The 132,359-nt window shown below is 50.5% G+C and overlaps 4 protein-coding genes and 1 non-coding gene across 6 annotated transcripts in view; 2 read left to right on the top strand and 3 right to left on the bottom strand.

The window, feature by feature from the left end:
- Positions 1-6,304, top strand: part of LOC126515810 (apolipoprotein L3-like) — a 16,055-nt gene extending 9,751 nt beyond the window's left edge. For both annotated transcript variants that reach the window (XM_050165741.1, XM_050165740.1), the window contains 3 exons: positions 1,787-1,867; positions 2,616-2,742; positions 4,625-6,304. In XM_050165741.1, coding sequence (XP_050021698.1) covers positions 1,855-1,867; positions 2,616-2,742; positions 4,625-5,447 — 963 coding nt within the window. In that variant the 5' untranslated portion in view covers positions 1,787-1,854 and the 3' untranslated portion in view covers positions 5,448-6,304. The remainder of the gene's footprint in view (positions 1-1,786; positions 1,868-2,615; positions 2,743-4,624) is intronic.
- A 16,574-nt stretch (positions 6,305-22,878) lies between these two features.
- Positions 22,879-28,889, top strand: LOC126515754 (apolipoprotein L3-like). The gene is made up of 3 exons (XM_050165645.1): positions 22,879-22,945; positions 24,637-24,763; positions 28,046-28,889. Exons 1-3 carry the CDS (start codon positions 22,879-22,881, stop codon positions 28,887-28,889), a joined length of 1,038 nt encoding a protein of 345 aa, XP_050021602.1.
- A 5,190-nt stretch (positions 28,890-34,079) lies between these two features.
- On the bottom strand, positions 34,080-40,423 carry LOC126515753 (apolipoprotein L2-like). Its single transcript, XM_050165644.1, has 6 exons — positions 40,330-40,423; positions 39,466-39,680; positions 38,132-38,182; positions 37,553-37,612; positions 37,172-37,392; positions 34,080-34,967 (listed from the first exon to the last, which is right to left on the bottom strand). The coding sequence occupies exons 1-6, from the start codon at positions 40,421-40,423 to the stop codon at positions 34,091-34,093; spliced, it is 1,518 nt and encodes a 505-aa protein (XP_050021601.1). The 3' UTR covers positions 34,080-34,090.
- A 4,391-nt stretch (positions 40,424-44,814) lies between these two features.
- Positions 44,815-127,151, bottom strand: Myh9 (myosin heavy chain 9). The gene is made up of 41 exons (XM_050165536.1): positions 126,963-127,151; positions 98,612-98,963; positions 93,387-93,543; positions 81,364-81,391; positions 80,471-80,564; positions 76,609-76,701; positions 76,017-76,080; positions 75,417-75,515; positions 75,005-75,148; positions 74,305-74,400; positions 73,471-73,589; positions 72,103-72,255; positions 71,098-71,271; positions 69,771-69,944; positions 67,926-68,040; positions 65,501-65,694; positions 65,255-65,376; positions 64,408-64,477; positions 62,263-62,423; positions 61,402-61,510; positions 60,291-60,422; positions 59,410-59,616; positions 58,887-59,024; positions 58,187-58,310; positions 57,508-57,679; positions 56,116-56,328; positions 55,403-55,547; positions 53,854-54,060; positions 53,579-53,683; positions 53,264-53,416; positions 52,841-53,089; positions 51,257-51,469; positions 50,943-51,155; positions 50,518-50,679; positions 49,469-49,597; positions 48,545-48,633; positions 48,343-48,466; positions 47,868-48,076; positions 47,288-47,396; positions 47,039-47,211; positions 44,815-46,023 (listed from the first exon to the last, which is right to left on the bottom strand). Exons 2-41 carry the CDS (start codon positions 98,942-98,944, stop codon positions 45,906-45,908), a joined length of 5,883 nt encoding a protein of 1,960 aa, XP_050021493.1. The 5' UTR covers positions 98,945-98,963; positions 126,963-127,151; the 3' UTR covers positions 44,815-45,905.
- On the bottom strand, positions 125,674-125,775 carry LOC126515850 (U6 spliceosomal RNA). Its single transcript, XR_007595937.1, has one exon. It is a non-coding gene; the product is annotated as a U6 spliceosomal RNA (small nuclear RNA).
- Positions 127,152-132,359: the final 5,208 nt, after the last annotated feature.

Below are 132,359 nucleotides of genomic sequence, written 5' to 3'. Positions count from 1 at the left end.
AAGAGACAGAAATCTTTAATAAATTAATTAAATAAAAAATAAAAGGGTCCTGCCCAACTCCCATCTCTCTCTCTCTCTCTCTCTCTCTCTCTCTCTCTCTCTCTCCTTCTGTCTTCATTTCCATCTCTTTCTTTCTCTCTTCTCTTTTCTTCTGCTCCTCCTGTCCCCTGAGACCAGTCTCCCCATCCCCTTCCCTCCTTTTAAGTCCCCTTTCCCCTAATAAATTACCCTCCCCATGAACTCTGTTGCATGGCATCTTTCTCTTGCACACTGCTTTTTTTCTAAATTACAACAATCACATTCCCACTGGCTGAAGGTTCCTCTGGACAGTTAGTTGGTCCTGGTTACCAGCACGGGGCTGCTGCCAGCATCATGCCAAACCCACTGGTCCTGGAGGTGGAATGGGGTCAGGGTAGGTGGCAAGTGTAATGCTGAGAAGTGCCCTAAGTCATAGTCCATCCAGGGCTTGGAGTGACTGGGAAAGCCTACAGGGAGGATTTGATTATCCTGCCCCTTGTGGCACTGGGGATTGTTCCCGGGGCCTCATACACACTGAGGGGCTTTTCACCAACAAAATGTAGCCTTAGACACAGACACCAGTGGTGTCTGTACTGGGTTAAAAGTAGGATCTCGGTGTGATGCCTCAGCTGTACTCGAACTGCCAGCAGCCACCCTGCCTCAGCCTCTCCAGTGCTGAGGTTACCCCACGTGCAATCAGATCTCCTGTTTACTTAAGGCTACTGTACCCTAGTAGCCTAGGGCGAAGGCCCACCCTTGTGCATTGCCCATGGGGATGCCGCTTCTCACACATTACTGAGGCAACATTGAGCCCCAGGCTATGAAAAAGTTAAATTTTGAAGCTCTGTGATCTACTCATGTTTCTTCTAGAAATATCTTAAAGAATGTAATCCACATTGTATTCAAGAGGGTGTTCATTTCACTTGGTGATTAGAAGTTACCTAAGGCTGAACATTTGGGGGGAGGGGGCAAAGCACTGGATGGGCTGGAGCAGGGACAGGGACGGGGACTAACAGGAACTCCAGCCCTGGTGGGATGCAGGATCCTGCAGAACAAAGAGGATGTGAACTTTGGCAGAACAGGGCAGCATCTGTGAATTTAACCATTCAAGGGCACAGGCCCTGATGTAGGTGAGAAGCCATTCATAGTCACATGGGGAGGGGATGAAATGCTGATGGGTGCCTTAGAGAGTGGAGAGTCATACCTAAAAGATGGGGTACCAATAAGAACAACCTGGGGTCAAACCCTGTTCCGGCATTACTATGAAATCTTGTGGGTGTCAGCAAATCCTTTTGTTTTTCCCTCCACTTTAAAATGGGGCTCACAGGAGTCCCCATCTCACGGAAGATGGTGGTCCTCTAATGAGGTGTGTATGAGGAGCCTTGTGTATCACAAACATACAGTAAATTTTTTCTATTAACATTAATTCACATGAGTTCACACCAAATAGTTGGCAGACCATCCCTTCCCATGTATAGACTGTATATTGCTTCTCTTCATAGCTATATCTCTAGCTGGTGTCTTCTCCTTGGACTCTGCCAGGGCCAGAAGGCTGTCTTGGCCAGGTTGAGGGGAGAAGGTAGACCAGATGACTGGCATCTGTAAGTAGCAGTGCAGGACGCACTAGAGGAGAAGCATTATAGCCGTCAGTCCTTTGGTCCTTTACTGCCACTCCAGTGGAACCATTGGGTCTCTGGCCCCTCCAACCTTCCCTTCCCTGCAGCTGTCCCCATTACATCTTACAGTTCCTTCTTTCCTCTCCTTCCAGCCTAGCCACCTGAAGAGCCTTAAGGAAAACCTGTCAGAAAGCCTTGTGCACAGACCCAGAACATCCTCATGGCGTTACCAGGTAGTCTGTTCCTTCCTTTCCGGCTGCATCCAGATCGCAAGTGTTCCAATGGAAAAGGAATTGAAGCATATAAGTGTGTGCATAAGTGTGCTGTCTTGATTCTATAATATCTCAGAGGCTCATGCATTTAACACTTGGTCCCCAGTTGGTGTTGTGATTTTGGGAGGTTATGGAAGTCTTAGGATATAGAGGCGTACTGGAGGAAGTCGATCCCTGTGTGTAGGCTTTTAGAGATTATTGCCCTGCCTTACTCCTAGAACTTGACAGGATGAAGTAGGTGGACCTCTGTGAATTTGGGGTCAGACTGGTCCACACAGTGAATTCTAGGTCAGCCAGGATTTTTTTTGGTGGGGAAAAGGTCAATAGAGCATAATTTTGAGTCTGTGGATGGTTGTTAATGGTGACTCTTTATGTAGGTCTACAATGAAAAGAGCAATTGGGACAATAAGAAATGACAAGCATTCGGCGTTTTTCATTTGCAGAGAAAAAAGCACTAGAAAGCTCAATGTCACAGGATGACTGTGACTCTCAAGGATATAAGGGCACTGAGGTTCTGTACCCAAGCACAGTTGCTGAGCCTAACAGCTTTTACATATGAATTTAGGCGATGTAATTGAACCTACAACCCTGGAGACCCCATTAGGACCCAAAGACAAATGCTCAGGAACATGACATCTCACCCTTCCTGGCACTTGCCCTTTAACCTCTTCCATATTGTCCTCTAAACTCTCTCTTTTTTTGTATATAGTGTTGTTAAGCATCGCGGACAACATAACTACCATCATCACTGACGAAGTGGGCAGAGATGATCTGAAGCTCTTGATAACTGATGATGGAGTCTGGAAGGCGTTTGTGGCAAAAGCAGCGTTGTCAAGGTTACCTGCATGGTGCACCCAGCACTGCCCACCAGACCATGAGGATGAGGGTTTTCCTGGGCAGGCACACACACCCTAGACAGTCCCGGGGGCAGGGTTGTGGACATCCCTTCTCAACAATCCAGGAGGGGTGTTTCCACTATTTCATTCCTGGTGGACATCTCCTCAGGTTGACTGAAGATGTTGCTGTCTCAGTCACCTCAGGCAGCCACTCACCTTGTGAGATCCAGTCAGGGAGGGAAAGGAATTTGGCAATCTGCAGAGAGCAGACAGCAGACAAAAGGATCGGGAAGGTCTCTTGTGGCTCTGAACATTTGTTTTGGGTTTAATTTTAAATTCTCAGAAATAGCTAAATGACAAAGTCTGAGGAAAGAGTCCCAGTGAGCCTTCTTTTTATATTTGACACTAGCCTTTAATGAAGGACAACTCTAATCCAAACAGGACTGAGAATTTGCAAAAACCACACAAAGAACGCACATATAAGACAGTTGCCACATAGTAACAGTTGACCACGGAGCACAGAGGGTTAAAATGAGCTAATGGAAACATCCACCAGATGGAAATGAGAGAGCTTCAAGCTTCAAGTTTCTTCTCCTTAGGACATATTGTTGTCCTGCATTGAGTGTGTGACAGATCACACAACTACTGCACACAAGAAAATCACATGACCCCTGCACACCAGGAAATCACATGACCACTGCACTCCAGGAAGTCACATGACTACTGTACACCAGGAAATCACATGACCACTGTACACCAGGAAATCACATGACCACTGCACACCAGGAAATCACATGACCACTGCATACCAGGAAATCACATGACTACTACACACCAGGAAGCCCACCCTAGGAAAGAACCTTCATCCTGAAGCAGGTCCAAGAAGTCAGGAGAACACTGCTCAGGACTGTTGCCCTCAGGGACAAACATGGAGCCATACTGTACACACAGAGAGTTGGGGACTTAGAGACACCTGTCAGGAGGGCAGGACCACAGATCCTTTCCATGGACATCAATAAGAAATCAATTCCGGTGACACAGGCCTCAGGGGGATCTTCCTAAGGTCAGTGTTTTGGCTTCCAGTTCCTTTGCAGGTCAGAAATGGCACTAAAGTTCCCATATCTTTCAGGTTGAGCATGTTCATAGGAAATTCTTGGGAACAGATGCATCTCCGATCCTGCATTTTCCAAACTTTGAAACACCTGCAGATATTAGTGAAGTATATTGCAGATGGAACCCGAATCTGCCTGAATGGTGACAGTGTACAGGAAATGGAGGAGTTTTTGTGTAATTCTTATAAATCAGTTGTTCTGTCGCTGTGTATTGTCCCATGAGGACAAATGTGAAATTTTGTAATGCTAGGTTTGGAATTCATTCAGATTGAGGAATCCACACTTGGCTTGACCTGTGAATGGTCCATTGCAGACCTCCCAGGCAAGCACAGGCATTCCTGCAAGCTCAATACTGCATAGGGTACAGATGACTTCAGGGCAACCAGGGACAGAGAGGAGACTCTTGGGAAAGGGGAATTCCATACAACATGCACAGTTCTCTGACTAAAAGAGTAATTGCTCTAAGCCCATGTGCCGCGCTCATCAACATGGCTACCACAGATAGTGATGGCATTGACTTGACCTTGAGAGAAATAATTTTATCAGTGCCTCTAATTTTGTAAAGTGTCCTGGACTTCACACACTAACCCCTATGGACTAAGGCCCTGGACATCTATGCTGTACCAGATGATCCGGGTAGAAGAAGGCAGATTACAGATCTCTGCTGCGTTACTCCTGCTGGGTCTGTGGTATGAAAGTGAGGTTTGAACAAGACTTTAACATTCAAAAAGTAACTGTTTTATTCATGAACTTGATCTCTTCTGTCACAGCACAGAGGAAGCTGCCCTGCGTGATGCACTGAAGAAGCATTTAGCCCAGGAGCCCGCAGATAAAAATGATGAAACAGAAAAGAGGCAGCGGAAAAAAATTTTTCTGAAAGAATTTCCTGAGTTGAAAAGGAAACTCGAAGAACACATCAGGAAGCTCCGAGCTCTGGCTGACCATCTTGACCAGGTGCACAAGGGCTGCACCATCTCCAATGTGGTGTCTGGGTCCACCGGGATCGCCGCCACAATCACTGGATTACTTCTGGCACCGTTCACAGGAGGGGCCTCTCTGATTATTGCAGCAGCAGGTCTAGGAGCAGCATCAGCGGCAACTGGTGTCACCACTACCATTGTGGAAGAATCCATCAGAGGGGCAGATGAAAGTGAAGCCAGGCGCCTGATTGGAGCCAGCATGGACATAATGGAAAGAATTGGGAAGATCACGCCTTTGATCATATTCAATGTTAGTAGTTCAGGTGTGGAGTTATTCGGTGCCTGGAAAACCCTCAGGGATCATATTCAAGCCATCAGGACAGGCAGAATCAGGAACGTCACAACGTTTAGAGAAGGTATTAGGCAGTTGAGGAATCTCATCTCACACGATATTCCCCTAGGAACCAGACTAGCCAGGATTGGAAAAGGAGTCGGTAATGTTTCGCTGTTTGGATTTGATGTGTATAACCTTGTGACTGACTCCATAGATTTACACAATGGGGCAAAGACAGAGTCGGCAGGAGCGCTACGGGAGCTGGCTAACAATCTAGAAGAGAAGTTGTGTGAATTTGAGCAGCACCACAAGGATCTACAGTCAGTCCAGCCTCAGTGACCCCTCCACCAAGCAGTTAAGAGTTCAGGGGAAATGACATGTACAGGGGTGGGGACAAGGGGGGGGGGAACATATCGTTACAAGGGAAATAACACATGATCAAGTCTATGGAACTGAGGGTTGAGTGGTTTCTATTTCTTGCTGAGCAGAGCAAAGTCAACATAGATAGCCAGTGCTTTAAGAAGGCGGGAACTGGAGACTAAAATAAGGGGCCAGGATGCCTAGAGAATGGGACTAGGACTGCAATACGGAGGGTCTGATATGGAGAGCAGAACAGGAACAAGCCATGAGAACCTAGGAAACCTGGATGGCTGAAGATGGGAGAAAGCCAGAGTGGGCGCTGAAGCCAGAGCAGGGGACCACATCCCGTTCCCTGAGGGCAAGGTCCCTATGACCGCTAGGTGATTCTTCCCAGCATCAGCAGGATCAACTCACCCTTGTGTCTTCTAGGAAGTAATGTCTGGATAGTGATAGTTATGGTGATGATGATGGGGATGAAGATGATGTTGAGGATGGTGGCGGTGACAACAGAAAAGATGGGGTTCTTGAGAAGTAGTCAACCCTCCAAGGGGGACAGGGTCACCAGAGAGACCAATGACATCAAAGTGAATGTCTATGCTGTGATGTGTCATTATTGGGTCTTTGGAGATAGAGAGTCAAGGCAGATGTACATCAGATGTCAAAGTATTGTTTGGGGTCAACATGTTTGTGACAAGAGACTCAGTCTGTGACCCTCAGCTCTCTCTGATACTGTGGGGAGGGTGATGACCAAGATAGTGTCTAGATAACCTGGATTTTGTCCTCTTGTCTTCTATAATTTGTGTTCAATAAATATTAACTGTGGTCTAGAAAATGGAGTATATGGCAGTCAATGACAGCAGAAGAAGGTGGCATGGGACCAAAAACATTGCGGTCAGGATAAATCGGACTGATCTGAGGTAGGAAGATATGGGCAGACACCAGGCTGAGGAAGGTAGGAAGGCTGGTGGGCTGCCACAGCTCTCAGGGGGAGGAGTGGTGAGCAGGATAATCCTGGCATTAATCAGAGTCAAAAAGTGTCTGCTCTAGTCTCAGCTAATGCCACCAATGTCAGGCTTGGTTCCTGCACTGGCAGCACTTGGGACCCCTCACAAACACCCACAGTCCACTGCAATGGCAGGGGCCAATGCAGGGAGAGCAGGTTGAGATTTCTCATGGCTGCTCTTGATGACAGGACTCAAAACAGCTGAAGTCAGGCCAAGCTGGACCCCTGCTCTGACACATTGAGCCTGTGTAATGTTGGCTCACTGGCCTCTCTAGACACGGGTCTCCTCACTTCCCTTCACCACAGGACAACAATGTCGTGGTGTTTGAAGTGTCTTGACTCATTTCAGGGTCTCAAGGATGAGAATCACATTTCCAAACCACTTGAGAGCTCAAGGACCTCACTTCTTCTGGGAAACAGACTGGTTCAGAATGGGCTGTCGGTATGGCATGAAGCTGCCTTCTCTGTGTTTGTGGTCCCGGGAAGTTTGTGCGTTTTAGTTCCTCAGATGGTCACACCAGTCATGATGTCACTGTTCAAATGGAAGATTCCAGTCTCCTTGGAGGTCTCTACACAAAGGGAGGCCACTTGAAAGGTAGATGATCGGGCTGGAGAGATGGCTCAGTGGTTAAGAGCATTGCCTACTCTTCCAAAGGTCCTGAGTTCAATTCCCAGCAACCACATGGTGGCTCACAGCCATCTGTAATGAGGTCTGGCGCCCTCTTCTGGCCTGCAGGCATAATAAATAAATATTAAAAAAAAACCAGAAAGGTAGATGATCTCTGATACAGGTAACCACATGCCTGGTCCAGTTGGTCAGAGCCAACCCCCTTCTGTAGGGTGCTGGTTAGGATAGGGTTACCTTGGTGACCTGGCTCCTTTGTGCTGGCCCCACCCCTCTCCACAAGGTAAGGCTAATATTTACACAGTGTAGATTTAGGTTACCTACAATTGGATTGAGGTCACATTTCCATTGTCTAAAGTTTCCTTTAGACAATTCTGAGCTGGCAAATATTTGCAAGACTGTCTTGTGCTGTCACTGTTCATGGTGAAAAGTACCCTGGAAGATCTTCAGGATCTCCAGGTGGGATGAGATCTGCTCGTGTTGTTGGAGTTAGAGATGGCAGGATGGGGTTGTCTTGACAGTTGTCTTGTCAGTAGCCCCATCCTGCCTGTTAAAAGTCTATGAATGTTCCAACCCATTCCCCACCACGTTTGGCCTGTAGCTCAGGGGACATTTACATGGTCCTACTCTCACTGTGGTTTCCTCTACTAAGTTAAAGTCATGCTGATGAAAAAGGCAGAATCAAGAGTAAGAAGAACCTTATCTGGAGAACTCAGCACAGATGAGGAAAGAGGTTCCCGGCCTCAACTTCCAGGAGCAGGACAGGGCAGACATCATCAGAGATCCCTGAAAGCATCTATCCAGGGCACAGTCATCCAAGAAGGCAAAAGGACTAGGTCCAAGGCAGGTTCAGAGCTGACCAAGAGAGCCTTCCTCCATCTCAGCGCTGAGGATATAGGGTGTTGCATGCTTGGGAAGTATTGCAGCACTGGGGCATGTCCACAGCCCTATAGGATCCGGGAAGACCGAGATCCACAGTGCAGATGCTGTTAGGCAAGTGTGGAGTCACCCAAGACTCCATTTCATTATCCCATCTGCCCGTTCACCCAGCTCTGTTTGGCACATGGTCCTCATGTTTAAGGTCTGAAGGGGGCAATGGGAGCATACAGCAGGTGACAATTAGTGTTCAGTAGGTCAACTCACCAGATGAATGACTCTGATGGGCTGTCCCACCTGGGAAGGCCACAGAGTCACTGAATGTAAGTGGCCGGTTGCTTCTGTCTGTGATTTCTCTCTTGTACCACTTTGTTTCTTCCCTAAGAACTGCATTCCTTCCCTGAGAGCTGGATGGGTGTTTTCCCACTGCTTGTGTGTTTCTCTCACGTGTATATTCCATATACTGAGCACATGTACGGCTGTGGATAGTCAGGATGATGCTTTCTGCTTAACCTGAGATGATTTTGATAAATAGAAATAATGCTACGAGCTGGGCGGTGGTGGGCGCACGCCTTTAATCCCAGCACTCGGGAGGCAGAGGCAGGCGGATCTCTGGGAGTTCGAGGCCAGCCTGGTCTACAAGAGCTAGTTCCAGGACNCATTTTTCTAAAGATAGCCATGAGTAGAAGAAAATTATATCACTAGGAATGTTCATGAGTAGAAGTCCTGATGATGCAAAAACTGTATAGATAATCTATTTGGCATCTGTTAGGCATTGGCAGATTGTTTCAACCATGTAGTTATCATAAAGCCAAGCAAATAGAACCAGGAAATGATGCTGTGGCAAGGTATTCCATAAAATTTTAAATATTTTAATATGATATTTAAAGTGACAGATTTATAGGAGATGCACTCAGCATAACATTTTGTTTTCATACATGCATCATTGCAAATAAGAAAGGGAAAATTAATTACCTGTTACTCTTTTTCTTTAAGAATTGAACTTAAGCCGGGCGGTGGTGGCACACGCCTTTAATCCCAGCACTTGGGAGGCAGAGGCAGGCGGATCTCTGGGAGTTCGAGGCCAGCCTGGTCTACAAGAGCTAGTTCCAGGACAGGCACCAAAGCTACAGAGAAACCCTTTCTCGAAAAAACAAAATAATAATAATAATGCTAAGATATTTTAGATCGTTCAGACTGACATAGGAAAGTAACTGTATTTTCAATCACAAGAACAGCTAATTTTAGACTTCAGAACAAATTCAAAGCAACTGGTTGCCCCTGGAGATGAATACACAAGGAGGAATTCCCTGGTGTTTATTACTGATTCAAGGTCAGACTTGAAGCAACTTTGGTAGCCAATAGTAATGGACCTCAGGACATACTCCCTACCACTCAAGGTTCAGCTTTTTATAGTTTAAGTCCTGAATTTCAATGACACTTTCTGTCTGGAACCCTCACCAACGTAGAGCCATGTGCATAGCCATGTGTTCCACACTGGACAGTTAATGTGACCTCCCTAGCCTAAGAGAAACTCTGACTTATCTTGTGTTCTGAGAATGAGTCCGGTCCTGAAAGGTAACATATAATTTTCCAGAGTTTGGATTGAGGAGAGGCTGTGTAGAGCTCCATAGAGAGCTGTGGAAAACTATGTAGAAGAGCAAGAGAGATTTTCAGAGAGGATTTTTTTTCAAGATCTTTCTGCCTCTGCCTCCCGAGTGCTAGGATTAAAGCACCGCCCAGGCAGTTATGAAGTTTACTGTAAATATCTGATACATCCAAGTGTTCTTAGGAGACCCCTATGAAAGGGTTGCTTAACTGCCAAAAATCTATCTACAATGTCTGCTTCAGAAAGTGAGAGATGGATCCACATACACGTGTCTCCATAAATCCTATCTCTACAGAGAGGCAGCGGAGAGGGGACATCTTCAAAACGTCACTCTGTCTTGAAGGTCAAAACAAATCTCTTCATCTGTTCTGAGACATCGACAGGATGAAACCTGTTTCTAGGTAAATAGGAAGAATAAAGTTCTGTGTAGCTCATGGACCAGAGACTGAAGTTCAGGAATATGGACCAGCTCCGCCTGGGATTCTGCATCACACACAGGATAGAGCAAGCATGAAGGCTCAGGGCTTTTGTCCTTTTCTTCATTCTTTATTTTATTCTTTAAGCATTTTATTAACATATATAAATTACATATAATAGTGGATTTTATTATTACATTTTTATCCATGTATTTATACATTTTATCAAATTGAACACAATTACCCACTTAGGCCCTTCTTACACCCACTGACCCCTCCGTCTTACCAACTAGCCACACTTCAACTTTCCTGTGTTGGTTTTGAGACAGGGCTTCTCTGTGTAACAGCCCTGGCTGCCCTAGAACTGACATTGCAGACCAGGCTGGCCTTGAACTCAAGAAGATCCACCTGCCTCTGCCTCTCAAATGCTGGGATTAAAAAGGATGTCTCACCACCACCCAGCCCCTGATTAGTTTGTGAGTGTGGTACTATTATATCACTAGGGTTCACCTGTGACTTTATTCCTAGCAGCTCTGTTTTCGGGACTTGTTCCGCCTGCTTTGGTGTTCACACATCTAGAATTGTGATCCCTTCTTGACCGATTTCTCCGATAATCAGAGGCCATCTCTCTCCTTTCACAGTTGTTTCTGTTTGAAGTTTATTCGGAGAGACACTAGAACAGGTGCTAGCTAGTTCCATTTGCCTGGATGGCTGTCTTCCCTCTTTTGACTCTCACGGGGCTTTTGGCTTTGATCACCATCACCCGTGTGTTCTCCAAGGCAACAAGCAGAGTTCTGTGTAGCTCTGTTTTCAATCCAACCTGCTTGTCTGTCTTTTGATTGGGAAATTGAAACTTTATATTCAGGGATAGCAATTACTGAAAGTATGAATTCCTATCATTTTGCTGAGTTAGGAATGTTTGATATTTTCCTAGTCCTCATCTACGTAACCAGGGTTCTAGTGTGATTTATTCTCTCCTGCAGACTCTTGAAGATATTGACCTTCCTCCTCACTCTGAAAGAGTCCTTCCAAGATCCACTACAAACCTGGCTGTAATCATGAATTCTCTTAGCCTGTCTTGATCATCATATGTTTCCCTTTTTCTTTGCATGGCGGCAGTAATTTGTCTGGGTATAGTGGAGTGGGTGAACAGCAATGGTCTCTCAGCGCTTGAAATCCATTGTTCCAAGTCCTTCTGGTTTTTCAAGTTTTTCTGTTAAGAAATCATTGCCAGTCTGATGGGCCTATCTTTATACATGACTCGCTGTTTCTCTCTTGCAGCATCTCATATACTCTGTCTTATATATCGAGTGTTTTAACTCTTTGGATGTGGGGAGTTGCTATTCTAGCCCTGTTGGATGGTCTACATGTCTCTAGTACCCATCCAGATTGGCACCTCTCTCCTCAGAGAGAGGGCAGAGCACTCACGTTGTGAACACGCATCAGCATCCAGATTTGAACTCATTCCGTCTTGCAGTGACACCTACTCCTGGAAACCCTAAGTCCTCCCCACAGTGCTCACAGCACACAGATCCTCTGCAGGGTGAGTGTCATGAGTTTTCATAGGAGATTCAGGACTCATTCTCACGAGCTGACAAACGTGTGAAGCCTTCTGTGCACAAGATCACACACGAGTGTTTTCCCATGTGGTGGGGAGTTTGGAGTGTCCTCAGACACTAGGAGTTGTCACTAAGTCACATGCCCTGGTGTCCCTCACTTCTCCAGGCTGTCCTGGCAATATGGAGAGGCAATGGAGGGGGAAGATATCCCTGAGCACGTCCCCCAAGACAGAACCAAGAAGAACACCCTTTAGCCAGTTTCAGGAGACCCCCCCCTTGGTCCATTTTGGGGACTCCTTTTCTATCCTCAACTTAACAGGCTCTCATGTGGAGGCCCTAGGTTCTAGACCACACTCAGGAAACAGCCAGAGAAGAGAAGTCGGTAACCTCTGGGGTCCATGAGGGCTGCAGTGTTCCTGAGACCAGGTATGGGGTCGCTCACTGGTCTTCCTCACAGCTATCTATGAGTCTAGGCTGGAAGGAAGAGAAAAGCAAACTGTTGGGATGGACTGGGGACAACTGTAATGGAGGCTGGGGTCTCACGACTCTGTCTGAGAGAGCAGAGCAACTAAGGTCAAAGAGGGACTGGACGTTGTCCCTGCCCTGCTGCTAAGGACCCAGTCCTGGGCCTCCCTCACTCTTCCATCATTCTAGCCAGAGCACAGGCCCCCGTCCTGCTAGGTCCAGGGAAAAACGGACATCTGGGAACTGTCCGTGTAAAGGGATTAAATCTGCTCGGGAGAAATGTGTTGGAATCTGGGTCGGGAGCTGTGCATAGCAAGGACGGCAGATAACATCAGCTGAAGAAATATTGTCTGTGGATCTGGGCTACTGTGCTAGAGCTCATGACACTGAGACAGGAGAATGAAGCCCCGAGTCTGCACACTAGCTCTGTCCTGCTGTGTAAGGACAACTTCTTCTGGGGCATCATGAAGGTCCTGCCAGAAACAAGAGCTGTGCCCGGTGGACCAAGTTTTTCAGATTCACCAACCCATGACATGGAGTTAGTACTAGCTATAAATGTCAGCTCTTCATTTGTTTCTACCCAGCTTTTTTATTTAACCCAATTTATCCTATTTCTGTTTAGCTGCCTTTTTGCTCAGGCCTTTTACCTTTCTTTCATTCTGTATGTCTTACTTTCTTGCTTCCTCCACGTCTAGCTGGTTGGTCCCTCCCTGGCTGGCTGGAGCCAGGTGTCTCCCTCACTTCCTCCTTCTTTTTTTCTGCCTCAAGCCGAGATTTCTCCTTCCTCTTATTCCCTCTGCCTGCCAGCCCCACCTATTCCTTCTTTTCCTAGCTATTGGATGTTCAGCTTTTTATTGGACCAATAGGCACCTTAGGCAGGCAACGTAGAAGAGAAACACATCTTTACATAATTGAACAAATTCCATCCTCTGAACCTCCCCAACCTCCTAAGTAGGTTATGCATTACATAAGCATTTATCTCGGTAAGTCATGTCGGCACGGTTAGCTTATTATAATCTCAAACGTTCCAAGGCCCCTCTTGATGGTGAAAAAGAATGAGTATTACTTTTTGCCAAGTATGGCTTTACCTCTTTCTCTTTGTCCACAGACAGGGTTTCCACGGATACTCTGGACACAACTAACCCTCACTTCCTGCAGCACACATCTAGACTCTCCTTCAAGCTTCCCCTGCCAAGGCCTGGTCCTGACAGGTTCTCTCTGCCAGGTGGTGCAGCCACAGATCTCACATGAGTCTTCACTTTCACCGAGAATAACCACCACAGGCTGACTGGACGACAGGAGCGTCCTTAGCCTCTGGACATGAGACATTGACTCCACAGACACCTGCTGCTTCTGTCATGTGGGGAGGGAGGAGGGAGGCCAGGCTGTGACAAGAACTTGCTGCCAGGACACCCACAGCTTCCTTTTTTCCCTTACCCACAGCTGCCCTGGCCATTCCCAGGATAATCCATGTGCAGCTGGTCTTGATGTACCTCAGTAGTAGAGTGGCGGTGAGAACCACAGATGCCTGGCCACCCTGTGTGGAAGCCATACTCCTCCAGGCTGCCCTTCCTTCTGGACTTCGTGTTTTCCCGACATTAGTTTCCAGACTTGGGAACAATAACACAGTGACCAAGTGACCCAGTTGTGACTAGCCAGACATAAGGAAGGCTGATAGTACAGGCTCTTGCTACAGACACTAATGTGACAAGATGGCTGCTGTCCCTACCTCGTGTGCCCTGTTTTATAGACTACAGGACTCCAGAGGCTGTCGGGAAGAAAGACTGGCATTTGGGGTGATCTTATACTTGGGTGAAATGTCTACACTCTGAGTTTCCTGTGTCACTCTGTACTGGTGGCCAAGCCCAGTGGTAAAGCCCTTGTCCAGTGCATAGGTCCAGGGCTGACACCTAGTACCACAAAAGAAACAAAAGGAAAAGAGAAAGGAAAGGTCAGCTGTCCTTCATGCTTCCCTTGAGCCCTCCCACACACTTAACCAGCTACACAGAGAACCCCTTAGCATTGGCATTCTATGGATGTGAGCCAAGAGGAAGTGTGGGTGGCTCCAGCCCTTCCCTCTTCATAGCCAGCTGAAGCCCAGGCTGGGAGCCTCCCTTCCCTAGCTGTGCACAAGCTCTTCAGAGGAACAAATAGAGGCTCTCAGCAAGTCTTGATTCCCAGTGTCTTTGGGAAATCTTCCTAGGGAAAGGAGACAGAGGCTCAGGACAGCATAAACCTAAGAATTTTTGTCAGCTGTCAGGGTAACATTCAAGCCGATGTACACTGGACAGAGGGTCTCCTGCTACCTCAGCCCTTCCCTTCACTCCATTCCCTCTGTCAGGCACCCCAACCCCCAAGCAGCCTCCAGAACTCCAGGCCTGTGCTGAGTCTTCTTCACAGCAAATGTCACCCAGCAAACGTGGTGCCAGGACCAACCAGGACCGCCTCATTCCATGTGCCCAGACTGCTGTTCTCTGGACTCTGGAGACATTCATTGGACATTGAGTCACCAGCTGCTGAGGAATCAGCCCCATTCCAGGAAACAGTGCCGATTAAAAAAACAAGAATCTTAAAAAGAAAATAAGAATCTTCAAGCTTCCAGGACTTTATTCTGTTACAGACACATAGGTAATCAATCTCCTCTCCCCCGACCTGTGGTCTGGCCTTTGACCTTGGGATGCCAAGGCTCATAGTTCTAAATATGTGTTTGTGCAGCTTCTCCCTCCATGCCCCACACTGTGCCCTGTCCACCCAAACATAGGACAGCCTGTCTTCCTTCTCCACCCCTCACAGGCTGTGCAGAGGCTGGGGAGGCCCAGAGGGAGGCAGGCCTGTCTCCCACCTGCTCAGCCTGCTTCACTGAATCCTCAACAAGACTCAGATTCCCACAGAGCCTCGCACAGATGCATGCTCAGAGATACAGTGAGAGGCACAGCTCCTGGGCGCCTTGAATATTGGTGAATCAATATTGGTCCCATTTGGTCTTGGCAGCAATAACCACTCTGGGCAAATCTCAGGGTACCAAGGACTCAAGAACTGCAGTCTGTACAGTGGGGACCCTCAAGAGCCACCTTCTCCTGGGAGACTGCTCGCCAGGTCTTAGGCAGACTTCAGCAGAGCCCTGGGGCCTTGGTAATCTCATCTGAGGGTTTCCACATTTTGTTATGCTTATGACGGAGGGAGAGAGGAACAACCAGAGCCCAGCACGGCTGCATGTCTACTTGGTGTCCTGGACTGATGTCTGATTTGATCATCTTTCTCTTCAAGAGCTGCTGCAAGGATGATCAGGTAGGGGAGCTTAAGAGATCCCCAACTTGCTGGAAAATCTTCCCATGGTTGAGCAGGAAGGGAACACAGCTGTCCTTCCCATGTGCATATCAGGACCTCAATAAGCAGCTGCCTGCTGGTCCAACCCAGCCACCGAAAGTGAAAGTCCCACCTTCCCCAGCAAGGTCAGACCCACACAACAGAATGGCCGCTTGTGGGGAAGCACCCACAATCCCAACATCCTTGTTTACCCAGGGAAAGGAAAAAACTAGCTGCACATCCCAAGTCCCTCTCAGTCCATGACACTTTGCTTGGGAGTTCTCTGTGGACTTCAGGAAGACCTGTCACCAGAGACCTTAATGCAATGGGAAGCAGCCCCGCTATGGCTTTGGTAGGCAGAGAGTGAACACCAGCACCACCTAGTGGAGCTCAAAGGGGTCAGCAGTCAAGGCACAGGGCACAGCCTGGAAAGGATAGAGCTCAGACAAGGTGGATACTGCACTGGCTGCCTCAGAACCTCCCTGCTGACCTCCCTTTCTCCAGGTTCCATGCAGGGAGCAGGTATTGTCCAACAGAGCATATGGCATGGAACATCTGGAGTCACACAGGCATCAACACAGACAAACCTGCCAGGGCTGCAAAGCACAGGGAAGGAAACTGGATCCCATGCTGACGTCCCTGGGTGACTGTGTGGGACTGGAAGGGTCCCGACACTCAGCCTGGCTTCCACACTCATCCTCCGGACAACACTATTGTCTTTGCTCACATAGAGCATCTGGCTTGAATAATATTGAACTTAATGACAAATTAGAGCTAAGTGTAAGACGATAGAATTGAACCCATGAACAGAGGGAGGTGACCCCACATGCTGCCTCTTTGAATTGCTCTGCTCTGGGCATTGACAGTGTAGATCCTTAAGAGGTATCCTGCACCTGAGTGTGTGACTAGGCAGGGAGTCTCCCCGTGGTTATGACGATCCTGGCATCTGCTCTCAAGTGAGGGTTGCCTCTGGCCATCAGAAGGCATACACATTCCAAAGCCCTTCAGATTTATGATGATAGTTTTGGTTGCTTTAAGAACATTAAGGGTAAGGTCTAAGGTCCCTGAAGCCTCATATGTTGTATCTATGCCGACTCCAACTAGGTGTCTGGCTTCAGCGTCAACAGACTATCTGCTGTTTCTTCCACAGTCCCAGGGATAGCACAAATACAGTAGCAGCTGCTTCCAGCCCAACCTAGTTGCAGAGAGCAGCAGACTGCCCCTGCTGTGAAGGGCATCAGAGCTAGACCCAGGATGCCAGGACTCCTGAGGCAGTGCTGGGGGAGTCGGCCACCACATTGGAGAGGGCACCGCCCCTGTGACCTGGTCAAGATGGTCAGCCAGGGCTGGGAACTTGTGGATATGCACTTAGGAAAAGTTTCCCAAGTCCTCTTCCTGTCCTGCCATTCTTTCTGAATGCTGTCACTGTCACCCACAGCCGCTTGTGCTGTGTGCTCCTTCAGAGCATCACCTAGGGCAACTCCTTCCTCCTCAGACAACAGAGGTTAAGTTCATGAGAAAGAGGAAGACAGTGTGTTTAGCTCTAACATGGGCCCTTTTAAATCACACTAAATATTGTTGAAAAGAACTTGCCTAGGTCCATAATTTTCCATGAGTATCGGTACAACAGAGATGCCCATGGTCCTTAGTCCACAGGGAACAATGTGTTGAGCCAAGAATCCTTGGTGACTGGCACTTGATAAGATGCCTTCATTCAGTGTCATCACTGTAAGTCATGGGCTCTGGCCTCCATCTTTGGAGGCCAGTCCCTGTGCCCGCCAGAACCTTGACCCCTCCCCTGGAGGAGGGGCAAGGCAGCCCACCAAAACCTTGACTCCTCCCCCAGTCTATTTAAACTGCTCCCCGGAAAGTCCCTTGGTGGCCTTTTCTCCCCACTCCCCATGGTCGCATTTGTGGCTTCCAGGTTCCCCTCGGGTCCACCCAAGAGAACAGGAATCCCATTAAGTGTGGGAATACTTTTTAATTCGGCTCGTTGTCATTTGGCTCGATTGGGACTTTTGCGTCAGCAGAGAGCTCATGTTAGAAAAATTCCTAACAATCACTACCAAAATATTTGTCCACTGGTGACTCTGAGGGTGAGCACAGGGGTGTGGGATCAGAGTAAATACTCCACGCTCAGAGTGATAGTGAGTTTATCACTCACTATCACTAGTGTGGAATATTAGTTTAAGATGTGTTACATTTGTTTATGCTGTGGAACACTTGTTTAATGGTGCACAGATGTGTTGCATTCTTTTATGCTGCACTTGTTTAACTCTGTGAAGCTGTGTTACTTTGCCTGTCTAAAACACCTGATTGGTTTAATAAAGATTCAAACAGCCAATAGCAAGGCAGGAGAAAGGATAGGCGGAGCTGGCAGGCAGAGAGAATAAATAGGAGGAGAAAGATATGCAGAAATAGAGAAAGGTAAAGCCCAAAGGCAAAAGGTAGGTAGGATAATTTAGGTTAAGAAAAGCTGGCAAGAAACAAGGAAAGCTAAGGACAGACATTCATAAGAAAGGATAAACCTCCTTGTGATTTATTTGGGAACTGGTGGCAGGTCCCCCAAAAGAGTAAAGAGAAAAAAAACTACATTAGTGGGTTGTGAGGGATTCACCTTTGCCGAGAACCTCCCTCTCCCTCGTCTACTGGGAAGTCATCTGCAGCCCATGAAGTATCCACTCTGCCTGCAGGAATGCCTGTGCTTGCCTGGGGTGCTTAGCCATGAGACCACACAGGTTGAGCATCCAGCATTTGAAAACCCTAAATCTGGAAGACTATCAAATGTGAAGGTATCTCAGCATTGATACTGCAGAGGTTAAGTTTCAAGCTGCCCTCACAGCAGGGGTTATAGGCCATGTACCATCTAAACCAGTTGTGTACAACGGTGCCATCTGCCTGTATAAGGTCTCAATACACCTTAGTGAGTTCCTAGGCTACACTTTGATCTCATTTGAAATTGTCATTATATGTCTGCAAAGAAGAGGTGTGGTAGAAACTTGGGTCATTTTTGACCCCCAGAGGCCCTGGAGAGGAAAGACATTGACCTTCCGGAGGGAAGAAGACCACAAGGTCTCCTTGTAAAGATGCCTGTGAGGACATGTACCCATGACTGGGAAGAACACCCAGTTTATCCCTTCTCCACAATTCAATGAAAAGCAATATTCCTCCTTTTGAGAGCAAGCATTCTGATACCACAACAGTCAGAGCTGTGTCCCCTTTACTTGTGATTTCAAGCCCGACTGAAGCCTCATCTCTATGGTGTTCTTTCTAGGCTCTATTTCTATCTCACCCAGACCAGCATTACTGCTGGCACTATCAGCTCCTGCCCAGGAGTCATCAGCAGGGTGGTGCCTGGAAGGCATCGTGCCTGGTGGGTAGTTTTATCATGAGGGGCCACAATCCAGAAAATGCTCTTGCAATTTCAGGCACTGGGTCTCTGAGGCCCAGACCTTGTGTCTGTCTGTGTCTCGGCTGTGCAGCTGGTGACTGAATGCACACAGCTAAGGACAGCTGGGACCCATCCAAACTTGGCTACAGGAAGATCCCTAGGTGAGTTGGGGATCATCTCTTCCACATGTTTGTCCTCTCAAGGGCTCTGGAGGAGGAGGGTTATGGCCCCATTTTATGGAAGAGCTCAGCAAGGCTAGACACAGACAATGGTGCAGGTCACAGACTCAGTAGCATGCATGACTGGACTTGCAGTCAGAATGGGGTCTGTCTGTTTCTCCCTCCTCCACCACCCTCAGCCCAGGATAGGGTGTGGGATCCCTCAGATGGGATCACCACACTGCCTTGACCCTGACCCTGCTTGCAGGTCTGCCTGAGACATGATCAGGGGCCCTAGAAAGAAGGCAGCTATTGTCTGTGCTCAGTCATTTTTGAAGAGCTACAAAACAGAAAACAAATGGAAGTTGGGATTGGGCCCAACCTAATGTGTGGCATGGACACCCAAAGCTGGTCTTGGGGTACTGCTTCTGCACCAATGGGAATAAGGATTTATTAAGGGATAGAGGATGACTAAGGGGTGCTGGCTCATGTGGTCTTTGTTGGCTATGCTATGTCAGGCCCTGTGGAGAAACTGAGGCATAGCAAAGAGTGACCTGTCTAGGGTACATTAATGGAGGCTGAACAGGTAGGTGAGAGGCTACACTCCTTGTTGTCAGCTGCCCTCTGCTAGCCTGTGGGGACAGAGGAGGAAGCCAAGGCTGTCCTGAGTGTGCAGGTGTGGAAGAGATCCAGGAAAGGGACTGAGAGTGGGCTCAGTGCAGAATCCCCAGGACCATCCCACCCTGGTAGACGGAGCTAGGATTGGCTGCCCCGCTGAGCCCCATCAGGCTGCTCTCCACCTGTGGGTGCTGGGAGGCTGTGCAGCGGCACAGGAGACACTGGTCCCTCAGATGACAAAAGTGTGGAGAGAAGGTGGAGGACCAGTGTGGACATGCCACAGGTGAGAAGGCAGGGAAGGTTCTCCAGAGGGAGGTGCAGACTGGCCCTGCCATGTAGGTGAAGTGAAGAAGGTCACAAATGGCACAGGCTTTATAGGTCATTGGAAGAATAGTGTGTGCTTTCCGTCAGGAAGTCTTAGAGTAGCCAGGGTTTGGAGTTACAAGTCCCACCTTCCCTGCAGCTGTCACTGCGTGTGCCCTCACTCTCCCTGCAGCTGTCACTGCACCTGCCCTCACTCTCCCTGCAGCTGTCACTGCACCTGCCCTCACTCTCCCTGCAGCTGTCACTGCGTGTGCCCTCACTCTCCCTGCAGCTGTCACTGCACCTGCCCTCACTCTCCTCGCAGCTGTCACTGCACCTGCCCTCACTCTCCCTGCAGCTGTCACTGCACCTGCCCTCACTCTCCCTGCAGCTGTCACTGCACCTGCCCTCACTCTCCCTGCAGCTGTCACTGCACCTGCCCTCACTCTCCCTGCAGCTGTCACTGCACCTGCCCTCACTCTCCCTGCAGCTGTCACTGCACCTGCCCTCACTCTCCCTGCAGCTGTCACTGCACCTGCCCTCACTCTCCCTGCAGCTGTCACTGCACCTGCCCTCACTCTCCCTGCAGCTGTCACTGCACCTGCCCTCACTCTCCCTGCAGCTGTCACTGCACCTGCCCTCACTCTCCCTGCAGCTGTCACTGCACCTGCCCTCACTCTCCCTGCAGCTGTCACTGCACCTGCCCTCACTCTCCCTGCAGCTGTCACTGCACCTGCCCTCACTCTCCCTGCAGCTGTCACTGCGTGTGCCCTCACTCTCCCTGCAGCTGTCACTGCACCTGCCCTCACTCTCCCTGCAGCTGTCACTGCACCTGCCCTCACTCTCCTCGCAGCTGTCACTGCACCTGCCCTCACTCTCCCTGCAGCTGTCACTGCACATGCCCCCACCACCTCCGGCTGTCACTGCACCTGCCCTCATTCTCCCTGCAGCTGTCACTGCACGCGCCCTCGCTCTCTGCAGCTGGGAGCTGATCACTGCCCCTCTGCTGCCTGACATGCAATCTGAGCGCACTCACTCACTTTCCCCATCTCTGAAGGGAATGTGAGCACTACAGAACTTGAAGTTCTGCACATGAACTAGTTAGCTCGTCCACTTGTGGCATTAGGTATTGCACTCAGGGCCTCATTCACACTGAGGGGGGCTTTCCAACACAGAACTGCACCCCTAGACTTGGGGCCGTTTGTTCTTTGTACTATGGTCTCTATGAGAAGCCTCAGCTGGACTCAAACTGTCAGCATCCACCTTCCCTCAGCCTCTCCAGTGCTGAGGTTACCTCGCGCACAGTCAGATCTGCTGGTTCAGGCTACTGTGCACTAGTAGTCTAAGGAGAATGCCCACCCTCGTGCACTGCCCGTGTGAATGTGGGTTAGCACACATTATTTATCAACAATGAGCCTTAAGTTATGAAAAAGTTAAATGTTGACCCTGTGATCCAATCATTTTGTTTCTACAAGCATCTAACAGGAAATAACCCCCAGTGAAGAGGGTTTTTCAAGAGAATATTCACTCACTGCTGTTCACAAGACGATTAAGAAACTAAGGCTGAACATTTAGGGAGGGAGCAGAGGGCTGGACGTGCCAGAGCAGGGACAGAGACAGGGTCTAACAGGACTCCAGCCCTGGTAGGATACAGATTCCTGCAGTACAAGGAAGGTGAGAACTTTAGGAGAACACTGTGGCACCCGTGAATTTAACCCCTGTCACAGGGCACAGGCCCTGATGTGGGTGAGAAGCCCCTCACAGTCACACAGGGAGGGGGGAGATGCTGCTGTGTGCCTTAGAGAGTGGAGAGTCATATCTAAAAGTTGGGGTGCCATCAGGACAGTTTGGAGTCAAGTCTCTGCCCTAGCATTACTGTGAAATTTGGGAGGGGGTCCTCAAACTTTTATGGTCTTAATGGGACTCCCAGGAGTCCTCATCTCATGGAGGATTTGGTTCCCTGATGAGGTGTGTATGAGGAGCCCTCTGCGTCACAAGACATACAGTACGTATTTGCTAATATCGTCACTTCCCATGTGTTCCCACCTCATAGTTGACAGAACACCTCTTCCCATGTTTCCTCTATATAGATCACATATTGTTTTTCTTCATGGCTATGTCCCTAGCCGGTGACATTCTCCATGGACAATTCAAGGCATGAGAGCTCTGATGTGGCGAGGGTGAGGGGAGAGGGTAGACCAGATGACTGACATCTGTAAGCAGCAGTGCAGGGCCCACTGGAGGAGAAACTCTGGCTGCCAGTTGTTTGGTCCTTTTCCCCCACTCTGGTGGAACCACTGGGCCTCTGTCCCCTCCCACCTGACTTCCCTCACTGTCCCTGTGGCATCTTACAGTTGTTTTTCTCCTCCCTCCAGCCTGGACACGTGAAGAGCTGTGAGGAAAACCTATCTGAAGTCTGATGGCTGGTGCTGAGGACCCAGACGCCCTCACAGCTCTGTCAGGTAGCTAAGTTCCACTTCTCTGACTGTCTCCAGATCACAAAGGTTCCAAAATAGGAGGAAATGCCGCATCTTTTACTTGTCCAAATCAGGTGCCTTTGGTCTTAGTGGTCCACCTATGTGTGGTGATTGTGTGTATAAGTGTGCGGCCTGTTCTTACTAAAAGATACTCCAGAGGCTCGTGGATTTGAGCACTTGGTCTCCAGTTGGTGTTGCCATTTGGGGAGGATATGGAACTCACAGGCCATGGAGCCTTAGTGGAGAAAGTTCATCCCTGTGTGTGGACCTCTAGAGTTTATAGCTCAGCTGACTGCAGTATGCAAGCTTTAATCCCAGTACTTAGGGAGTCTGAGGTAGGTGGATCTCTGTGAGTTGATGCCAGACTGCTCTACACAGTGAGCTTCAGGCTGGCTAATGCTACATAGTGAGACCCTGTCTCAAAAATAAAATAAAATGTAACTAAATAAAATAGAGTTAGTAACCTTGCCCCTTCCAGTACATTCTATGATTCTTAGGTGCAGTAGAGATGTGATCTCTCCATTTCCAGCACCTGCTTCTGTCCCTTCACTGCCTATCTGGACATCTCTCCCTGTGGAGCTGGAGGCCAAATGGATCTTCGTTAATGCGCTCCTGCGGTGGTGTTTATGATGACTGCAGAGAAGCCATTATCCAGCAGGTTTCACCAGAGAGTGGGTTCTTATGTGAAGAACCTGACTCTGTGTGTGCGCATGTGCATGTGTGGAGAGAGAGAAAGAGACAGAGAGGAGGGTGAGAGAGAGACTCTGTTTGTGTGTGTGTGTGTGTGTGTGTGTGTGTGTGTGTGTGTGTGTGGAAAGAGAGTGTGTGTGTGTGTATGAAGTGTATATAGTAAATATTTTCTGTGTATGTATAGAAAGCGAGTGGGGAGAGAGAAATATGCATACATGCAAGGAATGAGAGAGACTTCTAACCATGGACTAGATGAATTGGATACTGTAAGCAGAGCCCCTGGGTCAGTGTGGCAGGATCCTGGGAGGCAGTCCTGCTGAGAGCGGTGCAGACTGGCTCATGCAGTTTCAGAGGAATGCAAGGACTTTATTGACAACTGGACTAGAGGTCGTGATTTCTGTCCATATTATGAGAACTTACAGAAGACTAAATTAAAAAGCAATGGACTAATTATTTGGTGGGGGAAAGCTCAATAGAGCAGAATACGGAGTCTCTAGAATGACTATTAATAGTGACTCTGTACAGGTCTACAATGGAAGAGCAACTGGGACAGTAGGGAATGATAATGTTTGACGCTTTGCACTGGAGATCAAAGGACACTAGGAATCTCAATGTCACAGAATGGCTGTGAGAGGTCAGGGACATACACAGGAGGCTCCTGCTCTGCAGTGGAGGAGTGGGAGGGTGGGGTGGTGACAGGACCCCAACCACCTGGACTCCAGCTTCTGAAGGGAGAAAACCAAAGCGTTCTTGCTCCTGGAAAGACATTGTTTCGATGAAAAAAAAAAAGCTGCAATGTGGTGTGGTTTATTGTGACAAGGGTCCATCCCAAGCTAACAGTCAAACGTGGTGTGCTGTCTATGGATACTGCCTGTGGAGTCCTGAAATATGCAGGAGTTAAGTGGTCACGGATGCTCTCCATGGTGTCAGAGCGCCCTAAGTCAGGAAACAACCTGAGCCCTTCCCATCTTCCGTAGACACTGATGTTAATTCCATATTGTTTAAAATTCTACTATTGACACAACGTGCAAATGGAGAACCCACTAGTGGCTTGAAAGTCACATTTGAAGGCGCTGGTGCCACAGTGTTTGCCCTGTCAGAGGCTCGTGGTAGATGTAACAAGGGACTTCAACGAAAGGTCTGTGATTCTCCTCAGCCATAGAAGCCCATGTTCACGATGAACATATGGCAATGTGGTCCAGATAAGCACCCTCATCCTGATGTGCAGAGGGAGCAGGGTCACTACATTTGCACATGGTGTCTCTTCTGTATGCGTGGAGAAGGGTCCGAGTAAGAAATAGATGGAGGGGGAGGTGGACACAGAGAGACACGTGTGTCCACATGATAGATAATAAAATGACAGACAGATGATAAGAAAGTGGACCTCTGGTGTCTCACTGTCATAAGGACACCAGTCCCACTGTCTCCATATTCATGGCATCATTTTGTCTTCATTACTTTACTTCCTTAAAGGTTCAGTCTCCAAAAACAGTTGCTAAGCCAAGGGCTTTTACATGTGGCTTTGAGAGACATAATTGAACCACCAAGCCTGGAGACCCCATTAGGACCCATGGACAAATGCTTGGGACATGGCATCTGGCCACTTCCTGCTTCTTGCCATTTAACCTCTTCCATGCTGTCTTCTAACCTCAATCTTTTTCTTGGTAAATAGAGGCAGGACGCATTGTGAAAGAAGTCACTGATTTTCTCACGAAAGCACTCAGCAGAGAGGATCTGGAGCACCTGATAAATGAGGATGGAGCCTGGAAGGCGTTTGTGGAGGCTGCAGAGTTGTCAAGGTTACCTGCATGGTGCACCCAGCACTGCCCACCAGACCATGAGGATGAGGGTTTTCCTGGGCAGGCACACGCACTCTAGGCAGTCCCGGGGGTGGGGTTGTGGACATTCCTTCTCAACAATCCAGGAGGGATGTTTCCACTATTTTATCCCTGGTGGACATCTCCTCAGGTTGACTGAAGATGTTGCTCAAGGTGCCGGGACCGATTCTGCCATCTACTAGTCCTGTGACCTTGCCAAGTTAGTTAGCACTTCCTGAGGGTCACCACCATGAGACTGCAGTGTGAGAAAATAAGATCACGTGTGTGCAGCTCTCAGCATGTGACCAGTACACAGTGGGTGCCCCTGAAATTATCACTGAGAGCTACTGTAGACATGGGAAGAGGCCAGGGCCAGGAGTCTCCTGTAGGACTGAGGAATCAAGAACTTATTGGGAGACAAGTGAGAAAAGTCTAGACATGGTTAGCCGTGTCCCCAGGTTCTGTCCGGTCACTTTCCTCCCATCTGAGGAGCTTTAACAACAGCAGGGTCCTCTGTGAACTGAGGAGGTCGAGAACCCACAGTGCAGCTGCACAGAGCTGGGTTGACCCTGACTGTTCCTACTGAGATCTGGAGCCCAGCTATGTTCAGGAGGAATAAAAGTGCAGGCTGATAGGACATGATGACAGCCTGGGATGAGCAGCAGGTCAGGGACGGAAAACCAAGTGCCAGCTCCCTTCCCAGAGACCAGAGAGAGCAGGACCAGGGTCTCAGCCAGGGTTCAGGAGAGACTGTGAGTGACCCTAGAACAGAGGTGTAGGTAAAAGGCAAGGACAGCAGGGCTGGAAGGATGGAGGAAATGGAGGCACAGAGAAGAGGATGGTCAGGGTAAGAGAAGGGACATTTGTCCCCTGCTCTGGCTTCATCTTCATGGATGTGCAGGCCTGTGCCCTGGTGTGCCCTCTCCACACACTGTCTTTGCTTAAGAGTTCCCAGGTGTTCTTTGCGACTTGCTTCTGTTCTACATGGTGCTCCCTGAAAATGATGAAGGACATGTGGCTAGAGAAATTCAGTGTGATTGGAGGATAATGATTCCTGTAACTTAGAATCTAAGGGGACCCCTATGTCACCATAGCAGAGGAGAGACTTCCCTTATCGCCTTGTCCAAATTCATGGGCTATCTGGCCTACTGCTTACTGCTCTCCAGGCTCCTTGCATCTTTGCCCATGGCGTTGCTGTGTTCAAATGTGGTGTCTGGTAGCCTGGTGATCTCTGTCTGCAGGACCCTGAACTAGACCTGCCAGGTGGTGGGTCAGGACTGAGTGAGGGGTGGGAGTCAGTGTGGAATCAGGGTTAGTGGCAGCCGATCTGTCTCAGTCACCTGGAGCTTGCACTGATCTTGTGAGCTCCAACAAATGGAGGGAAAGGGCTTTGGGCGTCTGCATAGAGCAGACCACAGACAAATGATCTGGAAGGTCTCTTGTGGCTCTGAGGGTTTGTTTGGGGTTTAATTTTAAATTCTCAGAAATAGTTAAATGACAAAGTCTGAGAAAAGAGTACCAGTGAGTCTTCTATTTTGTTGTTGTTTTGTTTTGTTTTTCGAGACAGGGTTTCTCTGTAGCTTTGGAGCCTGTCCTGGAACTAGCTCTTGTAGACCAGGCTGGTCTCGAACTCAGAGACCTGCCTCTCTCTGCCTCCCAAATGCTGGGATTAAAGGCGTGTTTCACCACAGCCCAGCGAGCCTTCTTTTTATATTTGACACCAGCTGTTGGTGAAGGACTGCTTTAAAGCAACCAGGATTGAGAACTTTTAAGAACAATCATAGAACTCACATATAAGATAGTTGCCACATAGTAACAGTTGACCAGGAAGCACAGAGGGTTAAAAATGAGCCAATGGAAACATCCACCAGATGGAAATGAGAGAGATTCAGGATGGAAGTTTCTTCTCCTTAGGACATATTGCTGTCCTGCATTGAGTGTGTGACAAATCACATGACTACTGCACACCAGGAAATCACATGACCACTGCACACCAGGAAATCACATGACCACGGCACACCAGGAAATCACATGACCTCTGCACAACATGAAATCACATGACCACTGCACACCAGAAAGCCCACCCTAGGAAAGACTCTTTATCCTGAAGCAGGTCCAAGAAGCCAGGAGGACACTGCTCAGGACTGTTGCCCTAAAGGACAGAAGTGGAGCCACTCTGTACACACAGGGAGCTGGGGACTTACAAACACATGTCAGGAGGGCAGGACGGCAGATCCCTTACAGAGACACCAACAACAGATCAATTCAGTGACACAGGCCTCATGGGAATCTTCCTAAAGTCAGTGCTTTGGCCTCCAGGTCCACTGCAGGTCAGAAATGGCACCAAAGTTCCCACCACACCTCCTATCTTTCAGGTTGAGCATTTTTATAGAAAATTCTTGGGAACAGATCCTGCATTTCCCCACTTTGAGTTATTTGCAGATATTTAGTGAAGTTTCTTACAGATGGGACCCGAATCTATCCAAATGCTGACACTGTACAGGAGATGGGGGGGGGGGTGCAAAGCTCCTAAAGCAATTGTGCTGTCCCTGCATACTGTCCCATGAGGACAGATGTGGAGCTTTGGACTGCTCAGGTTTGGAATCTTTCAGATTGATGAATCCACTCTTGGCACACACTGTTTATGCATGGTCCGTTGCAGAGCTCCCCAGGCAAGCACAGCCATTCCTGCAGGCTGGGTTCTGCACGGGCTGAAGATGACTTCCCAGCTGCTGGTAGCAGAAAGGAGACTCTTGGGAAATGTGGATCCTTCACAGCACACACAGTTCTCTGAGCTAATCCCATGTCCCTGTGCTCATCTGCAGGGCTCCCGCAGATAGTGATGACACTGACGTTGAGTGGAGGCATTTCATCAAGCATCTTTCACTATGGTGTCTTCCCAACAGCTGAGGACAGAGAAGAGACTCTTGGGAAACACACAGTTGTCTGAGTTAAAGAGTAGTATTTGCTCTAATCCCACATCCCTGTGCTCAATCTACAGGGTTCCCACAGTTAGTGATGACATTGACCGTGAGTGGAGGGGGGCATCTTATCAGGGTCTTTCAGTACAATGTCTTGACTCTACTTTACACACAGACCCCTATGGTCATGTATGAGGTACCAAATGTTCATGGCAGACCACAAAATTGGGTATCTGTAAAATTATTGCCCGTTGGGTTTGTAGTATGAAAGTGAAGTTTGTACAGGTTTTTAGCTTTCAAAAACTAACTGTTTTCTTCATGCACTTGACCTCTTCCGTCACAGTGAGCAGGAAGCTGCGCTGCATGGTGTTCTGGAGAAGCATTTAGCCCAGGAGCCCACAGATGAAAATGATGAAACAGAAAAGAGGCAGCAGAAGGAGAATTTTCTGAAAGAATTTCCCGAGTTGAAAAGGAAACTTGAAGAACACATCAGGAAGCTCCGAGCTCTGGCTGACCATCTTGACCAGGTGCACAAGGGCTGCACCATCTCCAATGTGGTGTCTGGGTCCACCAGCATCGCCTCTGCACTCCTTTGTTTAGGCGTGGGATCCATTACAGGAGGGGCCAGTCTGCTGCTTTCAGCAGCCTCCTTGGGGCTGGCAGCCGGCATAACTAGTCTCACCACCACCATTGTGGAAGAGTCAAGCCGCTTGTCAGATGAAAGTGAAGCCAGTCGCCTGGTTGGAGCCAGCATGAACATACTGAACAAGATTATGAAGATCGTGCCTATGATCACAGTCAAACTTGGTAATACAAGCTTGACTTTAGTCAGGACCTGGAAAGCCTTCAAGGAGCAGATTGATGCCATCCGGACAGCCAAAGCCAGCTCTCACTTAAGAGCAAGGACTGCAGGACGCACCCCTGACCAAGCCTCAAGGCACGTGGGGAAGACATTACCCAGCCCTGCTCTCCCAGTGACCAGAGGAGCCAGGATTAGAACAGTAGGCTTTACCAGTATCATCCTTGCATTGGATGTGTATCGCCTGGTGACTGACTCCATGGATTTGTACAATGGAACGCCAACACAGTCAGCTACAGCAATGCGGGACCTGGCTAACAAGCTGGAGGAGAAGCTGCAGAACTTTGAGCAGATCCACAAGGCTCTTCAGTCCGACCTGCCTCAGTGAACCCTCACACCGCAGTTAGCTTGAGGCATGCCGTTACAAGGGAAATAGCATGAGATCAAGTCTCTGGAACTGAGTATTGAGACGTTTGTGTTTCTGTGGCCCAGCACAGCAAGGTCAATACTGATGGCTGGCGATTCACATAGAAGACAGGAACTGGAGTCTAAAAGAAGGGACCAGAGTGGCCTAAAGAATGGGGAATGATACTGAGACATGGTGGGTGTGAACAGAGAGGGCTGTGTAGGAACAAGCAAGGGGAAGGCAGGAAACCTGAGGAGGGAGAGAGTCAGAGTGAGCGTTCTGGATATAGAGAGGCCACAGCAGCTGACCACATCCCCTTTCCCAGGGGAAGTGTCCCTAAGACCTCTGGGCTATTCCCCCCAGCATCAGCAGGATCAACTCACCCTTGTGTCCTCCAGGCAGTGACCTCTGCATAGTGATAGTGATGGTGATGGGGATGAAGATGATGTTGAGGATGGTGGTGGTGACAGCAGAAAAGATGGAGTTCTTGAGAAGTAGTCAGCCCTCCAGGGGGGACAGGGTCACCAGAGAGACCAATGGCATCAAAGTGAATGTCTGTGTGTGTGATGTGTCAGTGGTCGGTTTTGGGGGTTGAGAGCCAAGGCAGATTTACATAAGAGGTCAGATAACTTGTGATTGGAGACAATACGTCTATGACAGGAGACTCAGCCTGTGACCCTCAGCTTCCTCTCATACTGGAGGGAGGTGTGATGGCCAAGATAGTGTCTCAGATTAACTGGCTCTTGTCCTCTTATATTTATAGACTTGTGTTCAATAAATATTAACTTCCTGGTCTAGATAAATTGAGTATATAGAGCAGTCGATTGCGACAGAAGAAGGTGGCATGGGAGCAAAGAAAAGGGCAGGGTCAAGATAGCATAGTGTGATCGTCGGTGGAGAGCTATGCACAGTGCCAAGTAGAGGGAAGATGGAAGCCTGGTGGGCTGCCACAGGGCTCGGGGCAGGGGGGAGTTACGTATGGTATGCAGGATACAGGTGACATTCATCAGAGTCAGAATGTGACTACTCTGGTCTCAGCTAACACCAAGGACGCTAGGTGTGTCTCTAACACTGACAGCCCTGCAGTCCCCATGCAAAACCCACATGCCACTGTAATGACAGGCCATGTAGGGGCCGTAGGTTAGAGTTTCTCATGGCCACTCTTAATGCTTAGACTCAGATGGCTGTAGTCAGGCCAAGCTGGATCCAACACATTGAGCCTGTCTAATGTTGGTCCACTGGTTCCTCTAGGCATTGGTCTCCTGACTTCCATTTGCCTTTGGGCAACAATCCCTTGGCTCTGAAGTGTTGTGACTCAACTCAGGGACACTGGAATAAGAAACATATTCTCAGAACCCTTGACAGGCTGAGGATTTCTCGTCTACTGATGGTATGGACTGGTTCAGAATGACTGTCAGCAGAACATGCAATTTCCTTCCCTATGCTTTACAGTTCTTGCAGGTTTTGTCTTGCATGGTCCCTCAGATGTCCAGATGGTCTGAGCCATGCCCTTTATCTAGGGTGTTGGCTATGATGGAGTGACCAAGGAACCTTTGGTAGCCATGGCTACCTCTGAAAGGCCTAGAGACCTCTCACAGTTGCCTTGGTTTATTTGTTCCTTTTACATGACACCGGCAACATACACCTGTACAGTCCTTGTTTATCAGCCAAGGATCCCAGGGACACTGCTACAGGAAGGTTTACCTGCCTGCTGGGGCGTGGCCTCATAGACTATTTATCCGGATGCCAAATTGCATCCGGCCCCTTCTCTCCTCCCCTCTGGTTCCCATTTTGATCGTTCAGGTTGTTTTGGATCTCATCTCCATCCACCATTCAAGTAGAGAATCCTGATTTGTAAGTTTTCCCCCTAAATAAATAACTGTCTGTCGCTCAGTTCTGAGTCAGTGTGAGATTTCTTTTAAGCACCTGGTATCTCTGTCTTCAAGACACTCCTGTTAGAGTCAGGTGAATCAGTCAGGTGTTCTCAAGGAGGAAGAAGGCTCGCTTTGACTCCATGGTATTAGTGAAAGAGTTGGGAGAAGCCACTGTAGGAGCTGGGCTTTGGTGAGCTGGATGGAGGAGTGTCCACAGCAATGGTTCTCAGACTTCCTGATGCTGGCTCCTCTTAATACTCTTCCCTCATGTTGTGGCGACTCTAACCATAAAATTATTTTTGTTGTCACCTCATAACTGTTATTTTGCCACTGTTATTTATGAATCATAATGTAAATATCTAGAATTTCCAATGCTCTTAGGTGACCCCTGTGAAAGGGTTATTTGACACCCTCTCCCCGCCCAAAAGAGGTCACAACCCACAGGTTGAGAACCACTGGTCTACAGCATCTGCTGCAGAAAGAGAGGGATAGGTCTATGTACAGGTGTCTCCGTAAATCCCATCTCTACAGAGAGACAGCAGAGAGGGGGCATCTTGAAAATGTCAGTCTCTCTTGGAGGACAAAAGAGAATCTCTTAATCTGTTCGGAACCGAGCACATAACACACAGTGAGGACCAAAGGGTGCTGGAAAATTGTGATCCGCAAAGTCAAAATGCTGGAACTTTATCAAGTTCCATTCACCATGATGTCCATGCCAATGGGTGCAGCCACTGTGGGCATTTCCCTTCTAATGGACATGGTCAGCCTTGTAAAAACTCAAAGCATTTGCAGAGCTGCAGGAGCAGGCTCAGGACCTGTAGCAGAAGTTGCAGGAGCTCATCCAGGCCCATGAGTCTTTGACTCAAGAACCTCTTCTTCTCCACAGCAGTCCAGGGGTCAGGGAAGATGTGCTGGACAGAGGTACGGACAGATGAGAGCCACCAACTGCGTCACTTCACGGCGATGGAACGATGGCAGTAGTCCCTGCTGGGGGAAGAGGCCCTATGGAGAGGTGGAAGCCAGAGCACATAGAGCCCCAGTGGCATCAGGAGTTAGACCCCATCCAGCAGTCAGCATGGGGTCCTGACCCTGGCAGCTTCTACTTGCCAACAAGCACTTGCTGGCTGCAGCTGAAGACAACCTGTTTCCTAGAAAAACCATGAAGGCAAATGACAGGAAACGAATAGGCAGCTGGGGACTGCCCCGCCAAAAGCCCCCTCTCCTTTGCAAAGTCCATTTTTAAAACCCCAAACCAAAAATCAAACAGCAGCCAAACAGACCTTTGGGACCTCTCCTGTTGGGCGGGAGCCTTGATCATCCAGCTGCCAGATTCTAGCAGGACTCTTAAGACACACACAGCACTCTTGCATTGCTGTCTGTGCAACCCGTTCGTCACACTCTAAAACAGATCATGAGCCAGCTTCTGGGGCTGGACACTCTGATGATGGCTCTTATACGTCTCTTTTATTTATTCTTTGGTAATTTCATACATATAGACTATTATATTGATCATATCCATCCCCAACCTCCCACACTCTCCCCAGACACCCACAACGTATGCCCCTTCTACCTTTGTTTCAGTTCTTACCCCCACTGAGTCCAACTGGTGCCCCTTGCTGCTGGCACCTTGACTGATCCAGCTGGCTTGACCAAGTGTGGGTGGCCATGGCTGCAATGAGCTTGCGAGAGCCACAACCCTGCCACACCCAGAAGAGAGCACTTCATGGCTTTCCTCCCCATCCTGCGGCTCTTAAGTTCTTTCCACCCCTCTTCCATGATGTTCCCTGAGCCTTGGCAGGTGTCAGGAGGTGGGAAGGGATACGGACATCTCAACTGGAGCTCAGCACACGACAGTCACTTATTCTTGGCACTTAAGCAGTCAAGAACCTGCATTGCGGCCGGGCGATGGTGGCGCACGCCTTTAATCCCAGCACTCGGGAGGCAGAGGCAGGCGGATCTCTGTGAGTTTGAGACCAGCCTGGTCTACAGAGCTAGTTCCAGGACAGGCTCCAAAGCCACAGAGAAACCCTGTCTCGAAAAACCAAAAAAAAGAAAAAGAAAAAGAAAAAAAAGAACCTGCATTGCTTGCTGCACACTGCAGAGAGAAGCTTCTCTGGCCAAGGGTGAGGCAAGCACTGATCCATGGGTATAGAAAGAAATACTCAGAAGACTGCTTGACAACATGTCCAGTCTCAGCAAGTCAAATGTAGTAGGTCCCCCCTTGTGCCTATGACCTCCTGGCTTTTTAGAAGGCTTACAGGACTGGGCATGAGTTTCCACCTATGAAACAGGCTTTCCTCAAATCCATTGCAAAAGCAGCTGGTTTCTCCCTTAACCTTTAGCCATCACTGCACCAATGGGCACACCTAGCCTGGGATCACTACTAAGAGTATGAGGTTTGCTTCTGGATAAGACCACTGAGGGGTTCTTTCCCAGAAGCCTGCATAGCACCTCCTAACACTATGAAAACTAAGCAGTGTTGAGAAACTGAGATCAAGGACTTCTGTGGAGTCTGTGTGGCCTCCATCTTACCTGAGAGTCCTCCCACAGGGGAGAAGAGTGTTCCAGATGACACACTTCTACAAGCCCCCATCCCCACAGACAAATGAATCCAGCGAGACTCTAGTCTCTCTCCAGTCTCGCCACCACCCCCTCCTGTGTTGGGTCAGTCATTCACTCTTTAAAGCATGAAAGGCTTGTTTCTACTCATGGTTTAGCAATTCCAATCCACAGTTAGCTGGCTCCATTGCTTTTCAGTCTTTGATAGAAACTTCATGGCACAGGGGCATGACAGAGGGAAAGTGATCACCATAGGGCAGTCAGGAAGCATAGGGGACCAACATGAAAGAGCCAGAACCAAGATAACCCTTCAGGAGCATGCCCCAGCTCTAAGAGCATCCCCCAGCTCTCGGTGCATGTCCCAGCTCTAAGTACATGTTCCAGTTCTAAGTGCATGTCCCAGCTCTAAGTGCATGTCTTAGTTCTCAGTGCATGCCCCAGCTCTCAGTGCATGCCCCAGCTATAAGTGCATGCCCCAGCTCTCAGTGCATGCCTCAGCTCTCAGTGCATGCCCCAGCTCTCAGTGCATGCCCCAGCTCTCAGTGCATGCCTCAGCTCTCAGTGCATGCCCCAGCTCTCAGTGCATGCCCCAGCTCTAAGAGCATGTCCCAGTTCTAAGTGCATGTCTCAGCTCTCAGTGCATGCCCCAGCTATAAGTGCATGCCTCAGCTCTCAGTGCATGCCTCAGCTCTCAGTGCATGCCCCAGCTCTCAGTGCATGCCCCAGCACTGCTTTGGGAGAGGAAGCCTGCTACTGAGTTGATCCTGACTGCAAACTCTCATGGATCTGGATGAGCACCTCCAATTTCTTCTCCAGCTCCCGAGCCTGCTGCCTCAACTCCTCAGCCGACTGTGCCTTTGCGCCCTTGTGCAAATGTTTGGATTCTTTCACAAGGCCGATCACATCCCCAACGAGGGCCACACCTATGGTGGCTGCATTCATGACCCAGGCTCTTCTGCTCATGACCAGGGCACTGCCCCTAAAGGCGTTCTTCACCTGCTTCCCACTTTGGGCAGAGATGCTCCCCATGGTCAAGAGGCGCTTGGCACTGCTTGCTAAGGCAGGGTTGGCTTTGGTGAGCTTGATGGCGTTGATGTTCCGTTGAAGGCATTGCAGGACTCGGCAGCAATTCTCAGATAACTTATAGACTCGGGGCCCTGAATGAACCACGGCCTCTGCAACCATCTTCACTGTGTCCATGCTGCTTGACACCAGGTGGCTGGCTCTCATTTTGGCCGACGACTCACTTGTGTGGTCCACGATACCAGTAGAGACACTAGTCACGGCCGCTGCTGCTCCCAGGCCCATCCCCGTTGCCAAGAGCACCAGACTGGCCCCAGCTGTCACAGGTACCAGAGCGAGGCCAAGGAGGGTCAGGACCCCAGAGACAGTGCTGGTGGAGCCAGCCACCACCTTGGAGATGGTACAGTCCCTGTGAACCTTGTCAACCCTGTCTGCAAGGGCCTGGAGCGTCCTGATGTGTTCCTTGAGTTCCAGTTTCACCTGAGGAAACTTTTCCACAAACTTCTCCGTGTCCTGCAGCTCATGCTGGAGCCTGTCTTGGTCTTCCTCAGCCATGTTTGCTGTGAGGTCATTGAGAGCATCACGCAGTGCGTCTGCATCAGCTCTGTAACAGGCATCGAGAGAGAGTTTAGCTGTGGGTTTAGGTCAAGGCTGGACTGCCGGTCTAATATGCACGGGGCCTGGGTTCCATGCCCAGTACTACAAACAAACAAACACATACATATATACATATATACATACATACATACATACATACATACATACATACATAGAACAAGCCAGGTGGTGCACACCTTTAATCCCAGCTCTTGCGAGGCAGAGGCAAGTGGATCTCTGTGTCAAGGCCAGCCTGGTCCACAGAGCGAGTTCCAGGACAGGCTCTAAAGCTACAGAGAAACCTTGTCTCAAAAAAACCATAGATAGATAGACAGACAGACAGAAAGACAGACAGACAGATGGTTTGTTATAGGCTCCATAGCACATGACCTGTGCAAATGAGAACATGCTTTCTGTAGCTCAGGAGGGATTTTATGGACATGCAGAATCTTTCTTTTGCTGTTGAACACTTGGTAATCGAAAATGGCCCTTCATCCATTAGAGGATAGTGAGTAAAGGCCATGTTGAGGTGCTCTTCAGGAGGTGCTGGAGAATCGGCTCTGCAGTTAAAACTGCTTGTTGAACTTGTACTGGGCTGGGATTTAAATCTCAGCACTCACATCAAAAGGCTCTCAGGCGCTCTAACTCCAAATCCAAAGGCTCTGCTGACCTCTTGTGGCTTCCAGGGGAATGTGCATGTACACACTCACGCAGATAAATAAAGAGTAAATAAATTGCCAGACATGGTGGCACATGCCCTTAATCCCAGCACTCAGGAGGTAGAGACGGGCAGATCTCTGTGAGTCTGAGGCCAGACTCTACAGAGTGAGTTCCAGGACAGCCAGAACTATATAGAGAGATCTCAAAAATAAATAAATAATATAAATTTTGTTGGTTTGTTTAAGATGCTCTTGTGGCTAGAGAGATGACTGAGCAGCTAAGAGCACTGTCTGCTCTTCCAGAGTACCCAGGTTTGATTCCCAGCAGCCACATGGGAGCACACAACTGCCTGTTCTAAAGGTTCCAAGGTCGTCTTCTGGCCTCAGGGGGCACCAGGCACACACATATACATTCAGGCAAAGACTCATACATATAAAACAGAAATAAGTCTTTTTAAAATTTAAACCTTTTAAAAAATATTCTTTAGGGGTTGGGGACTAGCACTGTAGGCAAAATGTCTGCCTAGCATGAGTGAGGCTGGGGTCTAGTACTGTATAAAACCGGGTATGATGTTACAAGTCAGTAGTATCAGTACTTGGGAGGTAGAGGCAGGAAGATCAGATGTTCAAGGTCATCTTTGTTATGTCTGAGTTCAAGGCCAATGTGGGCTACCTAAGACCTTGTTTAAAAAGATTCTCTTGGTGTCAGGTGTTTGACGAGGATGCTTCTTACTCAAGGGTAACACTGTAGTCATCAACACATGTCAGGGGCGGGGGAGAACGCTGCTCATGGACACAGGGAGGCGAGATTGGAACATAAGTCACCCTTAATTCATGGAATCTTTGCTAGGGTGTTGTGAATTGCCTCCCTTTCGCCCTCAGCCACTGAGACGTAAGCAGGAGGCTGGGCCATCTGGGTCATGTTCTGCCTGCTGGGACCGTCTGCATCTGGCTGGGACTTTGGCAGAAAGCTCATTCGAACTGAGCAACCCTGACTGACTATTCTAAGTGTGAATGGCTTCAAAATGATCCCACAGTGGACAGGTCACACTCAAACACAAGCGTGCTAACAAGAGCATAGGAAGTTAAGATGTTTGCTAGGTGTAAAAAATATAGAAGTGTGTTTCATGTTGAGACTTGGATCTCATTCCTATGATGGATCACAGTTGAAAATATTTTAAAATCAGGAAAATTCAGGATCCAAACCACTGTATAGGGTGCTCAGTCTTAACCAGGCAGAATGTGGTGGGGGCTTTAGTGTCATTTCTGACCTCCAGGGAACTGGAGACTAAAGGCATTGACCTCCAGGAGAATGAACGATCCCAGGTCAGCCTTGAAGATGGTGTATAGTCTAGCCTTTTGATGCTCTCAAGTTCCCAGAGAGACAATGGGACACCCACACAGCCCAGTTCTGGGTACATCCATGAGGGTGTTCTGGAGACAATTAGCATGTGAACAAGGACACTGAGTGGGGAAGGCACTGGTGAATGAGGCACCATCCAAAGGCAGGGAAGAGAAACCAAAAAGGGGGGAGTGCCCAACCGCAGGTGACCTGGACAACTCAGCCTCAGCCACGAAGGCCTCCCAGGCTCCATCTTCAGTCAGCAGCAGCCGCAGATCTCCCCTCCCTGACGAGCGCTGAAGGTACTCGGTGGTTTCCTCGATGAAGTTTTTGCTCCCTAGTTGGAAAGGAAAGTGAGGTTGGAGCACAGAAAGGAAGTGCTGGAGCAACGGTATCCACAGAGTCAGCTTCCCAGACTGTCCTGGTCCCACCTGAGGAGGCAGGACAGGGAGGAGGTGAGTTCCGCCTATACACCCCAGGAGAGTTCCTGTAGTTCCCCCTTGGGTCTCCCCTTCTCTGTTCTCAACTCCTCTGCACTCAGGAATGGCGGTCTAGGCCACAGAGGAGAAGAAGCCAGAGGAACGCAAATACCTGGGGAGCCCTCGCGGGGTGGCGGGTCCATGGTGTCCACTGCAGGGTCTCGGGTCCGAGCTGCGAGGAGAAAGCACACCATGCCATGGAAGGGGAACAACTGCTGAGAAAGCAGGCAACTAGAGACTGGGTCCCTCAGGTCCCTCCACAGGGTCTGGCAAGGATCAGACTTTACCCAGAGTGTTTCTCTTCCATGGACTTTGCAAGAAACCAGCCAGCCGTATGGCTCTAACTGCCCACCCCTGCGCCAGACAAGGCAAAGGCCTCCTGCTCTGGTAGGATCAGTGGATGAGGAACCTGGGGGAGGGAACTGCATTTGGACACAGAAGGCAAGAGGAGGGGAGATGCTCTGGCAGCTACCCAAGAGGAGGAGCACATGTGTGAACTAATGATAGAGACCGACATTTACTGTCCGGGACACACGGGGATCCTTAGACATCCACTGCACACGTGCCAAGAGATGAGGGGCACTGTGGCCCCGTGTTAGAGCTAGCCCACGAACCCAAACCATTCTGAGCCATGCCCTACCCTCTGGCGACTAAGCTTGGGTCCCTTAACTATTCAGCAGGGTCCTCCTACCCATGCGCGGTATATTACGAACAGCTTCCCACCCACAGCAATGCCTATGCCCTGCAGGGGGGCAGATTCACCAGAGCCCCTGGGATCTCCCAAGGGTCATGTCTCACTCCTCAGGATCCTGCATCCAAGCTGGCCCTAGACTCCTGCCACATCCTGTCTGTTCTGTACCTGTTCTCGGCTGCCCAAACCCACCTGCCATCCTCTCTAATCACTGGACCTCATATCATATCCAACCCTCTACGTGAACAATAGTGCCAAGGACGTGTTCCTCGCATAGTACTTTGCCGCCAGTTCAGAATATTTCCCTAAGATCTACTGAGAGGGCTGGCAAGATGGCACCGCAGACAAGGGCGCTTGCAGCTAAAGCTGATGAAGAGAGTTCAAGCCCAGGTCCCACATACTGAAAAGAGGGGGCTGGCTCCCACAAGTTGTCCTCTGGCTTCCGCACACATGTAAGAGTGTGTGTGTGTGTGTGTGTGTGTGTGTGTGTGTGTGTGTGAACTTGAAAAATAAATCTAGGCTGGTGTGGTGGTGCACACTTTTAATCCCAGCACTCTAGAGGCCAATCTCTGTACAATTTAAAGCTAGCCTGGTCTCCATAGCAAATGCCAGGTCAGCAGGGCTACACAGTGAGACCCTATTTCTAAAAACAAAACCAAAACAAAACTAAAACTAAAAAAATGAAAAACAAAAAACTTTTAAAAAAAGTAAAAAGAAACTGACTTCCTACGCAGAAAACATTAAAACATTAAAAGCAGTTCCATTCCTCTGGGATGGAGTACTCAGTAAAACTCATTTCTTACGGTATTTTCCAGGCACACAGAGGCCTAGCAGAAACAGTGACAGGCCTGCAGATGTCCCCTGAGTAACCAGATGAGATGAAACGGCACCTTCCTTCACAGTGTGACTGTCTCTTTGCTACCTTCATCTTCAGACTTGAACCTGCTCGGCTGGGCACACACACGGGGTGCACTGAGGCCCGTTTGGTCCAGCACTCCATTACAAGGGTAACTTCCACAGGGTTCATTTAACCAAGGCTTGCCTAGCTCCCCAACCTCTTCAGAGCCCAGTCAAGGCAACTAGCAGACACCACAACAGAGAACCCCAGTTTGTGCAAGAAGCAACCAAATGAGGAGGCCCCAGAGTTCCTGAAGTCTTTCAGCCTGTTCTCTGGGGGTGGATTAATATTCTTTCCCTTCGTGACCAGATAAAGTTCTCTCTGTTATGGCACTCTTTTTTGTGACTATTCGCTCCCCAACCAAGGCAGAGAAGCTGATACGCAAGGAAAGCCCCCATTCTCCATCTCTGTCCCCTCGGTAAATCTCTGAACTGACCTGGTCGTGGACCGCAGCTGGGTATTGTGGGCACAGTGGATCTCTTGAAGGGGCCTGTGGCTCAGTTTGGATGGCTGTTCCAGGAAGGGCAGAGGCCACACTGAGGGAAGTGGAGCCTGTGTCAGCCCTGCCCTGCTCCTGGCCAGCTGTGCGGCCCTGATAGGAGCCTTCTTTTCCCCCAGCTGTGGCCTGAGCAGAGTTCAGCAACTCCTCCCCTGGCCAGGGAGTTAGGGAAAGGAGTGAAGACAGTTTGCTCCCTCTAAGGAGTCCTCAGTGACCTCTTGGGGTCAAGGTGAAGCCCTTTCAGTCAGCACACTAGTCTTCCAACCTGCTGCGGCCCCTCCCTCCTTCCCCCCCCCCATTCCCTGCTTCAAGGCCATCCTGACTCAGCCCTCCCCCCCCCGCCCCACAGTGAAACGCTTCCTTTCTGTTCTTCCTCCTCCCTCACTCTCCCACAGTCTCCATGGCAACCTGACTCCCAACGCCTGCTGTCTCCTGCTCCCACTGGAGAGACTCCCAACCCATCCCGCTGATGGGCAGTGGCCTCCGGGGGTCAGCAGCACAGGTGCTCTGTCCATCAGGTGAGAACACAAGCTCTTGATGGGCAAGGTGGAGGCCAACACTGACCCTTTCACTCTGAGACTGAAGCTCCCAGCGTGACCATTAAAAGCCACATTAGTGGCATAAACCTAGAATTCCAGCACTCGGGGAGCTGAGACAAAAACACGATGAATTTAAAGGCAGACTAATGGGGTGCCCCAGGCCTGTCTGGGGTTCCTGGGGAGTTGCCGTCTCAAAAAATAAGAAAGCAATCCAAGTTCTGAGGTTAGCCTGTGCCTCTTTACATTCGGTCTCTCTCCACACCCAGCAATGTTATGTTGACAGAGCTGGGATGGCTCTTTGGATAACAGTTGGCAATGTGCCCCTTCTCGGTCCCCACACCTATCCCGACACCCATGACAGCGCCAGCTTTCGGCCTCTATCACCCACAGCCTGACACCAGGAGTCAGAGGAGATGCAGGGCTGTGTCCCGCTAACCAGTCTGGACCCCTTGGCAAATCACCTGGGCCTTCAGTTTCCCCCACAGGATATGAACCAGAATAGATGCTCAAAGGAGGACTGGATAAGAGCCCTCTGGGCCTCTTGTATCTCAGGATCCAGACTTTGTTCCCACCAGAGGAGCAGGGGTGGAGTCAAGATGCCAGCTTTTATAGACAGGTATTCTAACACTGTGGCTCTTGAGAGCCCCCTTTCTGCTTATGGGTATTTTGGGTCATTTCTTTTTTCTGAATTTCCCTTCCATCAAGTCTTTACCAGGATTGACATTAATTAATTCAGCAGCCAGACGAAACTACTGCAAGAGGCAGAACCAGGTAAATCAAGTCTGCAATGATGGGGACCCTCTGATCGGAGTGTGGAATAGACCAGAACAGGTCTCTCGAGCATTCTTGGGTGGAGTAGCCTGGACTGGGTGGCACTTACTTGGCGGGATAGGGCATGGATGTCTTGAAGCCCAGAAACTCACGGACACCTGCAGATCTACGACACAACAACTCTACTGCTGCCATCCAAAGCCGTCTCCCAGAATGTCTGCCCACAGCATAGGGCTTGGTGTCTCAGCCCAAATCTTTGGCAATTACTGCCACCGGGATCCTAATGCAAAGGAAACAGCCCTAAAACTATAGCACAAGAATCGGGTGGTAATGGTGCACACCTTTAATCCCAGGACTCGGGACACCGTGCCAGGCGGATCTCTGTGAGTTCGAGGCCAGCCTGGTCTACAAGAGCTAGTTCCAGGACCCCCAGAGCTACACAGTGAGATCCTATCTGGAAAACCAAAAAGAAAGAGAGAAAGGAAGAGAGAGAGAGAGAGAGAGAGAGAGAGAGAGAGAGAGAGAGAGAGAGAGAGAGGAGAGAGAGAGAGAGAGAGAGAGAGAGAAGAGAGAGAGAGAGAGAGAGAGAGAAGGAAAGAAAGAAAGAAAGAAAGAAAGAAAGAAAGAAAGAAAGAAAGAAAGAAAGAAAGAAAGAAAGAGAGAAAACCTGCAGAGTGAGTCAGGCAGAGAGCCAGCTCCACCTAGTGGACGGTACAGGAATCAGCAGTCAAATGAACCTGGCCACCATGGTTACTTTGATCCCAGCAAACACTGGCGAGGACAAACTGATCACTACACTGGATACCCCAGAACAGGCAACCCTGGATGATGGCCTTGGAAAGGAAAGGGCAGTCATTGCTCCCAGCCACTGCAGCCTGGCCACCAGTGTCGTTCAGAGGATTATCCTGTCTTTGCTCAGAAGGGACATTCTAGCTCCAAATGTGTCAGCTTCAAGGTTGAGAACGAACTATAAAGATGACAGGATCTAAACCATGTGTGGTGGTTTGAAGAAAATGGCCCCCAAAGGGAGTAGCACTATTTGGAGGTGTGGCCTTTTTGGAGGAGGTATGGCTTTGTTGAAAGAAGTGTGTCACTTTGGACGTGAGCATTGAGGTCTCCTATACTTAAGCCACACCCACTGTTACAGTTGACTTCCTGTGGATCAAGATGGAGAACTCTCAGCTCCTTCGCCAGCACCATGTCTGCCTGCGATCCACCATGTTTCCTGCCATGATGATAATGGACTAGACCTCTGAACTGTAAGCCAGCCCCAAGGAAATGCTTTCCTAAGAATCATCATGGTCATGTTCTCTTCGCAGCAGCAGAAACCCTGACGCCGTGATTCCCATGGAACGCTGCCCTCTGCCCTCAGTTTGGTGCACATGGAACCATCAGGGGCATCAGGCACATTTGCTGCATCAACACAGCAGCTCTGGGATTCTGATTTCAAACAGGATGAGTAACGGACCCAAGGGGCCAGAGTTCCGGAGTTCGCCTCGAGACTCTGCCGTGTGCTGAAGATAGTGCTTTAACCAGAGAGGATCCAGCTTCAAGCTCGGCAGATTCCTGAGTGTGGAGGAGGGGGCACTCCACTAGGCAGCTCTGCAGTGTGTGTCCAGGGCTCCATCATGCTCCTCAATCACCAAGGAACATTGGCTGATGTCACTGTCGTGCCTTGAAATCTACAGCACCTGATCGCTATAACCAGAACGGAGGCTGCAGTGGGATTTGGCAGGGCCCGGAAACTGCGAATCTGGGATTACTTGTGTGGGCCTTAGATCTAATGCCGAGTGTCCATTCAAGAGACACAGAGGGGCTGGAGAGATAATTCAGCAGTTAAGAGCACTGGCTGCTCTTCCAGGTCTGGAGTTCTATTCCCAGCAACCACATGCTGGCCCACAACCATTTACAGTGGGATCTGATTCCCTCTTCTGGCATGAAGTTGTACATGCATATAGAGCACACATACATAAAACAAAACTCTATTTAAAATGTTTTGAAAAAGAAAGAGCACAAGCTGGGAAGATGGCTCAGTGAGTAAAAGCCCTTGCTGCAAATGACAGCCTGCGTTTGATCCCTTGGACTCTACTCCCTCCAAGCGTGCATGTGCGACACACACACACACACACACACACACACACACACACACACAGAGAGTATATTTTAAATTTTCAGGGGCTGGAGAGATGGCTCCACGGCTTAGAGTACTTGTCTTGCAGAGGCCCTGGCATTCAACTCCTAGTACCAACATGGTGGCACACAACCACGTGACTCCAGCGTGTTGGGGGGGATCTGATGCCCTCTTCTGACCACCGTGGCACCAGGCATACACGCAGACAAGGATAAGTGCATATTGAGAATGTTTCAATCTTTAAAAAAATTTAAAGCCAAAGGGAGGAGGCTGTGTTTAAACAAAACACACTCTGGCGGCCGCGACAAGCCATGGAACACACAGACCCACCAGATTCTCCCTCAGCTTGGAACTTTACAGCAGCTCTCTCTGTTGTAAGCCATCTGGCATGTGGTGATGCTACAGTTACCCTAGGAAAGGAAGAACCAGCACGGGCTGGTGTGTAGGTAGGGCTTTCCGCTCATTTTACTCGGAAGTGGAAATGAAGCATCCACAGGGTTTGAGCAAGGATTCCCATCTCCATCGTCCAGACTGGAGAGACACCCCTGCGGGTCCACACCAGGCTTTCCGAGCTTGGCATGCACTTGAATCCCCTGGCGAGCTGGTGGCTCCCGAGTCCAGACTGAGGCAGCAGTGGGTCTGCAGTGATTGTAGGAATGTACACCATGACAAGCCTGGAGATGGCTCGGAGGTTAGGAACACAGCTGCCTTGAATTCCAGTTCCAGGGAATCTGGTGCCCTCTTCTGACCTCCACGGGGACCAGGTACACACATGGAGGAGACACATGTAGACAAAATACTCATACTATAAAAAGACTTTTGAAAAAAAAGACCACCAACTCTGGCAGCTGGCGTATTGGCCAGGCTTGGGCTCCACACAGACGCTGGCTGTGGCCAGCTCTTGCCCAAAAGATTCCTTCACAAAACCTGACAAGAAAAATCAACACTCAACTCGAGTCAAGGGCTGGAGGTCAGACCTTGCTAACAAGCACAGGGACGTAGACTCCAAGTCCCAGGCTGCAAATCAACTCAGATAACAAGGAGATACACTAAGCTGTGAAGAGCCACACTTAGGAACGAGCAGGGAACCCCCATGTAAATCCAGCAGGATCCAGGCTGCTCTGGGGGCGTGGCCTCCTCTCCTCTTCCCATTGATGGAGTCTTGTCTCCAAGCCTTCTGGTTTCTCCACAGCACCGTGCTGGTCTAGGACACATTCTGAACCCTTTCTTTCCTGGAGCATGGGCTTCACCCCCTACTGTTACTGTGGGGTGTTTGCCCTGCACACAGCGCCGCCCTCCTTGGAGACTGCTGTCTCTAGACCTGCAGCACCTCACTCCCAGTGTGATAACTCCCTCCTAGGAGAGAAAAGAGACCCAGCTTGTGGGAAGAGAGGCAAACCTGAATGAGCCCTGGGCCCATGGCAGCTCAGCCTCTGCCTGCATGGAGGGTGGAGCCTCTTAATTTCTCAGGCTGTAAGCCCCTGGGGCTGCCTGAGATTTCTCAGAGCCCTCTCAGCCTAACCACAAAGCCAAGTGCAGTCTCTCGGGACAGCTGGGACAGCCCTGCCGGGCCACCTTCTGCTGTGGACAGACACCCAGACACGACAGAGTAGGACACGGTACTCTTTATTGTGACGCTCAGTGGGAACACCTGTAAACCAGCGTACTGTAGTGGCAGCTGCGACACATGCTAAGGCACTTTTATTATATAAAAAAAGGGGGTGCGAGTCCCACTCACTCCTTTGCGACAGCAACTGGGACCTGAGCTCAGAGCTTTTCCGGCATATATAGCTTCATGATTTGACTTTGTTTAGTTTGGGTTTTGTTTTTTTTTTCCCTTTAAAAAAAAAAAAAAAAGCCTTCTTGCCATGAGGGAGTCTGAACGCAGCATTTACAAAACAGTGAGGCGCACAGGAAAACTCAGCAACCAGTGTAGACCATTGTAGGACAGGCTACTCTCTTCTAAACACGGTTCCAGAGGAAAGGCAGTGAAAACACCCAGAACTTACTTCAAGAAAGGAAAAAAGAAAAACCTTTTTTTTTTCTTTCAAAAACATCCATGTAGAAGGCAGACCTGAAGCTATAGCGTCGGCGGTGCAGCTCAGCCACCCTTGGCCCCGATCCTAGGAGAGGCACAAGAGCATACACGGGGCCCCAGCTCTTGGATATTCTGGCTGCCGGGCCTGCAAGTCCCTTAACCATTAAATACATTTGGTCCCCTAGAGTGCTGGGAGAAGCCACCCGAAGGTTGTTGGCCTTTTCAGTGTGGCCCTGATGCCCTGTCTGGCTGCCCCGGTGCCAGGACAGTCTGCCCTCGGCAAGGGAGGGGAGGGGCATTGCACTTGAGACATTTTACAATCGGAAGGAGCAGAGGCCCCCGTGCTACCCAGGAGGGAGTGGGGGAAACTCTCCGAGTGCCCCCTGTTCTGCACCCAGCACAGAGGTGGAAGCCCTGGACTGCTCCTTCTGGACCAGGAAGGGCCAGGGAAGGGGGCCGTCGGGCAGGTGTGAGGTCACCATGTGTGATTGCCAACAGCAGAGGGGGGAGTGGGGGAGCTGGCAGCAAAGGTGGGGGAGGTGACAACTCTTCTACAGGGCCTGAGCAGTAACACCTTTATCTGAAGAAAAAATAGATTCATAGAAAACTCTTGTGCCCACTCCCATGGCTGCCCTCCTTGCCCACCACCTGTGCTTTCAGGCAAGTGGGGCAAAACCTTGCTGGTCACCCAGCCTGGGCCAGCCTGGACTCTTTGGTATCAGATTCTTGAAGGGTAAGGAGGGCTCAAAGGGCGGCAGCAGAGGAAGCCAATGCCCTCAGTAAGGCCTGGGAGGAGGGGGTCATGATCACAGCAGTCTCAAGGCAGGGGTGTGGAGGGTTGGGGAGGGGAGGCAGAGCCGTCCGTCTGTCTGTCTGTCGTCTCAGGCAGCAGAAGATCCTATTCAGCTGGCTTGGCCTCAGCTCCGTCTGCTTTGCCATCAACCTCGTCGTCTGAGCAGTCGCCGGTGCCTTTCCGGACAAGCCGACGGGTCACAACAAACGGCAGGTCCCCACGCCTGTAGGAGGGGCAGTGTCAGGAGGGCCCAGCTAAGGAAGGATGGGCAGCCCAGCAGGTAGATTTCAATGTGATCTTTAGAGGGGAAGTGGTCAGGGACCACTCCTGCCAGGTGAAGTGAGTCAGTATTGGGCAGGCAGCACTCTCAGGGGAGCGGGTGACCGGAGCAACCGCCAGCCTTTACCTGCCACAGAACACCAGCAGAAGGCAGCTGTGCTCACACCTCAGGACAGGCAGTGTGAGTGGCAGAACACACACCTAATACATGTGGGGCCCCAGTTCCATCCCGGCACCACAAAATAAAAAGAAATAGTGATCCGGGAAGCTCGGGAAACAGTTGTTCACACCAGAGTCAGGGGCATCCTCTGGTCACATTAGAAAATACAGGTGAAATTCTCACAAAAGTCTTATTTTCAAGCTTGAAAAAAAAAATGCCCTGACTGGAAGAAGAACGGGGACTCTCGAGACCTGCTGCAGTCAGCACAGCTCCCACACTGACAGAAGCCTCGCTTCCCTCCCTGCTGCATTGAGACGCCAGTGTCTCCTAGGAGCGCAGACTCAGGCCAGAGGCCTCCAGCAGCCAATTAAAAAAAAAAACCCCAGCATGGAAACACCCCCATTAGGCTTCAAGCTGCAAGAAGATGGACTGTTAAAACAGGCTGGAAAAAGCCAGGTGGTGGTGGTGCACAGCTTTAATCCCAACAGAGGCAGAGGCAGGTGGGTCTCTGTGAGTTTTAGGTCAGCATGGTCTACAAAGAGAGTTCCGGGACAGCCAGAGCTGTTACAATATGAATCTTTGTCTTGAAAAACAAACTGCCAGGAATCTGCAGTTCATCCAAGAGCCTGGCTAAGCCCCAGAGGCAAGGAGACCCCAGGGCGGTCACACTAGGGTGGGCACCCTCTACATCTGTCACTATGCACCGTCATCTTGCACACTGGCTCTGGAAGATGGTGTTCTGAAATGCTCTTAGAACAAACTTCCTTGAGAAGAAGAGTAAGACAGGAGACTGGCTCACCTCAATTTGTTCTTCAGGGAGCTGACTTCTCGGTTCATGGCATCAGCTGTCTCTGTGGCATCTTCCAGTTCACGCTGCAGCTTCCGGCGTGAGGCGTTGGCCCGCTGGGCCTCCTCTTCGGCCTCCTCTAGCTGCCGCTTAAGTTGCTTCAAGCGGGTGGACGCCTTGTCGGCCTGCAGAGACACGTGGTACGGTAAGGGGTTCAGAAAGGGCAGCCCACCCAGAACACGGCTCTGTCTGAGCACAAACCTGGTCCTTGAACTGCTCCGCATTCCTCCGCTCGTCCTCCACCTGCAGCAGCACATCCTTCAGCCTCTTCTCGGTCCGGCGCACCTGCTTGGAGGCTGCCTGGCGCTCCCTGGGTAGGACAGACATGGTGACTGAAGGGGGACCCTCTCTACCAGGTGCCACAGCCAACGAGACAGCAACTGGAAACGCTATTTCCTGGAGCCTTATGGAGGTCTGGAGACTGAGGCCCTAGTCTTTTCTGGACACCGAGGAGCTGCCATCTCAGGATGGGACCTGGGCTGACACGAGACGACTGAAGAAGCTAGTCTATGGAGAAACTAAAGCTTGGGACCCAGAACGATCCTCATTACCTCCAAGTCTCAGTTCGGAGCATCAACACAGCTAGGTGGGGTCTCTCACTAAAACAGCCCACCAAAGTCCCCAGTTCTAGGTATGGGATATGGGTTTCCATCCAAACTCTAATACTTCTCAGAACAAAGGAAGATGGCTTGTGGGGCCGGGAAGACAGAGCTCGTTCCTGACCTAACCTGCATTGGCAGTAAGAACACCACTGTGCCCTCAGTCTGGGTGGGGCACCTACTTGGTCTCGTTGTCCAGCTGTTCCTCCAGCTGTGCAATCTTGGCCTCCAAGGCAGCAATGGAGGCCTTGTACTTGGACTTGACAGCACTCTCCATCTCCTGCAGCTTGGCCTTGAGCTCCTTGTTCTGGCGTTCTAGCTGCTGCCGTGCATTCTCGTTCTTCTGAGCGTGGCTGCGCTCCAGGTTCAGGTCGGTGTTGATTTGGTCGATCTGCAAGAAGGGAATACAGTGACCTCAAGGCTGGGTCCCACCTGCACGGACCCAGCAGGACCCTCTCCTCAGACACCAGGACCAACAAACATCCCAGCTCTCTCAGAAAGAAATCTGCCGACAAACAGGACCACAGCCTGCACAGTCAGAAGCAGTGGGAGAACAGGGGGCACTCATCCTATTTCTGCCCACCACGGGCACTTCACCACAGGGAACTGAAGAGTCTGGATCCCAGGGTGCAGGTCAGCTGCTATCCTGGCACTCACCTGCAGGTTGGCCTTCTTCAGCCGGTCGTTGATCAGCTCCGTGTTGCCCTGCTCCTCCTCCAGCTCCTCCTCCAGCTGGGCAATGCGGGCCTCTAGTCGCCGCTTCTCCTCCAACGCCAGGGCCCTGGGGACCCAGAGAAGTGAGGACCTGCACAAGTGGGGAGGTCCTCCGGGCACCCCTGTGCTTCCTCCCTCTGCTCACCCTTTGCCACTGCTGTTGGCGATCTCGTCGGCCAGCTCATCCCGTTCCTGTTGGGCCTGGCGCTTAGCACGCTCAGCAGCTGCCAGTTCCTGCCACAAGGACCCAGAATGTGACCCACTGGGACCAACACAACCTTCAGTGCCAGCAGCCCACACAAGTCCTCTCTGCTCCTCCACAACACCCTTCCCCAGGAACTCCTCTAGCTCACAGGGTCAGTTCCACCCCGGGGCACCTTTAGGCTCGTGTTTATAAAGCCCCTGTGTCTAAGTACTTGGAGTCAAGCCAAGAGCCAGGCTATAAACAGGAACCACCAAGGCCTAACAGGGACAACTGTGTGAACAGATCAGCAGTGCTGGTCCCTCTGCATATGGTCAGACCAGCTACTGAGGTTTATGGAGTAGGCTGAGTCCAGGGCTCTGGGCCCACCAAGGGCAGCAGGTGAGCTGTGGAAGCCTCCAGAGAACCAAGCATGATGGACAACAGAGGGAGTCATCCCACACCCATAAGAATAGAAGAACCATGCCAGAGCAGAGGGTCTGATGGAGCATTTCATAAACCAGCAATGGGACTTCGTGGGAGTCAACCAGATCTGGAAACACCACCCTCCACCAAGGGCTTCATATGTAACCAAGCCAGCAGCCCAGGGGGCACTCAGGACCCTCCTTGTCAGGTGCAACTGCTGTAAGCTCATGATCGACACACTGGCTCATGAAATAGACTGGGGACTAAATGATCACATTTTAGAGGTGGGGTCCACTGCCCAGCTCTTGAGTGCCAAATCTCATCCTTTCCCCCATTACAAATGTGCACGAACACATCACACCATGCCGAGGTGTGTGGTAAGAGGTAAGGGGTAAGAACACACATCTATTAACTCCCTCCAGGAGGCTGCTCTGAGGCCCACTGACAGCCCTGAGCCCCCACCTCCTGCAGTTGGATCATCTCAGCCTCCATGCTCTTGAGCTTCTTCTCATTCTCCTTGGCCTGCGCCAGGATCTCCTCTCGGGAGGCACGCGTGTCGTCCAGCTCCCGCATACAGTCCTTCATCTGGGCCTGTGTGCAGGAGAGGTTGCCATGTTCACACCTACTTCACACCTGCTCTGCCCTCTACAAGGGAGCCTTCAGGGACCACGTCCCCAAAAGGGAATTTAATTTCTCTGAACCTGGCACCATGTTGACCAACCTTTCTATAAAGGGGCAGAAAAGCAGCTCTGCACCCGCCTCCTCCTCTAAGCTTAGAAAGCTACTTACTGCTTATAACTTCCTGTTGGCGCCGATGCCAGAGGCACCACCCAATGGCGGCCATGACGCACAGTCATGACCAGGTGAGCTCGGGGACAAGACAGTAAGCATGCTTCCTGCCAGATTATACAACTACAAGGCAGAAGACTCAGTCCCCTGTCACCCTCCTGCCGCCTGTTCCCCATCTGAAGATCCTCCATAACATAACAGCCCCTTTTCCTTCTGCAGATGAATCTCACAACGGCATTCTCAGAGGCAGAGTGTGACTCCTGTTATATGTGGCTCTTAAAATGCCACCAACAAGCTGACGTTCTATGCCTCACAAGCGTGCCATGTGGTATTTAATCTTTCCTTCTGCTGACACACTAGACATGAGGGGCACTCAGTAGCTGTTTTATTAATGGTAGTCTTTAATCACTGGTGAGTGAAAATTCCATGTATTTGCCCCAGGCTCTAAGCCACCTCTCAGAACCTGAACCATCGGTACCTAGTTTCTTCTGGAAGCCTGCTTTTAAGTGTCCACCATCCCTGACTCTTCAACATGTCCAACTACTTTCTCCTTGGTTTAATGTACTCAGCCGCTCTTATTACTGTTTCCATTCTGAACCTGAGCCTCACCTGTGAGACAACCTAGGAGTTCTCACATATAGGTTCACAGTGGGACAGGCCCTGACTCCTTGCCTCTACAGACACCCCTCCCCCCATCTGTGGCCAACCCAGGTCTGCCTCACCTGGAGCTTCCGCAGCTGTTTGATGGCCTCCTCCCGGTTCTTATTAGCTGTGTCGATGTGCGCCTCCAGGTCCTTCAGATCCATCTCCAGCTTCTTGCGTGCCGCCATGGCCATAGAGCGCTGTTTCCTCTCGTCCTCCAGCTCTGCCTCCATCTCCCGTACCTGAGGAACATCAGCAGCTCAGGAGGCAGGCCTCGTGCTTGAAGCTCACTGCAAGCGCTGAGCTCAGATGAGCTCAGGCCAGCTTTGAAAGATCCCAGGGGGCCATGGGGGCCATCAAAGAACAAAGTAAGTCATTGAGTCCGGGGACAGAGGACTGGGAAGTGAGGCAATAGAAGGGTAGCCCAGGAGCCCCTCCCAGGCCCAGAAGAGAAGGCAGGAGGCAGTCGGTGTGTCTTTTCCAGAGGTAGGGAGGTCACACACACCTGTCTGACCAGCTGTTTCTTCTTCTCCTCATTCTGTTCATCCCGGCCCTGCAGATCCCGCTCAAACTGAGCCTTCATGGCCTGCAGGTTCACCTCCAGACGGAGCTTGGCATCTTCAGTGGCCTGAAGCTCATCCTCCAGCTCCTCCAGCTGGGTCTTCATCTCCTCTACCTGCTGCTCTAAGGCCCTCTTGGACTTCTCCAGCTCATGGACCTAGCAGAGAGCCAGAGTTACTGAGAGGCACAGACAGCAGTGAATCCTCAGACCACACCCATTCGGCTCTCCTGGGCCCAGGACCCTAGCCCAACACTCACACTCTTGCCCACGTCATCCTTGGAGCTCATGAGGTCCTCCATCTCTGTGCGGAACTGCTTGTTGAGTCGTTCCAGCTCTGCCTTCTGCTCCATGGCCTCCTCGAGGGCCCGGGCCAACGACAGTGCCTTTGTTTCCTTCTCACGGGCCTCAGCCTCAGCTTGGTCGCGTTCCTCTGCATACTTGGCAGAAATGGTCTTCTCTTCGGCTAGGAGCTGGGGAAAGAGGTCGTACTATGAGGCTGAGACTGCAGACTGTTGGGATCCCACAGCCAGACCCACAACAAACAGGCCCAAGGCTGCTGCCCAGGACCGTCTGGCTCCAGCAGTGTCCCGGCAGAATGAGAGCAAGGATTCCTCTAGCACTATACTAGATCTCTGCTTAGGTTTTGTTGCTGTTGTTGTTGTTGTTGTGTCGGTTTTTTTTTTTTATTTTTTAAAAAAGATTTATTACTATATATATACAGTATTCTGTCTGTATGTGTGCCTGCAGGTCAGAAGAGGCCAGATCTCATTATAGATCCGTGTATGTGGTTGCTGGGAATTGAACTCAAGACCTCTGGAAGAGCAGCCAGAGCCATCTCTCCAACCCTCTGCTTAGGTTTCTAAAGAGTGTGCTGGACTCCGGAGAGCTATAGTTAAAGATGATTGTGAGTTGGCTGGCATGGGTGCCAGGAATCGAACTTAGATCCTCTAGAAGAGCAGTAACTGCTCTTAACTGCTGACCATCTCTGCAAACCCTCTGCTTAAGTCTGACTTATGTTACCAGGTGCCCCTTGGAAGAGAGCCCAGAAACAAAATCACCACCCGCTCTGAACGTGGCCAATCTTGGTTCTCAAAAAGAGCAGGCTGACCGGATTCTTGAAAAGATGCAAGCCTGGCTTCTTAAAGCTTAGATCCCATATGCGGCCCTCATCCAAAGATGGGTGCAACCTCTGTGCCTGTTCTGTGCTGACTCAACCTTGCCATCCCTCATCTTCCTGCCCTCATCCTTTTGGCTCATTCTTCACCTGCTCCATGGGTTGGGGGAACTTTTCATACAGGGCCAGAGAGGCAAAGTACATTACTTAGAGGTGGTAGGCCACACAGCCTCTTGTGGCAGCTCTGCCACTGTGCACAGCTCTTACAGTAGCATAGCTAGCAGCAGCATATAAATAAATGTGGCTATGAATAGTGAAACTCTAACTAACATGAGGCCGGGAAGATGGCTCAGCAGGTAATGTCAAGCCTGATGACAGAAGACAGGCTTCCGCAAGTTGTCCTCTACCTTGACACCTGTACTGTGGTACATGCACACACACAGCCACACCAAATAAGAACAAAAGCAGAAAACATAAAGGTTTTAAACATGGTGGGGACAGGCTTTGTCTGTCCCTTGTTGACCCTGTGTTTTATTCTGTTATTCCATCTGGCCACAGTGTCTGCTTCTCTATGGTGGAACAGACTGGCTAAAATCTAAATCCTAACTCCTCTTCTGGTTTCTGGTTATTCCCTGGGCTCCTCAGGAAGTTGCAGACTAGGCACCTGGACATGCCCACCCCACCGCCCTGCCTAGGGAGGACACAGAAGGGGGTGTAGAGACCACACCTGGTCAAACTTCTTCTGCTTCTTCTCCAGGTTGGAGACGCTCTGCCGCTGGTGGTCCAGGTCTACCAGCAGGTCGTCCAGCTCCTGCTGCAGCCGCGTCTTGGTCTTCTCCAGCTTATCATAGGCAGCCACCTTCTCCTCATGCCGCTGGCTCATGCTTTCCAGATCCTTCTGGAGCCTCCTCTTTGCCTCCTCTGCCGTCTCCAGGCATCCTACCCCGTCCTCCATCTTCTTTTTCATGTCGGTCATCTGTGCAGGACGAGAAGTTAAGCAAACACCCACATCAGCACCTGGTCTGTACTCATCTTTTTCCAGGACCACTGGGGGACAAGCCTGCTGCACCATGGGGGTTCCAGGGGTCCAACACAGTTTTTGACCCGCCTCAATCACTTCCCTCATCCCAAGTGGTAGAAGGTACCGCACCTGGGCATGCAGGTTGGCAATCTGCTTCTCCAGGTTGCGCTTAGCCTCCTCTTCCTCCTCCAGCTGCTCTCTGAAGGAGTTCTTCTCATCCTCCACCTGCTTGAGCTTGGTGCTCAGGCTCAGCTTCTGCCGGTTCTCCTCTTGCAGCAGCTCCTACTCAGAGGACAAAGGGGATGCTGAGGAGGTGCAGTGCCACAGCCTTGAGGACCCACAACCCAGATACAGGATGAGGAGTGCTCAGAGTGTCTGCAAACAAGATGCACAGGTGCGGCAGCTAGGGCTCTTGGGACTTTCAGGTTCTGACACTGTACTCACCTGTGTGTCCTGAAGCTGGGACTCCAGCGCAGAGAAGTCCTTCGTGAGCTTGCTAGACTTGCTGTCAGACTGGTTAAGGAGACCGGTCACGCTATCCAGTTCCACCTGGGTAGGAAAGAGAAAGGCAAGGGTTGAGTGCCTGGGACTGTTCTGACAAAGTCAGACTCCTCTTGAGTTGAACCACGGGGACCTGGCTGAGGAGGCGGTATGAGGAAGCAAGTTTATGGGACAGCAGGTGAGAAGGGCCCAGGCTCAGTGTCCCACAGAAGCCTCACCTGCAGCTTGGACACTTTGTCAGCCAGCTCGGTGCGCACACGCTCTCCCTCGCTGAACTTGACCTGCAGCTCCTGCAGCTGGGCCTCCACCTTCTTGCGCTTGTGTTCCGAGTCGCCCTTGCCTTGCAGCAAGACCTTCACCTCATTGGCCAGCTCTCCTCGCTCATTCTCCAGGGTCTGTTTTGCCTTCTCAAGGGTGGCTTTTACCTGGTGGAGTAGACAAGGGTGTAATGGGTATCCAGGGTCTGGCACGGGCCTGGTCTCTCTGATGTCAACAGAGCCAAGGACCGCTGCCTCTGTCTCAGGAGCCCTGGAGAAGGAAAGCCTCGTTTGCACCTATTCTCAAATCCCTAAAGTAAGTAAAAACACTGCCCAGCTCTCCTCTCTGAATGGAGGGACCATTCTACTATATGAAGTTTCATGGGTCATCTGTAGGGATTTTAGCAACATTCATAAACAAAGAAAACTGTTCCTAAACTTGAAATCTAATGTTCAAAGCATTGATGTGATACTATTTAAGAACTATGAAGGGGCTGGAGAGATGGCTCAGAGGTTAAGAGCTATTGCCTGCTCTTCCAAAGGTCCTGAGTTCAATTCCCAGCAACCACATGGTGGTTCACAACCATCTATAATGGGGTCTGGTGCCCTCTTCTGGCCTGCAGCCATACACACAGACAGAGTATTGTATACATAATAAATAAATATAAAAAAAAAAAGAACTATGAAGGTGTTGTGTGTGGGGTGCACACTTTCAATCCCAGTACTCAAGAGACAGAGGCAGGTAGATCTCTATGAGTTCAAAGCCAGCCAGGTCCAATCGTGAGTTCTAAGCTAGTCAAAGTTACATAAACAAAACCTGCCTCAAAAATACACAACTAAAAATGTGCAGCTCATAAAACAGATGGAAAACAACTCCATTCCACACAGCAGAGAGGGCTTGACATGGCCACGGGTAACAGGACCCTGAGTCCAAAGCCATGCTGGGTAAAAACAGATCTCACAGTGACAGTGGGGGTGCAGCAAGGTATGTTTCTACATGTTTTGGATTGTCACATGGAAGAGACCTGGACTGCTGGTGCTGTCAACAATGTGACAGTGATAGGAGCTGGAAGCCAAAAAGGCAGAACCTGCCCAGGAGGAGTTGTCAGCTATCAGCTGCCTGGATGGACATCACCAGGACTTCCTGTTGCTAGTTTAAGAAGAGATCTCCTAGTCAGGAGAGAGTATGAGTCCCCCTCAGGTTCAGGGTCAAGATCATGGGTGTTCCTTGAGCTTCTTGGTCTGGTAGGGTGTTACAGATGAAAACATGAATTCATCACAGAATCAACACTGAGCTTTATAGCATGGTCAACCTCAGATAACAAGACAGACAGACCAGCCGCCATCCTCCTTTACTGGCCTGAAAACTAAGGCATGGAGGAACTTACTTGTCCAGGCCATTCTGACAAAGTCGGGACCCAGGCACAGGTCTGGGGCAGCCGACACCACACCTGCAAGACCCATCAGGACCCTCCCCAGGCAGTGCCTGCCTTTCCCAGAGTTCCCCTACCCTCTTAGTCTGCTCCAGCTGCTCGGCCAGCTCCTCCACGGCCTGGGAGTGCTTCTGCCTCATCTCCTGGATCTGGGCCTCATGGGTCTTGGCCTCCTCCTCCAAGGTCTTCTTCAGGATGCTCACTTCCTGCTCGCGTTTCGACCTGGAAAGAAAACACACTTAGAGTGGAGGCCAAGTATCCCAGGACACTATTGTCCCTTTGCTCATCGCGACTGCAGAGGCCTAAAAGAGGCAGAGGCACTTCACACAGCTTCTCTTTCTCTCTCCTAGTTTTTAAGACAAATTTTTATGCCATTCATGCTTAAACTTTCTGTGAGGCCAATAACGACCCTGAACTCCTCACCCATCTGGCTTCATCTCCTAAGTGCTGGATTACAAGTGAGCTGCACCACACCCAGACCCCCAGATTTTCTACCACTGGCCTCTGTTCTCAACCATTCATCCATCCTCAGGCCCAGTCTAGCATGCACACTGCAGAGACTCATGCCTTTTCAGCCCTAGTAGGGTCCACCCTGTCTCACCAGGTTCTTCAGCAGGGACTCAGTGAAGAAGTTGCTGAGGAACCATCAGTGTGCATGCTGCCCAGGGTTCATGCAAAGTCAGGCCACCATGTGTGTGCAGGACTGTGCCGTGTGTGTGATGTGTGTGCAGGGGACAGCACCTTGCCAGGTCTCCCCACACCTCCCTGTCCAACCCGCCAAGTGGCACACCTCAGCTCCTGCTGAGCAGCCGTGGAATCCAGAGTGTCCTCCAGCTCTGTCTTCAGGGCCTCCAGCTCCTCTCCAAGATCCCGCTTCTGCTTCTCAGCTTTATTCCTGGAGGCTCGCTCAGACTCCAGGTCTTCCTGGAGCTCAGAAATTTGAGCTTCCAGTTCTCGAATCTTCTTCAGGGCCATATTCTTCTGGGCAGCTTCTTCCTCCACTCTGCCAAAGAGATCAGTGACATCAGTATGAGGCCACCTTAGGAAGGTGCAGCCACAGCACCTTCCTAAGTCACAGTCGTGGACTGAGGGTCAACCTCAGCAAAGCTCAACCGTCCAGGATGTTTAAGAACAATACCATGCGGCTCAAGGACTGAGAAGAGCACTGGCTGTTCTGTCAGAGAACCTGAGTTCAACTTCCAGCATCCACACGGCAGCTCACGACTGCCTACAACTCCAGGTCCAGGAGCTAATGCCTTCTGCTAGGCCCCAAATAGACACCACACACACACACACACTTAAAAATATATGTATTAAGGAAAAATACCATCTGAGAACTAGACAGCAGAATTATTTCATTTTCTAAATTAAGATGACCTTAAATATATAACATTCAAACATTTACTGAAAAGATAAAAAGAAATAAAACATTATAGTTCATAGTGACTGTAAGTAAAATTGTGGATGTGCTTTAAATTTACATGATCAAGAAGCATTAACATCACCAGCTGTGACTACTGTACAAGACAGTAGTAGGAGGGAGGGAGGGAAGGAGGGAAAGAGAGAGGAAGGGAGGGTTTGTACATGCAAGGGCAAGGCATGTATGAGAAATCTCAACCTTCTGCTCAATGTAGCCGTGAATCTAAAGCTGCTCTTAAAAAAATAATAAATTTTAAAAATGTATACAAGGTGGTGAAATGTCTCAGTGGGTAAAAGTGCCTGCAACCAAGCCTGACAGCTGAGTTCAATCCCTGGACCCACACAATGGAAGAAGAGAACTGACTCAGGCAAAATTCCTCTGACTCCCCTGCGCTGTAGCACACACCACTTGTGCCACCCCCATAAGTAAATCTTAAAAAAAGAATTTAAAAAGTACAAAAATTATTTTTAGTATATGCCTATAACCACAAAGTAAACAAAGAGGGGGCAGGAGACCAGAGAGGGGAAGGAAAGGGAGAGGAAAGGGATGTGGGAGGAAGGGGCGGAGAGGGGGGGACTACAGAGTGGGTTGTAGCTGACTTGTTTGAGGATTAAACACCCTGGACCACACTGTAGATCAGAAGTATCTCACTGTGGGCTCTTCTGCAGCAGGAGCAGAGAGCATGCCCATGGTGCATTGCAGCACCAAGAACAGGGAAGGAAGCCACTGTACATGCAACACTGGCCAGGAGCTGGGCCTCACCTGGCCAGGGCAGCCTGCAATTCCTCTTCCTTCTTAGCCAGCTGCATCTTGAGCTCAGCGATCTGCGCCTGGAGCTCTGCGATCTGGTCGCTGAGGTCCGTGGAGTCTCCCTCCAGCTTGCGGCGGGTCTTCTCCAGTTCCTGCCGCTGCTTCTCCTCCCTGCGGAGGCGCTCTGACAGGGAGGGTAGGAGGAGAGACTGAGCCCTCAGGGGTCACAGGCTTCTTGCCTGCTCTGAATTACTTGTATAAAAAACCAAACACTGTGCACTTGTAAGGCACATGGAAGGCTTAAAGGGACACCATGCACCTAACTCTGAGACGAGGAAATAGTTCCACAAGCTATTAGGCCTTTGTGTCTCCAGAGTGACCCGGCACCTGGGATCCCTCCTCCTTTCTTCCCCTCAGAGCTGTCAAAGTCTGACAGCTTCTGAGACAGCCGAGCCCAACACATGCTGTATCAAGCTTGGTGCTTATCACTCTTCACACAGACAGCCATCCAGCCATGCAGTGATGAGTCTGCAGCCCACACTCCCAAGAAAACCAGATACTGCCCCTAAAGCCTGAAGGCCTTGTCTCGAGGGAGTGGCCTAACACTGCGCTGCTAGGCCCAGCTTGCCTATGAGCTGTGCACAGCTCGGCAATCTGGGTGTACAGAGCGCTAGTACCCAGCGTGCCTTACCTTCCAGGTCAGTGATCATCGCCTCGTGCTTGTTCTTGAGCTTGGCCAGGCTCTTGGACTTCTCCTCCTCTTCCATGAGGTTGGTAGTGAATTCGGCTACTCTGTCTTCCAGCAGCTTCTTCTCCTGGAAGTGGAGGAAGAGTACCAGGGCTCAGTGCTGGCTGAGGACACACGCTTCAGCTCTTTCAAAGGAGGGCTAGACCAAAAATCTATGAGTCAAGGGTAAACACTTAAACCTTAAACAGTTGGCCAAGTTCATAAGGATTTACTGGGTCTAAGGGTAGCTGGCAGGTCACCTGAGACATATGGGTAAATTTACAACCTTAGATATTAAAAACGTAGGCATCCAAGACTTTCCTGGGGTCAGGTTAAGAAAGGCTTCTGGGTATCAACTGATTAAGGTGAGGGACAAGTGGCCCCATCCATCCCTGCCACTATAAGAGGCTGCCACCCGGTATTTCCTCAATCCCCAAAGTTTTGGGATTAAGAGCTTTAACAAGAAAAAATGGTCTGCCTCTCCCCCAGGCTCCTCACTCATGAAAAAAACCCTCTCCACATGGAGCTGGCGCTCAGACCTTGGGGACCCTGGGAGAAGCAACTGACTGCTGACCAGAGCCACGGTGCTGCACTGCACAGGCAGGCAGGCACGGTCCTGAGCTGCCCTGCTTTCCCCATGACTGCATGGAACAACAGGCCCCACCTTTGCCAGTTTGCAGTTTTGGTCCTCCATGATGATCTGGTCCTCCTCCAGTTTCTTCAGCTTGGCCTCAGTGGTCACCTTCTCAAGCTGCAGCTTCTGCCGGGCACTTTCCTCCTCCTCCAGTTGCTCCTCGAGTTCCTAAAAGAAAAGGACACATGAGAAGGGCATGCGACTAACATACGTGGCTGGCACTCACTCGGAGAACCTGCATGTGAACTGGGGCACAAGACTAACACAGCTTCACACTGCTCCCAGGGCTTCTTGAGCCAGCATGTGAAAGAGGGCCATGCACTACTAAGGCTACCTACTTGAGGCTGGTGGAGCAGGGACCAAAGAGGAAAAACTCAATGGCCTCAACGTTCAACTGGGTAGAGCTCGTAGAGATTTGAGAGCTGCATGTTATGAGCAGCCATCCCAAACAGCAAGCCTCTACAGAAATGCCCAAGTGGACAAAGAAGGCTGATGCGACTGAATCCACGTGTCTGCCGTGTGCCCCGCCCTGCCCAGCAGGTGCAGGTAGTACCTGGATGTTCTGCTGCATCTTCTTCTTCTCCGCCTGCAGATGCTGGCAGCGCTCTTCCTCCTCCTCTACCCTGGCCTCCAGGTCGTGGCAGATCTCCTCCAGTTCTTGCTTCTTCGATGTCAGGCGGGCCCGGAGCTCCTCAGCCTCGGCACACAGCTCTGTTTCTGCCTGCAGCTGCTCCTGAAGCTGCAACTTCTCTGCCATTAGCTGCAAAAAACACAGGCAAAGGTTAAGTTCCCTGAGACCTCCTTACGGTCCAAATAGGACAGGTCTCCCAAGGCAGGCACTAAAGGCTTGGTTGCCCATTGAGGGCATTGTTAGGAACCATTGGGAACTTTAGGAGCTGGGATCTGAAGCAAAAAGATCACTGGAACACACCCTGGGAGGGAATATTAAGGCCTTGGCCCCTTTTTTTTTTTCTGCTTCCTTGGACAGAGGCCTGCTCTGCCACACTCCCTCTACCAGGACATTCTGCCTCAACAGGGGCCCACAAACAACATTCAGTAACCACGGGCTAAATCTCTCAATCCCCCTTTGAGGTTCGCTATCTTAGGTACATATTCACAGTAACAGAAAGCCGATGTGTAATCTTCAAGCAGCTCCAGGGTGGGTGCTTATGGCTCAGGGCCCCAGCCTCCATGGACAAGAACAGTTTCCAACCAGAAGTGCTCAAGCTCCCACACAGTCCTAACACCCTCTACCCTGGACCTTCCCTCGAGAGCTTCAGACGTCCACATAATAGGCCGAAGGGCTATATGTTGGGATGGGAGCTTACACTGAACTGCAAACGCTCTCAACGCTGCAAACCAGCCTGCCTACTGGTGTAACAGGGGCAGCACTGGGAGCAACTGGGATTGATGGGTGGAGCCTCTGACACCTGCCTGGGACTGCAGAGTCTCCATCTCTGTCAGCCTGTTCTCAGCAGCCAGATGTTTCTCTCGCATCTTTGTCAGTTCCATCTCCTTGGCTAACAGCTCATCCTCATGCCGTATTGAGTTCAGCACGGGCTTGACCTAGGAGAGAAGACAGGGGCAGAGTTAAGGCCAGCTAGGGTTGTCCACCTCTGACAGCTCCCTCACCTCTGGAATATAAGCTCTAGAGATGAGAGGCCACCAGACCTGCTATCTGGGGAGGAGGTGCATGCAGGCACAACCTTCCTGGAAGTCAGTCTGGAGCAACACTCGACAGGCCTCTGACCCGCTTAATTCCACTGCAGGGAAACCATCTCTATGTGTGCAGACAGATGTTCACGACAGTGCTGTTTATAGCGCCAAGACTTAGGGATGATACACAGAGCTAGCCTCTAAGGAATAATCCTAAAAACTGATGCTGATGGGAATTTTAATACAAAGTGCAAAGTACAAGACTGTGGAAGAATGCACAGTTTACACAGCTACATTTACTGCAAGTGAGAAAGGGAGAGTGTGAGTAAATATGGAAACATCAGTGCTGGTGCAGTGGAGAGGGCCCAGGAAGTTTTAGACTCTTTTCTTAATGCTTTTCGTATTTAACATTTTGCAGTTATCATGTATTATAAACTAAAGGAACCAGGGTCTCTATGTAGTGCTAGCGGCCCTAGAACTCACACTAAGTAGTCCAGGCTGGTCTTGAAATCACAGTGATCTGCCTGCCTCTGCCTCCTGAAGGCTGAGATTAAAGGCACATGCCACCACGCCCAGCTTTTAAAGACTGGGGTATAAACTAGAACTTCTGAGGGGTACCTCAGGAGGTTAAAGTCTCAAATGGGGCCAGAGTGCTGGGCAGGGCCTTACCTACTAGAGCTGCTCTCTAAGTTGGCCCAGCCCAGGCACCGCCATCCATAGCAAACAAGTGGTATGGCTAGCCACACTCTGGACAGCACCAGGTTAGGCTCTCACTGCTGGGCTCTGGGGAGCCGTAGGAAAGACCCGTGGTGTGGGCAACAAGCCCCTACATGAGCAGAGGAGGCCGAGCTCTTTGTGGGGCGCCAGGCCACAGCCTTCCAGCACCCACCTTGGTGAAGAGTCTCCACCACTGCCAGTTGCGCAGCCTGAGGTAGGCGGCGCAGTTCCTCTGGAGGACTTTCATGGCGGTCAGCTGCTGCTGCCTCTTGGCAAATGCCCTGCAGGTGAAGGGCACCGTTAGCAACTCAGAGTGAGGGAAAGCACACACACAGCAACAGCCCTGGCTCGTGAGTCACCAAACACACGACTGGCAAGGGCTCGGGTCACTCAACCACTGCCCTCCACTGAGGCACTCACAAGCATAAAGGCCCAACAACCAGTGGCAGACCCTAGTCAGAATAAGGTCTAACTATGACCTTGGTCATGATTTCCAGCTGTGCCCAGAAAACTGGGACTTGGGGTATCTGCCTATGCTGCCTTCCTGTCCGAGCTGCTGGGGGTGCACAGTACCAGCAGCCGATGTGCTGCCAAAGCAGGGAGTATGGTGTGGGCAGGGGAGCGCCACTTCTGCCAACATCACAAACCCACACTCATGCTCAGGGCTCAGGACTCACACTGGCACATGCTGTCCTATGGCAGGGGAATCTGAACACTGACTTTACATTCTGAGCTCAGGATGCTTCTGTTGAGCATACAACTCCATGAGGACAGGCAAAGATGGGCCTGGTGTCATGGTGCAAAATGAGGATTACAATAAACAGACATTTGGGACAAATCAAAGCTTAGTTGCCTGACTTTCATATGTCCCTCTAAAAGCCTTTATAAAAAGCCATTTCTACCACCGACATGAGAAATCCAGGAAGTGCCTAGGGCCCATCCCCAGACAGGTTCTGCCTGGACCCAGAGGCCTTCAACTACAGCTGTCTAAGCTCTCCTCAGCAGGAGCACAGTGAGGGTCCCTGCAACTTACTTCCTGGCCAGATAGCCCCTGCAGCAGGCCTGGAAGCCAATGATGACGTCAGTGATCTTCAGGTCCCGCTCCTCTTCCAGATGGGCTAGCACACCAGCCCGGAAGAACACTTTGCTCTGGCCGATGCGGTACAGGTTGCTGTCGAGCTCCAAAGCTTTGATCTAGTGAGAGGAGAGCAGATTGTATCACTCTGAACCCGCAGAGGAAAGGCGAGGACCCACCTCAGCCCAGACATCCCAGCGGTCCTTAGAGGGTAGCTGCACCTCTTCTATGAGCCTCCGGGACCAGAGAACACGGGACTCAGGGACACTAAGAGAAGGAATAGCACAGAGCAAAGTGGCAAATCAGACTGTCAAACACAGGACTCCTCTGCACCCTCTGGAGTCACACTCCACAAATGCTCAACCAGGACACTGCCCACTAGGAAGCAGCTACAGCACATTGGCACTAAGATTAAAACAAGCACCCTCCTAGGCCTGAGGACCCAACACCACCTGGAGAGCCTGGGTTGTACCCTGAAGCCACTGCCCTCAACTGCAAAAGGGAGGGGTGCTGCAACTTAAAAAGAAACGAGGGCACACAGCAAATAAATACCAGTGCCTCCTTCCCAGCAGGGCTGTGGGCACTGCCAAGAGTGTCAGAAGCACTCCACACAGAGTGGAAGCACCAGTGGGTGCCAGGGCAGCAGGGCTCTCTTAGAAAGCCCACATGCTGGGGGTTCTCTGCTGTCAACTGGCTGGATTCAGAATCGCCCAGGAGACACGCCTCTGGGTGTCTATATAAGGATGCTTCCAGACTTTACCTGAGGATGGAATGGGTAGGTGACACCATTCTAAAGACTGGGGTCCTGGACTGATTTAAAAGGGAGGAAGGAGGAAGCAGCTGAGTGCCATTCATGTCTCCTACCTGCCACAGGACCAGCTGCCTTGCTTTTGTCTTCCCAACAACCCCTCTTCACCCCCATGATGGACTCTACCTGAGTTAAGACAAATGCTTTCCCCTAAAGTTGCCATCTGTCAAGTACATGGTCCCAGCAATGAGAAAAGTTACCAATACAGATAGCAACGTGAACCACCAGCCTGTCTGTCTGGTCAGTGAGTACTCTACGTGGGTTCAGAGAGAGCTCTGCTCCTATAAATAACCTTGCTAGTCTGGCAAGAAGTTCTGGTAGAAAGACCAAAGACTAGGAGAGGAGGTGGGCCTGTTCCCTGCCTGTACCCAGATCTCTGACCAAGTGAAAAGACCTAGGAATAGCCATACTCATCTTCCCTGAAGAGCCAGGAAGGACTTCGGTCCCTGTAGGAACAGGCAGCCCATCTGGTGAGAAAATGGCCAAGGGTCCTTGGAGAAGAGGCAATCCAGACTCCAGGGGAGAAGACCACCTCCCCAACCCTGCCCTGCCCACTAATGGCTGACAAACATCTGGACAGCAGGCAGTCTCCCCCTGCCTCACTTCCTTCCCATCTCAATCTCCCCATCACTGAACAAATCTGCACATGGAAAATTTTTTTCTTCCAACATCTCATTCCAGTAGCCCCGCCTCCATGACTCTTGAGCCAGCAAGCGGTGACTGCTCACACAAGCCAGGCTGGGAAGAAGAAGAAGACGCATAAGAAACACAGGCAAGGGCCCAGGGTAAGATGAACACCAAGAATGGTTATAGGACACTGGGACCATTGGGCATTAAACCAAAACCCGAGTGCACTGTACATCAAGCCAGGGCAGGACGGTGTACAGAGGAAAGTCCAGAGGCACAAATTCCAGATGCTGGAATGAACCCAGGACCACTCACAGTCCTGGCTGTGAGCTGCCATGAACCCACGGAGCACAAGGCCAAAGAAAATGAAGCCAAGAAAGCAACAGAATATTTCCCGAATGGAACAGACCAACTCCTGTCGGAATCCTATCTCCTACAGCCTAGTCTTTGGCTGTGTGTTCTGATTCCAGCACATCCCTGACCACTCAAGGCCTTTGAGGGCAGCCTGTCTCTCAAGGTACTTAGAAAACTCAGAACCTGAGTACAAACAGAGAACATGCAGCACACATGCACACAGATCAAAATGACCATCCCACAGGATGGACACATGAACAGCTGGGACCCAACTGCCAAAGGTTCCCACTCCAGGGAACTGCGGCAGGACTTACCATGAGGACACACGCCTGCTTCCCATCCATGAAGCCCTTCGGAATAGAGTTAGGAGTGAGGATCTCATACCTGAGGAAGGAGAGAAAAGTTGTTCTTTCTACCCTCGGCATGGCTCACCTCGGCATGGACTAGAGCTCAATCAAAATCTAAGGTCACCAGGTGGCAAAGCAGGAGTGCAGTACTCACTGAGCTACAAAGAGGGGGTCCTACCCCAGTCGCACCCCACTCCTTGGCTAAATGGTGGAGGAGGGGTGAGTTTAGAGAGGACACTGGAACGTTTCGGCCACCAGTACAAGCTATGGGCAGTGCTTGCACCCCCTCCCAGCCCCCCCACCCCGCCTCCTCAAAGCTCCTTCAATGCCCTAGTGTCTGGCTGCATCTGTTGCTGCAGACACAGTGACAGTGACATTCCTTCCAGTAATAAAATGGGGACAACTCTTCTCACGGAAGTGGCTAAGCTGGATTGAAAGAGATGCCTCCTGTATTCTCGGCATTTGAATGCTAGGTCCCTAGTTAGTGGTCGTTCAGGAGGCTTAGGAAGTGTGGCCTTTGGAGGTGACAGTGACGACTCAATCCTCTGAACCTAGGAGCCCCAAATAACCCTCTCCCCGTTTAAGCTGCCTTGTCCACGGTGCTTTATTAACAGGAAAGCCACCAAGACAGTGGTGAAACCGGAACTAAAAACCTTCTCCCCGCAAGGCACAAAGAACGATGCTGAGAGCTGGCCAGATGCTACCATTCGTAGATGGTGACACAGCCCTAGCTAAAGGTTCCTTCAGGAAGCCGTCCACCCACAGCTTACTCTACATGTAGCCTACGCCAAGCAAAGGGCTCAGACCAGCTCACCTCTGCCGGAACTCCTGGAAGACCACTCTGTTGGGAAAGCCCTGGCGGCAGATACGGATGCCCTCGAGGACACCATTGCAGCGCAGCTGGTCCAGCACCAAGTGTGGGTCCAGTTTGCCAGCCTGGAGAGGAAAGCACATGTAGATGGGCTCACTACTATACCCAGGAGCTAATAAGAAAAGGGTAGGTGAGCCCTGCTGGTAGGGACGCAGCTTTGTCCTGCCCCACCAAGCCAAGTATCCGCACCTTCTTCTCATGGTTGGGAATGATACAGCGGACAAAGTTGGGGTTGGTGTTCCTCAGCGTGGCCATAAGCTTGGCCAGCTGCTCCTTGTACAGCTGCCCAACAGTACGGAACATGCCCTTCCGTGTCTTGAAGGCACCGGGGAGTGCTGTCTCAGACATGCCAGCCACCTGGTCCAAGCCAATGATTCGATCCACTGTGAAGAACATAAAGCTTGTTGAGTGCCGGTGCCACACAGACAGATCAGAGGGCACGAGACAAGAGAGACAGACGTCAGGACGAAAAGGAGCCAGCGCCACACTGACAGATCAGAGGGCACAAGACAAGAGAAGACAGACAGATGTCAAGACAAAAAGGATAGTCAGTATGGAGCTGCAGGTTCCTTCTGATCAGAGCTGAGAACTGCAAAGGCCTCTGGGTAGGACAGACCTGACCTGGGCAAGAGGTACCGGGGGCGACAGCAGAGTCCTGAGACAAATCTCTAATGCATCTCCAAGGCTGGCCTTATATGCTTGTGTCCCCTGCCCTAGCCAACTCTGGGAGAATCAATGAAGTTGGTAATGTGTTTGGAATAGAGAGAATTCCCTAAGGCTGGCTCTGAGGTTAAACCCTAGCTTAGCCCATGTGGGTTCCTGTGGTCCTAGCTGAAAAAGAAATAGTATCTTGACTTCACAGTAACCTTTGAATATAGGCACTGTGCTAGGAGCCACGCAATGGGATCTCCAGATATGCTCTGCCACTGTAGGCAAGGCTCTGTGTTCTCAACATGCATATGGTCCTTCCCAGCAGAGACCTCTAAAGCGAGGACACTAAGGGCAGCATGTGGCATTAGAAAGTTCTGAAAAGGGGCTGGAGAGATGGCTCAGCGGTTAAGAGCACGGACTGGTCTTCCCGAGGACCTGGGTTCAATTCCCAGCACCCACATGGCAGTTCACAGCTGTCTGAAAATCCAGTTCCAGCGATCTGACACCCTTACACCAATGCACATAAAATAAAGTTAAATAAACCATAGAAAATTTAAAAAAAAAGAATAACAATGTGTATTTTAAAAAAAAAAAAAAAAGTTAGTTCTGAAAAACAAACGGGTGCTGGCCCAAAGTCTTCCCAAGGTTCTCCTTGGAACATTTATCCGGTATTATATGGTACCTGGGTACTGCCCAGGGGCCTTCGTCCTCTAGACCAATCCAAAAAGACACAGCTCCTGGCCAGCAGCACTAAAGTGACCCTCCTTCTTCAGGGTAACAACAAAAGCAAATGAACCAAAGCAGCAGCCACTGCCATCAGTTCTGAGCAAGCGCTGGGTTAAACCTGAAGGCGTCCATGGCTAGATGAGTTCTATGGCAAAGACCGGTTCCTACTCCTGTGTGACCAGATCTCTCTGATTTACATGAGGACAGTTTGAAAACAAACAAAAAAACAAAAACACGCCTGCTTCAAATAGAAGCCAGAGTGGAGCTGCAAGTCCTCTGATCTCACCCACCATGGTGCCGATTTTACTGGCCACCTAAGCCTGGGGGTGAGTGGCTGGAGAAAACACTGGAGTCCTAGAGGGGAAGATGAATGTGGCCCCATGGTGACTGGTCCCTGTATGTGCCCTACTGCTGGCCTACACAGCCAGTGTTCTCTCAGTACGTGTTGAAGAATCACACAGCTGCCCTTCAGCTAGACACACAGTGGCATGCACATCTGAACCTCATGCAGGACACACAGCTGTTCAAGCAGAAGACACAGCCTCTAGGGGAAGCTCTAACTAGGTCTTCATGATTTTGCCTACATGTAAAACTTCCAACAACCCAACAGTCCCTTAGAAATCTGGCATTTTTCTGAGGCCTGTGCCAAGCATACTGAGGACAGGAGCCCAGGGCAGCACAGGGAACAGGCACAGCCAGGCAGAAGGAGCCATGGGGTAAGGAAAATAAGACAGAAACGTGCACAGTCCTGGGTATGCCACACAAGAGACCCAACTCCGGGCAGCCAGTCACCTGATTCTAGGTGGAGAATGGGAAAGCGGCGATAGAAATAGGCTCTCTGAGTGTTCTGCATCTCTGCAACAGAGAGGTTAAAGCAAGACCCAGGCAGAGGAGAGAGAGAAAAGGAGAGACAGAAAAAGAACGGTTTCAAAGCAACCAGTCTACCGAAGGGGAAAGGCAGAAATGTAGACGGCAGACCTGCGAGGCAAAGGCTGAAGCCACCTGGAGGCTGGTCACCTGTGGAAGGTGCCTGGCCAGACAGCCAGCAAAGGCCACAGCCTCAGAGGACATGGCGATGCCACCTTTCCCTTTTAGCTCAGGGAGGCCTTCCTTGTGAGAGCCACAAAGGACATGACACCTGGCTGGTGCCAGACCCTTCGTATGGTAGCTGAGTTCACCGCAGACGGGGAGAATGATGGGCCATGTGTGAGGCAGGGGTGGAGGGCAAAGGACGTACCATCCTTCCACAGCTCAGAGACGAACTTGTCTGAGGACTGGTGCAGCAGTGTGGCAATGTTGTCATTCAGAGGGTCCATGTTCTTCATCAGCCACTCATCAGCTTTATAATCCACCTGGAAGAGGACAGACGGGATCACAAGCTGCTCTGGGGATCATACCATTACCAGGAACACGGAGAACCCTGTGAGAACACCTTCTGGCCTAGTGCTGCCATCCCCAACAAACAGGTGCCAGGCGACAGTATTGACAAGATGTTCTCTGCAGTGTTGCAAACGGAAGCCAACCATGAAAAATAACACAGGAAGCCAACAAGGGACAGCTGAGAAAATTATGTCACAGCTATGCCACAAAATGCCATCTTCTTAAAAGTAGTAAGATCATAAGCAAATGCCCACCACAGAACAAAACTCCATGCTAACTAATATTCTTTGTCATGAGGCCAGAAACCTTTGCTTTCCTTGTCTGCTCACAACACCCATGTCTTCTATAATTGCATGCACTGTTCTAACCTTTCACAAATAGAGTCTCCCTGACACGAGTCCTGCTTTCATTGCAGAAGGTCCCAGAACAATACAAGCAGAGCAGCAGGCATCTTGGCCTTCTGCTCTCTAGCCCACGTGCAGCCACTGCCAGTGAGGAACAGGATGGGCCTTCCTTTTTCCATGCCGCATCCATGCTGCAAACCGGCAATTCAAAGGCAGTGTGAAGCAGCCCCACTGGGCAGACATGGCACAGACATTTTATCATTCAGACCCTGGATGACAGACAGGTAGGGTGTCCCTGCCTTCCAAGTCCTACATCATAGGGTAGCAGAAGCATCCTATGAGCTACTGTGCTGGACCTGGGAACCACTGGAAGGAAATATAAGGCGAGGAAGCCTTCCGTGGGTAGGCTGTGTAAATAGCGCTTTGGGTTTTATTGTATTTTTCTGGGGAGTTTTAAGAGAGCTGCTTCACAGAAGGAGCCAGGCCACACAGGCCAGGAGAGCACGGGAAAGCCTTGAGGTCACCATTGAAGAAATGCCAACTCAGCTCAGACTGTGTGCTCCAGTTAGTACTGGAGACTCAGCAAAGAGCAGAGACTGCTGAGCAGAGAGCAGCTCCTCAGCTCACACCTTGGAGACTCAGTTAGGCTGAAGCCCCAGGAGCACACAGATTGAGATGAATGCTAGCCAAGGGTCGAGCACAGCTCCACCACAGACCAGCTGTGCAGCCTCAGGACGACGGGCTGCCATCTACAGCAGGGACAACACCCTTCCCCTCGTAATGGAACACAACCAGCAATGTCTGGATACGGTGCAGAAGGGTATTACAGTCAGAAGTCTTGCGGGAGAAGCGAGGCATAAGGCGCGGAAGAAACAGCACTGCTCACCACTGCAACAAGTGCCAGTCCATCTCCACGAGACAGACAATGGGGCTGCAGGAGGCCGAGGAGCCTTACCCTACAGTACTGACCCAGGCGAGCTCACTGTATCCCTGTCTGCTCCCAGCTCAGGAAATGGAAGCTTGGAGAGATTAAGCACCTTGTCCAAAGTCATTCAGCTCCTAACCCTCAGGGATCTCATTTCAGCTACAGATTACAGCCACAGTTCCTCCACCCCTAAAACACATCACACCACAGCCTTGACACGCCCCCACCCCCACACACTCCACAAGCTTCCAACACCACCGCTAGGCCTGTGTGAAGGTGCTGTGAAAGCCGTGTGCAGGCTTACTACAGTTACCACCATATTACCAAAAACTGCTTGGCCCCCACCCCCAGCCCACGGCTGCCTGGCTTCTATGCCTGGAGATGACCCTACATCACGGCACAAAGCGACTGACTCCTTCTCCAGGTGCCTCACCTTGCCAGCATAGTGGATGATACAGAAGTCAGCCTTGTCCTTCAGCTGCTTCGGCTTCTGGAACTTGGGGTGGGTGCCCTGCTCCTGCACCACCTTCTCCACGAAGCTCTTGTCGGTGGCTTTGGGGAACCAGCACTCCTCATCTAGCAGGGCCAGGATGCCTGGGGGGCCCGCCTGGAGGAAGAGCAGCAGGCACAGGTGAGCAGAGTGTAGAGCTACAACCACCGTGGGGGGGGAGGGGATCCAGGCTTCTCACAGAGGGGGCGTTCTCAGAGGGAAAAAAAGAGCAGCATTAGAGAAAGCACTTGAGTGAAGAACTCTGTTTCCAGGTCCCTCTGGAGTCTGGGCTATGGAGGAGAGAGGACACACTGTAGCAAGTCTGCAGCAGCAGCAGTCACTAGCGAGCCCCACTGAGACTGACAAAAGGCACACTCCACCACCACACGTACCCCAAGTGTCTGTTTCTGGGTTGCACGGGAACTGCTAAAGTTTACTCGGGGGGCCTCTGACTAAGCCCTGGCCCCTACATTGTGTCTACACAAACCGAGAAGAGACACCTAAGGTGGTTCTTGAAGAGGAGAGGGCCCAAAAGACGCAATCGCCTGCTAGACACTGAACTTTCTAAGAAGTCAAGGACATCTTAGAGAATGTCTAACACTTTTGAGCCAGGTGGGTTCCTGACAACTGTAAATTCAAAGTAAGGAAAAACAAAACCTCAAAAAGTCAACATTACCAAACTACACATCCTGCTGCCAAGAACACTGTTTTCAAAGTGAACAGACTTTCTCCTGGGCCTTCTGACTATGCAACTTTCTATGTGGCTCAATATCCAGGACACCAAAACCTGATCATCCAACGACATCCAGGAAGTGGTCCAGAGATAGAAACAAGTCAGGCTTCGATGCAGCGCACAAACCCAAAAGCCCAACCAGGCGGCCCTAACTCCACGGGGCAAGAGCTATAAATATGACCTGCTTTCAAGAGGGGGTGGCTTCTCCTAGCCCCAGCCGTCTCAACAGCCACGGCCGTGGGGTCAATGCTGTAGGGCTGTGTTGATCCCAAGCACATGAAACCTGGGTTTTGTGTGAAAGGCTGCACAGTTCTGTGCTGTAGCACGCTATTTCTCGAAGATAAACGGGTCTGAGGAAAATGGAATGCATGGGCCAGTCACATCTCCATTCAACCAGGGTGTCTTTGCTGAGGGTCAAGGGCCCAGGCTCTCTAAACAGCACTGACAGCAGGGAGAACTAGGTTAGCTGGGGGCTGCAGATGCAGAGCAGGCACTGCAGAGAGGAGCAGGAAGCCAGACAGACCAGCTCGCTCTTACTGGCTTCTCAATGAGGTCAATGCAAGGCTGCAGGTCGAGGCCGAAGTCGATGAAGTTCCACTCGATGCCCTCGCGCTGGTACTCCTCCTGCTCCAGGATGAACATGGTGTGGTTGAACAGCTGCTGCAGCTTCTCGTTGGTGTAGTTGATGCACAGCTGCTCGAAGGAGTTCAGCTGCAAGGAGATAGGGGCATCAGAGAGGTACAGGGCCACCAGGAAGGGATGCTGCCGACCGGCCAATCACTGCGTGTACAGCAGTGTCCGGGGTCTGCCCTGTCTCATTCCACAGCGGAGGAGCCCTCTCACAGGCTGACAATGCCCTGCTCTGGATAAAGTTATGAGACACAAAGTGGCTTAGCAAGGACGGGTGTGCTGTTGACTACGTTAATTAAAATGCTAGGCTATGGAAATGCATCTGTGCTCCTCATGAACGAGAACCAGCTGTGGGCTCCATCTCCAGCACGCTGACAAACAGGTGAGTGGCAGCAGCAGATCGCTGTGACTTCGCTGTGACATGGAAACACCTGGCATCTATTGCTAGTAATACCTCTGTGGCCGTGAGCTACATGTAAAAAAATACACTTCACTGTTAGTGAAAACTAAAGACCATGTTTCCCATATCTAAGTTCTCGGCTGCGCTGAGATCGACTGTGGGCAACAGATGCAGGATCTCAGCAGCTCTCCCCACTTGATCTCAAAGACTTCATGGACAGGAACAATGTATGACCCCAAAGAACAAACTCTGGCTGGGAGAATAAATAACCGGGCACCATCCCCCATGAAGTCTCTAAGAGTTTGGCCTGAAAGGCCTGCCCCTCTAAAACTGCTAGCCATCAATGGGAATACACGTGTGTTGTTTAAAACACACACCAACAGTGTTCCTCTGCAATGAAGATTACCTCTGTGAGCAGCTACAAAAACCATGACAAAAAAGACTCAGGACCCAAGAAGATGGCAGCCGAGAAATCAACAAGACAGCCAGAGGGTGTGAAGGGGTGAGCTTACATCAAAGATCTCGAAGCCGGCAATATCCAGGATCCCGATGAAAGAGGCGCCCTGCCTCTTGGTCTTATCCAGAGCTTTGTTGATGCGAAGCACTAGCCAGCGGAACATCCGCTCATAGGTAGCCTTGGCCAAAGCCTCAATGGCAAAGTCAGCCTAGGGACAATACCCGGGAGAAAGGAAGTCAGATACAAAGTCTGGAAGCCTCGAGCCTTTACCCCAGCAACCTCACCGTGAGGCTTTCCCCCAGAGAAACAGGGACAGAAGATGGAGAAAGCCTCTCAGATTCTCACTGTAGGCCTGTACAATGCCAACAGCTGAAACACCTCCATGCCCAGCTCACAGTATACCCAGATGTTTGAAGAGACCTTTGTTACTAGAACAAAGGCATGAAATATTTACAAAAGTAGTAAGATCCCAAGACTTCCTTCAGAACACTGCAGGTGGCAAGGGTGAAGAGGGACCAAGACTGGCCATCTGCTAAAGCTGCCTCCTGACAGGCACAAAGGGGTCAGTCCATTATTCTCTTGTTTTGCTTGTTTCAAAGGCTCCATAATAAAAAGTCAGAATTGAAACTAAGTTAAAAGGAAAAAGAATCTGCAGGAAGTAACAATCTTCATGGGAAGACAATGCTGTTACTTCTCCTGGCTTTGCTGGATTTTCTTAAGTGTTTGTGTAGCATTTTCTAATTGGGGAGGGGGTCAAGGACATAATTATTATGGACATAAACAGTTGAAGACAATTGCACACAATGGCTTTTGAAAACAATGTTCTTGTCTTTCCTATCATGGCCCTGTGCAAGAGTAGCCTAGCCACAGGCTCACAGCTATCAAGTGGGGTCTTTTAGGAAGAGCCTGGATGCCATCTTCCAAGCATTGGTGCCATAAAACTCCATGAGCAGAGCCACTGAAAAAGTCGACAGAAAAGGCAGAGGGCACCAGGCCCAGGAATGACAGGCACATTTGCGGCAGGAAAGCCCCTGCTTGTCTCTCAGCACATGGAGCAAGGCAGCAGGTGGCAGAGAAACAAAACGACTTGGCCTGAGTTCCAAAGATGATGGGGCCGCTGCTGGAACCAGAAACCACAGCACAGAAACAGTGAAGCCTCATTTTAAGCAGAGACAGGATGTGACATCATCCTGAACACCAAGCAGCCTCAAGGTAGCACTTTCAAACGTGGACTTGACATGTCCCTCGGCCTCTGATGTTCAAGAGTGCCACCCTGATGTTAGCAGCGCTGAGGTCTGAACAACAGGCCCTATTCAACTATCTTCACACAGCGAGCAGCCCAGCACAGGCCTCGCACTACACAGCTGCAAGAACATCGTCCCCGGAACTGTCATGTGACACACAGAGAGACACTAGAGCATACCTGTTCTTTAGTCTGTGCCTTCTGCACATAGTCTCTCCCCACCTTGATGCGCGGAGTGAGGATGCCCCTGGTGAAATCGGTCACGTTGATCCCCAGGAGGTGGGACACCTTTTGAGCAGCTGACATTTCAAAAAATAAGGAAAGGGGTGAGAAATGGTTTAATTAAACCCATGTGTAGCCTGTGAGCAAAGAAGAAAGGTGCAAAAGAGAATGTGCCATCACTGACTGGATCTAGCCTCAGTGCAGGCCTATGGACATGGTGCCTCGGGCCTCCAAACCAGTGAAACTAGGCTTTCACGGGTGCAGGCCCACCCAAGGCACAGCAGTATATAGTCCCACAGAAGTAACCAAGACAAGCCACCAAATCCACGTTGGATGTTTTCAGAGGCTGTGAGGAGTCCATGTTGTAAGACTCAGTCACTTAAACAGGAAATAGTGGCTAACTGAGGTGATTTACAAGGTGTCACATCCCGATCAGTTCAAGGGCAAGGCTCAGGTTACTTTGTCCCTCAAGCAGAAACAGCGTTTAGCAACCAGGGCAAGAGGTTTGTCTTCAGGAACAAGTGAGCAAAACTCAGGCCAGGAGAGAAGATCCCCTAGCTCACTATCACTTGCTGTGTAGTTTACACAAGTACAAACGACACAACTGGAGGACGGATGACAGCGGAGTAGACTGTGCCCTAAGTTCACAGCCAGCCTGAGGAACACAGTGAAATCCAACTCAAGAAATTCCAAAAACCAGAGGGCTACCCACACACACACACGGACAAAGAGTGAGACTCTGGGGACTCTCTCTTAAGCATACCCACAGCCCAGTAGTGAGCCTGGTGTTACCTGTGTTGTCGGGCATGGAAGCCTGGTCAGTGTTCCGTTCCTTCTTGAAGACGATGTTGCCAAGCTGAAGAACTCCTGAGATGACCCGCAGCAAGCCTATGATGTTTGGAAAAGATGGGTCAGAGTAGACAAGAGGCTGGAGGAAGCCCCTTAAGGGTATAAAATCCACAAGAGATCTTTGGCTAAGCAGGGGTACCGCATTTCCTGAGGTACCGGAACACCAGGCCTTGTCTCCTGGTGTGTGGAAGCTACCTGCCTTGGGGGCTCACCACCACTCAGGACAGACTGTCTCTCCCAAACCTCAGCTTGACGAAACTATTCAGACACAAGGTCTGATAACATGTTCAACCTTTCCAAACCTTACAGTAAGGACATGCTTCTGGCCCAAGACCCACTGCCTGCTTTTATAAACGTCTTCTTGGGACACAGTTACACCCATCTGTTTAAATCATGCCTGTGACTAACGAGAGATGCTCTGGCCCGCCAGCCTCTCCCACACTTCGTAGAGCCAGAGCTCCGTGAATGCCTGTGATATCACCAAGAGCAAACCCTTGGAACTCAAGCCTACTCCATAAAGATGCAGAGATCCCCAGCACAAAAGCCAACAGGAAGTTATCCATGAGTCCCACATCTGCCTCAAGGCCCCTAGGGGCAGGCTAACCAATCACACCACCTCTACCACAGGAGGCCCTGCCCTTACCCATCTGCTCATCCTCTGGGATGCCCATAATCCTCATGGCCTCCATTGTCTCCTGGAACATGTCCTTGTCCTGCTGCCCAGGGATGGTGACATGACCATTGGACAGGAAGCGGTATTTGTTGTATGGCTCCAACAGGAGGTCAGCTGTGAAAAGAGGAAGAGAGGCATGCATCAGTGAAGTCTGAGAGGCAGGCTCCAGACAATGCTGTGACCTCCAAGACTTGGGGTTGTCAACGCCTGGACACCCTCTTCTCTGCTGACTCAGCGTGTGCAGCTAGCATTTATGCAGCACAGAGCATCAAAGTTCTGAGACCAGACCTCTGCTAGGACACACCCAAACGCAGAAGCCCACCCCCACTTCTCCCACACCCCAGTGCCATGCCGCCCACCCCAGAAGGGCCCTGAGACGCACTCTTCAGGTGCTCCCCGGCTCCGGACAGCAGGTAGTAGAAGATGTGGAAGGTCCGCTCCTCCTTGGCTTGCCGGATGGCGCGAGATTTCTCCAAAAGATCTTAGAGCATGTTAAAGAGCAACACGCTGGAGGGAAGGGAACCCTCTGCCGTGCTCCACCTCCACCGAAAAGAACTGCATGTCACCAGAAAGGAAGAGATACAGAAAACAACAAAGCAGGGCAAAGCCAACTGCCTTCCTCCAGCCTTCAACCAGGCTGTAGAGCCCGGTCTGCTTACAGGACCCTGCTGATGAGTGACATCAGACTAGAGACTCCACAGAGGCCTCGGGATGGTGCAAGGGGACAGAGAACAGCAGCCACCACGTGGAACTGCTCTAGGACCCCATGAGTGATTTTTCAGGAGTTCCCCCCAATCCAAGAAGAATCCATCCTGAGCTCCGTGCCGCATTTCTGGTCCGCTCTTGATACTGTCCCAGTGCCACACAAGTGGTAACGCAATGAGCTCAAGAAGGGAAAGTGCTAAAACGGAGCAGCAGCCTGTCCCAAGCGCGCCACCTCCCCCAGCTCCATCAGCTCTTATTCCGTCAGACACAAGGATACAGGTCTCGATGTTGGCACCCACGATGTAACCATTGACATCAAAGTTGATGCGAATGAATTTACCCTGAGGAGACAAATACAGAGGAGACAAATCTCAGAGATAGGGAACAAGGGGCCCCACCCAACCCTGCCCCTGTACCCAGGAGGCTGAGAAGGGCCAAAAGCCCTGTGTTTAGAAGCTGAGCCAACATACAGGAGGCACTAGGTTACTTAATGTGCCCAGCCTGAGGTGAGTTCCTTGCAAGAGAGAAGGCGGCAGGGAGAGACCTGTAATGGGCAGTGCTCCTTCCCATGTGACCTGACCCTGTGGCCACTGGTATGGCAGGGCATCCTGGGTACCAACAGACAACTCCTCACTTCCTCCCTGGCTTTTCCCATCTTCTGTGAAAGAGGTTACTGCCACCATGGGGGGGGGGGGGTCCCGGGATGCTGACAGAAACATGTGCACCAAAGTGGGGAGAAGGAAGCAACAAACTCAAATCCTCATTGTTTGGGGTGAAAGCACCCAGGTGGGAGCTCATGGTGTCAAAACGTGTGCAGGCTCCCTTATGTCCCGAGAGCCACAGCCACAGCCCCACCAGCCAGGACTCACAAATCGCGAGGAGTTGTCATTCTTCACGGTCTTGGCGTTTCCGAAGGCCTCCAGGATAGGGTTGGCCTGCAGCAGCTGCCGCTCCAGCTCGCCCTGTAGAGGAACCCAGTCTCATGAAGGCCAGGCAGCAGTCTGGGCTACGGAGCCCAAAGTGCCAGAAAGGGAGGCCTGCAGGGCCCCTGGTAGCTGCCACTCTAGCCTCCTCCTTCCCACTTGGCCTTTGGAAACAGACTGATCAGAAACTGACCTGTGAGAAAATCAGGAGTCTACCAGTTCTGGGAATGACCCTAAGAGTGTCGAGGGTAAGGAGATTAAGAGAAGGCATGGCACGAGCCTGTCTCCAGGACAGTCACCCTGTGTACACTGGCCTTCTGCACACTCCTTGTATCCAGTCCCCACACTTTCCCTTTACATACAAGGAAGAATCAGATCCTCAAAAGACAAGTTACCGCAGCCAGAATGGAGTCAGCTGTACTGTCCCTACGGGCCCCCCCTCCCTATCTCCAAACCTTCCCTGACATCAGTAAGGATCTCCAGGTGGGATCCGCGAGGCCCACTTTAGAGCCCCAAATATTTAACAATAATTTTCAAAAATCCTGGTGTCTGTTGGCTGGCAGAAGAAACCCTCGTGCATCTCATCCCTGGACCTAGGGGGTTAGGTAGGCAGAGAGCTGCCCTCTTTCACAGGCGCAAGAGCAAGCTTGGAGAAGAAAGAACATTCTGCTCAAGGTCATCCAGTCATGGGTCAGCAAAGCTGGTGGTCAAACTAAAGTCTTCGCCCTAACCACTGTCAGCCACTTTGATATCTCCTGCCCCTGCCCCTGCCCCTGTTCTACACGGGGGAATCTGCCCTGCCGGGCCAAATCAGTTCTGCAAGCATTCATCAACCTCTTCAGCCAGCCAGCAGCAGCCAAGACTGGCCGAGGACACCGGGTCCTATTCTTCTTAACAGATCTCTAGAGGGTAAAGAGCGGCGCTCCCACCAGGCAGGGTCGATGTTTATCAGAAGGGCTGGAGGGTGGCCAGGGCTTTACGGAAACGGCGGCCACTGGAGAGTGAGGAAAGGCAGCCTGGCGGCAGGGCAGCAGATCTCCCAGGAGAGTCAGTGATGCCACACCTGCCTGCCAGCACAACTGCCGCAGACACGACCGGGTCTGCAGGGTGACAGCCTTCCAGCACACCTACCAGACACCACATGCATCAGCAAGATTCTGGAGTCCACCAGAGCCCAGAAATGAACCAGGCTAAGCCTCCTCCGCCTCCTCCTCTTCCTCCCACCACCTCATCCAAGGCTCCTCCCTTCTGTGGAAGCTTCCATGGCCCAGTCAGCTAAGTGGAGGAGAAGGTGGTCAGCAAGGCCAGGTCAAAGGGCAAGGGTGATCATGCCCTCAGAGACAACTCCACATGTGTACCTGGCACCAACAGTCACCCTTCCGGAAGGCACCAGGCTGCCTCCCAAAGGCCTCGGGTGAGCCTGCTAGTCAGCCCGCAAGCAACCCGCACAGCCAAACTTAGGCACTGCTCCCCACCCAGTGACGCTCCTAACAAAGCAGATGCCAGACCGCCAGGATGGCTGGGCCACTCCTGTTCTCTCAAACAGTCTCAACTCAAGCTTCTGTCTGGACCCACGCACAGCTGCTGTGGAAAGTGGGCTCACTGGGCCAAGTGGGAGCAGTTACAGACCCATTCCCTGCTGCCAGTGGTGATGGCTGACCGACAGAGTTTGCTTTATGGACATCTAATTGGGCACAGGAGAGACTGTGAAATTGGCACAATATGAAATGATGTGCTGGTGTATGGTCCTAAGCTTGGAATTACCAGTCCGGTTTCTGAAAAGCTTCCCCGGGTGGTATTTCAGTCAGGGGGCTCCAACACAAGTACATTAAAAAACAGAGGGACAGGGTCATCCTCAGACTACAGAAACCCACCCTGCCCTTCCTCTTAATATCCTGTCTGATGGGCTTGCTTGTGTGTGTATGTATGTTTTGGTTTTTGTTGTGTGGGTTTTTTTTTTGTTGTTGTTGTTTTTGTTTTTGCAGTGGAGGGGGTGAGCCAGTCACTGCAGGTAGAGAGTTCTCTCCCAGAGATGTCACACCAGGCCTCGCACTGAGAAACTAGCTGGGCAAGTGTGGGAAATCACAGCACAGCTTCAGGGACGATGAACAACTACACTGGTCGATGGCCTTAGCTGTGTCTGGACACCAGAGGCAGCATTCACTTGGGCTGGAGGTGGGGCCAGCACAGAGTGCCCACCACACACTGTGTCTTCCTAGCTCTCCCCCCACTATGTCCCTAAGATCCCCCAGTTATTTGTATGCCCGAGGCCTGTCTTTCCTCTAAAGTTGGAACCCAGGCATGAGGTGCATGGGGCCCTTTTACTGCTCTCTAACTGGGGTCCTGTCTCCTGTCCTCCAGGGCATAGACCCCAGTGTCACCTTCCTAAGAATCAGTCACATACCAAGCATTCAATAAATAGCTGGGAAATGGATTTTACTCCAAACTCCGAGAAAAAAAAACCTCAGCCAGAGACCTCCTAACCTCCCAGCTCAGTTTTTAAAATAGGCCTCCTATAAAGAATGGAAAATGGGGGGGTTGGGGAAGAAACTTTATTAGTTTCTAAATATAATTCCTGACACCCTGTGGAAAAAGTTTCAGAAAGCTTGGCATGTGGAGAGTTGTTTCTGGTCTGATTCCAGAAGACGGTACAAGGGTGTTGTATGGCTGCACCCCAGCTATGCATGCAGAGACACACCCCAACAGTGCACAGGACCCCAGTAAGGTGAAGCCAGTAGAGCACCCCTGATGGCCTTGGGGAGGCATCACTGATACTTAGATTCCTCAGGGCAGCCGAAGTGTATGAGGAGAGTGGGGGCTCCTCAGCCATGCTCAACACTAACCACTGCTTTCCCCAGGAAACTCCAATCTGGGACCTCCCAGTATCTCCCCCAGCTTGTGCCAGGAGACAAGGGGCCAGCCATCTGTAACTGATGTGGACTACAGTGAGCATGTGGGACTCTGGGAAGGCAGGTGCACACTCCACCGTGCCTGAACAGGCACTGCACGGGGCACAACTGGAATTCAGGCAGGTCTGGCGTTCTGAGAAAAGCCCAGTGATGAGGCTGACCCCAGTCGGGAACTGCCCCCTCAGAGTGCACCAGAGGCCTGTGTGCATCACACCCAGCCCTCCTCCCAAGACAACCAGTGAGCCGAGCCTCTAAAGAAAGTTCTAGCTGCAGAAAGTGACAATGTGTGACGTGAAAGCTGCTCAGAAGAATGTACAGAATCCAAGGACACACGATGGCAGAACACGCATTCCCGGTGCAGAACGTGCAGTAAAACGTGCATCTCACCTAGCCAGGACACTGCTGAGTTCCACCAAAATCCACCAAGGGAAGAGGGAGAAAAGGAAGTAAGATGACTTTCCAACTGTCCTTTCTTGGTGAGGGAGGACTGTCCACCCAGAGACATTACTCCCACAACAGAACAAGGATACAGGGACTTGAAGGCAGGTCAACCCAAGTCCTTCTGGCCTCCATTAACTGGAGAACCTTGTCTCAGACTATCTCTTCCAGTCTCAGAGGTGGAGTGCATGCAGCAACCAGCTGCCACGCCAAGGGCTCTGCTAAGTAGACCCTGGGGGTGGGTCCAGTTTTCATAACAACTTGAAGAGTTTGGAGGACAAGAATGGAATGGACCTGCTACCACCCAAGTGCTCCTGAGACCGCTAAGCTGCTGCCTAGGGAAAAAAGCTGGGCCTCTGCTTCATGCCCAAGAGCATCCTCACTTAAAGTTGAGGCCTCCATTATAAGCCTTCCTCCTTTACCACCCTCTGCCAAGGCCCAGCAAGGCACCAGGCACTCACCTGGTCCTTCTTGCTCTTGTGTGAGGATGCCACGTGCGCCAGGTACTGGATGACTTTCTTGGTGTTCTCTGTCTTGCCTGCTCCAGACTCACCCCTGCCAAGAGAGTTGAGGGAGTCCTCGGTAAGATGCGGCTATGTCCTCGGCCTCCACCCCTTACAGCATGTCCTGCTGTCTACCATTCTGCCCTTCTGTGGGTACCCACGAGGAGCCAACAGGAAGAAAGGGGCACAGCAAACCAAATGTGAAGCTCTGCAGTTCTCTCTGTCTGCTTCCCATGGCCCACCAGCAGCCAGACAAAAGTCGATTCATAGCCACTGCCTACCCTGCTCACTTGGCAGCCTTCAGAGCTAAATGTTTGAGACATCGGGGGAGGCAGCTGCTGACCTAGGAGCCAAAGGCACTTATATGTGTTCCCCTGAAATAACCCTAGGAGGCGGTTTCCTTATTAAGATGGACAGTAGCCAGTATCAGCCTACATCAGGTAAGGAAGGCCACCATCCCCAGTCGGAAGGCATGTGCCATGCTGGAAGTTCTGGAAACGCCAGCTGGTGCCTTTTGCTGGAGCTTGTGGTGATCCTCTGCTGTCACCCACCCACCCTCGAGTACCACTCCCTTAAGAAGGGCTGACAAAGGCCTTAGCTGTGACACAAAAGCTGACTGGGACCACTGGGCAAAAGACACATAGCCCTGAGTCCTGTCTTGGGGCAAAAGGAGGGACCTGAACTGGAGCCTATCAACCCCCTTCAACAGGATAAAAGTATTCTTTCCCGAGAATAAGAGTAGGAGTGAGCTCAATCCCCAGCACCACAAATACAACTATCAGAGCAATAAACAACCCACACAAACACTCACCCACACCACACACACACACACACACTCATAAAACACTTACGTGCACAGAATGGACTGGTCTTCTCGGTCTGCAACAAAGAAGAGGACATCAGGTTACCTCAGGAAGAAGAAACCTGCCCCTTCCCACCTCTATGAAATGTTGCCAAGACAAGGAACAAAGACTTAAATGCTGTTCTGAAGGGACATCCCATAGGAAAAGCATCTGTAGTGTCAAAGTCCCAGAAAGCTGCCTGCCCCGAGTCCAGGCTGTACACACACTGCCCACTCTATCCCAAGAATATCAGAAAACAATGCCCATGCCAGGCTCCCAACACTGCCCATATTTAAGCAAGGAATACTGTTTAAGAAGCCAGAAACCAGAGCAGGCAACATGACAAGGCCTAGTTTGCAATGGGACAGTCCCGATATGAGATGCTGCCTCACAGAGACAATGTGAGCCCCATGAACTCCTCCGTGTTGTGGGGCAGCCCATATGTAAAGGACACATGTGAACTCACCTGCATGGTGCTTGGTCCATGCAGGACACACAGTAATGACAAGATCAAGGGACCCAGCAATCATGAACAGCTCTGACAGTGTCTCTGAGGTCCTGCCCTCTACACCAGGGCAGGAGCTTCCAACAGCCACCACTCAGCAGGGAGGGACGTGAATGTTCCTTTTGCATGTGGGGACAACTGCACTCTGAAAGCTAGGGGACAGTGCCCTACACTCTGAAATTCCAGGACAAGCTACCGCCCCAGGTGGGTGCTGAGTGTCCCACTTTAGACCCTATAGAGTCAGAGCGGTTGGACCCAGCACCGTGCTATTTGGTAACATCTGAACTACACTCGACTGTGGCTCTCCACAGCACAAGGTACACTGGCGACTCACTCCTCTTTGTGATTATTTTGATAAACACATACAACAGCTCTGGTACTGACCCTGTGAGTACAGTGATCTCCTGAAGGGCCACTATCATCTCTATGATAGAGCAGCAGTGGCAGAGGGGGGAAGCGGGTGAGCCAATCAAGGGGCACTGGTGGCTACTGGTAAAACCAGCATTACCAGACAGTAGATGCCAGCCATTCATGAAGGGCACTCCTGGCTCTCACTCTGCTAGGGCCCCGTGTGACAAGGTGCTCAGAGAATGACTCATGGCTTTCTGTGTGTGGCCTCAGGTCATGGAATTAGCCATCTAACACCAGACTGACCAGGCAGATGACCTGCCCTCCTGTAGGTGAGCTTTCTAGCTGGCCCAATCTCAACAGCATGTAAGGCTGAGTACACACTGCCAACCCCACTCTGTCAACTGGCTGAGCAGAAGGGAAGGCTGGACTCCAAGACAGGAAGCCAGAAAAAGGAAGCCTTACACCCGACAGGGGCAGCAGCTGTCCATGTCCTCAGCTGCAGCCTTCACCCTACTCTCAAGAAATAACCACCAAGCCAGGCACTTGGAGGTCGAGGCAGAACTGCTGGGCACTGAAGGCCAGGGTGAACTGTATAGTTGAGACAAACCAGAAGATGAGAAAGATGAAATGCCTCAGAGTGGGAGTAGGGGGAGCCCCACGCTTCGCACTCACACAACACTATCTAACCTCCATGAGAACCACTCAGCAAGAAGGCAAGAAAGAAGCAGGCACTCAACCTTCCCACACCTTGCCCTGTGTTTCCAAAAACATTTGTTCTTCAAAGCTGCCAGACAATGACTGAGAAAGAGCAGAGCCTCGACAAGACAGGCAGGGATACAGGAAAAGGCAGGAGGTGGCTGGGGACGGGCTGGAAGAGAGCCATTTTCACTCCTTCCTCCCCAACAGCAGTTGCTTCCTCCATGAGGTTGGAGCAAGCATTTCTGTCATCCCAGGCTCTGCCCTCCCCTAGCAGCTCCCTGTGGTTGGCCCCAGCTGTGGCCGCAGGCGGGCATGTTTAGTCACCCCTCCAGAGCAGACAAGAATGTACCTGCGTGTGCTGGCGAAGCTTGAGCAGAAAGGGCCTGGTGCTACCATAAAAGGAAACATTCCCCATTCCTTCAGAAGGAACTGTTTCCCAGGGCTGTCCAGGCCCAGTCCCTGGATGACTGGAATTCCTTCAACTGTGTGAGGAGGAGTCAGAGACTTCACTACTCAACAGGAAGTAGGGTGGCCAACACACATGCATACACGGACACACATGCACACACATGCATGGAAAGAGACATTTGGGCAGCTGTGTTCAGTCTTATTTACACAGAGAAGCACACTTGCATACACACAGGTGTGCCCTGGTGCATAAGAATGTGTACAGACATATGAGCAGGAACATGAGTGTGTAGAGCAGCACACACTCAGATACTTGTGTGCAAAGAGATCCACTGAGTGTACGAAGCAGTACGCAGACACTTGTGTGTAAACAGATCCACAGCGCATGTATGTACTTACGTACATACACAGACACAGGCCTGCAACATAGAAGGTTCAGCCTACCCGCCACCACCCTTGCCCTTTCCTCTCCACTTTCAGAGGCTCTTTCTGCCACCAACTGTCCAAGGACAGGTTCAAAGGAATCCCAACCTGCTTTGCCAGACTCTGCTGAACTACTGCTTTCAAAGAAGAGCCACCAAGAGGCCACCTCCTCCCTTCAGGTGAGGGCCCCCAACACTTAGAGTGACTCACACAGAGCCTCTTAAATCCTCAAAGTCCTTACAACCCTTTCTGGAAGTTTTCAGTCCATCTCCTGACCTCTTGGGTAGCCAAAGGAAACCCTCCCCAGTCAGGTAAGGCAGGAGGTAGCTGGCGGTGTGATGGCCTGATTTGTCTAGGTTTTTTTTCCTCAGTCATTTGTTTGAGATGTGCCCAGGCTCAGAGCACTCCCTTACAGATAATGGCTCTCAGCCTGAGCCAGGTCACCCTGCTGCCAACCATCCTGTGCTCGCTCTGGAAGGGACTCTCCTTGGTATTAGTGCCAGCAGTCCTGCCTCATTCACACTGTCGGTCTCAGTGGCTAAGGACTCGCAGAGGCCAGCTGAACGGTCAAAGAGTTTATCAGAAATAACCTTTTGTCCGTCTTCTACCTTGGGGCTTGGGAGTTAACAGCCACCAGCATAACCGTATTCAGAAGCACAGGCTCTGAACCACCCAGGACCCCATCTCATCCTGGGCCACACCACAGAGGATGTGGGCTGAGGCAGCACTGAGTTTCAACATGGTTGCTAGAACTCCAGCAGCTGCAGCCGTTCCTCGGTCAGAATCTTAACAAAGCACTGAGCAGGAGACAGTGGCTAGCAGAGGGCAGTCTGGCTACCGCTGCCCATACACCCAGAGCAGTTAGAAAGGAAGCCATTAGCTTCCTCTGGGAATGAATGCTCAAGGCCCACTCAGGATACTATCCTTAACCACCCCCACACTCTATCTCCATCTCCAAGCTCCCAAAGAGCCTTCCAGAACCACAAGAAAAGCTCTCATGAGTGAAACACACAGCAGCCAGGCTCTTCCCGCCCTGAGCTGACTTTAAACCCAGAAGCTGAGTTCACGGAATGAGGGGAATGAGGTCACAAGCTGATGTGGCCACCCTGAATGGACAGGTTTCTAGCTAGCTCAGAAGAACACCTGAGGCCTGGCTGCAGGTGTTCCATCCCAGGCATTTAGATTCCTACACATAAGGGGTGGGGGTGGGGGGAAGAAGCAGTGCTATGGCTCACTTCCTCTGTGAGAGGAGCTATGGCTGATTCTTGTCCATAAAAGGCCGTGAGGCTTCAGACTACTAGCACAGTGGTGACATCAGCCAGACAGGAAGTACAGGAGGAAGGGTGCAGGCTGCTACTAGAACTGACTCATGGCCAGGCTCAGAGAGTCTACCTCCCAGGAGGAGCTGTCATAAGGCCATAGCTGGGTGAGTGCCCTGCCTGAGGAACCCCCACCACCAGGTCTACTGGGTTCTCTGGGGCTGAGAAGTGGATAAGGTCAAGGTAGGCCAATAGTGGATGGCAATAGAGTAGGCAATGTGCCTCCCTGAGTCAGGACCATGACAAGCAGCCCGCTTCCAAATGTGCTCTGGAGAAATTACACAGCCGACCCGAGGGTGGCTTACTGTGTGCAGACTGTGTAGGCAAGGTGACTTCTGCACTGGGTCACCCGAGGCAGACACTGAAACTCCAGAGTCAAGTGTCTGGATACTGTCTGGGTGTCAGGAAGTCAAAGCACAAAGGATTATGCAAAGCATATAAAATGCGGGTTCCAGTTCAAAGTTAGAAGTGGGAAGGCCTTAGTGTAGCCTGAGGAAGCTGAGGATTTGACTCAAGCAGGCCTTTGTCCCACTAAAAACCCTACAGGCTAGGTCTAACCTCTCAATGCACAGAGGCCAGAGCCATGCAGAGAGCGAGCCACACATGATGATAGCAAGCCTTCGAGCAGCTCCGATGTCATCTCCCCAGCCAGTCCAATCACAGCCTGAGTGACAAGCACTTGGGAAGCAGACGGAAAGGTGAGAATAAAGGGTGCAAAAACCGCTTCCTACTTATTACCAGAGGTTGCAGACAGGCTGAACAGAGGTCTGCAGGCAGTCATTTAAGAAGGAAGCCCCTTGCCAGGGGCCCATAAGCACACAACGCGGTCCAGGACACACAGGCAAATTCCTACTAGAGACAAATGGAGTTGGCCCCTTACTTAACCTGTGCTTCTCTCCAAGACCTGGTCCAAGAAGCCTGAGCCCCAGGTGCAAAGGGAGTCAGGCAGCCCTCCCTGTCAGGCCCTGGATGATTGGAACAAAGCTCCAGGACTGACTCTAGACCTTCAACGTGCTAAAAGAGAGACCTTCTCTTGGCCAGATGCACCAGCAAAACTCAGGAGCACAAGTAAGCTGTTTCCACTTCTCTGCTGGCAAGGCTGAGAGCAAATGTTTTTGACTGGCCCCTCACCTGGCACAGGTGGCTCCAACAGGTTTGTCAGGTTAGAAATCCAAAACCACCCGAATGCCCACTGCCCACGGCAAATGCCTTCAGGAAGCACCCAGTCAGCTCTGCCTTGCTCAGTGGCTCCCTGCTGGATCCCGGACAGATGGTAAGGAGTCACGGTGGAGCCACAGTTGATGGCTCTGCAGAGCTGTGCTCTTGGGGAAGGAGAACAAAAGCAAAGTAGGACAGACAGGAGCCAGAGAGAGCTGAAGCGCGAAGGACAGGCACTCCAACGGCCCTGGATAAGCTCAGGGAGAAGAATGAAGCGAATGACAGTGGGGGTGGGGTGCTCTGGAAGACGCCCTGACCTCTAGTAGCCTTGCCAGTCTAGTAAAGGGTATACTGGAGGCTGCCAGGAGGAGCATGCCACAGCCACAGGAGCACAGCTGCACACCCTCTCCCTTCAGCTTGGGCCTCAGCACTACTGTATTCTGGACCAGCTGAAGGTGGACAGATAAGACTGTGTGTGTGTGTGTGTGTGTGTGTGTGTGTGTGTGTACACAGACAAGACTATAAACGGGGTGTGTGTGTGTGTGTGTGTGTGTGTACAGACAAACAAGACTACGAACAGTTGTGTGGGTGTCTGTCTATCTGTCTCCCTGACCCTAAGCTATACTGTCTGAATGCTTAAAACATCGTATGTCCTAGGGAGTCAATACTGAGCCAATACCCCGGGGGTCAAGATTCCAGGGCCCGCATGTGTGCAGGTTGCCCACTTGTTCACCTCTCTTTGGCTTCAGGGAATTATTTTTATTCTCATCTGATAGCTTCACTCCAGAAAGCCAATGGGAAAGCAAAGTGTCTCTCCGCACACCAGAACACAGCACTGTCTAGAACACAGCCCCAGGACTTGGAGAGCAGGACACATGCTCGAAGAGCAACCAGGCATGGTCTGCCCACTGGATTTTACAGGAAGATTGTTTTTAAGGTAGGTTTTGCTTATATGTATGTCTCATGTGCCTGGTGCCCTCTGAGACCAAAGAGGGAAATAAACCCCATAAAACTGGAGTTACTGACATTTGTGAGCCACCATGTGGATGCTGGGGCTCAACCCTGGTCCTGTGGAAGAGCAGTCACTGCTCTTAACCACTGAACCATCTCTCCAGTCCCTACAGGTAGATTTTTTATAGTTACCTTTTTTGAGGGGGTGAGGGTGGATGGACTAACAAAACCATAGGGTCAAGTTTCCAATTACTCTCAAATTTGCTGGCCCAGGTCAAAGCATGAGGGGAAGGGGACCACTGCTAAGCTGGATGGAAACCATAAAGCTGAGTTGTGAAAAAGGATCACTACTGGGCTAGCGATTCAGCTCAGCAGGTTACTTGACTCGCAAGTCATCTACTGGGTTCAATCCCTAGCACAGAAAAGGAAAGAAACCAGCAAAAAGGACCCTCTTTAGAAAGAGGAGCCTAAGTGTGAGGATAAGGAAACTGACGAGATCAAAATATGGTGGCTTGCTCCAGGAACAGACCTGCTGTCCAGGGAGCAGCGCGGAGGGAGCAGCCTCCTAGCTCCAGAACTGTGGGAGAAGTAGGTGGGAAGCTTGTGTGTCTGTTTCTCTATTGGCCCACCAGCAATAGGGGACAGAGGGATGGATGGGCAGATGGACGGACAGATACACACACACACACACACACACACACACACACAACCTGAACAAAGTGACATCCTCCTAGAAGACCCACAGAGTCTTACTGCTACAAGACTGAAGCCCCTCTGGAGATACAACAAAGTCAGTCTGAAACCCTCTGGAGATACAACAAAGTCAGTCTGAAGCCCTCTAGAGATACAACAAAGTCAGTCTGAAGCCCTCTAGAGATACAACAAAGTCAGTCTGAAGCCCTCTGGAGATACAACAAAGTCAGTCTGAAGCCCTCTGGAGATACAGAGAAGTCTGTCTATGCCTGTGGCTTTGGGGATAGCACCTGCCCGTCTGTCAGTAGTGAGCAGGACTAGGCACTGGAAAGATCCCTTGAAGGCTGTGTTCTAGTCTCCTACTGCCCGCTCTCCAGGGACCTACCGCCCAGGTCAGCACTGCCCTACAGCCACTCCTGAAATTCTGAAATTCTTTAACCTGGCCATGTCAGCTGTGTCAAGTTGAAAGGAAGAGAAAAACAAACTTTATCATGGTGAATGGCTGTGCCATAACCAGGCCAATCAGCAAGTGAAGAGGGAGAATCCTACTCTATCTGGGCCAAACTCCACATTCTTCCCAGAGATAGCTCTCAAGCCCTGTTTACAAGGCTTCTCACTATACCTGAGGGGCCAGCAAACGCTTGGCTGTAGCCTACCAAGTGCTAACTGGTTTTCTAACCCCATGCCTACCCCAAAGTTCCAGAGCACACTACCTCTGTGTGGGACCCTCCCTGATATTGAGGAGCTGGGGCATCTGGTACCTCTGGGTGCCAATCAGCAATCCTCTAGGCAGGACCTGTGTCTGCGTGAGTTGATAAGTCTACAGTGTACAACACACAGGAGCCACGAGGCTGGCCCTGGGCAAGGACCAAGTCATGCAGGCACAGGACATGGCCCTCCTCAGGGAAGCCACACTGCCTCCTGAGGCACACGATGAGGTACAAAGCTGGCTCCACACCTCCCAGCAGACAGTTGAGACCTTTATGTGAGAACGCTGGCCAGGATCAGGCCTCCTGGTTGTCACATTCCTGCTTAAGTGGAGCCTGCGCATCTGTGGCTTCCCACTGCTCTAGCTCCAGAGCTGCCACTCAAGACCTAAAATACTCTCCTGGCCTCTGAGGAGCTGAGGATCTTTCATTCAGCAGACCCTGGAACCAGTTGGGCAGATGGAAGAGAGGTGAAGGCAGGTCTCTCTCTCGCCCCCACCTAACTGTCAGGCTGGGAAAATTCCTCGAAGGACTAGTCAGAAAAGAAGAAGGCAACAGTAGCCATAACCTCCGGTTCAGAGGCTCAAGAGACCACAGTTCCCATGGATGACACATCAGCTAATGCATCTGAGCTCATCCCTTCACATGTGAGCCAGGGGGACCATGCTAGGATGGGAAGGGGACACACAAACCTGTCACTGTTGACCCAGCAAGGTCAGTCAACCACCAGGAGAATGTACACATCCACTGGGCACTGGAGCAATGTTCAGTGACCACCACTTGCAGGGCGGCTTCCGCAGAGAAGCCAAGGAGGGATGGAGAGGAGGGTAGCACAGTGCAAGCCAACTCTGCTGCTGGTTTCCGAGAGTGAGCCAGACCTGGCATGGAGCTAGTAAGCATAGCTTCTTTTCTACCTACACTGGGAGATAACTGAGCTCAGGCCAAAGTCTCTCACTAACCAGGTGAACTCACTCTTACCAACAAGGGCCCCAGAGAAGGCTGAAAGCACCCCCCCCCCGGCCCCAGGGATCTGCTGCCTGATTTCCACATGAAGCCCCTGTGCCCACCCGGGGATGCATCTGCACCCAAGCTGGGGGCAGCAACACAGGTTCAAGTTCTCCTAAGGATGAAATGCCTCTTAATAGCCAAAAAGGCCAAAAAAAAAAAAAAAAAAAAAAAAAAAAAAAAAAAAAAAAAAAAAAAAAAAAAAAAAAANAAAAAAAAAAAAAAAAAAAAAAAAAAAAAAAAAAAAAAAAAAAAAAAACACGGAGAGCCAGAGTTAGAGTGGTAAGACGACCATGCAAACACAACCTTAATTAAACCCAAGGCTGGAGATTAAGACAACAAGCAAAACTGTGCAGGCACGTCTGGGCTGCACCACAACCACTTATTATCATAGGCCGGCCAGCTTTCCCATGGTCTCTACTTCCACAGTGCTGTTCCCTGCCACACCACCACACCAGCCTCAGCAGCCACAACTTCCGTGAACTCCAAAACACCTGACACCTGTTGACACTGCGCCGGCACCAGGTATCGGTAGCAACAGCTTGCCCTGGATCTGTCAGCAAACATCTTTTCTATCCATCTGGACCGCCAGGGCCTCCAGGAACAGGATAACCCTTTTGGTATCTTGGCGTTTTCTATCACCTGTTTGTGTGGCCTAAGCTGGAGACCATACGCTCCAGTGCCCTATCCTGTGCTCATGGCAGACAATACTAATCTATCTCAGAATTCTTTTGAGATTGTGTTTCAAACCATAACACTACAGGGTCCAGACAACTGCTGATTAATCAGAACTAACAATCAGAATAAAATAGATCTCTAAAGCTTAGTCTAGGGGTTTTCAACTGGGGACAGTTTCGTCCATCAGGGGACATCTAATGGAAGTGGCTGGAAATATTTTTTGTCGCAAATAGAGAGAATGAAAAGAGGCCAGGATACTACTATGCATCCTACAGTATCCCAAATGTCATATTTGAGAAAGCCTGGCTTAGTCTGGCAAACAGGTAAAGTAGCTTATAAGCTACCATCCAAACCAGGATAAAAATGAAAGGGTACAGACAGTAACCAAGACGATAAGGACAAACCCAGCACAGAAGAATTTGAAGACAAGGACGGGCCCTGGGAGGAATCAAAAAGCTTGTCTCATAAAAGTTCCCAGACAAAGCCACCAACTACCCTATTTGGCAGAATAAACGCTAGTATGTCATAAGCCACAACCAACTCAGGAAGGAAATTTTTGTGTATTCTTGGGGGAGGGGAGGCAGAAGAGGAACCATCTGGCCATACCTTTTAAGACATGAGGAAGGGACAAAGCAAACCTGCCCCCTTCTCCACTTGGTGGGCAGCAAGCTCAAGGCTTCACCCCAAAACAGAGTAACAAGCTCCAAGAGCCTGAAGATCAAGGCTCCACCTACAAAACCTGGCTTAGGGTAAGAAGACAGAGTCCCTTTCAGAAACACTCTCTACTAGTGACCTGTGGTGTCACAGGCGGGCTTGTGTGACTACCGTCCTTCACACCCCCAAGAACAAGACATCTACTGCTAAAGGCTTTGTGGGCCCACTGTGTACAACAGCTCAGAATGGGCTTAGTAGGTCCTCTTAGGGGCTAACGAGTTCCAGCAAGCCCAAAGCAAGAAGCCAAGTGGGGGCCTCTCAGGCTGAGGGTGGAAAAACATTGGTCCTAGCGATTGCACAGACCATTCCTGAAGCAGCACAGGGCTGGTAGGTCCCCACACTGACAATCATTCCCTCTAACTGATCTTGCTGTCATGGTCCAAGCCACCTCCTTCCCTACTGAGGCTGCTCTGCCATGGACAAGATACATTATCTATCTCTTTCACTTAACCATTTCCAGTCTGTGTGACTTTCAGAAATCCTTCCCCAAACTTGCTTCTTATGAATAAATGAAAACCGGTTAACTCTCTTGGAAAAGAGCCCTACAGGTTATCTGCCGAGAGTCTGAGAGTCCAGCTCCAACGACCGGCTGCTGGAGTTACTCTCCATGGCTCTCCCACGGCGGCCCAGCAGGAGCAGCTGAGATCCTGGGGGAGATGAGAACATGCCCTGCTCAGGAAGACCCCAAGTGCACTCCTCGCACTGCGTCACTGCAGAGCCAAGGGAAAGTGACTCATAACCCCCAGAGACAGACTCAGACTCCTCTGGAATCTCACAGAATGTTCTCCCACCAGACTGCTCTCGTTAGCACTTTCAAACAGACATCCTACTTTCAAACCAAAGGGCTGGCTTCCACAAGGAACCCTGATACACGTGAACATAAGCCAAAGGCTAGGCCAACTTGCACTTCCTGCCTAATTAATAACCTGGCCGAGAAATACCCTGTGCACAGTGCCATTTTAAACTACTAAATCGGGGCAAAGCTAGTATGAGGGGCATCACCACCACTGCCCAGATGGACTGTGGTGCTTAAAGAACAAAGGATGTGAAATAAACCACTATCAAAACAAGACGGCCACACTGTTTGGGAGCTGGACCTGAGCAGGATTGCATATGCCAGGGACTTGGCAACATTCTAAGAATACGAGGGCAGCATGGGCCTAGGTCATTCTGAGCAGAGAAAATAAAAGTTTAAAATGCCTGACTCCAGCTAAGCATTGCCAGGCTCTGGTGCAAAGCCTGGGGGAGCAGAGGGCTCCCGAAAGTAGCAGTCACTCACCAAACACTGTGTGCAGGTGGAGCAAGTGTGGGGCCCTGAAGCAGAAAGGCCTGCTGGAGAAATGCATGGAGCTCCCTGAGTGGAGGGAGGGCGGCCCGACGGTTCTGTGTGTGTCCACCCTTAGATCTGCAGTCTTGAAAAGTGGTCAGCTGACAGGCAGAGGCTCTGACAGAATGGAGGTTAAGAGGACAACAGTACAGACAAGGAGCTGCAAAGCCAGACCTAAGGCCAGAGCAGTGAGGGTAGGAAGATCAGAAACAGCGACAGAAAGAACACCTACAGAGTATGCTGAAGTCAGGCATGGGGAAGCGCAAGACAGGGGGATTCTGAGTGCAGGACCATCCTGGGCTACATAGTGAGGCACTGTCTCAGAACCCAAAGAACAAAAACGAAAATAAAAGTGTTGGCTGAGCTGGGGAAAGGGGTGAGGGCAAGAAAGTGCATGGTAAGACTAGGTTCCAGGATCTAGTAGCAGTGAGGTAGGCCTGGCTGGCAGCGATCAGGGACAGCACCAGTGCATAGCCAGGCACCAATGGCAGAAACCACTCCAGGGGCTGAATGGAAGGCCCAGGGCTGAGGATGAGCCACAGAGGAGTGCCCACAAGCAAAAGCAAGAGAACCATGGAGACAGCCAAGCAGATGGGGAGAAGGAGTCTAAGGGAGCAGACCTGAAGGAAGGGTGGGGAGTCTGCCACACACCAGGAAGAGGGGAAGAAGTATGGAGGTAATGGGCGTGTCCAGGAGAAGGGATGAGTGAACAAACATCCTCCCAAAGCACTTTACTGTGGCAGGACAGAGAACACAGGCAAGTGCAGGGGTGCAGCTACCAGCTGAAGCTTCACATGTGTTCTCTAAGGGGACCGCACTCCGGCATGTTACCAGCTGTGTGCAAGGAGCACAAAGGGAAAACGCAGAGAAAATGAGGAACGGATCCGAAAACTGATGAGGGAAACTCTCTGAAGGATGAGTACATGAGAGAACAGTCAGGAAGTGTAGTCTTTAAAGTTTCTAGAACGGTCTATTAACATATATAAACATATTGTTTACATAGCCATGGGCCCTGGCTCTTATATGACGACACACCTCACCAGCCACTAGAGCAACGGAATCCCTAGAAAGGCCTTAGTGCCCCAAGTACTCACCCTGCATCATGCTCCTATAGGCAGTATCTGTGATGGCGTAGATGTGGGGCGGCATCTCGTGCCTCTTCTTGCCCTTGTACATGTCCACGATCTCCTCTGAGTAGATGGGCAGGTTCTTATAAGGGTTGATGACCACACAGAACAGGCCTGAATAGGTCTGAGAAAGCAACAGGAAGCCATGGTTTAGCAAGTCTGAATCTCAACAGCACCCACCCTTTGTGTGGCTGAGTGTCCACTGTGCCCCAGGCCACGATTCAACCTAGGGCAAAAGTGCTCTCTGGTGTCCCTGCTCCTGCTGATGCTGCAGGTGTCGTGGCACTCTCTCACAGGTGGCTTTATATGCTGACAAGTGTGCATCAGACAAAGTCCATAGCAAAACACACACAAGTCCAGTTACAAAACTCAGGTTCCAGTTAGGCATGGTGGCACACACCTTTAATCACAGCACTCAAGAGGCAGAGGCTGGCAGATATTTGAGTTGAGACCAGCCTGGTTCTACAGTTAGTTCCAGGACAGGAAGGGCTACACGGTGAAACACTGTCACCAAAAAAAAATAAAAATAAAAAAAAAAAACAACAACAAACCTCAGATCCTAGGAGAATGAGATGTGTCTGTCATTGTGAGAGATGTACAAAGATAAAGGATTCAGCTGTATCTCAAAAAACTGAGTGCACGTGATTCTCCACTGACAACACGTGCACTCCACCCTGCAAACACTGGGAAAGCTCACCACAGAGCCTCGGGGGCTAAAAGTTAGCTCATGCCCTGCATTCCTCTGCAAATCTTTCAAAAACATAAAGGCCACTTTGATGACCTCGGAAAGCCTTCTCCAGGGACAGAAACTCAGAAGTGGCAATACCCTTAATGCCAGACATTTACAACATGGTATACCCAATGTTTCCAGGTCTGCTTTGACCTTTAAAAGCAAAGCCCTGGAGTCAGATACCTTGAGTTCAAATCCTGACTGGGGTGCGGTGGTGGGGTCCGTACCCTTCTTCCTCCACTTCCCAATATGCAGAAGAGCATGGGTGGAGGTTGGCACCTTACTGCACTGCGAGGAGTGGGAACACACTGTTGCTCAGGAGAGCTGCTTCCCACAGTGAGCTTACACAGCTCTTTCCTCCATGTTTCTGGAGGAAATGCCCACAGTGCCTTGTGACCAACTCTAAATTCCCTGATCCTTCCAAATGCACAGATGGTGTACTCCTAACCAGTACATGAGAACTGTCCTTGCCAAGGGCACCCAGGGATGCTCGGTTTGGGGACATGGCTGTCTTCAGACAGCAACAGCAATCTCAGTGCTATCTTTTTGGGAAAACAATCGCAAGTTGGAAGGAAGGTAGGCTGGGGAGCAAGGCTCGGCATCCCAGGCTCCACACCAAAACTGCCCGTCTGCTAAGAGACAATCAATGGTCACAAGGCATGAACTCGGGCCTCAAGAAAACAGGCTAACACCTCTTTGGTCTGGAGGGCCAATTCTCCAAATATCCTGTTTTCTTCAGCCATGCCCCCCCTCATCTTCCTGTACAATCCTATCCCTGCTCCAGGAGCAGGCCATCTGGGGAGCGGATCGTGGTATGCATCCTGCCCCTTCCACCTGTGCTCTCTCTACTACAGCAAGGCTCAACGCAGGGGTTCACGCAGAAGCCAGGCATGAAGACAGGGCTCTTCCCCAGCACTGACCAAAGGTTCTTCTTGGAACTTCAAACAGAAGCTAGGTTGAGGACAAAGCTCAAAGGACCCCACCACCCAGACACTGGTCAGCTGCTCTCCCAAGGGGGTGTACCCTAACCAAGTGCACTGCTCTGCACTAGGGAGAGCCGCTGACCTGGATTCTAAGGAGACTTCCTTCTTCCCAGAGTTATGGAGTAGGAGGGGGGAGGGGGTGCTTCTGCCACACGTTCTCCTTCCAACTACTCTATTTTCAAGGAACCAGGAAGGTCAAAGCAAAGAAACCCAAATGTGGTGCTGGCTTGGGTGCTGCAAAAGGAAGAAGGGAGCAAGTCATCTTGTGGCATCCTCTGTGTAGTTGTCAGATGGCTTTAGGTGGGGACAAGATTGAAGGCCAGAAAATAGTGAGGTCATCCCAGGATCTCCAAACAATTGAACTTTGTTTTCAGCCTTAGAGGGAAAAAAAAAAAAAAAAAACTATACTCTAGGAAGTCCAGCCTGATAAAAGCCAAGGACACGTGGTCCCACATATAGGGTGTGCCACAAAGCCAGATGTTTGAAACAGCTGGCAGAAACAGAAGGGGACAGAGGGTCATTAGGACCATTCTTTGGGACAGCTGGATGGGCAGATGACACTGCAGAGGCTCTAAAGGGCTCTGAGCTAACCCCCCAAGGACACAAGCCAGCTGAGCCCTGAGAAGGGGGCACCCAGCTCAGGTGGGAGGAAGGACCACATTAAAGGCTCATGGAGGCACAGACACTTGAGCAAGTGGCTCTACTCCCACGCAGCCACACCAGGGAGCTGCTCCATTCACAGGCCACAGAGGCTCTTTGTGCCCCATCGCCCCCTGTCCCAGAGCCTCGCTTCCCTCAAAGCAAAAGACAGAGCAGCTGTGGTGCAGAATTGGCTGTGCCGCCCACAAAGCTGGGCAAATGCAGCATGAAGGTGCCTGGAGTCTCAGTGTGGAACCCTGCTGCACATATATAGGCTGTGAGGGTGGCTGCAGCCCTGCCAGGCAGTCAAAGGCTTTAATTGCCCCCACAGTTCTGCATCTGCTGGGATCCCACTAGCAGTCTTTAGTGATGCTACCCGGGGGATGGTCTGTGGCAGGACAGCAAAGAAACCAAACCAAGAGCTAATGCCTGCCATCATCAGAGTTCAGGGGAAAAGCTTGGCTTCTACACCCACATCCACGTACAGAATGAAGCCCTGCATGTCACTCACAAGGGTGTAGTGACTAAACAGTGAATGTACTTTGACAGCTAATATTACATGCATGGGAAGGAAAGACCACTTGCAGTTAGAGGTAAAAGCAAGTGGCTAGCCTGTTTCTCACAGGCTCACTTAAGTGGAGACACCAGTAAGAGGCTAAGTACAGGACTCTGACTTAAACAGTGGCAGCCAGAGTCCAGACCTGGTGCAAGCCGAGAGCTACCTGCAACTTACAGAAGATGCGAGGCTCTGCAGCACCATGTGACATAGTCAGTAAAGGCAGACCAGCACAGCAGAGTGAATGAGACATCAGAAGCAAATCCTGCTAAGAACACCCTACTCCCAGACAAGGGGAATGTGGCTCCCAATTTATCTGGATGGACAGACAAGACATTTTTCCTTCATTTTTCTGCAGCCTCCAAATTTGAATTTCATGTTTGATGCTTCTGAGGGGCAAGATTTGAATTTGTATTATACATATTCTCACAAAAAATCTCAAGTTCCAGGATCAGAGATAAGATTCAGTGGTTAGCAGAAATGGATGCTCTTTCAGATGACCTTAAGTTTGATTCCCAGCACCCACATGGCAGCTCACAACCATCTATAACTGCAGTTCTCCAACGATTTCCAATGCCCTCTTCTGGCCTCTATGGCATGCAGGCAAAATACCCACACACATAAAATAGGTTTAAAAGAAAAAAAGAAGATTTTACTCTTAGCCCTTGCCAGCACCTCACTGTGTATAAGATTCCATCTAAATCCCAGCCCACCTTCAGGTTTCAACTCTTCCCACCCTTCCATAAGGAAGATGAACTAAAGCAATCCATAAAGAATGCTTCTTCCAACCTGAGAATGTGCTTGCTGGTAGGCCCTGACTAATCAAACTGAGGACCAATGAGTGAGCACCAAACGTCATGAAGAATTAACTTAGTATCAGCAAGGTGGTCTGGCCCACTCGGAACGTCTGTGTAATCCCAAGTGGCCAACTGAGGGCTTTAGCACCTGGGGTAGCAGCAATCCAGTGGGGTAGGAATCACCTGTGGAAATGTGAACTCACCCTAGCATCGCATAGAAAGCTCAATGGCTGGGTGCTTAAGAGCACACAAGCCTGCTCCTCCCCAAAATCAAAAGCAACCCTGCCGCATTGAGTCAGATGAGAGGGCTATAAAATCCCTGAGAGCTCTCATTCCCTTGGGTGCTAAACTACGCCACTTGGCCTTGAGAGCAAGACCAGGGTGGTTGTAGAAGCACAATCAAACAAAGCTGTGTTAGGAGAAACAACTACATTATTGCTTCCTCAAGCATCTGAACTGAAAAGAGGGATCTGGGCTTCTGGCCTCTTTGGCCTTGGCAGAACCAAGGTGGCAAAAGGAATGCCGTTTGGAGAGCGCCACAGAAGATGCAGGCTATACTGCTGCGGTGGTTCTAAAGCCCATCACCTTCAGAAGCCCACCTTTGGCAAATGCGAGGGAAAGTGTAACTAGAGTGCCAAGGCCGAGACCAGCAAACAGAGCACCTGAGAACTGTCTGTGGCAGATTCAGATATGGATTTTGTGATGGAGAAATGTCTAAGCCCTTCGCCTTGAGGATTTCAATGATCCATCGTAAAATTAACATTCTGTTTTCAAAGGCTGTTAAAGAAAGAAGGTGAATCTGGGACTGGCACTAGAAGGAACCAGTAACCTCGGGGCCAGTAAAGCTCAGACTATAACAGGGGCTGGGAGAATGTTCTTCTCTCAACACCGCCCACATGGTGATAAAGCCATCCATCTAAAAGGGTACCCCAATAGAAGAAAGAGACTCTGGTCTTTGGTGTACTTAGGGCCTTTGCCCACACCACTGCTCTTAGGACTCTAAGGCCACTCTTTTGTAGGACCTGGCGTGGACCCAGCACTAACAAAATGTTGCTATGTCACCATTCCACACTCGGCAGCTCAGCTCTGTTCTATGTGTGACCCCAAGGAAAGAAGCTTTACCAACAGGATTCTACAAGGAAAAAAATGCCTCGAGTACCAAAATGGGACTGAACCAAACTAGTGGCTATAGGGGTTGACTGGGTGGTCCAGGAAGAACAAGGGAGCCAGGAGACAGCAGCACTCCCCTTAGAAGGAATTTACTATGCTGGCCTGAACCCTCGTGTCTTCACAGAGATCTGAGGTCAGAGGCTAGCAGGTGGGAGCATGTTCTTCCTACATGTGGCCAAGAACAGGGTAGACAGGGAACAGAGAAGATGATGTCACAGGATGTACAGGTATGACAGCTGTGAGCATCTTCTCACCCAGCTAGCTGGAGCCCTGGCACCTGGGGATGAGGAGATCCCACCCATCTCGGAACCACTTACGTAGATGAGCCCTGAGTAGTAACGCTCCTTGAGGTTGTGCAGCACCGAAGCTTCGTTGAGGCACGTGAGCTCTGCCATGTCCTCCACCTTGGAGAACTTGGGTGGGTTCATCTTCTGGATGTCATCCTTGTTCACCTTCACCTTCTTCCCATTCTCCACGAGCTCCACGATGGCCTCCTCGCCCACCTCCTCCTTGAGGCTGGCTGGCTCAAAGCCATTCTTGTCAGAAGGCACCCATACCAACTTCTTGGCAGCCCAGTCGGCCTGGGCCAGCGGGTTATTGATGAAGTTTTTATCCACATAGAGGTACTTGTCTGCAGCCTGCTGGGCCATGGTGACTTACGGCCAGGACCTAAGAAAAGGCACAACGACAGAACATCAGCCACAGAAGACTTCTCCCTGCAAACGCTCATGCAGGGAAGCTCTACATCATCAGATTGAGCAATTGCCCGAATTTTCTCACTCTACACATCTGAGAGACAGCAAGATTTGGCTAGGAAGTAGTGAGTAAGGGCATTACTCTATGATCAGCACACACGCAATTCCACAGACAACACTACCATGGGAAGGAATGAGTTAAGCATCTCCACAAAGACAGACTCAGCCACAGTCCACTGCTAAGGCATTGAACACTTCCAAGAACACAGGTATCTAGTTAGCCAAGATGGCAACTCACTACACCTGCACAGTGACATCAGTGAGAACAGAAACTGGCCCTGGGCTATACCATGAAGTGAAAGGGAACAGGCATGCCTGGTGGGTCAGGAGGACACAAGCACTTGTGTGACTTGTTATTTTCAAAACTTATTTGCAGAATAAAGATAGTCCTCACAGAACCACAAATGGCTTGGGCATATGTTATGATACCCATCTGTAAGCACAGTTCTCTGAGAGTCAGGGGCTTGTGCAGAGAGGCTCCAAGGACTCCAGGTCCTGGTCTCTGGCCTTCCTGTGTTTAGCAAAGTGGTGACTGACTGAAGCCTACAGACAGGGAGCTGTTGCTCTGACTGAACCAAAACCAGGATCTGAAAACTGGTGTATGGCACTGGGCCCAAAGCCTCAGAGGAAGCAACCAGAAATTGGAACACAAGTAAGGGACACAAGAAAGCGCTGCTCTGTGAGATCAAATCTGGCCAGCCAACTCTGGAAAGCCACTGACTTCCCAGATCAGAAACCCAGAGTTGCTCAGCTTTCAAGTTCCCTGATTCCAACAGATATTTTGATGTGAAAGAGGCTGGAGGCTTTGGCTGCCCAGGCCTCCATCTCTGGCTTGTTAAATAGTTTCCAGACCTAGGCTTAGGGGTTCCCTGCTCACTCCACCAGGGGTTGGTTTCCTGGAAACCTGGTACTCCCAAACTCCCTCCCAAAAAGGAAGCAAGTTCAAGGAAGGAGTCCTGGCAGCCTCCGCAGCTCCATCGGCTAGTGGCTTTCCTTATCTAAACCCAGCACCAGGAAACTCTGCAGTCCTTGCACCCCTATAGCCCCCTGCACAAGGCGTCAGCTACCTTGCAAGGACTACTGGAGAGGGGGGCCGGGGTCCAGTGTCAGCTGGTAGCAAGCAGAACAGAATTGGGCAGCTGCAACATGCCTTCAGTCTTCATCTTTTCTGTGGAGTGAGCACCAGAGTGCCAGCACTTGGTCCAGGCATTGCCAATTGAGACCAGGCCACTGGACAAACCTGTCTGCCACAGTAATCCCCAGTTGTCCTCTACCCCGCCAAAGGTAGCCCGACCAAGACTAATAGCCACCATGAACACAGAACCCAGGTTTTCGTCAGCTGCTGCCTCCCAACTTTGAACTCAAACTCAGAAAGGGTGTGATATCTCCATCATTGCGCTTCTCCAAAATCCTAAGTGGGTGGCAGTTTCACTAGATGTTCGGTCTCCACACTTGAAGCAAGCTAAGGCAGGAGGAGCATGAGGTAGAGGCCAGCCTGGGTTACACATCCAGTGGAGATGCCTGAGCATACACCTGAGAGTATGTACCACTGCCCAGCACAAGATCCCTATCCCAGGAGGTGGGATGGTTGTTAAGTGTCTACCACCAATATCAAGCATACTGCCTCACTGCCGGACTCCCTGGAAGCAGCTTTTATTATCTCTAATTCAAGAAGAGAGAACAGGCACAGAGACAGTGAGTCACCGCTCAGGATCCCCAGCTCAGTCATGCAGTGGGGTTCTAACCCACATCTGCCTTTGCCTCTGTGGCGGCAGTCCTAGACTTGTGCTGCAATGTCACAGTTCAGTGTGACCTGGGGGTGGGGGTGGGGGTGGGAGGTCAGTGTATATGCCCAGTCTTCAAATATTTTTTAATAAAAAATATCTATTTTTGCTGGGTGGTGGCGCATGCTTTTAATCCCAGGACTCAGAAGGCAGAGGCAAGCGGATTCTCAGTGAGTTCGAGGCCAGCCTGGACTACAAAGCGAGTTCCAGAACAGCCAGGACTGCCATACAGAGAAACCCTGTCTCAACAAAAAATCCATTTTCTGAGAGCTGGAGAAATGGCCTAGCAGTTAAGCATGCCTGTTGCTCTTGCAGAGGATCCAGGTTTAGTTCCCAGAATGCACATGGTGGTTCACAACCATCTGTGTAACTCCAGATCCAGAGGATCTGATCCCCTCTTCTCACCTCTGTGGGAACGAACACACACACACACACACACACACACACACAAAGGCAAAACACTGATACACACAAAAAATTTTTAAAGCCATTTTCTCTCATTTTACTGGTTGGTCCTCCCTAATTTTGACTCATAAAAACACTTCTCACAGACATTCATATTTACCTAACTTACTGCCTGCATCCATTTCCCTATGGGGTTCTGTGTTTATCCCAAAGCTTCAAGTGATGGAACAAATCTTAGAGTTAGCTCGCTGGAGCTAAGAGGGCTGGGACTCAAACCCAAGACACTTTTTTGTGGGTCACTAGTGACTGCATAGTATTCCAAAGCCTGTTGTTTTGCTGGAGTGACATCGTTGAGGAGGGGTGGTTTGGATTTGGTTTGGCTTTCTCATTTTTGTTATTGTTTTCCATACTAAGAACTGAATTGAACCCGGGGCCTCGTGAGCACTCCACCACTGGGCTAGCTCCAAAGCAGTTTTTCAATATCACTTCGAGGAGGTTCCCTTACTACCCGTAGGCCTCCTTGCAGTGAACTGCAGCATGACATTTCTGCAATGGAGGAGTGTAGAAAATGTCTGTGGCCCCGGGATGTTCGGTCTAACCATCTTCTAAGAGCGCTGCTGCCGTTAGGGCAGAAATGTGTGAGTGTGTGTCCCTGTGTGTACATGTGTGCATGTGTACGTGGGGGGCACGTACACACTAGAACATGACCCTGCCAACACTGCCTGCCCTGGCTCCTCCTCGGGGGCTGGCAGGCAGCACTGGAGGAGTTAAGGGACTCAGCAGCTCTGGCCCACTGGAGACTGGGTCGGGTTGGGCCGCTCTTCCCCAGCAGCTTCCTGCGGGTGCCCATCCAACTTCAGAAACCCAAGCTGTTGCCTTTTTAGGCCATAATCGAGCAGGACACACCAGAAGCTAAATTAGGACTCTCAGGAAATGATGAAACTGAAAGCAGAGAGGTTGACCAAAAACCTCTTCTTTCAACCCAGAATGCAATTCCTTCAAATCCATCTCCCCAGCCTCTCCCTAAGCCTGCACTAGGTTGTCTCCCTCATCCCCTGCCTGCTTCTCTTTTTACTTGTTTGTGTGTTTATTCAGAGAGCGAATTGCTGGCCCAGTAAAGATGGAAATTATGCTGGTGGAGGCACTGTGAGCTTTTCCATTCCTAGACAACCAGACTCGTCTAACATCCTCCAAGGCCGGATTCCAGGCTGGCAGACCTTAAGTTGTTACACTCGTCATAAAGCCTGTGCTCTGCAGACTTGCTAATGAGCACTCACATTTCCACTCCATCCTGGCAGTCATCTCATTGGGCTACTTCATCACATCATCTACGGGTAAAGGACACAAGGCTCCACAGGCTAGCACGGACCTGTGTGCCCTCCAAGCACTGTCCCCTCCCCTTGAGCCAATGTGCCTTAGCCACAGAACTATGGGAAAGGAAGAACAGAGAAGCCCCTGGTGAGGCAGACGTTAGGGTGTCTCCTCAAAGCTGTGAGCCTGGCTCTCTGTCCTCGTGTGTATAGGGATTCTGAGAGAAAATGGAAACTTCCGGAACTAAAGTAAGGTGATAAGTGTAGTTGGATTCGGCAGTCACTGATGGCCTAGAAGGTTGATTCCAGTCCCAATCTTGGCAGCTCCCACTCAGATTCTGCTTATGGTTTGGACCCTAATGCCCCACCCCACTAGGCTCAGATGCCAACGGCTTGGCTCCAGTGCAGAAATGCTCAGGGGTGTAGCAGTGGAGAAGTGACTAGATCATGAGGTCTCTTCAGTGGAGTCATAATTTGATGTGGGTTTTTTGTTTTATTTTGTTTTGTTTTTTGGTGTTTTGAGACAGGGAGACAGGGTTTCTCTGTAACTATGGAGCCTATCCTGGAACTAGCTCTTGTAGACCAGGCCTCAAACTCACAGAGATCTGCCTGCCTCTGCCTCCAAGTGTTGTGATTAAAGGCGTGTGCCACAACCGCCTGGCAATTTACTGTCTTTACAGGGAGATGGTAGTAGTCATTCTCAGAGGTGGAGCCCAGTGGAAGTGTCCTCAGAGGTCATAGCTTGTCCCAGGACATTCTTGCTGTCTCTGAACCTCCTCGCTGCTATGAGGCAAGCAGCGTTCCTCCATACGCTCCCACCTGTGAAGACGCCCTGCTCACCACAGGTCCAGAAGACAGGGACAGCCCTGCACCTGCCAGCCGAGACACTCTTTCTCCTTTACAGCTTTCCTACCAGGTAACTGGCACAGGCCACAGCTGAGGTGCTGGCTCCCTGCATCTTCACTCCCTGTCCTCTGAAAACACAGGGGAGCATGGCCCTCCTCCCTCTTTTCACAGATACTGGTTTAGAGGTCACTGAGCTCTATAAAAGGAAAGGCTGTAGCTTCAAAGCCATGAGTTTTGTTTATTCAATCACCAAATACATATTTGAGGATCTACACATAAGAAGTCACTGAGAAGACGCAGAAGTCCCAGGGGTTTTGCTGTGCAGAGGGACATGGGGGCAGGCTGCACACACAGCTCCCTGAAGTATCGTGTGAACACAGGAGTGCAGATAGAGCAGACAGAAAGTTTTCTTCAATCTTGGTCATGTGTTCCCAAAACCCAAATGCAACAGGTGCCCACTAGACACTTGACGACTGAGGAGGGGCTGCTTGCCACGTGCCCCTGGACCCCGACAACACCTGATACCACTTCATGCTGCTCTCCCTGCGCACAGGCTGTTCAATTCCACATATGTTCCTCAAATGCACACACACCATGGACACTCGCTGTGGTGGGAAACATGTCCACAAGCAGCTCCAACCACAGACTCAGTGAAGCAAGAGGCCAGAGGAGCAAGAGAAAGTGGGACTCAGTGGGAGTTCAGGGGCAAGCACAAAAGGCTGTGAAGTCCTTGAAGCTGGGCAAAACCCTGACAACTGATGGGGAAGGGAGAGGGGTGGAAGAGAAGTGAAAGCTAACACAGCAGCGATTCATAAAAAGTGGTATGCTTGGTTAAGGCAGCGGTCTTCTACCTCAGGGCTGTTCTAAGGCCAAATCATGCTTGGTGGGGCTGACCTGTACAAAATGCATCCCTGGTCTCTGCCAACTAATGTCACTCGCATCCTGTCCCCAGTATACCAAAAACACCCCCCAGATATCACCAAAGATGGGAGAGTTAGAAGGCAAGCTGCACCTCAACACAAGGAAAATCCTCCCTGGCTCTGAAGTGTCTGACCGATCTCCTCTGTGACACAGGAGTCTGGCTGGCACAGAACCCTGTGGTAGAATGTGCTTGCCTAACACGTGGGAGGACCTAGAGGGTTGCCTACAGTGTTATCCCCACAAGTAATATTTTGTAAATGTTAATTTTAAAATAACATACAAAAGGCATGGTGTGCCCCCATAGAGAACTCAGAGCTCCCTCCAAAACTCCAACACAGGAGCTCAGACAGTGATCCATAAGCAAAGTTCACAGGCATCAAATAGTCCAGGGAAGCAACAGAAAACAGGTAGTAACCAGGGAGGGAAAAGGGCAGGAATTGTTCCACATCAATGCCAGCTCACCCTGTCTGTAGAATTGCACATCAAATGCTATTTAGTGAGTGATACTGTGGAACAATCAGGATCAGGTCCCAGGGAGCCCATGGCTTCCTCTCTGCAGTTTACAGTTTCCATATGAGTACTTCCCTTCCCACTCAGGCCTCTCTTCCACACTCCAATTCACCTAAGCACCTTCCAATGAGCTACCTCCACCTGGAGGAGCACCGTGCTTGAACCCTCCACCTCCCATGCCCTGAGACTCTGTGGATCTGGGAACCCAAGTTTACACACTGGAGAGTGTAAGCTCCTCCCCTCGCCACTTCTTACACATTCTCCTGTTTAATAGACATTACTAGTTAGGTTCCAACAGATTCCGTAACTCCACACCTTCTTCAGAATAAGCCGAATCATCCCGGATGGGGAGGAGGCTGCCCTGCCCTTTCCCTCTCCACTTTCCACCCCAGCTCTTCATGCCAACTCTATGCTCATGGCCAATCGGAGCAGGACCCCAAAGCTCCCAAGAGGCTGTTTTCTTTACATCAGGAAGCCCTCAGATCTCAGCTCACTTGTTCCTAAGGTAGAAAGAGATGTCCTGTTTGATGTCCCTCCCCTCCATGCCCTGGGTTCATTTCCACCACAGTGACCAACTGGTCAAACTGTAATAAGGACAGGAATTTGGTCTCAACCATCTCAATTCCAATGTTTAGCACAATGTGTGGCCCAGAGCAGGCACACAGCTCCAGTTTTGTAAGTGAATAAATGAATGAGAAGTGACTTGAAAAATCACCCAAGCTTTACAAAAGGGGCCAGAGTAGAGAAGAGAGGACAGAGACAAACTGAAACAAGGAGGGAGGGGCCCGCCTAGCTCATCTTTAGGAAAACTAAGTCATTCGTGAACTGTCATATACTTATACAGTAAGGGAAAGTGTATTTGGGGCTTCAATGTACAAAGAAAAACGGTGTGGAGATAATTTATTGATACCCCTCAAAAGCTTTGCATAGGGCAGAACTGATTTCTAGAACCTTATGGCACCCCAACTTACCAAGGCAAATTAGGACCTACCAGACCAACATACCAAAAGGACACTGATAAGCACAGCTGGTGCTGCCTTTGGGTGCCCTAAGAGGCTGAAGGGCTAAGTCTTCACCTGTCAAGCGAGGGCTGTGGCCATCAACCTTGCCCATCAGTCTTGGAACTCAGAAGGAGTGGGGGCTCAAACCCCAAGATAAATGGCCGGAGTACACCAAACACAAAGAATGGGTATGGTATGGGGGGCCAAAAAGACGGGGGGGGGTGCGGGGAGTGGATTCCACAATTGTGTCCTCTGCTCACAACTCCTGTGACCTGAAAGCTATTAACACCTCAGACTGCTGGCTTTAGAAAGAAGGGGGGAGGGGCAACCTATTAAAGGAGCTGCAATTCATGCTCCCACAGACTCCCAATACTTCATCCTTCTCCTCTGTCCTGCTCCCAGAGTGGCTCCCCATCTTCCCTGCAAGTTCTGCCCTGTCCTCAGGGTAAGTGTGCACCACCACAGCCCCCTGCAGAGTTCTTGAGGCAAGAGAAAGAAGCCAGCCTAATTCATCAGATTAGAGTTGGCACTCAGGAAGATGCTGTGGAGGAAAAGACTGCTCCAAGCTGATCTGGGAAACGCTGCAGGATGTGCGCAAGGGTTGTGTGCAGGACTGTGCCAGGCGAGCTGGACCTGAGCCTGGCCTGGCACTGACCACCTGTTTGTTACCAAACCCCAGGCCTCAGCTTTCACACTTGTCTGCCATTAAGCTCAGAGCAGACAAAGGGCCTGGCACAAACAACAGCTATTTACAGGGAGGGGCCACAAGGGGCCACTCTGCCTCACAGCCAGCCTCACAGTGGCCTCTCTATGGCAGCCACAGACCTCAGGTTGTGCAGAGGTGGAGGCAGAGCTGCTGAGTACCAGGAGGGCCCCTCCCCCGACCCCCACCTCAGGAATGTTGTTTGCTTACAGGAGAAGCTGGGACCTGTTTGTATTAGCAGTATTCCAACCCAGGCCCAAGCTGATGCTCAGCAGATAAGGAAACCAGAGCAGGGAAAAGACCCAGAGGAATTCAGCTCAAGGGCTGAGAGCCCAAAGCCTGCCCAAGCTACTGCCTTTTTCATAAGCTGAGACGTGTGGCCGGTGGCCGTTTTCACGGTGCCTATGCCACGCAAAGGGCACCAGCATATATCTCAAAATGTACATGGAAAAATAAATACAAGTTCTATTTTGTCAATTAAAAGAAAAATATTTTTTTAAAAAAGGCCTGAGAATTAATTTTCTGTGTAGATTTCCATCCTGTGCATTAAAGGTGGGGGTGAATTCACAAAGCGCTGGAGGCGGTCACCAGGACCAGCAGGATCTTATCAGCCATTTAGGAATGTGGACTTTATTCTAGGAACAGTGAGGGAGGGGGAGATGACACCATCACTCTGTATTTTAGAGTTCGCCCTACATATTTCATTGAGGGGGTGGGTGGCCACACATGGGAAATCACAGCTGGAAAGTCCTAGACCTGGCAAAGAGGGTACTTCCAAGCTTAGGGGGGAAGCCCATCTTCCAGGATAGTCAGAGTAGGCTACTGGGGATCCAGCTCCCAGTGCAGGCCGGGTAGAGGACTAAACTAGGAGACAAAAGCTGTCAGATTTTACCTTCTGACACCCTCCACCCTATGCAATTCCTTGGCATCCCACAGTTATAGCCTCCCAGATGACAAGCGGCCAACCCCAGGCCTCTATGTAGATGTTCGCAGAGAGGCAGGAACAGCACGGATGTAGCCTGTGTCACGGGAACTACATGATAATCTTACTGAGTCTCCTCCATTAAGATAGCTGTCTCAGGGCCTCGGCATGAGAACCATTTCTAAACTAACGAATGAATCAGATCTCTGTCAGGACAGAAAGCCACTCCTAGCAGCACAGCGGTCCACCCAAAGGACAAACTGCCCGACTAGGCCTCGAGTCCAACTCAACACCCAATCATGCTAGACACAGCATCAGCACCAGCACCCAAGGGTCCTTCCTCACATCATACCCCCACCCAGAGCAGCTGCATGCCCCCTCCCCTGTTTCCTGCTGGTTGAGTCTTTCAAGCCCAAGCATGGCCCTCACCCGGCAAGCAGCCCTTTCCTAACACTGTGGTATGGGCTTCTTTGTCCTCTTCTCCTAGGCCAGGCTCAGTCCGGCCCCAGCTCCGCTGCTCTGCTTATTTCACGGGTGCAGAACTGTTTCCTCTGGTCCTCTTTACAGACAGGGTCCCCCAAGTCAATGCTGGGGGAAAGACCAGAACTCTCCAAACACTGGGATCTAGCAGCCCTGAGTGATCACTCCAAAGGCAACTCCCACTAAAGCCTCAAGTCTAAAGTCTCAGGACAAAGGGAGAGAGGAAGGGAGATAAGGAAAGGAGGATAGAAGAGGGGAAAGGGGGTGGGGGAGAAAGGGGCTCCAACAACAGGTTAGGCAGCCTGGCCAGGAGCTAAGGCCAGACGGGCAGCAGGCGGGGCTGGAGCTCAGATAAGTCAGCTTTTAATTGGTTCAATATTTGCACAGTGAGGTCACACAGAAGCCTCACCTGCCTGTAATGAGCCTTCACCTGGTCCAGGAGCTGTAGGGAAGCAAGTTATTCCAGGAAGAGATCCGGCCCTCCCAGCAGAGTGGGGCAGTTGGTCCCTCCTCTCACCCCTCCTGCTTGGACCTCCCTTCACCCTCAGGTTTGCTAGGCTGACAGAAAAACACTTAGGTTGCTTTCTCTGGGAGCTGTTCCCACGTGTACAGCAGCAGTGCCCTCATGCAGACAGCCTCTCCCAGTTCGGCTGCCCATGCATGCATAGGGGCAACTTGGAGCCCTTCAGACGGTGGGGTTCCTTCCTTCCCCTTGGTTCTGCTGAGAGAGGCTTTTTCTCTCCTCAAGCATGTGAGCATGGTTTGCTGAAAACCAACACAGATAAATAACTGTACTCGAAAATTTTAATTACAGGCCACTGTCTCAGTGGGAAAGTGCAGAACGCTGGTCTCCAAGTCCACATCATGACTGCTGAGCAATGCAATCCAGGATGGGAAACAGGGTGCCCTGGGCCTGGTGGCAGCTCAGGTCAGGCCTTCAACACTTTCGCCCTTCAGGAGGCGAGGCAGGTGGACCTGTGAATTTGAAGCTAACCAGGTCTCCACTGCAAGTTTCAAGCCAAGATCCTGTCCATAAATAAGTAAGTGATTTCTGAAGGTCACTCTATCTGCAATAGAGCAGACATTCAGCAAAATTATTTCCTCTTAGTGACAGTTAAATAAAATTTTTCTTTTTTTTTTTAATCTTTTAACTTTATTTTGGAGTGGTGCTGAAAATTCTAACCAAGAGCCATATACACACTAGGCAAATTACCAGGGAGCTACACCTCCAGCCCCTAAAAGAACACTTTTTTAAACCTGAATTATAGCTGGGTGCACGCCTTTGACCCCAGCACTCAGGAGGCAGAGGCAGGTGGATCTCTGTGATTTCGAGGCCAGCCTGGTCTACAGAGCAAGTTCCAGGATAGGCTCTAAAGCTACAAAGAAAAACCGTCTGGAGGTTAGGGGGGCTGGTTTATAGAGCCTCTTCCCCATACGGCCTCCTTCTTCTATCCTGCAGGCCTTGGGACTCTGGTCACCACTAGGCCCTTGCTGGCCAACACAGATGGGGGTGTTAAATAATGCCTAACCCGAACTGACCAAATTAGGAAGGGTCTAGCCTTCCTTTCTTAAAGGTCAAAGTCTAGGAATCGAGTTCAATGAAATCTCTGCCTCCCACTCTCTCTCTTGCCTGTGGGAGGGATGTGGTGGGAAGGAGGCAAGGTATCTATGGCACAGGTCAATGCCCAGGATCTTGCTCTACCAATCTCCACCTCATTTTCTGATAGTCTCTCACTGACCCCAGAGCTGGCAATGCCTAGCCCAGCAGGCTAGCAAGCCCTGAGATCTGCCCTGCAGACTCAGAGTCATCTACCACACCTCACGGCCCAGATATCAGTGTGACCACATAACAAGCAAAGGCCAGACTGCACAGACCGACCTCTGGGACCGCGGGATCACTGTCACCACATCCCCTCCACCTTCCTGTATGACATACACTAATCTTTTTTTCTAAGACACAAGTGACAGTTCCAACAGTCCCCCTCCCCCCAGAACTGGCGCAGCAACTACTGGGGTGAACTGATCACCTACTCCATCCTGAAAGGGAGGGGGACAGACTCTGGACCTCTGAGCAATCTGCCACCCTGCGGTGACTAGAGAAGAGCAAAGGTAAGGAGGATGTGGCGGGTTTGGCTGGCATTACTGTCCTGCCCTGTCCCTGTAAGGTTTAACTCAGAACCACTGTAGAGAAAACAGGGTCCCTGCGCCCATGTTTGCTGGCTCCTCAGACAGGCAGCCCCTCCCCCCACCTCAGTCATCTGTGTGGCTCTGTCATGGCTGAACTCACAATGAGTCAGTCATAGAAGCGGCACACTTTAGGGGCTTGAAGTCACATCCTGCCTAACCCAACTCAGCATGATTTATTCCCCTCTAAGAATGTAGCTCTTTCCCAGAATTCTGTCAAGACTTCTAGTCAGCGTTTGGCCTTGAAAGGGGCTGGTTTACAGGCTGGTCTCCAGGAGCAGATCAGCTCGGACCTGCAGGAAGAAACCTAAGTTCAGGATTGTGAGAAACCCCCAGAGTACTCATCCAATGAGCTCCACCACAGGACACACACACAAACGCCAACCCGCTTCATGAGATGATAGCCGTGTGCTATGTGTGCGCTGATATCTACTTTACTTCACTTCTAGAGACACTGGTATCATCCAGCTGACAGTCGGGAAACACCCACCGACTCAAACTGCATTGGGCAGAGGAGACCCACACAGGTCAAGCTACTTGCCCATTAATAAGTCCCACCTCCAGTTAGGCCAAGCAGAACTCCAAGTACGGAGAGGCAAAGGGGGCTCCAGCTTCTGGCAAGTCAGAAGACAACAAAACCTGCCACTTGCCAGACATGTGTCTCACCATACTCCTGTGGCTTGATCTTGCCAACCTTCACCAAGCCAAGGTGGAAATCACGGTCCCTCCCTCTTAAACAAGGGACTCAGGAAGCTCAGAGGCACCTGACTTGCCCTGATGGCATTCTTTAAGAACCAGGAAGGCAGCAGATAGGGGTATGGCATATATACCTGCAGCCCTGGATCTTGGGGGACAATAAGACTTAGGTTCAAGGACACACCAAGACCTTTTCTTAAAACACAAACAAGCGTTTAATCCCAGTACTCTGGAGGTAGGGGCAGGTGCATCTCCATGAATCTGAGACCAGAATGGTCTACAGGGCTAGTTCCAGGACAGCCAGGATGCCAGGACTACACAGAGAAACCCTATTTCGAAGGGAGAAAAAAAAAAAAAATACAAGCAGGAACTGGAGAAACAGCTCAGGGATTAAGAACGCTTACTTATTCTTGCAGAGGACCAAAGTTCAGTTCCCAGTACTCATATACAGCAATGGCCTCAACTCCAGCTCCAGAGACTCTGACACCCTCTTCTGAGGTGTTCAGATGCATTCCTGAGCCTCCTGCCTCTCAGAAAGAAGATCAAAGTAGGAACCACTGAGTAAAGACCAAACTATTTGCTTTACACATAAGAAAATTAACAATTTCTAGTTACATAATTACTCTTGTCTAAAGGCAGACCAACCCCAGCTGCCCTTGGATAGGAAGCTTGGTTGGCAGGAATGACCCCAAACCATGTCCTTCACCAGAATCCTGACTGTCCAGAGAACTTTACCTTTGCCTGAGCCACACAATTAGGCTCCAAAGTGACCAAGGTTGGCCAAAGTGGTTTATAAGAAAAGTAGGGGGCCTGCCCTAGGGACATTCAGGTCAGAGCATCCTGTTCTGGAGTAAATCCTGTGCCCACAGCCCCCATACACATGTAACCATAGATACATAAAAAACCTGGATGCAAGCCAAAGAGATGAGGGGAGTGGAATTGCCTGTCACTAAGCCTGGCACCTTGAGTTTGATAATCCAGGACACACACAGGAGACAACTCCCACAAGCTCACCTCCATACACACTTGCACACTCACACACATACACACACTAAAGATCTGGACACATACACAGGCATGTGTGTAACAAATAGGCACACACAGAGACTATATATATAAACAAATACATACACACAAAGATACATTCCCAAAGACCTGGATACAAACATACATACCGAGACATGTACAAATACAAATATGTGCATATACAGATGTTTATACACATATACACTCACAGATATGTATGTATGTATGTGGAAACATGTATTCACAAACCCTGAATACACACAGACTTGTCCATAGACATAAACAAATCTGGATACACAGAGCTATGCGTACAGACATATGTATAGATCTGTGGGCATAGATCTATGTTCACAGACGTGCCCATAGGCATGTATACAAAAATGTGTACACAGAGAAGAAAACACGGAAGTGTCCCCCAGAAGATGCTGGGATCAAAGCAGAAAGTGATGCTCCTGAGCCAGGCTCCCCTGGATGCTGTCTGGGTGGGGGGGGGGGGGGGGTAAATAAACTAATCACACAGAATCTCCCCTACAGAGCCCACCTCAAAAGATCACATGGCCATTAATTTTATCCTGCCTGCTTCCATCCAGAGAAACTGAACTTACACACAGCAGCCCTGATGGTATCCTTTTGCAAAAGACACAACTGGTACATGGCTTGCTATTGGTGTCTGCATCCTGCTGTCTCATTCTGGACTCCAGAGTCCTATGTCCAACCCTTTGGCTCCCCGCCTCCCCTCCTGGCAGGCAATAAAGCTGTAGACTCAGAAGCAATCAGCAAGGATCACAGTAGACACCAGATCAGGAAGAAAGTGTACAGGTGACTCTGGTCTCCTTGCCCCAAAGCTGAAGCAACAGAATTGGTTCTCAGGCCTGACCCTGACCTTTCCTGTACCAGACTCCCCTGCCAATCCCTCTAAACTTGATTCCTCTGAGGTTTAAGATTGCTGAGAGGGGAAGAGGGTCATCTCCCTACTGCAGCTCCTCCCAGCAGTCTCAAAGGGGCCACACTGGATATACAAAGTAAGCCTGGAATCACATGACTCGAAACAAACTACGACCAATCCTGAACGTCCCTGACAGTCAGGGCACAACAAAGCAGCCTGTAAAGCCAAGGCAAGCCTCTGAGTCCCACCCCAGTGGCCAGGCGGCCTAGGCCTAGGCACCCAGACCTCTACTCAGGTCCACAACAGAGGACCACATTCTTTACATTCTTGTCTGAAGGCCAGAAGAAAAAGGGTGGGCGGGACTGGGGGGGGGGGGGATTCTGCTATTCGACCTAAAGATAATTAAAGCCCAGGACTGGTTTTCCAAGGGAAGAGGGAGGCCCACCCCACAGTAGCCTCGGGCACTTTCACACAGGGCTTCCCAAGTGCACAATGAGGCAGAGCCTGCCACCTGGAGCATCCCCAGAACCCTTCCAAGCAGGACACACAGCTAACAAGTGACTACTGTGGCCAGGGCTGGGGAGGGGAGGAGGAGACAGCTCGCTTGGGCAGCAGAGCACTGGTAGTGCAGGGGAATGCCACGTGTGCCACACAGTCAGGGATAATAAGGCTTTCCTCCTGAGCATTTCCTCCTCTTCACCCTGACAGGACAGGAAACAACGCAGGCAGCAGGCTGTGGGCAGAAGGCAGGCTGAGAACAGCGTGATTGTGGGGGCCAGCAGGAGGAGGTGTGCCGGAGAAGAGAAGCAAAGCTGGGTTCTCTTAAGAAAGCAGGCTAAGAATAGCTAGCTCCTCCTTCCTAACTCCCACATACCTGCCGACCATATCAGCCCTGGCCTGCCCATGCTCACCTGAGGTGGGATCTTATACCTGGTACCAATAAGTCAGTAAGCAACTGGCACCCAAAGTCACTGGGGCAGAAAACCCATGTCACCACTGCCTTTATAATGGTGGCATGAGAATGTGGGAGAGGCCATGAGAACAGAGGATCTTAGCTCTCTCATAGTCTAGCTATCGTTTGATTCTTAGGTTCCTGGGAGTCTCAACATGCCCAGCTATAAAATAAGAACACTACTCCTGACAGCCTTCCGTGTAGAAGACTTCAGCCATAATAACCTTGATGTGACAGTTTCATGCAGCCATAATAAAAAAGACTGTCATACAAAGTAGACTTTTGTATGTGTTGTGATGTATGTGTCTCTGTGTGTACAGAGGCCAGAGGTCAACACTGGTGTCTTGTCTTCATCCACTCTCTACCTTACTTTATTTTATGTGTATGTGTGTTTGCCTGCATGTATGTCTGTGTGCCACCTGTCAGTACCCACAGAATCCGTAAGAGGCTTCTGGACCCTCTGGAAGTGGAGTTACAGACAGTTGTTAGCTGCCATGTGCCATCACCCACCCAAGGCTGAAATTAAACTTGTGTGCCTGACCCAGTCAGGGATAAACATGTTCCCCTGTTTCCCCAGTCCACCATGGGCCTTCAAAGGACTCACAAGGGTCCTGAGGCACACCAGACCAACACAAGACTCAGGAGCCAGCACTTCCCTGAGAAGTAGGAGAGGCACCCCAATCAGGCTAAGTCCTCAGCAAAGCAGCTTTATAATAGCAGCCACTCACCTCTGGCCAACCCCAGGGATGTAAAAGTTTATAGTTCTGAACCACTTTCCCGCTGACCTTGAGAGACGCCAGCCACACTCCTCACACCAGATGGAAAGGCGGAACAGCCCGACCACTAAGGGCTCTGAAGTGAAAAGGGACGCTGAGAGCAGGATTGGGATGGGGGCTAGCTAGTGTACCTGCTGCTTGAAGTCAATCATCCTTCAGCTGCCTCAAGAACATCAAGACAAGAGTCAGGTTAGAGGGGTGCAAGGGGGTAGTTGCTTGGTTTTGTTGGAGACAAAGTTTCAATATGTAGCCGGGGGCTGGAGAGGTGGCTCAGAGGTTAAGAGCACTGGCTGTTCTTCCAAAGGTCCTGAGTTCAGTTCCCGGCAACCACATGGTGGCTCACAACCATCTATAATGAGATCTGTTACCCTTTCCTGGTATGCAGGCAGAACAATGTATACACAGTAAATAAATAAATCAAAAAAAAATATATGTAGCCAGCCCAGTCTAATCTTCACTGAGCTCCTCTCGGTCCCTTTACATGTGAGAACGTGAATGTCAAAGCAGACTAAGAAGTAGTAGGGGGTGAGAAGAGCTAACTTCAGCTCTGGGGAAGCAGAAGCAGTGGCAGAAGCAAGTGGCTCTCTTATGAGTTCAAGATCACCCTGGTCTACATAAGGATTTCCAGGCCAGCCAGGGCTATATAGTGAAACCCTGTCAAAAAAAAAAAAAAAAAAAAAAAAAAAAAAAAANAAAAAAAAAAAAAAAAAAAAAAAAAAAAAAAAAACACCAGGAGGTACTCATCCCCTAGACCTGAAAAGGGTCACCAGAATATCGGGGCTGCACTGGGCTCCTCTGATCACTGAAGACATACCTCAAGTTCTTATCCATGATGGAAACAGCACCTTGACAAAGAGGACTAAGTCAAGCCATGGTTACTGGAATAGCCCCAAATCCAGTATGACTGGTGTCCCCCAAGAGACTAGGACACAGATATGCTGAAGACAAGCATGTGAGGAGAACACAACAGGACAGCCACGTGTAAGCCAGGATGCCAATGGTCCCACTGTGACCTTGACTTCCAGCAGTAGCACTTCACTGCAGCTGTGTATAGTGCAGCCTCCTGTGTATAGTGCAGTCTGACAACAGTGAACCGGCTCCTGGGACTGCTGTCTGCCTCTACAGACTACACACTGCAGGGGCGTCACAGGACTTACTCAATGGCACAGTCCCAGGACCCAGAACAGCCTCTACCGCACACCCAGCCTTCAGTTCAGAGCTAATAAATGACCTGGATAAAAAAAAAAAATGGGATCCAAACTCAGCTGCATCACCCAGCTCTATTCCCATGTCCTCCTCCCACTGTTCTAATCCTTACATTCCCTTCCCCCACCCCCAATATGACAGCTAGTAAATAATGCAAAATAGTATCAACTCAAATGATGATCCTTGACCTGCAATTACCGAACAGCAATGTAAACAGGAAGTGAATAAAGATACAAGGGGGGAGTGGAGAAATTGGTCAGCCATCAAGAGCACCTCCTGCTCTTGCAGAGGCCCCAGATTCGGTTTCCAGCACCTACATGGTGGTCCACAACCATCCTTAACTTCACATTCAGAGAACCAATGCCCTCTTCTGGGCTTCCTGGGCAGCAGACATGCATACAGTACACATACATGAAAGAAATACATATAAATTGCATACATGCATGCAGTATACATACTTACATGAAGGCAATACATATAAACTAATTTTTTTCAAGGGCCCACAAAAGGCCTCCCCCTAACTAGGAATATTATTAATAATCCATCAGCTGCTGGACTCCTCCAATTACTTTTTATTTGTACCAACTTCAATCCATGTGTGAAAAGAAAGCTAGGTTAAGCCTTGGATTGTGCTGCTTTGAGTAAACTGCGATGGGGGGAGTGGGGAGATGGGGGGATTGTGAACAGGTGACAAACCTCAAACCCAAGAGACCTGGGCTGATGCAAACACAAACTGCAGGGTGGGGGTGAGCAAAGACTGCAATGCCTGAGTCCTGCCAGCATTTCTGGGGCCACCGCCACCTCCTTCATTCCCCTAGCAGGGCAGGTGGCAACAAGCTTCTGGCTCCTTCACAAGCAACAAATTACCTCTCCTCCTCTCTAAGAAGACCACACAGTTCAGAAAGTCTTAAACTGGAGTGGGATCTGAGTGGAGGGGGCAGAGAGAGCTAAGTAAAATGCCTTCCCTGTTGAAGGCTGGCACCTACCATCCCAAAGCCTGGGCTGCCCTGCAAATACTTCCCCATCACAGATAAAACATCGTCCAAAAACTACCACTAGGATTCTGAAACTTCCTTTTTACAACAAAGTCAAAGTGTTGCAACTTATTGCTACAATTCTTACACCATCTCCGCAAGGTAGGAGCCTCAGCAGAGTACTGGGCCCCTGGCAAAGTACAAGTCTTCAGACCCTCCCTACACTCCTGGGTGGGGCCCCATCTCCCCTTCCTCCCTACCCTCAGTCTCCTTCCTACTCAGTATGGTCCTCAGCAGTGACTACCCAGTGAACAAGGCCCCAAGGAGACATTTGGTTCTTCACCTCTTCCACATGGTTTTTCTGACCCAGAGCTTATAAACTGTGCGGTGCACACAGGAGACAAGAGATGTATGTGTAGGGCTAAGAGACAGAAGGTGGAAGACTTTCCTCCACAGAGCCTGGAAAGGTCTCCCAGCTCTTGGCGCCAGCTCCTGGGCCTCCTGACAGCTCATGAATGACAAAGTGGTTTGACCAGCTTTCTATGAACCGGACTGGGCACCCAGCAGCCCCATCTCCTCTGCAAATCCCCATTTCTCAGTCACAATACCAGAAGGCATTGACCATGTTCCTAAGACCAGAAAGCAGCCCAGTGATCTCAGACACCAATATCCTGATGTGCAACCATCTCCTCATTGAGTGAAAACAGTCAAGAGAAACCATGGTGCTTTCTGACAATGTGAATAAGAGTTCTACCCCTCAGTGGACAGTAACATTAAAACACCCTGTGTGGATAATGTTGCAGATAGGAAACCTGAGGTTACAGCACTAAATGAGAAATCAGAGTACACAGCATCACTCTGCTTGGGATTTGGTGAAGTGCATACAGGTGTGCGTGTGATGCACGTGCAGGAAGCCCAGAAACCCCAATGGTGGGGTGCTTCTTGTCAGCTCTGTTGTCATACTTGTGCTGGAAACAACAGGCCTGGTTTTCTCTTTTTAACTTTAATAGGACACTGTTTCCAATAGCAATGGTCGTTTCTCAATAAATAGTACGAGAAAAATCTCACCTCGAGTCCTTTGACTGGGTAAACCTGATGTCTGATCATGCAACCAGTGGACATGGGCAGCCTGCCCAGCACCCCCAGCCAGAGGCTAATGACCTGGGAGTGGAATGCAGCACTCTACTTCGCAGGAAATGGTGCAAGAAGGCAAGCCACCCAAGACAGGTGACTATCTTGGGCTCTAAAAAGGCGAGGGCCTACCAAGGAAAGGGAGCCTTTCACCAGGACCATGCATGAGTCATGGGCCTTCACCCACCTGAATCACTCCTGCACAAAGTGCTAGCAGGGTTGAAGTGCCTAAAAGCACAGTCCCAACCCTGCTCCCTGGGCACGTCATGCCCTGTCCTCTGATTCTGCCATCAGCTCAAGTGCCACCTCCTCTAAGCAACCATCTCAGACCTCCCACCCACCCAGGGCTGCTCCCTGTATGAGCTGGAGACCCTCAGCTCCTACAAACCACATTTCCTGTATCTCCATCCTCCCTGCGCCTGGCCCTGGGGTCCCTCCAGCTTTGCACATAGGAAATCCACATTATCCAGTCTGGTTACTGAATAGCAGTTGGAAAGGTGGCCAGACAAAGGAAGGAATGCAACAGTGTTCCTTGCACAGGCATCAGCAAGAGCCCACCTGCTAAGACAGCAATGGGCTTCTGGCCATGGTCCCCAGTGGGCAACACTGGGTCCAACAGCCAACAGTTATCCTGGGCTTGACTCCATGTTAGCGGCCACAGTCCTCTTGCCTGCCTGCCTCCCTCCCCGAACTCCATACTCATGAAGAAAGTAGCTGCGATAAATACCATAGCACAGGAGAGCTCAATGAGTGAGTGGCCAGATGCAGTGGGGATGACTGTGCTCTTTAATGAGCTCACAGCCAGAGAAAGAGAAAGTCACAGGAACCAGTCCACCCTCTTTCCAAGCGAGGCCATGTATGCCCCCAGTGAAAGGTGTTGTAAGGCCACAGGAGCTGAAGCAGCCCCCCTAGTTTGAATCTCTGTAAAGCAATTCCTCAGCTTCTACTTCCTGGGGGCAAGAGGAGAATTTATCAGCACAGTTTGTTACATACAGTGCTCAAGACAATCTGACCTCTGTCACTAGCATAGCTGTGACTCAACTCGGATACCCAGACTCTTGAGCTGCTACTCTGTCCCAGTCTCTCCTGTGCTGGCTAGTTTATGTTAGCCTGACACAAGCTACAGCTGTTCTGAGAGAAACCTAAACTGAGAAAATGCAAGGCTGGCCTGTAGGCAAGCCTGTGGGGCATTTCCTTAATTAAAGATACAGATAGTAGATAGATAGATAGATAGATAGATAGATAGATAGATAGATAGATAGATAGACAGACAGACAGACAGCTCGAAATAGTGCAACCCCCAGGCAGATGGGCTTGGGCTGTCTAAGAAAGGGAGCTGACAGAGCCATGAGGAGACAGGCAGTAAGCAGCATCCTCCGTGGCCTCTGCTTCAGTTCCTGCCTCCAGGTTCCTGCCCTGACTTCCCTTGATGATGGACTACAGATACAAGCCTAATTTTTAATAAAAAGCTTTTAAAAAAGCCTTTCATCCCCAAGGTGCTCTTGGTCACGTTTCAACACAGCAGTAGAAACCCCTAAGACAGGCACCCTGGAGACCTTAGTTCTGTTCAAGCAGTGAGGCCTGAAGCGAACCCAGGGCCAGGCCCTATGCTAAGGCAGGAACCAGAAAGGAAAGGGGGCAACCTTTAGTTTCCCCGGCCTCGCAGTCCAGTGAGGTCTAAGATTCCTAACCCTCACCCCCACTCTGGCCTAGTTAGGTTAAGTCACCAAGTGTTCCGCTGCTCCGTTCTTCATGTTTATCACACAGGAAGCCGCCTTCTCCAGCCCAGTGACTTCACATAAAACACAGGAAACACAGACACTCGACAGAAAGGGGCCTCTGCAGCTCTCCAAACCCTTTCTTCTTAATGCTCACCCCGCTCATATCAGAGTAACAAGGATGAGAGGGAGGATACACAGGGGCTGGCCTCAGAAGCCAACATCAAGCCCAGAGGCCTGCCAGCTGGCTCCTTCCCACATCAGTTAGCTACCACCACCCCGGTTACCAAGGGGTAGTTCTGTGGAGTAAATGTAATCTCTTTAACCTGAACATGCATTTCCTGCGATGCAGACGGATAACAAGGGTAAGGAGGGAAGAAGACGGGACGAAGGTGAAGAATACCCCATTTCAAAGCTGGCACGTCCATGTCTCAGGCAGGAACTGAGGCAAGCAGCGGGAGATGCGGTTCTGAGTCCAGTCCAGGTCTGTCCAAGCCAAAAACCTTCAACAAAAAAATAGCTGATCCTGAGACTGAGTCAAAGTTACTAGAAATTCAGACTGGCTGGAGACAGTAAGTGCTAATGTGGCTTTCAGGATGGCGTCTCTCTCTCTCTCTCTCTCTCTCTCTCTCTCTCTCTCTGTACTTTTTCAGCCCAAGAGCCCCACCCAACTGGAGGAAATTCAGACAAATCCAACACCTCCCCCATTCTCTAACTTGCTGCCTCTCAATGGAAAAGATGTTTTAAGGGAGGGAAGGTTTTGAGGGAAGGCTAAGTAAGGGAGCCGGGTATGCTGCCTGGCTCCCAGCCCACGAAAGCCAAGAAAGAGGGTACCGTTCAAAACCACTTTCTCCTGGCTGAGTGAAGCCAGGAGCAACTCTTGGCATGAACTCTGGGCAAAGTACTCAACATGGGAAGAAAAAAGCATCTCTTTAAAAACTAGACCCAAAACCCTCCGACTCAGACATTCTACAAGGCTAAGCAAATTCAACAAATAGGGACTTTTTGTTTCGAGACAGGGTCTAGTTGTGCTGGATGAAAGGTCTGGAACTCAGAGATCTGCCTGCCTCTGCCTCCTCAGTGCTGAGATTGCAGGCATGAGCCACCATGCCCAGCACTGATGCCAATGGTTTTTCTTTTCATCAGGATCATTTACATTTAGAATCAAAATTCAGAGTTTGGGGGACAGATTTAAGGGAGAGGCTCAGTGGCAAAATAGTATCTAAGCCTTCGGACTGAATGATTCCCTGCACTGCAGGGGAAAGGAAATTAAGAATAAAAAGAAAATCTAAGGGTCAAGTTTTGGAATTGTAAATGTCCTCTTGATCAATGACAGCCCGCAAAAGAAAGAAATTTGCCTATGGCTACCTCAACACATAAACATTAGGGAGACAGGCATCTGGCCCAGTGGGACCATAGAGGCCTCCCTGGGAGACCCCCTTTTCCTTTGCAAAGCACCTAGAAATCCTGAGAGGTCACAAAAAAGTCACTTGGGACATGGACAGCCCAACCTGTCCTGCACGGGGCATGCACAGGGCCTCACCCTTCACCAGCGACTTCCTTCCAGAGAGCACTGCCAGCTCCTCAGCCAAAGGAGGGTCCTAGGCATTCACACCACAATGAAGACAGCTAGGGACCTCGGCCAAGGCCTCCTTCTCCATCCACCTGCCCAGTGCTGAATCACCTCAGGCTTGGGAAACTGGTCAGAGTGGAATCCGACTAATTCCAGCACAACCCTGCCTCGGGTCCTTTTTAAAGAGACTCACATCAGAACCAAGGAGCAGCTCCCTGTGCCGCAAGAGGAAACACCACACAGGCACCAGCCTTCAACCACCTGCCCGTGTGGTGGCAGGCCTACTTTAGAGCCTGGCTCATGCTATGTGCTCCGGTGTGACTCATACCACTCTCTCTTTCCACCCGGTCTGCTCAGAGCCCTGGGAGGCTCTTCCTCGGGCTTCACTGGAAAGAGCAGAGCTGGCAGCGCCTCCAGTACCCATACCATCCAAGGCTGCAGACAAAGGTCAGGGTCCCCCCCCAAGTCGCCATGTCCCTTTGATTACACTGTTTCAAGAACCTGAGCTTTCCCACTGCTAATGCATCAAAAACCACAGATGAGATGTCTGAGCAGCAACTGGGACAAAGCGGAAAGAGTGCTTTCGAACGCTAGGACCCCAAGTTACAAAAGAAGGGGACACACACCTTTAAGCCCAGAACTCAGGAGGCAGAGGCAGGCGGATCTCTATGAATTCAAGGCCAGCCTGATCTACAGAGTGAGATCCTGGACAGCCAAAGCTACCCAGTGATAACTTGTCTCAACAACAAATCCATGCAAGCTTCTTTATCTCATAGCCAAAAAAGGAATCAGCCCTACACTCCCCAGGCTGGGGTGGGTGATGGGACAACAACCAGAACAATACATCTGTCATTCTAGTGAGATTGAGGCAGGCTGAGGAACACAGGACTCAAAGTGTTCTGAGCCAGAAGAGCAAGTCAGTTCATTTTTAAGCCCTTTCCACCCCTACCAGGTGTGATGGCACAGGTCTGCAATCACAGAATTCAAGTGGTCAGAGGTGGAAAGGCAGAGGCTAACCTGAGCCTATACAGTGAGATCCTGTCTCAAAAAAATAGCAGAGAAGGGTGTCCACAAATGAGAACATGAGGCACCGCATCTAGCTGTGCTTTTTCGTCCCCTCGAGAGCCTGCTTATGAGCACAGAGATTAGCCTGTCTTTGAAGGGCTGCAAGGATTTCCACTGTCCAGCTGTGCCATGATTAACATGACCTTTCTAATGGACAGTGAGCTTGTTTCCTGCCTTCTTCTCTGACAATGCCACAATAACTACCCTCAGACATTTCCTTTCGCACAGCCAAGTTTATCTGTGGGGTAAATGCCTAGAACACAGAAGGGAATACGCTTCAACAGATACTGGCAAAACTACCTTCAAAAGAGAGGTGTGCCCAACGCTGGAGCAGTGGCTCAGTGGTTAAGAGTGAGTACAGTTTTGGCAGAGGACTGGAGTTTGGTTCTCAGTACCCACATCATGTGGCTCACGACCGACTGCTTGCTAACTCCAGCTAAAGAGGGAAATCCCACACCTCTGGCCTCTTCTGACACCTGTACTCATAACACACACACACTTGCACACTCACACATGTGTGCGTGCACACTCAAACACAAAACATTTAAAAAAAAAAAGTTGTGCAACGAACACCCCCATCCATGAGCCCTCAAGTAGGGAAGCAGGTGTTTGGAAGGAAGTCCCTCACCTGGAGAGTCTCCCAGGCACCCTGTATAGAAGACACACAAACGGATACAATCTTACAGGGAATGTGATCCTCTCTAACAAGATCAAACCAACCTTCTTGCAGCACCACGGCTAGAGGCCAGGGCTCCAGACACAAGTCTGCCATCCTTCTTTCCACACTACCCTAGCCTACCGCCTAGAACATGGAAAACCATGTTTGAGAAGAAAAAGAAAAAAGAAAAGCCACAGACATTATGAGCAGCTTCTGCCTAGGCCCACACCTCAAATCAAGTCATTTAGCACACATTCCTAAGTAAGTGCACCCAAAAGCGTCTGCAGCCTTAAAGTCACTGTGTTTTCACCATTTTGCCTCCCCTCCCCTAGCCAGGCAACCCTGAGTATCCCTAGAGGTAGGAAAAAAAGCTAAGTTTTAGGAACCAAGGAAAATGGTCTAGCCTCTACCCTCAGAACCACCCAGTGAGAGGCAAGACTAGTAAAATCTACGACAAAAATAACAGAGAGAGATGTGCACAGCTACTAGATAGCAGGCCTTTTCCAGGGACTACTCCTAGTTCCTGCATCCAGTTCTGCAGAGCAGAGCCCAGGACACCCATGCTCCAGCTGAGAAAACTGAGGATGTCACAAAGCTAGTGGGCAGTGCCAGGATTTGAACTCTGCCTATCACCACAGCCCATGTTCTTTCCCTGACCCACTCACTCTTCCCAACTTAAAAATGGGATTCTGAGCTGGGCGATGGTGGCGCACGCCTTTAATCCCAGCACTCGGGAGGCAGAGGCAGGCGGACCTCTGTGAGTTCGAGACCAGCCTGGTCTACAGAGCTAGTTCCAGGACAGGCTCCAAAGCCACAGAGAAACCCTGTCTCGGAAAAAAAAAAATGGGATTCTGAGGCCAACTTTGTGGACTGCAGGCCCTTGCCACAAGTCTGAGCTAGATCCCAAGGACCCACATGGTAGAAGAACCAACTCCCCTTAGTATCTATCTATCTCTCTCACTCACTCACTCAACTCACACACAAACTTTTCTTTATTAAAAATTTAATTTTTTTAACAGAAGTCTATGAGCCAGTTGCCTAGGAAACCAGTGCTCTGTTCTGCTGTCACCAGAGGCCCTGAGGCCAGGGGCTCAGAGCACCAAGGGTTAAAGCTGAGGCAGTGATTCTCTGGGGCAGCACAAAAGGAAAATCTACTTCCTGCCCCTGAGGGCGGAGATGCTGTTTTATGCTCAGTAAATTAGGACATTTGTTTAATTAAGGGAACACACAGATTTTGTTATTCTAAATATTTTTGGAACATGATGCTTGGAGGAAGCTGTCAAGGCAAGGATTTTTTTGCCCCTTGCTTTAGCTTCTCCCCCTCCCCCAGAGAAGGAAAACAAGGGCTAACCCTTCCTCTCCTTTGAAAATACAGATGTCAAGCTGGTAGGGGCTGTCTTAAGTACTTTATTGAAGGATTAGTAAGAAGAGGAAGTGAGCAAAACTCCAGCCCCACGTCTACCAATACCCTACCAGCTCTCTGACAATGGTGCATTTTTTGGTGTGCTTCTCTAAGAGCTAAGAGATCCTTGTTTTGTTGGTTTTTTTTTTTTTCTAGAACAAGACCAGGCAAAAGGCAGGCTGTGATTAACATGCACTCTTCATTCCACAAGAGAGACACTGCCCTATCTCCAAACCCTTTGGTTAAAAATTTCAAAACTTAAAATAAAAACCAGATAAACCAGAACCCCGGTCCTTTCTTTCCTCTCCCTTCTCATGCCCTTCAGAGCAGCAGCCCCACTGGTCCCTGCCTCTCAGCTTCCCTTTCCCCGAGGGGCAGCATAATGCCTCCCAACAGAACTTGCTAATGCTGGTTCCAAGGGAACCCGGGTCTGCCCACCTGCCCTGCCAGGACCTGCTGAGTACAGAAGCAAAGCGCTGGAGTGTCACCCACACCGCACACTGGCTCTGGAATTACACTGAGCAATCTCGATGCTTCTAATTACTCCCCAATTACCCATTAAATGACTCCCCACTTTCCTTCACCACGTGTTTGCCTCAGTTTGCCAAGCCTGAAATGTCTTCCTTCCTCGTGGTGGCTTCCCTGTGTGCCCTGGACAGCAGTGCCCCCTTAACCTAGGAATTCCTTGAGTCCTTTGTCTGTGGCTTGTTTGGGACACAGCACAAGCCGTCTTTGTATCGCACTGTGCCCCAGTTGCTCCTTGAAGCCCTCAAATTTCCCCAGGACACAAGTCTCTTCAGGAGGCCAACAAGCTCTCAAGGGTAGTCCGATGCCTCACAGTACCTCTCTGGAGTTCCTGTCATCCCCGCCACACACTAGAGTCACCTACTGATTTGTCTCAACTCTCCCCTAAGTGCCTGGGGGCAGGGGCCAAGTCTTACTCAACTCACACCCACCGCACCCCACCCCCACACACACCACCTGGCAAAGTCCCTGGCAGGAGAAGCCAGTTAAATATTTGCTCAATTACACATCTATAGACCCTTCCCCCACCCACAGCAACCTTGTATATAAACTGACTGGTATTGAGAGATTGTCTAAACAGGCCTTTAAGCAGCTTGCCTCCTAAACTAAAAGAAGGTAGGCAGGTGGGGTTATCAGCCTGGCCTCTAGACACTGGAGTCAGAAATCGCTACAATGTTACTGTGAACAAGAAGGGGCTAGGATTCTTCCCCTTTAACAGTTACGTTTTTAAAATTTTTCATTTTTTTTTCTGTTTCAAAAAACTTTATTTTTAACTTGGTCCAAGACTTGGGAGGGCCCCAGCGGCTTAAGAAGTTCAGGCTTAAGTTCAGATGGAGGTGCTGAGGCTGGCTGGCCCACAGCAGATGAGAGAGCCAATTAGGCGAAGAAACCTAGTCACGCTTGAGAGTGAGCCGCTTGCCCAGGGATGGCTTGTCCAGAGATGGACGGGACACGCCAGTCTACGTCGGCTAAAAATATGGAACGCTTAACAAATTTGCGTGTCATCCTTGCGTAGGGGCCATGAATCTGTGTATCATTCCAATTTTGGTATGGGTGCTGCCGAAGGGAGCAGGCAACAGTTACTTTGAAATCTGGCTAAATTCAGAAAACCACTCAGATGGAGAAGTCACTGCCCAGATCTCCACTGCCCAGCCGAAGTAGCCTCCGGGTCTCCAAGACCTGGGACTTCCCAGAAACCTTTTCCCTAACACCGCTGGGTGGGGCTTCAGGCACCCGCCCAGGCCCACCCTGCCCTCAATTTCACTACTGCCCGCAAGCAAGTCCAGGAGGGTTGAGACTCCTTTGCCTAGAAGAGATGAGGACCAGGAGGAGCAGGGTGCATTTTTTGGCCTGGGCGTGGCCTAGGTGAGGACCCTTGCACAGGGAAGTGGGGGGAATGTCTTCAAAACTCCGCCTCTAACCCTAACATAAAAGATGCAGTGGCCGGGCCTGGTCCTAAAGTCAGGGCCAGCTTCCAGATACTAGTCCGGGCGTGGCGTCCCAGGGTGCGGTGAAATCAGGTGTTCGCCTGGGCGGCTCGACGGTTGCGGGCAGACCCAGGCCTTTTGCCCTCGGGCAATAGAAACCCAAGGTTATATGAGGCGGGACGGGGTCCTTCCGGCACCCTGGGCCCCGCGGCGGCCGGGTCCCCCTTTCCCACGCACCCAGCGCACCTCTCCCCGCCCCCTCCCAGCCTGAAGGCTGCCGGGCGAATGAGGAAGTCCGCTGCGGAGGGCGGAAACCGAGCCCGGCGCAATGTCTGCGGCGGGACCGACCGATCCTGACTCAGGACGACCTGACAGCTGCCAAGCGGTCGCCGCCTGCCCGTTACCTCCCTTTGCAAAACTTACAGAAGAGCCACTGCCCCGAGCCCGCATCCCCATCCCCGTGGGCTCAGATGGCGGCCCCGGGACTGCGGTGTCCCCGAAGGGGTTAAAAAGTTTGCCCGAGCCGGCCGTCGGGGAGGCGGGAGCGCACAGGCGACAGAAGCAGGCCGAGTTCCCAGTGCCCCGACCGGGAAGCCTCCCGACGGGGCGGGGACTATGTCCCTCGGCTCCCTAACCCCAAGGCCTCGCTGCCTAGCGCCCCTCGGGTGACGATGCAGAGCCCGGACCCAGAGGTTCGCGCCCGACCGCTCCAGAGCCGGCCACGCGGAGGCCGAGAACCACAGGGCCGCCGGCTCCAAGCGCCCAGTGTATAGTCGCCGCGCGCGCGCGCTCGGCAGCCCCGGGGCGGGACACACCGGCAGGGCTCGCTCACCTGAGCCTGGGTCTGCCCGGGGAACAGGCGCTGGTTCTACCGAGAGGACTTTCTCGAGAGCTCGGGCGGTGCGGCGGGGTGGGGCGAAGGGGAGACTCGAGCTGCAGCAGGTCAGGTTCTTGAGCCTTCCGTGCCCTGCCCAGGAACCGCGGTGATCTGCGCGCCTCACCGCACCCAGCTCTGCTGAACGCCGCCAGCCCCGCCCTTCCAGAGGAGGGCGGGTCTGAAGCCTGCCGCCGGCTCGGGGGCGGAGCTCCCTGGAGAGCCCGCCCCCTCTCCACTCTGCCCAATCCAGCAGGAGTCTGGCCTAAACGGACAGATTTTCGGCCTATAAGCAGACCAGGGACGGATGCCTGCGGGCTGGGATTCATCCTCCCCATCCGTCCCCACCTCCGCCCACCCCACCTTCCCCGCGCTTCCTAGGCGGGAGCCCCGCCTCGTGGGGCGGATCCAACGGACAGCCAGGTTACAGGGACGAGGATTGATGTGAGCTACACCCAATCAGGAGTGGGCGGCTCCGGGCGCGCTGGGCTCCGGGTCCCGGCTCTGGTGCGCAGCCTGGGCTGCGCCGAGGCCGGCGGGAGCGTGCTGGGAAGGTCTGAGGCTCTGACACTCCGCCCAGCGAGTCGTGTTTTCCCTTCGTCCTGTCCTACCAGGAGAACAGATATTAAGTACCATATATGGGAAAAGTGGTATTTTACATAATTATGATGGCTGTGGGGGCGGGCATGGCTTCAACCCAGCATTCCGTGTGGGCGTCCTGAGTTCGATTTTGGAGCCTCTGAACCTTTGCTTTGGCGGTTCCCGCTGCTTGGAATGCGATCTAAACCGCGCTTTACCACTGAGTAATTAAGTCAGACACATCCTCTGAGATATTTGTCGCTAAATTATTTTTAAGCGCTTATTACATTTTTTTATTTTAGTTACTAACTACGAGAGGATACATTTTTCGCGCTTCTCATTTAATCCACCAGGAATCTGTCCACACAATTGTTTTCTGCCCTGATTTGTAGGTACCACTCTCAACCTATCCGTTTTCGAGTTGTGCCCATTGATCTGTGTGTGGTCGATCCTGCAGTCAATGGGAATAGCTTTTAAATCACTTTATGATGGCAAATTTCTCCTCACTGCTCTTAACTGTTGGAATGTTCTTGCTAACACAGCTAAAAACAATCCTTCCAAATGAACTTCAGGGAAAACTTACTTTCTAAAGACTAAAGACAGCTTTAAAAAAAAAAAAGATTTTGCAGACCGGATGACAAATGATTATTACCTAAATACCTTAAAGATCACTTCCTAGTTGGTAGGCAAAATCCAAATGCTTCAAAAGAAAAACGGATGAAGACATCCAGGGGTTGTGGGTGGTAGATCAGAATTTAAGAGACTGAAGTAGGATGAGGATAACTCAAGACCACCTGGAACTACACAGACAAATGGTTCAAATATGTGAAATAAATAGCAAAGAATTACTTTTAAAACTGACCATCAAGAGGCTGGGGATGTAGTTCAGCAGTAGAGTTTTTTTTTGTTTGTTTGTTTGTTTGTTTTTGTTTTTCCCCCCGAGACAGGGTTTCTCTGTAGCTTTGGAGCCTGTCCTGGAACTAGCTCTTGTAGACCAGGCTGGCCTCGAACTCACAGAGATCCTCCTGCCTCCCGAGTGCTGGGATTAAAGGCGTGTGCCACCACCACTGCCCGGCTAGCAGTAGAGCATTTATCTGGCATGTGCAAGGCCTGGGTTCAATTTGTAATAACATACACACACACACACACACACACACACACACACACACACAGAGTTTACTAAGGAAAGGACAGACTTCAAAAAAGAAGTGCATGGTGGCTCACACCTGTCGTTTCAGCATTGGGGAGGTGGAAGCAGGAGGATCAAGATGTCAAAGCTACCCTTGGCCCCATGAATCCATGATTCAAAAAAGAAAGAAAAAGCAAGCCAGTCCTTGACTTTATTTACTGGAGCTTCATGTATACCTCAACAGTCAACAGTTCCACCCTTAAGATTTATTCAACAACAACAAAATGACCATTTCCATCCATTAAAGGATGTACAGAAACAGCCACAGGAGCTTAAAGCAGCCAAAGGGGACAGCAAGATGGCTCAGCAGGTAAAGGTGCTTGCAGCCAAACTCAAGTTCCCCACAGATTGTCCTCTGATGTACACAAAATAAATTTTTCGATGTTAAAAAAAAAAAAAGCCAGGTTTGATGGCACATGCCTTTAATCCTAGTGCTTAGCACCTGGGAGGTAGCAGTAAGGTAGATCTCATGAGTTTCAGGACTGCCAGGGTTATGTAGTAAGACCCTGTCATCCTCCCACCAAAAAAAAGCATAGTAGGAAGAAAGTCAGTCAATATAAAAATGTGTGTTGCTAAAAAAAAAAAAAAATGTGTGTTGCTCATGTCCGTAATTCCAAAACTTCTAACATTCAAAACGCTGCAGCAAACTGAACTGGAGGCGAACCTGGGCTACATAGTGAGCCCCTGACTTCAAAATTAATAATAATAATAAAGTGGATAAAATGGTCTACACTTGATTACTATGCAGGCATAAAAAGAGAGAGAGATCAACAGCCTCGTGCCCCACCCCCTAAAGATCTAGAAACTCCCGGGAACTGAGTTTCTTGCTTCCTCCCTAGTTGGTGACCTAGGTGGATGGGCACTCTGCAGGAATGCAGGTTCAACTGCTAAGGTTCCTTCTGAATGGTTTCAACCTGCACTACCCACCCCTCTACCAGAGGCACACATTGACAGGGTTTTTGACTGCGTGGCAGGCCCTATATTAAGCACCTTATTGAAGAATTTTCTTATTTCATCTTCATAATGATATTATCCCCATTTTGTAAATAAGGACAGTGAAACTTAGCAAAGTTAAATGACCTATCTACTAAGCAGTGGAATTGGCATTGAGATGAGGCAAGTGCAACCAGCTGCCCAGGCCCTCAGCGCTGCACTGTCCACTGTGACCATCCGAAGCTCTTTTCTTTGCTTCCTGAGACTCCTTTCCTGGATTTTCAACCCACTCTGCCACCTGCAGCTGTACCAGTCACAGAGGTAACTGCCAAGTCCATGTTCCACCCAGGCTTCCAAATTAGCAATCTTTTCTCTTTTTTCTCAACGTTTAAAAATTGTAAGAAACACTCTGAAGGAAACTAGGTCAGCCCGCCACAGAGATAGTTGCACACCCATATTGACTATGGAGCCAGCCTGGATGCCCATCCAGGTAAACAACTGGAGCACATGTGGCGCTGGGTATACGCAATGGCCATTAGACTTAAAGAAGAATAAAGCAAAACGATGCCATTCCCAGGGAGATGGGTGGAGCTGGAGGGCATCGTGTTAGGAGAAATAAGCCTGGCTGAGAAAGACAATACCATATGTTGTCTCTCATGTGCTGAATCTTAAGTTTAAAAATATAATACTTGTAGCTAGAGATGGTGATGCAGTCATGACCATAATCCGTGCATTTGGAGCAGAAGCAGGAGAATTAGAAATTTGAAACCTAATTTTCTAATTGCAAACATGAAGATAGGAAAGGCCCATTTTGGGGAAGGAAGGGGTATAAAAGATGGGGACAGAGGACAAGGAAGAGTAAGAGGGGGAAGAAAGACACATGGCATGTTTTCTCTTTTCATTATTGGTGTATGTGGGGAGGGGAATGGGGGTTTGGGGGTGTGCGTATCTGTGTGTGTATATCTGTGTGTGTGTGTGTGTGTATTTGTGTAACCATTAAATCCATTATTTTGTATGCTGGATTTTGCATTATTTGTATTTTGTATTTTGCAGTATTTTGTATTTTGTATTGACTAGAAAAATCAATAAAAATATAAATTATAAAAAATAAAAATTGTGTTATTTGGGTGTGGTAGTGCACACCTTTAATTTGAGTACTCAGGAGGCACATGCAGAAGGATCTCTGTGAGTTCGCAGCCAGTCTGGTCTACATAGCAATCTCCAGGACAGTCAGCACTCCATAGAGAGACTCTGTCTCAAGAACAGAAAATAAAGAAATAAAAATTGTGTTAAAATATGCACAATAAAACTTAACATGCTAGAACCCATTTTTAAATTTTATTTTATTTTTATTTTATGTGTGCTGGTGTTTTGTCAGCATCTATGTGTGTAAACCATGTGTGTGCGTGGTGTCCACGGACAGCAGAAGACTGTCAGATTCTCTGGACCTGGAGTTTCAGACGGTTGTGAGCCATCATGTGGGTGCTAGAAATTGAGCCCAGGTCCTCTGGAAGAAAAGGCAGTGTTTTTTAACTACCAAGCCCCACAGTCTTAACCATGTTTAGACGCAAGGCTCAGTAGCACTGAATGTGTTTATTGTGCCGCCCATCACTGTCATCCCTAGACTCCGCCTACCAGGATGAATGAAACTTTGTGCTCCCTCCACAGCCACGCCCATTCTCCCCTCCCCAGCTCCAAAGCCACCGGGTTACCTTCTGCCTCTGAGTTAAGAAGTGGGCCACCATGCCTAACCCTTCATAAGTTGTTTTGTTTTGTTTTGTTTGGGGTGTTTGTTGTTTGTTTGTTTGAGACAGTGTTTCTCTGTGTGTCATCCCTGGCTGTCCTGGAACTCACTCTGTAGACCAGGCTGGCCTCGAACTCACAGAGATTCGCCTGTCTCTGCCTCCGGAGTGCTGAGATTAAAGGCGTGCATCACCACTACCAGGCCCCTTCAAGCTTTTAAAATCAGGTCTTCTGGGTGGGGTCTTTAGGTGGCAGACTTCTCTGTCTGCATATTTATCCCTCATCATCTGTGTGATTTTCCTCTAGTCCGCGGGATGTCTTTTTGTTTCCAGTGTCTTATAGGATCTGAATGTACTTTTAAAACAAAACAAAACAAAAAAACGGGGCCCTGGGTTTTTAATCCCAGCACTCAGCAGATGGATCTTGTACCTTACAAGCAGCCTGATTTGCATAGTGAGTTCAAAGACAGACAGACAGTGCTATGTAGAGAGACCCTATCTCAAAAAAAAAAACCAAACAAAAACAAAAAGAATACTTTCTTTAAACGTTTATTTATTTCTATTTTTTAAGTTTTGTTTTGTTTTCTCCTGGGCATGATGTCTCATACCTTTAATTCTGGCATTTAGGAAGCCTAGACAGGCAGATCTCTGTGAATTTGAGACTAGCCTGGTCTACATAGCCAGTTCCAGGGCTGCATAGTGAGAGTCTGTCTCAAAAAGGGAAGGATAGGGCTGGAGAGATGGCTCAGAGGTTAAGAGCATTGCCTGCTCTTCCAAAGGTCCTGAGTTCAATTCCCAGCAACCACATGGTGGCTCATGACCATCTGTAATGAGGTCTGGTGCCCTCTTCTGGCCTGCAGGCATACACACAGACAGAATATTGTATACATAATAAATAAATATTTTTTTTTA

The sequence above is a fragment of the Alexandromys fortis genome, unplaced genomic scaffold (assembly GCF_014885135.2).
Source record: "Alexandromys fortis isolate MF-2015 unplaced genomic scaffold, M_Fortis_MF-2015_v1.1 scaffold_157, whole genome shotgun sequence".
Lineage (NCBI taxonomy): Eukaryota > Metazoa > Chordata > Mammalia > Rodentia > Cricetidae > Alexandromys > Alexandromys fortis.
The sequence above is the reverse complement of the archived record's forward strand: the minus strand, read 5'-3'. Positions and strand labels throughout refer to the sequence as shown.

Coding starts and splice junctions, on each gene's coding strand:
- LOC126515754 (XM_050165645.1), top strand. CDS start 22,879: ATGCGCTCCTGCGGTGGTGTTTATGATGACTGCAGAGAAGCCATTATC. Junction 22,946..24,636: donor CCAGCAGGTTTCACCAGAGA/GTGGGTTCTTAT, acceptor CTTGGTAAATAG/AGGCAGGACGCATTGTGAAA. Junction 24,764..28,045: donor GAGGCTGCAGAGTTGTCAAG/GTTACCTGCATG, acceptor CTTCCGTCACAG/TGAGCAGGAAGCTGCGCTGC.
- LOC126515753 (XM_050165644.1), bottom strand. CDS start 40,423: ATGGGTGTCGGGATAGGTGTGGGGACCGAGAAGGGGCACATTGCCAAC. Junction 37,393..37,552: donor ACCCCGCGAGGGCTCCCCAG/GTATTTGCGTTC, acceptor CTGCCTCCTCAG/GTGGGACCAGGACAGTCTGG. Junction 34,968..37,171: donor GCTGAGGCTGAGTTGTCCAG/GTCACCTGCGGT, acceptor TGCCTGTTACAG/AGCTGATGCAGACGCACTGC.
- Myh9 (XM_050165536.1), bottom strand. CDS start 98,944: ATGGCCCAGCAGGCTGCAGACAAGTACCTCTATGTGGATAAAAACTTC. Junction 53,417..53,578: donor CCCAGCTTCAGGACACACAG/GTGAGTACAGTG, acceptor TCCTCTGAGTAG/GAGCTGCTGCAAGAGGAGAA. Junction 48,467..48,544: donor GCCAACAGCAGTGGCAAAGG/GTGAGCAGAGGG, acceptor CTGGGTCCCCAG/GGCCCTGGCGTTGGAGGAGA.